This window comes from Artemia franciscana, unplaced genomic scaffold (assembly GCF_032884065.1).
Source record: "Artemia franciscana unplaced genomic scaffold, ASM3288406v1 PGA_scaffold_131, whole genome shotgun sequence".
Taxonomy (NCBI): Eukaryota; Metazoa; Arthropoda; class Branchiopoda; order Anostraca; family Artemiidae; genus Artemia; species Artemia franciscana.
In genome coordinates this window covers 786,626-930,804 of record NW_027062626.1, presented here as the reverse complement: position 1 = coordinate 930,804, position 144,179 = coordinate 786,626, and the positions used below count along the sequence as shown (strand labels likewise).

General features: G+C 34.4%; 3 protein-coding genes and 2 long non-coding RNA genes across 9 annotated transcripts in view; 2 read left to right on the top strand and 3 right to left on the bottom strand.

Moving 5' to 3' along the window:
- Positions 1 to 11,710, top strand: part of LOC136041288 (uncharacterized) — an 88,432-nt gene extending 76,722 nt beyond the window's left edge. The window contains exon 3 of the long non-coding RNA XR_010620997.1: positions 11,470 to 11,710. This is a non-coding gene — a long non-coding RNA (uncharacterized LOC136041288). The remainder of the gene's footprint in view (positions 1 to 11,469) is intronic.
- Positions 1 to 25,389, bottom strand: part of LOC136041293 (limbic system-associated membrane protein-like) — a 255,171-nt gene extending 229,782 nt beyond the window's left edge. The window contains exons 1-2 of the mRNA XM_065725904.1: positions 25,374 to 25,389; positions 19,265 to 19,288 (exon numbers count right to left, since the gene is read on the bottom strand). Of these exons, the coding sequence (XP_065581976.1) occupies positions 19,265 to 19,288; positions 25,374 to 25,389 (40 nt within the window). The remainder of the gene's footprint in view (positions 1 to 19,264; positions 19,289 to 25,373) is intronic.
- Positions 25,390 to 38,574: 13,185 nt separating this feature from the next.
- LOC136041285 (proclotting enzyme-like) lies at positions 38,575 to 114,168 on the top strand. 2 transcript variants are annotated; one of them, XM_065725892.1, is made up of 11 exons: positions 38,575 to 38,786; positions 53,612 to 53,821; positions 76,360 to 76,581; positions 76,703 to 76,978; positions 78,705 to 78,814; positions 80,966 to 81,102; positions 82,803 to 82,954; positions 97,100 to 97,268; positions 102,520 to 102,761; positions 112,546 to 112,706; positions 113,912 to 114,168. In XM_065725892.1, exons 1-11 carry the CDS (start codon positions 38,693 to 38,695, stop codon positions 114,071 to 114,073), a joined length of 1,935 nt encoding a protein of 644 aa, XP_065581964.1. In that variant the 5' UTR covers positions 38,575 to 38,692; the 3' UTR covers positions 114,074 to 114,168. The 2 variants fall into 2 exon arrangements, with proteins under 2 accessions (XP_065581964.1, XP_065581966.1); XM_065725894.1 differs by lacking the exon at positions 76,360 to 76,581 and having other exon boundaries at positions 38,576 to 38,786.
- Positions 53,484 to 98,656, bottom strand: LOC136041287 (uncharacterized). The gene is made up of 2 exons (XR_010620995.1): positions 98,233 to 98,656; positions 53,484 to 53,875 (listed from the first exon to the last, which is right to left on the bottom strand). It is a non-coding gene; the product is annotated as an uncharacterized LOC136041287 (long non-coding RNA).
- Positions 114,169 to 121,731: 7,563 nt separating the features above from the next.
- LOC136041286 (uncharacterized) lies at positions 121,732 to 143,970 on the bottom strand. 4 transcript variants are annotated; one of them, XM_065725896.1, is made up of 6 exons: positions 143,841 to 143,950; positions 140,370 to 140,724; positions 134,397 to 134,605; positions 131,858 to 132,395; positions 127,849 to 127,976; positions 121,732 to 121,967 (listed from the first exon to the last, which is right to left on the bottom strand). In XM_065725896.1, exons 3-6 carry the CDS (start codon positions 134,583 to 134,585, stop codon positions 121,815 to 121,817), a joined length of 1,008 nt encoding a protein of 335 aa, XP_065581968.1. In that variant the 5' UTR covers positions 134,586 to 134,605; positions 140,370 to 140,724; positions 143,841 to 143,950; the 3' UTR covers positions 121,732 to 121,814. The 4 variants fall into 4 exon arrangements, with proteins under 4 accessions (XP_065581968.1, XP_065581970.1, XP_065581967.1 ...); XM_065725898.1 differs by having other exon boundaries at positions 143,889 to 143,925; XM_065725895.1 differs by lacking the exon at positions 140,370 to 140,724 and having other exon boundaries at positions 143,841 to 143,970.
- Between the last annotated feature and the right edge of the window lie 209 nt (positions 143,971 to 144,179).

Below are 144,179 nucleotides of genomic sequence, written 5' to 3'. Positions count from 1 at the left end.
TATAAAAAAAAAAAACAATGAAAAAATAAACATGAAAACGTTTTTTCAAATGAAAGTAAGGAATAGCATTGAAATTTAAAACGAACAGAGATTATTACGCATATGAGGGGTTCTAAAAATACTTTAGCATAAAGAGCGAGGTATTTAGGAGGAGATAAATACCTCGCTCTTTATGCTAAAATATTTTTAGTATTTTCAACTATTTATTCTACGGCCTTTTTGATTCAGGGGTCATTCTTAAAGAATTGGGACAAAACTTACGATTTAGTGTAAAGAGCGAGGTATTAACCAGGGTACGAACCCCCTCGTACACATAATAAAAATATAAGAATATAAAAGTTTGTTACGTAATTTAATTCTTAAGTTACTTATATTTTTTACTAATAAAAACGATCGTTGAAAATTAAAAGTTCTAGTAGCCTTTTTAAGTAACCGAAAAATTGGAGGGCAGCTAGGCCTCCTTCCCAACCCCTTATTTCTCAAAATCGTCTGATCAAAACTAAGAGAAAGCCATTTAGCCAAAAAAAAATTAATATACTAATTTCATTTCAATGATTTATGTGCGGAGAGCCAAAATCAAACATGCATTAATTCAAAAACATTCAGAAATTAAATAAAAAAAACTAGTTTTTATAACTGAAAGTAAGGAGCGACATTAAAACTTAAAACGAACAGAAATTACTCCGTATATGAAATGGGTTGTCCCCTCCGCAGTCCCACGCTCTTTACGCTAAAGTTTGACTCTTTGCCACAATTCTACTTTTTAAAACAATTAAAAACTTTAGCGTAAAGAGCGTGGGACTGCGGAGGGGACAACCCATTTCATATACGGAGTAATTTCTGTTCGTTTTAAGTTTTAATGTCACTCCTTACTTTCAGTTAAAAAAACTAGTTTTTTTTATTTAATCATATCAAACAAGACAGATCCCTCGACGGCATACAGGAAACTTCAGCACCATCTACATGTAAGATATGGGTTTTCAATTAAAAGTTAATCCAAACTCTTGTAAAAAAAACTCACATCTAGATAATTTTATACGGTGATTATCCAATTCAGATAAGACCTTCGACGTCTGAAAATATTGATTCTAAAAGCAAAATATATACCATCATCAGAGATATTTCCTTAAGTCTTGGCATACACATTCTAAATTGTACTTTAAACAAAACACTGTAATTGATTCGTATATTTGCCCCTCTCCAGCTGCTGCTAGGGGTTCGGACGTCAGAACCTCTCCTGTATTAAGTCTTAATCTCTTCTTCAGACAGGATGGCAGTTTTGAATCCTGTCTTAGAACTGAGTTCAACAATGCTTAACTCTAAATGAAGCAGAATTTTCGAAATTAAAATAAGCGGAAAAAAGTTAAGAAAATGTGCGTGTAACTAATATGGCGCAAAACGACTTACGTGCACGGGGGGGGGGGCTTGAGGGGCTGACCCCCCCAAGTATATATATATATATATATATATATATATATATATATATATATATATATATATATATATATATATATATATATATATATATATATATATATATATATATATATATATATATATATATATATATATATATATATATATATATATATATATATATATATATATATATATATATATATATATTTTTAGATCAACCCACTTTTTTATATCGCTAGCTTTTTCGCAATTAAAATGTGCCTAAACCTTTTTAAACTTTTATTTTATGCATTATTTGTTTCGTTAAAGCCTGTTGTTGGTTGGGGTTTGCTAGCTTCTTTCCTCTTTGATTTTCTAGATCTTAGTTGTTATAATTAATTATTTTTTATTTGTTTAAAGACAAACGGCATCTATCTTAATTCAGGACTTCGTTTCAGGAAAATTTAGAGGACAGAAAATCTATTTTTTGAATGTATTTCGTATTTTTATTTCATAATGTATTTCGTCATTATTGTCAAGTTTTCGATAAAATTCCTCCAAAATGGTACTTTCAATGAAAGTTCCAAACAAAAAGGTATTATATATATATATATATATATATATATATATATATATATATATATATATATATATATATATATATATACATATATATATATATATATATATATATATATATATATATATATATATATATATATATATATATATATATATATATATGTATATATATATGTATATGGTAACTCATTTAGTTTTAGTATTTTAAGTAGACACTTACTTTCGTCATTATTTTTCCTTTTTGTTGTGTTTCATTCAATAGTTTGAAGATTTAAAGGGTATAAGAAGCTTTTAAAACGTCAATCGACAAAATTGCAATAATGAATCAGTTTTTATTACAGCCCAAACTTAACTCCAGACTCTGGAACTACTACCTGGCAGAGGGGAAGGCCAACTTTAATTTTTGCTAATTTCTGTTTGTTTCAAGTTTACTTTTATTATTAATTTGTAAAATGTTTAACCATTACCGTAGATATTTAACCATTTTTGAGCAAAACATGAAATCCAATCAGAAATATAATTGCTCATGAAATTCAATCATAAAATTCGAATTTCTCATCTCTTCAAGGTTTCGTGCAATATACTTTCAAGTTAGCCTTTAAGAAAATATAGCTTTTAAGATTAAAAAAAAAATATTAATGGAATTAAGCTCGAAAAATATTATATAAAGGTGAGACATTCTTGGGAGATAACATATATCTGCAGAGGAAGCAGCATTATGTGTCTGTGTTAGGTTCCAATGGGTTTCGAACTACTAGACGAAGGACTACGTAACTATTTCTTTAAAAATCAAACACTACTTGTACATCATTCACTTTTTTTGTTTCGGTTTCAAATTTTAGATTGGTGCATTAGTCTCAGATATATAATCATCAACTTTCATATTGCCATAATAGCCTCAGCTTTGTAACAGTAACCTCCATCAACCTTTGAGTATCAACAATTAAATAGTATTTGTGAAATATTTGCTTATTTATTTTGATCTGAACTTCTATGCTGCAACAGTAGTCTCAGATTTGCCATCAATAAGCCCAAAAACCCCTAAGTACCAAATACGATGGAAACCTAACAACATTTTCGATATATGTCAGTTTATTTTATTTGGATAGTCATACTGCTATCCTCATGAGGTGGAGCGTTTAAGCTGTTTACCAAAGGGGCTCAAACACAGAACGTACATGCTGATGACCAAAGAAGGATCGGAGATTCAGTCTTCGCACGTATTCTCAGAAGGAGCACCGACAGGATATGTCCACTGCTGGCCAAAGGGGGCAAGAGACAGACTATTCGCACTGTTGAACAACGTGGTCCGGAGGTAGAGCTTATGAAATACTTATGATGTGTAACGTAGGCAATACTTATCAAAAGGGATTGGAGGTAGAACGTGGACCGTTGACCAAAGAGGGGAGGAGATGAAACATATTCACTGCTGAATAGAGGAGTTTGGGTACAGAGTCTACTCATTGTAGATCAAAGATGATTAGAGTCAGAGACCCGCTATTGAAAAAGAGGGCGAGTGAATTTTTGTCATGATTGGGGTTGAAAGACGATTGAAAGACTTTTCGATGCGTCCTTCAATCATGCAGAATCAAAATATTGGCATGACTTTGCTTTCAATAGTGTCTAACATGCTCGTGGGCAAAATTTGAGCCACCTGGGCATACCCATTGAAATTTGCATGACTCTGACTTCAACACAGGTGTAAAGTGTTCTCCTTTCTACTAAAATGAATCTGTAATGAAGCTTCTGTTACTATGATGTAACTTTGAAATAGCAATTTACCTAACATATTTAATGATTATGTAGGTTAATATTGCTATTTCTTGGAGTGAAGTGCTTCATCAGAATCACTACTTTTTTAAAAGGAAAAGAAAAAAAATTAAAACTAATGCACATCCATCTCCTTACTTTGTCGGTCACCTGGTTCATCTGCAACAAAATTAGCTTTATAGTGTAACAGATCAATATAGTTTAAGAATTTATTCCCCCCTCTTCTTTTTTCTGGTAAGCCCCGTTCGCTTAGCACTGTTTGTAACAGTGCAAATTTTAAACCATGGTCAACATTTTATTAGCTGAGTATAAGAAAAACAACTTAATCTATATTCAAACAGTTCGTGGTAACGAACTGTATTAAGGAGCGATCCGGCTCAACAGTAACCAAACTAAAAAAAATTGAATTTTGATATCAATAGCTACATCAAAAGAATCGCATTTTAATGCTAATTTTAAATATATCAGTTTCATCAAGTTTAGTCTTAGCCATCAAAAGTTACGAGCCTGAGAAAATTTGCCTTATTTAGGAAAATAGGGGGAAACACCTCCTAAAAGTCGTAGGGTCTTAACGAAAATGACACCATCAGATTCAACGTATCAGAGAACCCTACTGTAGAAGTTTCAAGCTCCTATCTACAAAAATGTGGAATTTTGCATTTTTTGCCAGAAGACAAATCACGGGTGCGTGTTTATTTGTTTGTTTTTTTTGTTTTTTTTTTCCCAGGGGTCATCGTATCGACCAAGTGGTCCTAGAATGTCGCAAGAGGGCTCATTCTAACGGAAATGAAAAGTTCTAGTGCCCTTTTTAAGTGACCAAAAAAATTGGAGGGCATCTAGGCCCCCTCCCACGCTCATGTTTTCCCAAAGTCAACGGATCAAAATTTTGAGATAGCCATTTTGTTCAGCATAGTCGAAAATCTTAATAACTATGTATTTGGGGATGACTTACTCCCCCAGAGTCCCTGGGGGAGGGGCTGCAAGTAACAAACTTCAACCAGTGTTTACCTATAATAATGGTTATTGGGAAGTGTACAGACGTTTTCAGGGGGATTTTTCTGGTTTTTGGGGTAGGGTTGAGGGAGGGGGCTATGTGGGAGGATCTTTCCTTGGAGAAATATGCCATGGGGGAAAAAATTCAATGAAAAGGGCGCAGGACGAATCTGGTCACGTTAGAAAAAAACGTCAAATTCAGAGCTTAATATACAATGCTGGGTGTTCGGAGCCTCTCTATTATGGAGTATAATTTGAAAATAACACAACTATACTAGCGATAAAACATATATACCACAACCATAACTCAACTAACGAAAGAACTGCTAAGAGATAACACAACTATAAAGCGAAAACAGGTGAAAACTAACGGGAAAATAAACGAACTAAGAGGTGGAAGGGGCCCAGAGAAAAAATATAATCCTTTTTCAATTTTGAGCCTAACTTCCGCAAAAGAGTAATAATGTCAGAAGCCCCGAAATACCGAATTATTTTCTTTTCAAATAGTTCGTGGTAAAGAACTGTAGTAAGGGGCGACCCGGCTCAATAGTAAACGGAACTCTAAAAAAAGAAATTTTGATGCTAAAAGATACATCAAAAGAATCGAATTTTCACGCTGATTCTAAATATATAAGTTTCAATTAATTTAGTCTTTGTCATCAAAAGTTACGAGCCTGAGAAAATTTGCCCTATTTTGGAAAAAAAGGGGGAAACATCCCCTAAAAGTCATAGAATCTTAACGAAAATCACACTATCGCATTTGGCATATCAGAGAACTCTATAGCAAAAATTTCAAGCTCCTATCTAAAAAAATGTGGAATTTCATATTTTTTGCCAGAAGACAAATCACGGGTGCGTGTTTATTTGTTTGTTGGTTGTTTTCTTTTTCTTTTCCCCAGGGGTCATCGTATCGACCAGGAGGTCTTAGAGTGTCGCAAGAGGGCTCATTCTTACGGAAATGAAAGGTTATAGTGCCCTTTTTAAGTGATAAAAAAATTGGAGGGCAAATAGGCCCACTCCCACGCTAATTTTTTTCCAAAAGTCGACAGATTAAAATTTTAAGATAGCCCTTTGTTCCGCATAGTCGAAAACCATAATAACTATGTCTTTGGGAATGACTTACTCCCCCACAATCCCTGGGGGAGGGGCTGCAAGTTACAAACTTTGACCAGTGTTTACATATAGTAATGGTTATGGGGAAGTGTACACACGTTTTCGTGGGGATTTTTTGGTTTGGGGGTGGGGTTGATGGGAGAGGGCTTTGTGGGAGGATCTTTCCTTTGAAGAATATGTCATGGGGGAAGAAAAATTCAATGAAAAGGGCGCAGGATTTTCTAGCATTACTATAAAAAAAAAAAACAATGAAAAAATAAACATGAAAACGTTTTTTCAAATGAAAGTAAGGAATAGCATTGAAATTTAAAACGAACAGAGATTATTACGCATATGAGGGGTTCTAAAAATACTTTAGCATAAAGAGCGAGGTATTTAGGAGGAGATAAATACCTCGCTCTTTATGCTAAAATATTTTTAGTATTTTCAACTATTTATTCTACGGCCTTTTTGATTCAGGGGTCATTCTTAAAGAATTGGGACAAAACTTACGATTTAGTGTAAAGAGCGAGGTATTAACCAGGGTACGAACCCCCTCGTACACATAATAAAAATATAAGAATATAAAAGTTTGTTACGTAATTTAATTCTTAAGTTACTTATATTTTTTACTAATAAAAACGATCGTTGAAAATTAAAAGTTCTAGTAGCCTTTTTAAGTAACCGAAAAATTGGAGGGCAGCTAGGCCTCCTTCCCCACCCCTTATTTCTCAAAATCGTCTGATCAAAACTAAGAGAAAGCCATTTAGCCAAAAAAAATTAATATACTAATTTCATTTCAATGATTTATGTGCGGAGAGCCAAAATCAAACATGCATTAATTCAAAAACATTCAGAAATTAAATAAAAAAAACTAGTTTTTTTAACTGAAAGTAAGGAGCGACATTAAAACTTAAAACGAACAGAAATTACTCCGTATATGAAATGGGTTGTCCCCTCCGCAGTCCCACGCTCTTTACGCTAAAGTTTGACTCTTTGCCACAATTCTACTTTTTAAAACAATTAAAAACTTTAGCGTAAAGAGCGTGGGACTGCGGAGGGGACAACCCATTTCATATACGGAGTAATTTCTGTTCGTTTTAAGTTTTAATGTCACTCCTTACTTTCAGTTAAAAAAACTAGTTTTTTTTTATTTAATCATATCAAACAAGACAGATCCCTCGACGGCATACAGGAAACTTCAGCACCATCTACATGTAAGATATGGGTTTTCAATTAAAAGTTAATCCAAACTCTTGTAAAAAAAACTCACATCTAGATAATTTTATACGGTGATTATCCAATTCAGATAAGACCTTCGACGTCTGAAAATATTGATTCTAAAAGCAAAATATATACCATCATCAGAGATATTTCCTTAAGTCTTGGCATACACATTCTAAATTGTACTTTAAACAAAACACTGTAATTGATTCGTATATTTGCCCCTCTCCAGCTGCTGCTAGGGGTTCGGACGTCAGAACCTCTCCTGTATTAAGTCTTAATCTCTTCTTCAGACAGGATGGCAGTTTTGAATCCTGTCTTAGAACTGAGTTCAACAATGCTTAACTCTAAACGAAGCAGAATTTTCGAAATTAAAATAAGCGGAAAAAAGTTAAGAAAATGTGCGTGTAACTAATATGGCGCAAAACGACTTACGTGCACGGGGGGGGGGGGCTTGAGGGGCTGACCCCCCCAAGTATATATATATATATATATATATATATATATATATATTATATATATATATATATATATATAATATATATATATATTATATATATATATATATATATATATATATATATATATATATATATATATATATATATATATTATATATATATATATATATATATATATATTTTTAGATCAACCCACTTTTTTATATCGCTAGCTTTTTCGCAATTAAAATGTGCCTAAACCTTTTTAAACTTTTATTTTATGCATTATTTGTTTCGTTAAAGCCTGTTGTTGGTTGGGGTTTGCTAGCTTCTTTCCTCTTTGATTTTCTAGATCTTAGTTGTTATAATTAATTATTTTTTATTTGTTTAAAGACAAACGGCATCTATCTTAATTCAGGACTTCGTTTCAAGAAAATTTAGAGGACAGAAAATCTATTTTTTGAATGTATTTCGTATTTTTATTTCATAATGTATTTCGTCATTATTGTCAAGTTTTCGATAAAATTCCTCCAAAATGGTACTTTCAATGAAAGTTCCAAACAAAAAGGTATTTTTAAAACTTCAGGGGGAGATGACAAAAACATCAGGGAGTATATTTTAAAATGGAGGGCAAAAGGCTAAAGCTTTTTAAACTTAATTTGCACTATTTTTTCTGTTTGGGCACTGATGAGTGCATAGTGCCACGCTGAGCAAGCGTACTCTAAATAAGCTTGAAAAATTAGACAGACTTTTTAAGAGGAAAAGTGAAGACCCGCTTGGAGAGTGTGGTTGCCAGCTTAAATCAGAACTAGCATTAGCCTAAAAGTTCAGTTTATTAATCTTGAATTTTTGTGGAATTTATTGAAGAGATGATAGAAGTATGAACAATAAGAGAAGTTATATTAGTCGAAGTGATAATAGGAGAGGTAGTGCAAGAATAGAAATGGCTATAGCAGGATCGGTCGTTGTAGAACAATGGTTGAAAAGATTATTGGTGAGAATAGACATTAAAGCAAAGGTTTTTGGTGAGAATAGTAGAGGTAAGAAAATGTCTTGGTAGGAGCGGTCGTCGTGTGAGTAATAGTATTAAGGCGTGTGCATTCTGCAAAGCAATAATTTCGTCTTTATACCCTAAAATCTTTCTATAAATTCAGAAGTCCTGAAAATTAAAATTATAGCTAAATTTGGTAATTTCATTTATTCTATTAATGTAGTTAAAATAGGTGGTGAGTATTAGTCAACTAAGGGAGCTACCTTAATAATGCCTGAGTGATACAGAGTCGACAGAGGTGCCATACCATACCATAACCATAAAATATGGTTAAACCATATGGATAAAATATGGTTAAACCACAACCATAAAATATGGTGCCATACCATAAAAAGGGTTAACTTTAAACGTTACAGTTAATTTTGAACAAAATCAGTAACAAACAATGAGCGCCCTCTTTCAGACAACGCTGGAATAACTCGATGGTAGTTGTTACTAGATGAGCCGGGTCGCTCCTTACTACAGTTTGTTACCACAAACTGTTTGATAGATGAAATCTTATTCAGCTGGTAACTCTTGTAATCAGGATCAGACGACATCTTAGCCTTTTATTTGCAAGTAAATTTGACCTGTTGAAAATTGTGAAAAAGTGCTAAAGGTAACTTATCTCTCTTTATTTGTGGATTTTTAACCGAAGTTACCCTTGTCTTTCTTTGATATGGATCTCAATGCTCCGTACTTGCAATTGATAAACTTTGCATGGAATTAGAGATTTTCTCTACTGTCCAGATCTTTAGAAAGCACTTTTGAATCTGTTGATCCCAGGAAGGTGCAGGAAAAAGATCATCAGTTCAGCTTATTTTTTAATACCATTAAGATTTTGGACTATTTCCTAATTCTTCAGACCTATTTTTATTTCTTCTTTGAATAAAATCTATTAGACAATCAAAAGGAGAGACAAATATTTATAAGGCTAGATATAATGAAAAAAAAATAGAAACTAAAAAGGAAATACGATGTGCCCTCAGAGAAACATGAAAAATTAATTTAGGACAATTTAATGTGGGTTCATTGTAATTTCATTTGATAGATTTAAAATATAATGGATTTTAAAATATAACTTTCAAAAAAGGCCCATGCCCTTTGCTTTACAGGTAAAGAGGTTTATTTTACCAGGACAAGATTTATCTACTCAGTTTAACAGGGTAAATACAGTGCAAAAGAAATCATCTACAAACTTCCAAAACAGGAACAAAAATCACTGAAAAGAAATTGAATCCTCGGGACTAAACCTATCAGAGATAACGCTTTACCGTTGCCATTTGTAAAGCCTTCTATATAATATCTTTATGTATTTTTTACCCGGTCACTTTCTATAGAAGGGGTGGTGGTAAAAACTTTGGAGGGGGATCATTCGATTGGAAATCAAAAATCTGGTGTCGTTTCCAAGAGTCAAGTATTTGGAGGACAACTAGCCTCCTTCCCTTACCCTTTTTTGTTAGCCAGCCCCTCTCTCACCCCAAGCTATCTCACGACCAAGTGTCTATAAAAATGTAACTATTAAATGTTGGTTTTGAGCTATGTGTATAAATTCGGATCCTTAGACCTGAGGTCTAGCTTGTCATGTCGCTGCGGGCTATTTTTTATTACCTTTCGACTATTTTAATGAAAAATACATTTTAATATGTTACTATAATGTGTACTTGAATTTGAGAAAGCACTTTTGTCACAAATTATATGGAAGTTTTCTCCAGAATATAGGAACTAAAATAACTAGATTATAATGGGTTTAGTATTAAGAGACAGTGGAATGTAAGGTGTAGTGTTTTCAAAGTTGATCGTTTTCAAGATTTTCCTCCAATTATTTTTCTGGATATCAGTTTCTAAGTATCGTTTGCCCAATCATATCTAATGAGATTTTTATCAAAATCAGAAATTCTATACGAATAGACACGGTGCAAATTACTAGGTAATTGTCCTCTCTCTATGAGCACAGATATTAACTTATGCTCATATTTGGACACTCGCTACTCGCGAGTCAGAAGCATTGTTCGTTGCTGCCATCTCCTTTTACAAAGGGTCTGCCTACCCGAAGCACGAAAAAGATCGAACCGATGAGATACCGTATCAATCGTTTTTGAACTCTTATGTTCCTTGTTTTGTCAGTGCAATTAATTCTTCAAAATTCGTCCACCTCTTAATTTATTGAAGTTGTAAAAAATAGCATAATTTAGTTGCGACAAAGGCCAAAATTATGGAAGCTTATTTTGTTAAACGAATCTTGAATCTAGAAAAAAATAGCATGGCTAGGCTACCAGACCGTAACTATATTAGGCTACAACAGCAAATATCATTTAATTTGGAACAGTTTTTTAGACTATATTACAGAGGCAGACCCCTTTCGTCTGTTCTCAGGCCTGTTCCTTTTCGTCTGTTCTCATTTTTTTTTAGTCCCTTATTTATGGTTTAGTTTTCTTGTTTAGATTGCCCAATAGTTCTTTTTGTAAATATTTTCTCTTGTGTCCTCTTCTTTCTCTTCTGTTTCCTTTAAGCTATTAACCCCTCCCTCTCCCTGTTTGCCTTACCTCTCTCTTCACCCCTCACTCTCTATCTATCTCACATTTCCTTTTATTTTTTTTATAGTGATGCATTAAGAAAATATTTTTATCCAATACTACAGTGTAATCTAATAAGTGCAATTAAAATAGGTTTTTATTCAGTACATGACCAGCAACCACAGAAAGTCCCATTGCTCTCTCTCTATCTCTCTCTCTCTCTCTCTCTCTCTCTCTCTCTCTCTCTCTCTCTCTCTCTCTCTCTCTCTCTCTCTCCTCTCTCTATCTCCTCTCTCTCTCTCTCTCTCTCTCCTCTCTCTCTCTGCTGTTGATCTAAATACTTCTTTTTAATTCAAGCAAAACGAATTGGATAGCTGTGTGCTTTAGGGGGAGGATAACCGTTTCTTTTCTTTTCTTCTTACAGCGGATAATGACCAGAACCAAGCAACGCAGCAGGGGGCATTTGAATCCTACAACTATACGCAGATGATAAACACAAAACGTATAAAGCTTCCGCAGTCTCTCCACCTTCAATTCCATATCCAGCTTACACACAGCGCCATTGGGCTGATCGGCCCTCTGAAGAGATAAACCTTGATAAAACAGGAGATTTGACTAGAAATTCAATTTAAAAAAATCCACTCTCCTAAAAGAATGGATTTCAAAACGAATGCTATGCTAGTAAGTGTCTTGATTCTTTCAATTGAGTCATATTTACTTTTATCGAGGCCACAAGAAAGAATAGCTTCAGTCCAAGTTCAAACATTTTCACCCAGTAATTTTTTAGTGTGAGTAAGAACGAAGTATACGCTTCTACATTTAAGCTATTTTTTTCATTTTTGATACAATCAAATTTATGGATTCGTAAGACTCGCCGTAGCTTTTTGAATAGGCAACCGTAATTGATTTTTCATTTAAATTCTAAATTTCACCCGAGACAAATATGCACGAGCATAGGAAATTTTGCTCAATTTATAAGGTTGTGAACAACATCACTCATATGACAAAGTAAATTCAACAGGCAACAGACATTAATGTGTAGCTATTTGTCTATGCAAAACATACTTTTTAAAGTATATGCATATCAATATATGCATTTATTTATAAATAGTTTGTCTCTTATACGACCGACTTAAACCACATCCAGATAGCTGATTGTGGTTTCATTTTAGGACACCTTAGTCTTGTTAAATGGATAGTTCAAGGAGATTTTTAGGTAAATCATTTGTTAGAAAAATATGTAAGAAATTTTAAATCAGTTATTTTTTTGTTCGATTAAGTGTTTTTAACACGGAGTGAACTGAGGAATTACACTGGAGGCTAGACAATACAACTTGAATTGATTGCAATTATGTAACACAAAGGCTTCTTTTGCATTTATCTCTTTGATATATCTAGCTATTTATTTTTCTCTTTAGTTTATTTGCCAGTTTGGCATATATTCTTGAATATTAAAGCAATTGCATTCAATTTAGCCTTAAACTTTTTGTAGATTCACTTTGAACTTTGACTTATTTAATTTGCAAATACACTTTGAACTTCGATATTCTTTTTAGTATTTTTTAGTCTAAGAAGTATAATAATAGTAACACTTGAAAAGGAAAATATTAAATCCATTGTTTCTTTTAAAATTAGTTTAAAACGACGTGTCACAAGTAAAACAAATCCAATTTTCAAATTGGTACTAATGATAGATTTTATAGGCTCAATACACTTCTCCCCCCCTCTCCCTCCTGCACATATATGCTTGTTCTGAGAATTATTTTCAGTATTATAAAGAAACAAAGAAGAACAGAAAAAATCAAAGTTTGTTGGTTCACAAGAATAAAATCATATGAGGAAAATTAACATTTTCAACCTCATAAACCTCGGTCGTCGAGTTGCTATGTTAGGTGGCCATTAATTCGTGTACTGGGGCACCAGGTATTCCAACAAGGCTTATTAGGAGGACTCCAGAAAAACTTGAAAAGTTTGGCCTTAAAATCGCCTTAAAATTTGGAAAAATAATCTAATTCTCCTAGCTGTGTAAGGTAACTTTGCAGCACTGAATGCATGAATACTAATACTGAAAAACTCCCATGATGTAAAGCCACCTGATACGAAAAAAAAACTAGCAAAAATGGCACTTCCGAACCCATTCTGTCAGAAACTACCCACTCTTGCAACCACCCATAAGTTTCCGCGAAATGGAAACTTAAAATGAACAAAAATCGTCGTTTCACAGTTTATGGTGCATATCAAACAGCTTGTGGTAACGAACTGCAAGTAAGGAGCAACTCGGCCCAAAAAACTGAATAACCCAAAGTAACCGAAACGCTAAAAAGCTAAATTTTTATGAACAAATGAACAAATCAGGCGATTTGCTTTTTTTTCTGATTCCAAATATGTAAAACTCATTAAGTTTACTGATACCCATCAAAAACTACGAGTCAGGGAAAATTTGCTAATTTTTGAAACAGGGGGGAAATACTCCAAAAAAGCCGATCGCAATCAAAATCATTCCAACAGATTCAGCATATCCGAGAACCCCTACTTAGAGGTTCCAAGCTGCTTTCTTCAAAGACAGGGTATTTTCCATTTTTTTCAAGAAGAAAAATCACGGATGCGCATCAATTTGTTGTCTTTTGCCAATGGTGATTGTGTCAAGCAGTTCGTGGTAACAAACTGTAGTAAGGAGCGACCCGGCTCAATATTAAACGAAACTCTAAAAAACGGAACTTTGATATTGATAGATAAATCAAAAGAATTGAATTTTTATGCTGATTTTAAATATACAAGTTTCATCAAGTTTAGTCTTACTCATAAAAAATTATAAGCCTTGGAAAATTTGCCTTATTTTGGAAAATAGGGTGAAACACCCGCTAAAAGTCATAGAATCTTAACAGAAATCACACCGTCACATTCAGTGTACAAGAGAACCCTGCTGTAGAAGTTTCAAGCTCCTGTCTACAAAAATGTAGAACTTCGTATTTTTTGCCAGAAGACAGATGACGGGTGCGTGTTTGTTTGTTGTTTTTTGTTTGTTTCCCCAGAGGTGATCGTATCGACCCAATGGACCTAGAATGTCGCGAGTTGGCTCATTCTAATGGAAATTAAAAGTTCTAGTGCCCTATTTAAGTGACCAAAAACAGGAGGGCACCTAGACCCCCTCCCAAGCTAATTTTTTTCCTCCCAAAGTCAACGGATCAAAATTTTGCGAAAGCCATTTTATTCAGTTTAGTCAAAAAAGGTAATAACTATGTATTTGGGGATGACTTACTCCCCCAGAGTCCCCGGGGGAGGGGGTGCAAGTTACAAACTTTGACCAGTGTTTACATACAGTAATGGTTATTGGGAAGTGTACAGACGTTTTCAAAGGGATTTTTTGGTTGGGGAGGGGGAGGTTGAGGGGAGAAGCCTATGTGACAGGATATTTCCTTGGAGGAATTTTCATGGGGGTAAGAGAAATTCCATGAAGCGCCGCAGGATTTTCTAGTATTATTTAAAAAAAAAACAATGAAAAAATAAATATGAAAATTTTTTTCAACTGAAAGTAAGGAGCAGCATTAAACCTTAAAATGAACAGAAATTATTACGCATATAAGGGGTATATCTCTTCCTAAATACCTCGCTCTTTACGCTAAAGTATTTTTAGTAATTTCAACTATTTGTTCTACGGCCTTTGTGGTTCAGGGGTCATTCTTAAAGAATTGGGACCAAATTTAAGGGGACAAACCCCCTCATATACGTAATAAAAATATACGAATATAGAAGTAGGTTACGTAAGTTAATTCGTAAGTTACTTATATCTTTCACTAATAAAAACGTTCGTAAGAAAGTAAAAGTTCTAGTTGCCTTTTTAAGTAACTAAGAAATTGGAGGGCAGCTAGGTCTCCTCCCCCACCCCTTTTTATCAAAATCGTCCGATCAAAACTATGAGAAAGCCAAAGCCGATTTTTCTCAAAATCGTCCAATAAAAACTAAGAGAAAGCCATTTGACCAAAAAAAACTAATATACAAATTCTGTTTTAATTATTCATGTGCGGAGAACCAAAATCAAAACATGCATTACTTAAAAAACGTTCAGAAATTAAACAAAAAAAGAAGCTTTTTTATCTACAAGTAAGGAACATTAAAACTTAAAACGAACAGAAATTACACCGTGTATGACAGGGGCTGTTCCTTCCTCAACGGCCCGCTCTTTACGCTACAGTTTTTTACTTTTTAAAAAAGTAGAATTGAGGGAAAGATTCAAACTTTAGCGAAAAGAACGGGCTGTTGAGGGGGGAACAGCTCCTTTCATACGCGGAGTGATTTCTGTTCGTTTAAAGTTTGAATGCCGCTCCTTAATTTCAGTTAAAAAACTGGTCTTTTTTTATTTAATCGAACCAATGGTCGTTAAAGATCGAGGGAGGGCTCATCAAAACGAAAGTTGGAAGTTCTAGAGGCCTTTATAAGTGACCAAAGAGCTTGGAGGGCAACAAGCCACCCTCTTATTCCCCCTTTTCCCCCAATCACATCTGATAGAAATTTCGGGATTGCCATTTGATTTAGAATTGTTAAAAGGTCCAATAATTAAACCATTTGGGATAGCGTGACTCCCAAAAGTCCAAAAAGGGGGAATATTCCAGGGAAAATCATTCACGGGGGAAGGGTATTGCCTGGCATGATTTGAAAAAGGTAAAAAATCAAATTTAAAAATAATAAGTTTTTCAACTAAAATTTAGGAGCAGCATTAAATCTTAGAATGAACAGAAAGGATTCGTTTTGGAATGATCTTCGCTTTATAACCCCTCAGACTGTAGTTTTGGAAGTAGAAATAAGTTTAAGAACCCTGCAGAAAATAAAAGATTATTTTGTAAGAATCCAAATAATCAGTCACCGGCCCTGCTATTGATAACTTTAGTATACAATTAAATAAAAAAACAAGTTTTTTCAACTGAAAGTAAGGAGCGACATTAAAACTTAAAACGAACAGAAATTACTTGGTATATGAAAGGGGCTGCTTACTCATCAACGCCCCGCTCTTTACGGTAAAGTTTGACTCTTTCTCTCAAATCTTCTTTTTAAAACAGTAAAAAACTTTAGCGTAAAGAGCGGGGCGTTAATGAGGACGCAGCCCCTTTCATATACGAAGTAATTTCTGTTCGTTTTAAGTTTTAATGTCGCTCCTTACTTTCAGTTGAAAAAACTTGTTTTTTTTTTTGTTTTTTTTTTAATTTCTTAACCTTTTTGAATCAATGCCTGTTTGGATTTTGGCTCTCCGCAGAAGAATAATTAAAACGAAATTTGTATGTTTTTTTTGCTAAATGGCTTTCTCATAATTTTGATTGAATGATTTTGAGAAAAAAAAGCGGGGGAGGAAGCCTAGTGGCCCTCCAATTTTTTGGTTAATTAAAAAGGCAACTAGAACTTTTAATTTTTTACGAATCTTTTTATTAGTAAAAGATATACGTAACTTATAAATTAGCTTACGTAAAGAATTTTTAATTCTCATGTTTTTATTACACATATGAGAGGGTTCGCCCCCTCTTCAGTACCTCTCTCTTTACACTAAATCTTAAATTTTGTCCCAATTCATTAAGAATGACCCTCTGAATCACAAAAGCCGTAGAATAAATAGTTGACATTACTAAAAATACTTTAGCGTAAAGAGCTAGGTATTAGGAGGAGGTGAGCCCCTCATATGGGTAATAATTTCTTTTCGTTTTAAGTTTTAATGTTGCTCCTTACTTTCAGCTGAAAAAAAACTTTTCATATTTATTTTTTTATTGTATTTTTTAAAATAATGCTAGAAAATCCTGCACCCCCTTCATCGAAATTCTCTTCCCCCTTGACAAATTCCTCGATGGAAAGTTTCCCCAGTATATCCCCCTCTTCTCAACCCCTCCCCCAACCAAACAAATCCTCCTGAAAAAGCCTGTACACTTCCCAATAACCATTACTATATGTAAGCACTGGTCAAAGTTTGTAACTTGCAGCCCCTCCCACGGGGACTGTGGAGGAGTATGTCGTCTCCAAAGACATAGTTATAACGTTTTTCGACTACGTTGAATAAAATGGCTAACTCAGAATTTTGATCCGTTGACTTTGGGAAAATAATTAGGGTGGGAGGGGGCCTAGGTGCCCTCCAATTTTTTTAGTCGCTTAAAAAGGGCACTAGAACTTTTCATTTCCGCTAGAAAGAGTCCTCTCGCAACATCCTGGGACAACTGAGTCGATACGATCACCCCTTGGAAAAAAAAACAACAAACAAATAAACACACATCCGTTATCTGCCTTCTGGCAAAAAATACAAAATTGCACATTTTTGTAGAAAGGAGCTTGAAACTTCTACCTAGGGTTCTCTGATACGCTGAATCTGATGGTGTAATTTTCGTTAAGATTCTATGACTTTTAGGGGTATTTTCATCTGGTTTCTAAAATAACGCAAATTTTCTCAGGCTCGTAACTTTTGATGCGTATGACTAAACTTCATGAAAATTATATATTTAAAATCAGCCTTAAAATGCGATTCTTTTGATGTAGCTATTGGTATCAAAATTCCATTTTTTAGAGTTTTGGTTTCTATTGAGCCGGGTCGCTCCTTACTACAGTTCGTTACCACGAACTGTTTGATTCAAAATTAAACAGTTTGTGGTAACGAACCGAAGTAAGGAGCGCCCAGGCTCCATAGTAAACGAAACTCTAAAAAACAGAATTTTGATGCTAAAAGATATATCAAAAGAATAATAGGGGGAAACACCCCCCAAAGTCGTAGAATCTTAAAGAAACCCCACCATCGCGTTTGGTATATCAAAGAACCCTATAGCAAAAATTTCAAGCTCCAATCTACAAAAATGTGAAATTTCGTATTTTTTTTCTAGAAGACAGATCAAAGGTGCGTGTTAGTTATTTATTTTTTTCCCCAGGGGTCATTGTATCGACCAAGTGGTCCTACAATGTCGCAAGAGGGCTCCCTCTAATAGAAATCAAAAGTTCTAATGCCCTTTTTAATTGACCAAAAATTGGAGGGCACCTAGCTCCCACGCTTATTTTTCCCAAAGTCAATGGATCAAAATTTTGAGATAACCACTATATTCCGCATAGTCGAAAACCAGAATAATTACGTCTTTGGGGATGAATTGCTCCCCCACAGTCCCTAGGAGAGGGGCTACAAGTTACAAACTTTGACCAGTGTTTACATACAGTAATGGTTATTGGGAGTGAACAGACGTTTTCAGGGGGATTTTTGATTTGGGGGTGGGGTTGAGGAGAGGGGACTATGTGGGAGGATCTTTCCTTGGAGGAATATGTCATGGGGGAAGAGAAATTTAATGAAAAAGGCGCGTGAATTTTCTAGCATTACTATAAAGAAAAAGAATGAAAAAATAAACCTGAAAAAATTTTTCAACTGAAAGTAAGGAGTAGCATTAAAACTTAAAACGAACAGAGATAATTACATATATGAGGGGTTCTAAAAATATTTTAGCATAAAGAGCGAGGTATTTAGGAGGAGATAAATACCTCGCTCTTTATGCTAAAGCATTATTAGCAATTTCAACTATTTATTCCACGGCCTTTCTGATTCAGGGAGTCATTCTTAAAGAATTGGGACAAAAGTTAAGAATTAGTGTAAAGAGAGAGGCATTAACGAGGGGACAAAACCCCTCACATACATAATAAAAATATAAGAATATAAAAGTTTGTTACGCAAGTTAATTTTCAAGTTGCGTATATTTTTCACTAATAAAAACGTCCGTTAAAAATTAAAAGTTCTAGTTGCTTTTTTAAGCAACCGAAAAATTGGAGGGCAACTTGGCCTCCTTTCCCGCCCCTTATTTAACAAAATCGTCTGATCAAAACTAAGAGAAAGCCATTTAGCCAAAAACAGAATTAATATGCAAATTTCATTTTAATAATTTATGTGTGGAGAGCCAAAATCAAATATGCATTAATTCAAAAACAATCAGAAATTAAATAAAAGAAACTAGTTTTTTTTAAATGAAAGTAAGGAGCAACATTAAAATTTAAAACGAACAGAAATTACTCCGTGGGGAATGGGTTGTCCCCTCCGCAATACCTCGCTCTTTACGCTAAAGTTTGACTCTTTGCCTCAATTATAATTTTTAAAACAAGTAAAAACAATTAAAATAGTAAACAAGTAAAAACAGTAAAAAAAAACAAGTAAAAGTAAAACGTAAAAGTAAAAAGTAAAAAAACAAGTAAAAGTAAAAAAAGAGTAAAAATAAGAAAAATACCTGAACTCAATGACTGCCGTTTGCCTTATATTCCTTCCCAGACTTACAGACTAGAAATTCTTATAATCATAGTTGCAATCCATCTCTTTTGATAGCCAAGTTTTTCAACATCTTTGACAAAATATACATTGTCTTCTCTTCATCTTCAAAGAATTTTGCCACCCTTAAAGAAAAAATTTCTTCGATTAAATAACAGCCACAAAAACCTATCAGCCGCTAAAACTGTCCACAAAACTTATCATTGCCTTGGTGAACTGCAAGGGAAAACTGTGCAGCAACAATTTTAGACATTTACGAAACAAAATAGATAAAGAAAGAACACCAATGTTAAGACAAGGGCACTAGCTATCAGCCTTCTAAAAAGGATTCTAAGCTTTGAATTTATCGCTTACTTCATGTTTATGAAAAAATTATGCACAAAATCAGGATAAAACAGAAAACTCGAAGAAGAGGGAATCAACATAATCGAAGCAATCGAAATGCTTGAAATTATGAAGAAACTTTTTGAAAAAATATCGGAGGATGAAATGAACGATTTCATAGACAGTTTGAAAGCGTTCACCAGAATGAGAAAAGTCAATCCAGCAGAATATTTGGTCAGATATCATCGTCGACGACTTGGACGATCTGTTTTTGACAGCCGAGCTTAGATTCAAGCCAAGATCTCAATGTACCAGTTCTAATATCAAAGCTTGCCTTGTCAATTTTCAGTTATTAGCTAGCAACAACGTTTTCTCTAAACCAAGAAAGAACTTCAGATTCTGCTGCATTTTAGGTATAGCTTGAAGTTCTGTTTCAGTTTTGTCAATACGCTACTTTCTTCAGAGAAGTCCTAAGTGAAGTAATTACGTTTTTTCTTAACTAAGAAAGAACTTCAGATTCTGCTGCATTTTAGGTATAGCTTGAAGTTCTGTTTCAGTTTTGTCAATACGCTACTTTCTTCAGAGAAGTTCTAAGTGAAGTAATTACCGGCATCATCAGCTTAAGCACGCTAATCACTTTTGCAAATTGGCTTTGACAGCACCTGTTACAGCTGCTGCTGCCGAAAGAATAGTTAGCAAGCTCAAGTTTGTTGAGAATTTTCTGGGAACTGCCATTGTTGATTCTTGACTAGACTCCCTCATTTTGTTGGCGAATGAGTAAGACCTCACCGTATGTCAGTAACTTAAACAAGATTATCCAGTAGTGTTCCTCCTTGAAAAAGAGGCGATTACAAATATAGCTGTTCTTGGTTACGCATTTAGGCATGAGGTATTCCATTTTAGCTTCTTGTTTGTCTCCATAGATAAGTATAAATTATAAAGGACTGATTTGTAATAGATTTTCACCAGTCGCATACTGTGATCTAGGAGTCATTTAAACGAGGGGATCTCAGCCCACTGGCCTGGGTGCTTCGAAATACTCCTGCGGGATGGGGTAGGGTGAGTGTTTTAAATTGTGTCAGTAGCCCATTTAAACCAGTGGTTTCATAGATATATTTTAATTAGACACACTGGGTCGTAGATACACTAGAAACTCTGGGTAACACAGTCTTTTCCAATCTGTATGATTAGAGAGCTCAAAGTAAAAGCCATAGGTCTTGTACTCCTCCAGCTCCTCCTCCTCGCCAAGACCTCCCCCAGATGGAGAATGTGTAACCAGACGATTTAAATTGATTTATTCCAGACGATTTAAATTGAATATATAAGAAAAAAGAATCAAGAACCTTGTTCAGAAGTTTGTTTGATCCGAAAGTTTGATACTGACAACTCTCAGCATAAGAGGCAACGCTCTAGTGTTGCCAATAGTAAAGTGTAGTAGAGTAATTAATAGAGCAATAGAGTAAAGAGTAATAGAGTAAAAAGTAATTAAGAGTAAAGAGTAATTAATAGTTTGGTAAAGAGTAAGTTAATAGTAAAAGTAAAGAGCCATAAGGCTTCAATGAATTGTTATTTTTCCACAGGCACGTCGTATAGACGGGGTGGACACATAAATTTCGAAGGGGGCTTATTTGATTGGAAATTGACGGTTTTAGTGTACTTCTTAAGATTCAAAAATAATCAGTGGGCAGCCAGCCCCCTTTAACGCCCCTCATCCCCCCAAAGACATCTCTAACAAGTTCAAGCCAAAAACAAAATTCTTTTTGTCACTGACGTAATTAAGCAGCATATATATATATATATATATATATATATATATATATATATATATATATATATATATATATATATATATATATATATATATATACTATCGCATCGACATTTTGACTGACGAGTTCAGACGGTTTGAACCGGATTTATTTGGAGTTTCAGAAACTCATATACCAGGGATAGGAAGCATGAAATTAGGTGACATAGAATTTGTTTACTCAGGCAGGAAGGATGGGGTACATAGACAGGGAGTAGGGCTCATGATGAATAAGGAAGCTGCTAAGTCTTGTTTAGGCTGGGAAGGTATTAATAATAGAATACTAATTGCTCATTTTATGACTAAAAAGTTTAAGGTATCAGTTATAGTAGTATATGCCCCCATTGAACCAACTGATGGAGATACTGGTGACTCAGATGAATTTTACTTACAGTTACAGGAGCAAATAGACAGGGTACCAGGTAGAAATATGGTGTTTTTGCTAGGAGATTTTAATGCCCAGGTTGGTAGAAATAGGGATAGATGGTATCCTAGCCTTGGTAAATTTGGTGTAGGAAAAGAAAACAGTAATGGCTATAGGCTTTTGCAATTTTGTAGGTATAACAACCTAGTTATAACCAATACGGTGTTTGGTCACAAAATGGCCCATAAGTTGACATGGTATTCACGTGATGGCAAGACAGCAAACCTTATTGATTATGTTATTGTAAACAGAAGACTAGCAGGATCAATACAAGATACTAGGGTGTATAGGAGTGCCGTTATTGATGTTAAAAGTAAATATCACCATCTAGTAGTGTCTAAGGTTAATTTAAAGCTGAAATTTCGGAAGGGTAACTCCCTCCCGGAAAGTTATGATGTTGGTAGACTTCAGGATGAAAATTTGAGAAAAAAAAATTCCAGGAACAGTTGAGTACTAAACTTGAGGACTTAAAATTTGACAATGTGGTAGATGGATGGAATAATTTCAGAAAAACAGTTTGTGAAGTTGCTGATTGTGTCCTAGGGAAGAGTGCTAAGACAGCAACTAGGAATATTAGTGAAAAAGCTTTAGGTTTAATAGAGAGTAGAAGGGGTTTGTATAAGTATTATCTGAGTGATAGGTCGTATGAAAACAAAAGGAATGTAAAGAAAGTGGAGAAAGCATTAAAATATGAACTAAGGAGATGTGAAAGGGAGGCGATGGATAAAATTGCTGAGGATTTGGAAAATGCGGCTAGACGGCATAATAGTAAAATATTATACTGGCATGTTAATAAATTGAAAGGGAGTAGCCAATCCGCACTAGTCCCAGTTAAATATAGAAATGGGGCCACAATTAGTAATAATATGATTAATGATTGATTAATGATATGATTAGTAATAATGGATAGTATGATTAATGAGTTCCTTAAATATGGTGGCTCTGAGGTTAGGAATAAGCTACTGAAGATTATGAACATGATTTTTGAAAAAGGGGAAGTACCCAATGATTTTAGGAAAACCTTAATTAAACCACTGTATAAGAAAGGTGACAAGAGTGAGTGTCGTAATTATCGAGGCATTAGTCTGGTCTCTGTAGGTAGCAAATTACTGAGTAATATGATACTCTTTAGACTGAGACATGCTGTAGACAAAGTTTTAAGGGAAGAACAATGCGGTTTTAGGAAAGGTAGAGGATGTGTCGACCATGTTTTCACTCTTAGGTTAATAATTGAGAAGTCCCTTCGTTGTCAAACACCTTTGGTCCTTAGTTTTATCGATTATGAGCAAGCTTTCGATTCTGTTGATAGAACAGCGTTAACAAAGGTCTTATCGTTATATGGTATACCAGAAAAATACAGTAAAGTGATCTGCGCTATGTACGAGAATAATACTGCTGCGGTTAAGGTAGGAAATGAGGTTAGCAACTGGTTTTGTATTCAATCAGGAGTTAAGCAGGGTTGTGTTCTATCCCCCTTTATATGGATCATTTTGATGGACTTCGTCTTAAGGAGCACAGGAAAGGCAATTGGAGACCATGGAATCAAATGGGGAGGAAGAACGCTCCTGGACTTAGATTATGCTGATGATTTAAGCATATTAGATGAAAGTGTGAGCGAAATGAATGAATTTTTAGAGGTTTTACGAGTTCAGGGTGCTAAAATAGGCTTGAAAATTAATGTTAAGAAGACTAAGTCACTAAGGCTAGGAATAAGTGAAGATGAACAGGTGACATTAGGTAACGAAAAGATTGATCAGGTTGGGAGCTTCAGTTACCTTGGTAGTATTATTAGTAAAGATGGTGGGAGCAGTGAAGATGTTAAAAGTAGAATAGCTAAAGCACAGGGTGTTTTTTCACAGTTAAAAAAAGTCTGGAAGAATAGAAAGATAACCCTACAAACCAAGATTAGAATATTGGAAGCTACAGTGATGAAAGTGGTCAAATATAGCTCTGAAGCATGGGCACTCCGAAAAGCAGATGAAAATTTACTAGATGTTTTCCAGAAAAATTGCCTACGGATTGTTCTGGGTACCCGTCTGACTGACCGTATTTCAAACAGTAGGTTGTACGAAAAGTGTGGTTCAATCCCGCTTTCTGGGGCTATAATGAAAGAAAGGTTGAGATGGCTAGGCCACGTTCTACGGATGAAGGATGACAGATTACCGAAGATTGTCCTTTTTGGCCAACCGTCCGGGGCTACATGGAAAGCAGGTCGTTCTTGTCTGGGTTGGGAGGATGTCATAAATAAAGATTTAAAGGAAATGGGAACTTCCTGGGAGGGTGTAAAGAGGGAGGCTTTAAATAGATTAGGTTTGGAGGAAGAGCGTGCGTAGCTGTGTTGCCCTCAGGCGGCTTGGTGCTGCAGTGAGTTATTAGTAGTAGTAGTAGTAGTATATATATATATATATATATATATATATATATATATATATATATATATATATATATATATATATATATATATCTATATAATTCAAAAATTAATATTGATCTTATATACTGAAGAATTTGATGTTGAGATGAAGCTTCTAAGCAAAAGTAGCCATAGTTAATACAACAGCAATGATTAAGAGAAGAGTGATTCTTTAATGTCTCATTTTTTTCTTTTTTTGTCACTTAGAAACTGGAGAAGATTCAACAGACTGTTAATTAAAAGCTCTAGGGCTCTTTTTGAGATGTGAAACCGATTTGGGAGCTTTCAAAGCTATTTAAATCCAGGTAACCCCTAAACCCCACATAACTACGGATTAAAATTTTAGCATACAAAGTTTAATCAAAATGGTCAAAAGGTCCAAGCACAAGACCTCTAGGATCTGTGCATCCTCAGGGGCGACTGCTTCAAGTTATAAAGTAGCCCATTTAAGACAGATTTTTGCTTAGATATGTTTTATTCAGATATATTCTGCCGCAGATACATTAGAAAATCAGGGATATACAAGCATTTTCAATCTGGACAGTCAGAGGGTCCAAAGTAAAGCCAGTGAGTCTGTGACCCCTCCAACTCCTCGTTCACGCCCCCGTATCCCCCATATAGACAAAGTTCACCTCTTTTCACTCACGATTTGTTTGGGGATTATCCCAAACGATTTAAATTTAATTACTAAAAACATTAACAATGTTGTTTAGGAGTTTTTTTTTCAACAAGAAGGATTAAATATCTTTTATATTGTAGTTAGTGACCGGTCTAACTTTAAATCAACCGTAGGCTAATATGGTAATGCTATGGCTCTTCTTAAATAACGGATAACATGTTGACTTAGCAGCTTCTGACACATTTTTCGTGCCTTGTATTATAGGCTATGCAATCTCTTCTTTTTTATTTTTAAATTAAACACCTGTTACAGAACTCTTTCCATGGGAAAACAAAATATCATCCTTTTTTCACGTTGAAGTAGGCAGTTAATATATGCAAGTCATTCATGATCAAACATGGCGATGTCTGGACATTGCACTTGAGCACTTACTATGTATGTCAGGTTGACATTACAGGAGAAAAAAAAGTGGAAAATCCCTTACCAGTATATGAATGCATTCTTATATCAGCTGTTTGTATCGTTCTTAGATGCGGCGAATATCCTTCAGGGAACAGTTACGATTCCGCTTGGTGTTTTTGATCCTAAAATTTCTGTTTAAATTTTTCAGATTGAGTACTGGTAAAGCAATGGAGAGGAAAATCTATAAATGGCAGCAAGGGCATATCCAAGATTTTTGTTCAGAAGGGGGTATTTTTTCAGGAGGTGGGTTACAAAAAACGGTACTTGTGTATTATTCAGAACACACTCAATAAGTAAAGTCAGGTTGTTTCGTGAAACAAACTACGATGCAGGTACATTTTAATGAAATATTTTATATATAAAGGTGAGTAAGTTAGGTTAAGTTAGGTATTTGATATAATACACCCCACACCCCCTAATGTGAAAATATATAGCCCAAACTTTTGATAAAGCTAATGAAATAAAACAGAATATGATGAAAATATGATACTCTATTAGGAAAATGGTAAAGTTACAGCTTAGAATTATCTCCAAATCTTCATCTTTACAGCTTAGAATCCCAAATCTTCATTGCAAAATCAGTGTTCAGACACTATTTTCTATCTCTATGCGTAGCAAACTAAATTGATTTTTGTCTTTTCGGCTATGAAACCGAATTTTCTCAGCAAAATTCTTGAGTGTGCTCTGAATTGAATTGAATCAATTGAATAATGAACAAGTGCCAAAAATTTCATTAAAATGTACCTGCATCGTAGTTTATTTTACGAAAGAACCTAACTTCACATAATGAGCGTGTTCTGAATAATACACAAGTACCCAAATAACCTTCAAAAAACATCAAAATGGCTTATATGCATTTTTTTTACATTTTTACGAATCGGAATAAATTTTCTTGGGGCGGGGATCAAACCCCATAACTCCCCACCCCCTGGATAAGGCCTAGTTCATTGCTAATCCACCCTTATTAGAAATTACCTATGCATAAGGCAGGAAGTTACAGAAATAACCGAAATCAAAATTAAGATTAATTATAATATTTGCTTAAATAGGGACTTGGGGGAATATTCTAATTCTCTATATACAAATAAGTAAATGCTCTATATGCAAATTTAACTAAAAACAATCTTACAGAATATAAAAAAAACAGTGGATATTAACAGAGAGCCAGAAACATATAGACATGTGAGGTCGCTGCCAAAAAAGTAAGATTAGCACTAAAAATGTATTTTTAACTATTCTTCTTTCATTTTAATAGAATTGCCTCGTTTCATATCACTTTATTTATCAGTCCTCGTTAAACTTTGGTGAAGTAAGGATGCTGGGACTGTTAAATAAAAATTGTATTTTAGTTCTATTGGTCGTATGTTGTTGCAAGTTTTTCTTCTTGTATCTATTTATGTTTTGCTGAGGTCGGCCCTTGGATATGGGGCCGAAATATTCATTCAAATTATATTTCCACTACCTTACAAAAGAAATTCCCTATTGTTCTCCTAGTTTTTGATGTTTGTGATGAAAAGGCAGTATGGTCTTCGTCGCTATTTAATAATTAAATAAAAAAACGAGTCTTTTTTAATTGCAACTAAGGAGCAACGAAGAGAAAGTATTCCGTATATGAAAGGGGTTGTCCCCTCCTCAACACCCCACTCTTTAGGCTAAAATTTGACTCTTTGTTACAACTCTACTGTTTAAAACAATAAAAACACTGTAGCGTAGAGAGAAGCAGTGAGGAAGGGACAATCCCTTTCAAATACGGAATAATTTCTGTTCGTTTTAAGTTTAAACAATCAAGAGAGATAAAATTCTACAAAAAGAAAACTTAAAACGAGACGACGGCAAGTAGAATTAAAAGACTAAAACAACGCGGATATTTCGCCTGTATAAAACAAGGCGTCTTCAGCACAAGATAGAAAATTAAAAGAAAACTAATCTAAAAACAAATAAAAAACCACCACCAAATATAATAAACACAATTGTCGCTACTTATCCACGTAGGGAAAAGCAGCTATGCGAGTTACTTCAATGAGAATCAAAGAGCAACTGAGAAAAAATTTATGAAAATTGAAACTTAGTTAATTATTCTGTTGCGAAGTAATCCTCTTGTAAGCTAACATTGAAGCAACTCTTTTTGGTCTAGTGGGTAATCTTGTCCCCTGGTAATTGTGTAAAATTTTAATTCCCCCATCGACTATTGGTTCATTTTTAAAAAGAATATCATAAATTGGGTCAATATTTAAATTCCCTGTGTCTCTATTTATTGAAATATTAGCAAATATATGTTTTTTAATTTCTATAGCCTCCCTCGTCCACTGAGAAAAACCTCTATCATTAGAAATAGCTGTAGCCTCATCAAATTGTATAAAATGTTCAGGATAAAAGAATGTGTGTTCAGCTAGAGCCGAAACAAAAGTTTCAGGAGGCTTTCTGAGTTGTAGGGTTTTTTCTATTGAGTTGCGATGCTCAATAAATCTTTCAGTAAATTGTTGGTGAGTTCTACCAATATAAAACTTTCCACAGGAACAAGGAATTTTATATACCCCACTAACTAAATCTCCCCGGGTTAAATCCTTCCCAGAATTAAGAAAACTACCTAATGGTCTCACTGATTGGAAACAAGTATCAATGTTATGTTTACCCAAAATTCTTTTAAGCATCTCCTCCAAAGTAGGTATATAAGGTAAAGAAATGAAACGTTTTGGTAAGTTTAATTCTGTGCACTGTGAAACCCCAATAACCCTACTGTTGTGTTTAATGCGTCTATTTTTTATTATTTTATCAATGAATTTAATTGGGTAGCTATTACAAAATAACACATACCTCAAATATAACAATTCAGAATCTAAAAACTCCCGGGAACAAATTCTGAAAGCTCTATCCACCAGTGCAATCACAACCCCTCGTTTCACTGAGAAAGGGTGACAAGAGTGAAAGTTCAAATACCTGTCACTGTGGGTAGGCTTTCTATAAACTGAAAAAAGTAAATGGAACTCACTTTTGATCAATAAGATATCCAGAAAAGGTAGTTTATCACTTTCTTCAAGCTCCACCGTAAATTTTACGTTTTTGTCAAAATTATTTAAATGTATATGGAAAAAGTCTAAAGACTCTAAACCGTGTTTCCAAATGCAGACCACATCATCCATGAATCTGCCCCAGAAACAAGCAGAGAGCCTAAAACTGTGTATGGCGGAAGTTTCAATAGATTCCATGAAGAGATTTGCCAACAAAGGGGAGAGAGATGCCCCCATAGCCAATCCAAACACCTGTTTATAAAACTCACCTCTAAAACCAAAATAAAGAGAATGTTCATTTGCAATAATAACCAATTTCATAATGACTTCAATCTCCAAACTCGCCATGGTCACATCTTGTATCAAATCAAAGTGCGTTTGTAATTATATCGTTTTATTTAATTATATCGTTTATATCTGTTTTAAGTTTTAATATCGCTCCTTACTTGCGGTTAAAAAAAAACTTGTTTTTTATTTTATTTCTGAACGTCTTTGAATTAATGCATGTTTTTATTTTGGCCCACCGCATATCAATAAATATAATGAACTGTAAATTTCGTCAATACCTCGCTCTTTACACTAAAGCTTGAATTTTGTCCCAATTCTTTAAGAATGACCCTCGAATCACAAAGGCCGTAGAATAAACAGTTGATATTACTAAAAGTACTTTAGCGTAAAGAGCAAGATATTGTGGAGGAGACGAGCCCCCTTATGTGCCTAATATTTTAAGGTCGTTTTGTAAAAAATTAAAAGTTCTAGTCGATTTTAAGTAATCAAAAAATTGGAGTGCAACTGGGCCTCCTCCCTCGCTCCTTTTTTCTCAAAATCTTTCTAAAATTTTCAAAATTGCAATTAATTTCGTTATAATTATTTATGTGTGGAGAACCAAGATCAAAACATGTATTACTGCAAAAACGTCCAGAAATTAAATAAAATAAACAAGTTTTTTAAAATGAAAGTAAGGAGCAACTTTAAAACTAAAAAACGAACAGAAATTACTCCGTATATGAAAGGGGCTTTTCCTCCTCAACACCCCGCTCTTTACGCTAAAGTTTCTCACTGTTTTAAAAATAGAGTTTTTTTAAAAAAAATAGAGTTAAGACAAAGAGTCAAACGTAAGTTTCAACGTTGCTCCTTATTTTCATTTTAAAAAATTGTTTTTTTATTTAATTGTCTGTTGGATTGTGAGTGTGAACTCACAGTATGGATATGGTATGAATTTGCTGTCCCCGTAGCATTCTTATTACTTTATATGTTTTATGTTTTTCTTTTTTTCTCTTGTTATAGTGAATGCACACACACACAAACACACACACAAACACACACACATACACACACACACACACACACACACACACACACACACACACACACACACACACACACACACACACACACACACACACACACACACACACACACACACACACACACACACACACACACACACACACACACACACACACACACACACACACACACATATATATATATATATATATATATATATATATATATATATATATATATATATATATATATATATATATATATATATATATATATATATATATATATATATATATATATATATGTTATATATATATATATATATATATATATCATGAAAAGAGAAATCACCAATGCTACAGCACAAACACAAAAAAAAAAAAAAAAAAAAAAAAAAAAAAAAAAAAAAAAAAAGAGAGACAGAAGGAGAAAAGGAAGACTGTTTTCCTAAATTAGTGATTAATATAGACCAGCACTTGAATGAGGCCTTAACCCTACTCATCCATACAATCACATAGGTCAAACAGCATAGCCACACACAATCAACCATAAAGAATAATCCATGGACAGGCAGTCATGTCGTCAATAAGTATAAGTCGTCATTTACCAAACAATAGAAAAAAATAATATAGACAAATAATTCAGAGGCAACACCCAACATAAGGGCTCATCAGGAGAATATACTGGCCTATATAGGGTTTCGCCACTCTAAATTCTCTACCCAGCACAGTGTTGTGGCTACCACAGAATATCCATGGCATCCCCGCGTCAGGTATCACCCCAAAAATACATGCCTATGAAAAAAAAAAACAGCAAATGTAAAACAACCAAGTAAAACCAAAACAAGCTTATCCTGTTAATATATCCCTCCCTTTAGCAACAATAGGTAAACTAAATATTATAAATTTTACCAAATCACAAATATTAACACATTGCAAAAAACCAGAATGAAATAAACAATTATATAATTCATCTTTACCAAGTGGCTAATTTTTTAAAAATTCCGCTCAAATAGAAACACAATTCAAAATAAATGGCGCTGTGACAACATTTCTCGAACCTCCGAAATTAGTTAAAAATTTCTTTAAGTATTTCTAGATAATTCTTTTGATATTTATTTAAAAGTTCGTTATAATGAAAACTAAATTTTTTAAATTGCCAAGTTAATTTATTTGCAGAAAAACCTCTTGATATCAATTTTTGGCTTAAGATTTTACATCTATTTTTAAAATCAATATAATTACTACAAATCCTTGCATAACGAAGTAACTGTGAGAAAAACGCTGAATATGTGATATTTGAGTGTATATTACTTTCAGGGAATGGGAAACTAATCACTTCAAAATCAAAATCATCCGTTTTATTATACATTTTAAAACTTAATTTATTATTATCACAAATATTAATATTTAAATCTAAGAAATGATCTTCATGACCAGCGCCTTGACTAGGCTCAAGAATAAGCTCTGATGGATATATATTTTTAGAAATATCAATGAAATCCTTACAATTTAAGACCAAAATATCATCTAAATATCTTTTATTATTTGACAAAGCATGTTTTAAATTAATTGGATTATTCTTATCCATCATATATTTATATTCTAGTTGACTTAAAAACAAGTCAGCTATAAATGGGCTGGCATTCCCCCCCATGGGAATTCCCATAATTTGCTTGTACAAATCACCCCCAAATCTTATATAAGTATTGTATAAAACAAATTCCAATAACTCAAAAATCATATCCAAGCTGTAACATCTCAAGTTAACTGTAGTACTAAAGCAGTTTGTCCATATGGCTTTTTTATTATAACTGTCTATTTTTAAGAACCTTTTACTAGATAAGAGGAAAGATTTCTTTATAACAGTTTTTAAATTATCAAAAACTAAATTGAGTGATAAATTAGTATACATTGTCGCAAAATCGAAAGACTCAATTCTTTTAGCTGAAACCATTGTTAAAGAATCTATCACCTGCAGTGAATTATTAACACTCCAATATGGATTAAAATTCGAAAATTTTTTAATACCAGAACAATACGTTTTAAGTTTATTTACAATTTCCTTTAAAATTAAAGAGAGGTCAGTAGCAGCAATGCGGGTTGGACATTTAGCTGCTCCAGCAATAAACCGTGGTTTAGGGGGATTCTTATGGAATCATATTGATGTATATATATATATATATATATATATATATATATATATATATATATATATATATATATATTATATATATATATATATATATATATATATATTATATATATATATATATATATATATATATATATATATATATATATATATATATATATATTATATATATATATATATATATATATATATATATATATATATATATATATATATATATATATATATATATGTGTGTTTGTGTGTGTATATATATATTTACGACTCATTCTTACTACGTCAACCGTTTGGTTTTGGGTGAATCATATTGATTTTTGTAAGTAAATTCTTGTTAAACTTTAATAAATATATCATATATCAGATACGCAATGCATATGCTTCCTACATTTTTTAATTGGAGCATTTATCTCATAATCTCACTGACAAAAAAAAAGAAGTAAGGCTTTTGGAGAGGAAAACTGCCCACAAGAACTAGCATTGATATCCTAATCTAAAAAGTTTACATTATACCCTGACTCTGTCGCCTTGTCCTCCGTTTCAATTTCAAAACAAACAGTTCTTTGTCACGAATTGTAAGTAGTGCAGCTCTAAAACGGAGAATCTAATATTGGAAACAAAATGCATATCAGCAGACTGTATACATCAAAACCATTTATATATAGAACATCAAAATAATGATTAAGTCGAAATATGCAAATTTTAGTGAGTTTGAAGATGCGCATCAAAGAATATAAAGCATATGGGTGAAATTCCAGAAAAGGGTCCCGCTGGCATGTGCAGGGTTACCAAAACTTTTTGGGACTAAAGTGTCAAATTCAGCAAAAAAGGGAAACTTTTAGTGTCCTCTTAGAAAATTAGCCAATATACTTTAAAAGTTGACAAAAAAGGCTTTAAATAGTTTTCTCGCAACTCCAGGGCCAGGTTTGCGTTCTTCTTTTTCAAGTAAAAGCAAAGCGGTTCTTCAAATAAGTAAAGTCCCATTTAAAACCTCAAATCGCCTTAAACACCAAGAAGAAAAAGAATTTAGTACAATCTCTGTGGTTCTCTCGAACCTTTGGTTGTAATAGTTATTCTTCTTCCGAAAACTCATTAAAGCCCGACAGATTTTGTTTTCGTCATTTTTGGCAAAAAATTCGAAAGCGCAGTCTTATTTTAGGAGCTGTTTAGTTTTTAGATTTTCAACCAAAATGTCTACTCTGTATGGCGATAAAACCTGTCTTCACTATTAGCCGTCTCGGCCAAAAAACGCCATAATGAAGACAGGGCTTAAAAGATTTGCGCCAGCAGACCACAGATATGATGTCTGTCGCTGCCGACACGGCTTTATTGCCCTCGCTCCCTCTCCCTCTCTTCCTTCAGTAGCATATCAGATCTTCTACAAAACTTTGTCTACCATTTCCCACAGACTGGGGCTTATTCATTTTAAGCCCAGATTGGACAAAAATGGTATTCCTCTATCTTATGGTGGAGGAATAGTTTTTTTGTAAGTCTACCTTCCCAAATCGGATTCTTTTATTTTCTGAAATAGAGAACAACTCAAAAACTGAAGTTTTATGGCTCTGGACCAGACCCAAAAACCTCCCAAAAGACGTATCTTGCATGATTTTTTGTATTATTTATTATCCTCCTTGTAATGGATTTAAGAAGGAGCTGACGGCATATCTGCAACTTTATACTGACAGAATTTGCCGCAAGTACCCTTATGCTGCAATTACATTATGTGGTGATTTTAATGAGCTAGACAAAAAGTGGCTTCGCGCTGCTCTTAGTCTTGATCAGGTTGTCGAGTCGCCTACACGCAGTGATAAAACCCTAGACTTGATTTTTACCAAAATTGAAGATTACTACTGTGCCCCAAAAATAGCCCCTCCATCAGGGAGAAGTGACCATCTATGCATCTTTTAGACTCCTTTATCATCCTTTCCCCCTTAACCATTGATCAGTTATTCATACAGACCCATTACTGACGAGAAGATTTCCCATTTCAAAGTAAAATTTAGCTCCAAATCCTGGGCCAATATCCTATGTCTTACCAATGGTAATAAAATTGCTTCTACGTTTTCAGCAGAACTTTTCCAGTTATACTGTGACACCTTTCCAGTGAAAAAAGTCAATCGCAAATCCACTTGTAAACCATGGATAGATAAAAAAAAATTTTGCCTAATTAATGAACGCGATAGACTCTTTAACGAAGGATTTTTCCGAGAATCTACAAAAACTTCGAAACATTGTTATTAGTGAAATCCGTAAAGCAAGAAAAGAGTATGGTGCTCACGTGCTCAATAAGTTACTGTATTCTAACCCTAAGTATTTCCACAAATGTATCCAAGATCTCTTGGGAAAGATCTCTTCTAAGTTTCTCTTGCTGGATAGCAATGGCGAACCAGTGAGTGTGGACATCATAAATGATTATTTTGCTTCAACTTGTAAAGCTCACCCACCACTCCAAATACCGGCCCACAGTAGGCTTTCCTGGGATTGAATTCCTGTGATTGAAATACATCAGACCCAGCTTAAACTTGAAAATCTTGATACAAATAATTCAGTATACCCAGGTGATATTCCTACCAAATTGATTGTGAAATGTGCCCCTTATTTAAGTGTACCTCTAACTGCAATGTTCAACCAATGTTTTGTAGATGGTATTTTTCCAGTGTGTTTTAAGCGAGCTTTTATGTCACCTATACCAAAAAACAAGACCCCAAAAGTTCCCTCCGACTTAAGACAAATATCAAAAATCTCTATTTTCTCTAAAGTTTTTGAAAGTTTTATTTACAATTTCCTCTTTGACGATATCCAAGATAAAATTAACCCAAATTAGTTTGGCTTAAGGTCGAATCATAGCACCACCCATTGTTTATGTTATATACTTGACACTGTTTTCAAACATCTTGAGTTAAGTAGTTCCTACGTTGAGGCTGTTTTTGCTGATATTAGCAAAGCCTTTGACATCTTGGATTATCTGACAGTTACTGATAATACAAGAGCTTTAGGTGTCAGAGATTTTGTTATATGTATGGAAGCTAGTTTTTTGTCTGATAATGAGCAATGTGTAGTTCTCCTTAACGGAAATTCATCTGGTTCTACCTTGATTTCCTGTGGAGCACCCCAAGGGACTAAATTGGGTCCTTAAGTATTTTTAATTGTTTTTAACAATGTTTTACCAAACTTTGACAACACTTTTAAATTTGCGGATCAATTGACAATACTTAACCTTTGTCAAACCTCAAACACTTTAGGCGTTAAACTTTACTCACTCATTAAAAACTTAAAGACCTACCTTGACAATGTTAAACTCAATCTAAGCATACCGAAAAGCAGTTTAATGCTATTCTCCTTTCTAAAAAATGAACCCCCAATCAACAATTGCATTTGCATTCCAAATTTAAACATGGTTAAGCGCCTTGGTGTGCACTTGGACAATGGCCTTAAATGGAAATCTCACTCTTTTCCCTTATTTAAAACAGGTGATTTCTCCTTAAATATTTTTCCCTTCTCAAACGGTTCTCCATATCAATCCAGAACCTTAAAATAATTTATTGTTCTTATATAAGACCTTGTCTAGAATATACTTGCCCTGTCTGGCACCCTGGGTTGACCAAATCCCAATATTCTATTCAAAAAAGAGCTATAAAAATTATACTGGGGACGTCCTATACTAATTATGATGAAGGTTTGGCTAGACTTAAACTCACTACATTGGTATCACGACGTCACTTCCTTATTATGAACTTTGGGCACAAGTGCCTTAGTTCTGACTATCATCGACGTCTTCTTCCCCCCTTCAAAGAAAACCCCCCAATCCTTCCCAATACAAGACTTAATGCTCGTAGAGCTCCAAATACTCAACTTGACTTGTGTCCCTAAATGTTGCCAATGAGGTACAAAAACTCTTTCGTTCCCTATTTTGTTTCGCATTTTAATAATTGATTTAACTTTGTAACTATGTTTATCCCTTAACATTTATTTTATCATTGTATTTGTTCTGACATGCTTATGCTTTAATGCAGAATTAAACTTTAATGCAGAATTCCTATACAAGAAATCTGTTCAAAGCTTCAGCTTTCATTTTTGAAAAAAAAAAATCAATTTCTAGTGGTTAACCATTTTGGAGAAAAAAAAACTTCGGCTACATCAATCTGATTTCCATTATTTGGTTTTCTGATTATTCAGTCAAATAGGTCAGGTTCAGATTCATTTTCTAGTTGCTCATCCTTGTCGTCAGCCTCGCAGTACCACCTGGAAAAGTTGTTAAGTAATATTGGCGGAATCCGCCACCGATCCACCGCTACGAGTAACAATCCGCTTTACATGCATGAGGGAATCCACAGTTTTTATTTCTAGCTGATTTCGCAAGTTAGTTTTAATGTTTGTTAGTTGAGAAAATTGTCTTTCGGTACCAATCACTGAGTGAGGTAACGCACATAAGTTCAACATAAAGTTTGATAGTTCAAAGAATTTGGGAGTGCCGTCAGGATTCTTCACATCTAACAAGAGCTTCCATAAATAAGATGGTAAGGACACTAGCTCTTCACCACCAGACTTCAGGATCATTTCTTCTTTGGAATCTGACAGGCTCAGCCACTGGTTTTCTAGAGTGTCTCTAGCAGATTCTATCTCTCTCTGACTTTTCCCCAGGAGTTCGCTAAATCTGATGGTCAAAAGATTAATTGTTTCAACAGTTCCATTCACGGAAACTTTTGGGTCTAAGTACTAGAGAGCTTGTAACGTCTTATCTTTATGATTAATCCGCTTTCTCATCTGCTTCACCAGTTCGACGTAGAATCCCAAGCACGTCAGCCTAAACTGTTCAAAAGCTTTCCCTGATGCTCCTTCTTCATTCAGATAAGCTTCTGTGTCGGGACCAAACAGCACATCTTTCACATCTTTGTAGTTTCGGGGATCAAGAAGAAACTCAAAAGCATCACTTCTGTTCAGGATTTGTAGTTTCACGAAGCATCTCATGATCACTTTCAATGTCGATCTGAAACAAAGTGTGGATCATTGTGTCCCCAGACTGGAACTGTACGTTCAATGTATTTACCTTGCCAAGCACAAAAGCCAGAAAGTACAGATATGGCTTCGTTGTAGGCTCTTTCATATAGGCTAGAATCTTGGATGACTTATCTACTGAAGCTTTATCTGCAGAGGGTTCCTTTGATTGTTTCACAAAAAAGGTAACCAGGGGCGGCCACAGTGCACGTTATTGGGTAGGTGCAATTTTGCCAATTGATTTGACTTGGAAGCTTGGTTGGTTTCAATGATAGTCTTCTGTTTCTGCTTAAAACAGTCGACCAGGTTACAGCAGGTAAAGCAAAACATTTCTCACTGCTGTTCTTGCATCCTTTCATCACTTTGGGCAAAAAGCAAATTTTCTTAGTTAGCACTTGGCACACTGGATGTGATGTTCAGTCTATGATAGTATTACATGTTCCTGACAGTTACCAAACAATTTTCTAGTGGGTTAGACTGTACCCACATGGGACAGGGTGCACTCTCTCAAATGCATGTGAACCTAAACTGCATATTTACCAAAAGCTTAATGTCTTAATTCAGGAAATCAACTGAGGTTCACCCTCGTCCAAAAAATCAGATCAGGATCAGATAGTTCGCTACTAACTACTATCCAGGCCACACTTCTACATACTCCTATAGACTACAAGTCATAAAACGCCCTAAGCTTTTACTTACCAGCAGTAATATGCTTGCTTCATTTTTTTATCAAAAAAACTTTTTCTAAACTCTCTTGAGCAAGTCACATGTTTCACCACGTTTGAATTTTCGTGCTTTTCAAAAGAAAAGTAGTGCGGATACGATAAAAAAAATCCCCAAGACGGAAACGAACCTGAAAAGCACAAATTAAAAGCAGTTGCAGTTAAGAAAAACTGAAAATATATACATATCGTACTGATTTTGAAAAAATACCAAAAAGTGTCCTTTTTTCAAAAAGTGGCCTTTTTTCACCCAATAGTGGCACGGTGTCACCCAGAGTGAAAAAGTGTCAAAAAAGCACTAAAAGTGTCCCTTTGGCAACCCAATATGTACGACGAATTGTATTTTTTGGCTTTCCTCTTGTTCGGGTTCTCTTGGTTGCCACTCGATTACCGGTCTGGGGAGTCTATCTTCCGTCATATGTATAGCGTGTCCCAAGTAACGCCATCTTAGTCGGCGTATGACATCTGTTACCATGGGCTGATGCGATTGAATAATAATTGAAAAATCATAATTGAGTCGAAATAATTGTAGAAATATTAAGTTTGAAGATGTGCATCAAAAGATATTCGCAGAAGCATATGTACGTAAATCCAGAAAAGGAAGGGGAATCCCCCTCACCCAAAGAGATTTCACTTGATCCAAGTTACAATATCAAATTCTGGATTTAAAGTAACCCATAGCCTTTTTTTTTTAAAGCCTGAGTCACGAAAATCCAAAATTCCTGTTTTGCGCGTCATAGATGCATGTTTGAATATTGTTAATCTTTTTTTCACAAGGGTTCATTTAGTGAAACCAGTGACGTGACCGTAAAATTTTACAGGGTTTCATTTGAAAGATAGTCCTCTTTCATCGTGCGGCATTAGGGCAATAGACTGAATCAATTGAATGCAGCCTGAAAATCAGAGGTCGTATTATACACAGGTCAGAGGACCTGTGTATTGTATAATAAAATTACTAGAAGTAGGTTTTTACCAAAATATGAATGTGTTTTTCCCATGTCTTAAGATGTAAGATGAAGACTTTAAAACTGGTTCCTAACTAGTCACCCAGCGGGTATTGAAGGACGTTAAACTATAGTCAATTTTTATCAGTGATAATTTGACGTAACTGCCGAAATGTATAGCTAAAACTAACTATAAAATAGAATTGCTTAATTTTAGTTACCCCTTCAGTAATGTGGCATCTCTACCTTTGTTTACTGAGCTCATTCGCTCTGTCGTTGGAATACAGTAATTCGACGGATGCACTGACTAGAGAAAAAAGGCAATGTATGTTCATTTCTATTTTACTTTGTTGTACCTGACAACAAACTCTTGCTTCAATGTTCTAAGCAAAGCTTTATTTGATGGAGGTTCATGGATGCTTTCAGTTTAATCCAACCTGTTTAATCTGTTATCGGAAGACGGGTCCTATACAAGCCCCAAGATCAGTAAAAAAAAACTGTTTTCTTCATTTTGGCTTAGGACTGCTTAATTCTTTTCTTGAACGTTTGCTTTTATAAACATAGTTCCACTGATTTGATCTAGGTTTTACAGCAAGTTTTAAAATTACATTTTCTGTTAATTGCTTATTTTCTATTTTAATTAGCATTTTAACCTAATCCAAAAAGTTATAATTCCATTTTTTTTTTAAGACACAGGAAAACAAGTTTTGCAACTAAAATACTACAAAATTCCATTAGGTTGTGCTAGATATATAGAAATAAGTTCACAAGAACAATTCCACTAATGGTGGCCTATATTTCACTAAAACAATACATTTTGATTGTTTCCAAGAAATATGAAAATATGGGTAGATTTTTTTGTAATAAACAAATCTTCTGTGGTGGTAAATGTCATTGGCAGATCCAGGGGCACCGAGAGCACCCCTCCGCCTGAAGTAGTGGTGGATTTGTGGTTGGGACCACTTGCTCTGGTTTGGGTTGGACGAAGGTTATTTTTTCTTAATTGTGTTTTAATAGTTGAATTTTTAATCATTAAGAATGGTTCTTTTTGCAGCCAAGTTTGAAAAAAGGTTTCAGTTGCTTCCTGCGTCCTCTGGCAGGTCTACCAAATAACGGATACCGCCAAAAAGTATCAACTTGAATTTGGGTTGATCAAGGGAATCTTCGTATCAAACAGTTCGTGGTAACGAACTGTAGTAAAGAGCGACCCGGCTCAATTGTAAACGAAACTATAAAAAATGAACTTCGATGCTAAAAGATATATCAAAAGAATTGAATTTTTATACTGATTTTAAATTTATAAGTTTCATCAAATTTAGTCTTTGTCATCAAAAGTTACGAGCCTGAGAAGATTTGCCTTATTTTGGAAAATAGGGGGAAACCCCCCATAAAAGTCATAGGATCTTAACGAAAATCACACCATCGCATTCAGCGTATCTGAGAACCTGATACCTAATTTCTTCGTCACTGAGTAATTAGATCCATTACTTTTACAAAATGTATACGTTAACTCTATTACGTAACACTGAAGTCACTATTCAAAATATAATCCTTTTTCAACACTATTCTTAACTGGAAGAAGTCTGAATGAATACTGGATGAACTGGATTAAGGCAAACAAAGCAATTTCAGTGGTCACTGTTTCAAATAGGGTGCTCTCTTTAACTAATAAAATAAAAAATAAAAAGTTTTTTAAATGAAAGTAAGGAGCGACATTAAAACTTAAAACGAACAGAAATTACTCCGTATATGAAAGGGGCTTTTCCTTCTCAACGCCCCGCTCTTTACGCTAAAGTTTGACTCTTTCTCTTAACTCTACATTTTAAAACAGTAAAAAAAACTTTAGCGTAAAGAGCGGGGCGTTGAGAAGGAAAAGCCCATTTCATATACGGAGTAATTTCTGTTCGTTTTAAGTTTTAATGTCGCTCCTTACTTTCATTTAAAAAACTTGTTTTTTTAATTTAATTTCTGAACGTTTTTGAATCAATGCATGTTTTGATTTTGGCTCTCCGCAGAGGAATAATTAAAACGAAATTTGTATATTTTTTTTTGGCTAAATGGCTTTCTCATAATTTTGATCGAATAATTTTGAGAAAAAAAAAGCGGGAGAGGAAGCCTAGTTGCCCTCCGATTTTCAGTTAATTAAAAAGGCAACTAGAACTTTTGATTTTTTACGAATCTTTTTATAAGAAAAAGATACACGTAACTTATAAATTAGCTTACGCAAAGAACTTTTGAGAATTTTGATCCGTGAACTTTGGGAAAATAATTAGCGTGGGAGGGGGCCTAGGTGCCCTCTAATTTTTTTTATCACTTAAAAAGGGCACTAGAACTTTTCATTTCCGTTAGAATCTGCCCTCTCGCAACATTCTAGGACAACTGGGTCGATACGATCACCCCTGAGAAAAAAAACAAAAAACAAATAAACACGCATCCGTGATCTGCCTTCTGGCAAAAATTATAAATTCCACATTTTTGTAGATAGGAGCTTGAAACTTCTACAGTAGGGTTTTCTGATACGCTGAATCTAATGGTGTGATGTTAGTTAAGATTCTATGACTTTTAGGGGGCGTTTTCCCCTATTTTCTAAAATAACGCAAATTTTCTCAGGTTCGTAACTTTTGATGGGTAAGACTAAACTTGATGAAACTTATATATTTAAAATCAGCATTAAAATGCAATTCTTTTGATGCAGCTATTGGTACCAAAATTCCATTTTTTAGACTTTTGCTTACTATTGAGCCGGGTCGCTCCTTACTACAGTTCGTTACCACGAACCGTTTAATTAAATAAAAAAACTAGTTTTTTTAATTGAAAGTAAGGAGCGACATTGAAACTTAAAACGAACAGAAATTACTCCGTATATGAAATGGATTTTCCCCTCCGCAATCCCTCACTCTTTACGCTAAAGTTTTTAATTGTTTAAAAAATTAAAATTGTGGCAAAGAGTCAAACTATAGCGTAAAGAGCGAGAGAACTTCTAATTTTAACGAACGTTTTTATTAGTAAAAATTATACGTAACTTAAGAATTAACATACGTAACAAACCTTTATATTCTTATATTTTTATTATGTATATGAGGGGGTTTGTCCCCTCGTTAATACCTCGCTCTGTATGCTAAATCGTAAGTTTTGTCCCAATTCTTTAAGAATGACCCCTGAATCAGAAAGGTCGCAGAATAAATAGTTGAAATTATTAAAAATACTTAAGCATAAAGAGCGATGTATTTATCTCCTCCGAAACAGCTCGCTCTTTATGCTAAAGTATTTTTAGAACCCCTCATATGCTTAATAATCTCTGTTCGTTTTAAGTTTTAATCCCACTCCTTACTTTCAACTGAAAAAACTTTTTCATGTTTATTTTTTCCTTTTTTTATAGTAATGCTAGAAAATCCTGCGCCCTTTTCATTGAGTTTCTCTCCTCCCATGAAATATTCCTCCAAGGAAAGGTCCTCCCACATAGTCCCTTACCCTCAACCCAAACCCCCAAACCAAAAGAATCCCCCTGAAAACGACTGTACACTTCCCAATAACCATTACTGTATGTAAACACTGGTCAAAGATTGTAACTTGCAGCGCATCCCCCAGGGACTGTGGGGGAGTAAGTTATCCCCAAAGACATAGTTATTATGGTCGACTGTGCGGAACAAAATGGCTATCTCAAAATTTTGATCCGTTGACTTTGGGGAAAAAAGAGCGTGGGAGGGGACCTAGGTGCCCTCCAATTTTTTTGGTCACTTAAAAAGGGCACTAGAACTTTTCATTTCCATTAGAATGAGCCCTCTTGCGACATTCTAGGGCCACTTGGTCGATACGATGACCCCTGGAAAAAAAAAACAAAAAACAAAACAAACAAATAAACACGCACCCGTGATCTGTCTTCTGGCAAAAAATACGAAATTCCACATTTCTGCAGATAGGAGCTTGAAATTTTGCTAAGGGGGTTTTCTGATACGCTGAATGTAATCGTGTGATTTTCGTTAAAATTCTATGACTTTTAGGCGGTGTTTCCCCCTATGTTCAAAAATAAGGTAAATTTTCTCAGGCTCGTAACTTTTGATGACAAAGACTAAATTTGATAAAACTTATAGGCCTATATTTAAAATAAGCATGAAAATCCGATTCTTTTGATGTATCTTTTAGCATCAAAATTCCGATTTTTTAGAGTTTCGTTTACTATTGAGCCGGGTCACTCCTTACAACAGTTCATTACCACGAACGTTTGAAAAGTAATTTCTCAGACTCAAATTCGTCTTTTAGATCCATTAGTAAAAGTTCCGTTCGTAGACCGCAATAACTTTCTGAGGTAGCAAAAAGCCCTTCTAAACTTTGATAAATCACCATGATGAGAGTGATAATCCAATATTTTCACTCAGTTTCTTCAATAAGTTCTACCGGTTTTGATATATAGTGTGTGATTCAAACGCGATTTGGTTTCAATGGTTCAATGAGATGATGACAACAGAACAGAGACATCAAGCAGATCGTGGTAAGGAACTGCAAGTAAATAGAGACTCGGCTCAATAGCAGCCAAACCTCTGAAAAACGGAATTTTGATAACAAGAGATGCATCAAAAGAACTAGCTTTCTATTCTGCAAAAACCCACGACCCAGAGGAAATTTACCTGAGAGTCGAAAAAGAGGAGAACATCCCAAAAAGGACAAGCGATCTTAATCAGATTCAGCATATCAGAAAACCCTACTGAAGATGTTTCAAGCTCCTATAGACAAAAATATGGAATTTTTTTTATTTTTGCCAAAAGATAAATGATGGATAAGTCTTTTTTTCCCTAGGGATGATCGTATAGATCAGATGGTCGTAGAAGATCGGGAGCGGGATCATTCAAAAGGAAATCAAAAGTTCTAGTGCCTTATTGAGCGACCAAAAGATTACAGGGCAGCTAGCAACTTTCCATGCCTCTTTCCTCCAAAGGCATCCGTTCAAAATTTTTTCATAGTCATTTGCTTTAGCATAGTTGAAAAGCCCAATAACTTTGTCTTTGGGGCCGACATGATTATGGCTGGGGAAATAACTATGCCTGGGGAAAGGTTGTAAGTTACGTAACTTGCTCATTATTTACATACAATATTTGTTATTGGGAAATATGAGGAATTTCGTTGAAGAGGTATTTCCAGATACGGGGGGGCCATAGGGAGAATTATTGTCAGGAAGAAAGTTTCTGGGGGAGTTTCTATGGGAAAGGCAGGAAAGGCAGTTTTCTGGAATTATTTGCTCACAGCTCTTCTTTCACAACGGAACAATTTCTTTTTGTTTTAAGTTATTACTTATTTTCAGTAGTAAAAAAATGACCTTTTTTTATTCAAGCACTGAACAAAATACCTAATGGACAGACACATATAAAGAGTTACTTTCTTAATGACGTTTAGCCTGATTTCTCTTGCTTTACTGTACTTTTTTTCTTTCTTTTTTTAATTAGCGAATGCTGAAAGTGAGATAAAAGCTGTATATTTAACTTTCTTTTCACATATATAACTGCAACATTAACTTTCTTTTAAGTGAATTTTAATGTATTTTCTGCCGATTCATTTATTTTCTATTTCTTTTTTTGACAGAAAATATAGGCTATTTTTCTTAATAAAGTGTTTTGCTCTGTATTTCTTTTAATGCCGTTAGTTTAAGGTTAGAACGAGTCAGACTTAAGATGTTTTCACACTTTTTTTTCAATTCACAATTTTTAAGCTATGGCATAAGCTTTCTTTTAAAAGCATTGTTACTTTGGAAACCTCTGTGATGTAATATATCAAACAGTTCGTGGTAACGAACTGTAGTAAGGAGCGACCCGGCTCAATAGAAACCAAAACTCTAAAAAATGGAATTTTGAGAACAATAGCTACATCAAAAGAATTGCATTTTAATATTGATTTAAAATATATAAGTTTCATCAAGTTTAGTCTTACGCTCCAAAAGTTACGAGCCTGAGAAAATTTGTGTTATTTTAGAAAATAGGGGGAAACACCCCCTAAAAGTCATAGAATCTTAACAAAAATTACACCATCAGATTCAGCGTATCAGAGAACCCTACTGTAGAAGTTTCAAGCTCCTATCTACAAAAATGTGGAATTTTGTATTTTTTGCCAGAAGGCAGATTACGGATGCGTGTTTATTTGTTTGTTGTTTTTTTTTTTTTTTTTTCTTTTTCCAGGGGTGATCGTATCGATTCAATTGTCCTAGAATGTTGCGAGAGGGCTCATTCTAATGGAAATGAAAAGTTCTAGTGCCCTTTTTAAGTGACCAAAAAAATTGGAGGGCACCTAGGCCCCCTTTCACGCTAATTATTTTCCCAAAGTCAACGGATCAAAATTCTGAGATAGCCATTTTATTCAGCGTAGTCGAAAAACCTTATAACTATGTCTTTGGGGACGACTTACTCCTCCACAGTCCCTGCGGGAGGGGCTACAAGTTACAAACTTTGACCAGTGCTTACATATAGTAATGGTTATTGGGAAGTGTACAGGTGTTTTCAGGAGGATTTTTTGGTTGGGGGAGGGGTTGAAAAGAGGGGGATATACTGGGGGAACTTTCCATCGAGGAATTTGTCATGGGGGAAGAAAATTTCCATGAAGGGAGCGCAGGATTTACTAGCATTATTTTGAAAAAAAAAAACAATGAAAAAATAAATAGGAAAAAGTTTTTTTCAGCTGGAAGTAAGGAGCAGCATTAAAACTTAAAACGAACAGAAATTATTACCCATATGAGGGGCTCACCTCCTCCTAATACCTCGCTCTTTGCGCTAAAGTATTTTTAGTAACGTCAACTATTTTTTCTACGGCTTTTGTGATTCGGGGGTAATTCTTAATGAATTTGGTCAAAATTTAAGATTTAGTGTAAAGAGAGAGGTACTGACGAGGGGGCGAACCCTCTCATATGTGTAATAAAAACATGAGAATAAAAAATTCTTTACGTAAGCTAGTTTATAAGTTACGTATATCTTTTACTAATAAAAAGATTCGTAAAAAATTAAAAGTTCTAGTTGCCTTTTTTATCAACCAAAAAATTGGAGGGCAACTAGGCTTCCTTCCCCGCTCTTTTTTTCTCAAAATCATTCGATCAAAATTTTTCTCAAAAGCCATTTAGCCAAAAAAAAAAAAAAAAAAAAAAAAAAATGCAAATTTCGTTTTAATTATTTCTCTGCGGAGAGCCAAAATCAAAACATGCATTGATTCAAAAACGTTCATAAATTAAATAAAAAAACAAGTTTTTTCAACTGAAACTAAGGAGCGACATTAAAACTTAAAAACGAACAGAAATTACTTCGTATATGAAAGGGGCTGCTTCCTCACCAAAGCCCCGCTCTTTACGCTAAAGTTTTTTACTGTTTTAAAAAGAAGAGTTGAGAGAAAGAGTCAAACTTTAGCGTAAAGAGCGGGGCGTTGATGAGGAAGCAGCCCCTTTCATATACGAAGTAATTTCTGTTTGTTTTAAGTTTTAATGTCGCTCCTTACTTTCAGTTGAAAAAACTTGTTTTTTTATTTAATTATACAAAGGGTTAAGGCGGCAATCTACGTACTGATGAACTGGAAAAATACTATATTGACGTGCTGACAAACGAAATTGACCGTATTCCAGTTCAGCACTGCCACGTATTGAGTGACCAACGACACACGTTTCGTGCGAAACCTTTAACTGACCTTATTTATTGACAATAAACTTGTAGCTTATAATTTGTTGCAGAATGTAAATACGTTTTTCAATTGATGTTGATGATGATTTTTTCGTCTTGGGTTAGTTTTCTGAGAGTGGTACTTGATAATCTAATTTTTTCTGGCCGTGGCAAAAAAGTCTGTTCAATGAAGTAGTAATGCATTAAGGATTGACAAAACACGATTTTATACCTGTATATTCCTGTCTGTCGAATTCGATTGTAGATGTATCTCATATATCAAAATTCAATATGAAACATTCAGGAGTAAAAATGGTTGAAGTGGTAGCTAAAGCCTATCAAGCAACCAAAAAATTAAGACAGTTTTTTTTAGGCTTTCTAGTTTAAATAATTTACCCAATTGATAGCAAACCAAACATAATAACTGTTACCTAGATCAACCCTTACAATATTTTATAATAAGGAAAAGAGTAAGCCTAAACGGTCAACCCCCCCCCCCCACAAGAAAAATGACATTAGATCCCAAAAATCGGTCCATGGCTGAAATTGTCACAGTAAAAAGAGGTGAAAAAGTATCTGTCTTATCTAAAAAAAATGAGAAAAAGTCACATTGGGGTAGTACCAATGTCCTCTATTCTCTTTTACTCGACCGAGAAAAAAAGTCATTATCATAGGAAAAGAACTGCGGAGTAATACGTACTTATAGTCTATATACTTTTCACTATCAATTAAAAAACTTTTTGCGCAAAAAAAGTTTTTCAAGGAAAAGTAAGAGCAACATTAAACCAAAGACGAGGAAAATACGGTCAAATAGTTTTTCTAGAGTAAAATGCCAATAAATTACTATCAATAAATTGATGAAACCACAAACAAACATAGAATTATAATGAATAGCCAAGTCAAACTGAAGTGAGCACAGACTACCACAAATAGAAGTAGGTCTAACGGCCCGTGTACATTCTAAAGACTAGAACGTAATTTTCACTTTGCAAAAAAAAAAAATTCAGGCGTTCTCACTTTTATAACGTTAATGCTAATAAATATAAAATTGTTGGGACTTTCAGAGATTAATTTCAGTATATATTAAACCGTCAATCTAACATCCACTTGTTGTTTCCAATGATCTTGAATCTCAGCATCGCTTGCAAAAAAAAATGTTTTCAGCAATATACAAATTACGTTTTGATCTTTAGGACACACAGGGAGTGTTATCCCTACTTTTGCCTATGGTAGTTTCTGCTAATTTTGAATTTGACTTGATTATTTATTGCAATTTCTATACCCTCTTCTGCTATTGTAAGACGGCTTAGGGTCTAAGCCGTTCTTGAGAAATTGCTGATACGTCCTTTTGGCAACATGCATAGACATAGTGAGTTTTGACTTAGTTCAAGATCCACTAGACCTTCTCTGAAAGGTTAGGCTTAATACCGTTAGCCTGCGTAGTAGTATTAATCTTAGTAGCAGTCATAATAGTAATATTAGTAGTAGTATACACACAGCACCGTTTGGTTAGTTCAATATATCCCCTTACATCCCTTGAAAGTTTCGACTGAATACTTTAAGCTGTTCCTGAGATATTGGTGATATACCTTTTTTTACATACATGCACACTGTGTGTTTTGATTTGGTTCAACATCCCCTCATATTTATTATGAAAGTTTCACCTTAATAATTGTAGCCTCAGTAGTTGTAGTAGTTGCAGTAACAGCTGTAGAAGGAGTGCGCACATAGCATTTTTTGATTAATTCGATATCTATCTTTACACGCCCTGAAAGTTTCAAAATAATCCTCTAAGCAGTTCCTGGAACATTACTGATATGCCTTTCTGACGTCTAGTTTGAACAGAGTCTCTTTTGATTTATTTCAACGTCGCCTCAACATTCTCTACAATTTTCACCTAGCTTTAGTAGTAGCTTTAGCCTACTACTTTAGCCTAGGCGTTTAGCCAAGCTCTAATAGTAGCAGTAGCAGTAGTAGCACCAAGAGCATAGTGCCTCTAGTTTAGTTCAACCTCCCTTTCAACCTGCCCTTTAAGTTTCAATTTAATACTTTAAGACGTTCCTAAGATATTGCTGATACGCCCTTTTGATAACCTACATGTGCAAAGTCTGTTTTGTTTTTGTTCAAGTTCTTCTCAATGTTGCCTGAAATTTTCACATTAATATCTTTAGTCTTAGCCAATGGCTTGATGCCCACAACTAGTCATAGTAGTAGTAGTAGAAATGGTAATAGTAGTCGTAGTGGTAGCAGTAGTAATAGCAGTAGTACTAGTATGTAAACAGTGCCTTTCTTTTAGTTCAACATACCTATAAGTTTGAACTTATTACTCTAAGCTGCTCCTAAGATATTGCTGTTACGTCCTTTCTTGACAAACTACATCCACATAGTGTGTTTTGATTTAGTTCATCTACCCCCTCAGCATTCCCTGACAATTTTCGGCTTAATACCCCTACCCTTATAGCAGTTGCAGTAGAACTAGTATTGGTATTAGTTGCAGTAGTAGCAGCAGCTGTAGCAGTAGTAGTAGCTGTTGGAGTAGTGCCAGTAGTAGTAGTAGAGCTGTAGCAGTAGTAAGAGTAGTAGTAGCAGTAGTAATAGCAGCATCGTGCACATATTGCCTTTTGGTCAATTGAACACCATCCCCCTCGTCACTCCCTGAGAGTTCCATCTTAAGTTCCAATACCCCAAGTGACAAATCATATGGTTACGCAAAAACTGGCAAAAATACAAAAAAAAAACTACGAAAAAGAAAAATCGTAATGAATCATAATTTAATTTGAGTCGATAATTTAATTGTTATAAGTCAATTAATAATTTAGAAAGATACAAACAACTGCAGCGAATCTCCTAGGTTTTTTTATTACTTTTTTTTTTGCAAAACGGAGACACAATGAAACCCTCCTTCGCTCAAGGGTTTCCAAACTAACTTTTTTAGGAGCAGAGAGTATGACACCTTGCCTTCTTTGAAAATTATTCGCATGGCTTTCTTTTTGGATTGATTCAATTTTTACGATTCTTTGCGAGAGGTACCAGGGTGCCACTTTGGACAAGCACATTCGAGTTGCGGGCAGACAAAAGAAGTGTAAATCCTTAAGGAGTGGGAGGAGGACGCTAAACTTATTTAAGAGCTAAAAGAGGGTGATGGACACATTAGCTCTATGGTTGGAGTCTTTAACGTGGATATCTCACTTCAAATTTGAAGAAATTGTGACGCCAAATAGTTTAAATGAGGACACAGAAATTTCAGGAGGGATAGGATTAAGAAAACAGGGCGAGGATTTAAGGAAAAAAATCGGCCTTACCATGGACTTAGAGGGGCTTACTGTCATTTCTAAGTCCAGGGCCTCATATCCAATGTCATTGAGGATACTCATAGGGTCGCTTGTTAAATCTCTGAAGCCAAGTTTCAACAACCATTAGGTCATCAACGAATTTCCATCGGTCATGAAATTCCTTTGCGACGTTGTTAATCATGACTGAAAAAAGGAGAGAACCTAGGAGAGTACTGTGGGGCATGCCATTGTTGACAAAGACAGTATTTGAATAATGATTCTGGTATTTGACTAGCTGTGATCATTTTTTTTTTTTAAGAGGCAACCATTTCCACAGTAAAGGATCAATATTGAACTCGCTGACAACTTTCTCAACTAGAATACTGTGATTAACAAGGTCAAATGCTTTCTGAAGGTCAATGAAATTAAATTTAGTCAGGAATTAGGGTTTTGATGATTTTTCTGATATGGTCAATAAGAAAAAATGAGGTAACGGGGAGTAAAATTGGATTTTAGGTTTTTAAATCGCCTCAAATCAGTAAGAGGTAGGATTTTTTCCTTTAGCCAATCTGCAAGGAATCCTTCATGAAGTTTCGAGAAAATAGGGGTAAGAGTAATGGAACGAACGCCTTCAAACCTAGGCTTTCCATTTTTCTTTTTCACAGGGGTTATGAAACCCTGTTTCCAAATTGTTAGAATTCAGCCAGACTCGGTAATCTCGTTAAACAGAACAGACAGGGGCTTAGAAAGGAAGTCACTGAAGGCACTAACAAGAGGGAACGGGATATCCAAAGGACAAACACTTGTTTTTCTTAGTTTTTCAATTTTCCTTTCTACCTCAGATGGGAAAACAGTGGTAAAAGAAGGGGAAAGGGCTTCTGTTGGTAATTGGTTAGGCAATTCTGGAAGGCTCTGGACAATGGAAGTGAGGAATTTATTTAGGTTATTAACATCATGGGACTCGTAAAATCAGTAACATCGGCCGTGACATCAGGTGACTAGGGTGCTTTAAAGCTAAGTTGTTCAAGCCTCCTGCCACACAGGTTTTTAACCTCGGAATACCATTCTTTTGGTTTATTAGTGAACCATTCTTCGACCTTACTCCGTATTACGATCGTGCTAATTTATGAATGTCTCTTTTAATTGATTTTCTTAGTTTATTGGCTTCATCTGGTTTACCATTTTTGAAAAGCTTAAATTTTGTTCTAACTAGTGTTTTTATACTTTGGTTAATACAGGTTTTATCACTGGAGCACCTTTCAAATATTTTTTCTGGGGAACAAATTTGATATTTATCATTTAGCTTTTTGTGGAAAAATCAAGAGATCTTAATGAAAATCACACCTCCAGATTCAGCATATCAGGCAACCCTACTAAAGAGGTTAAGAGCTCCTACATGCAAATGTCGAATTTTGCATTTTTACATAGAAGAGAGATCACGGGTGCGTTTCAATTAGTTGTTTTTTCTTCCCACGGAGGATCTTCCCGAAGCAGTGATCGTGAAAGATTGGGAGAGGGCTCATTAGGTCAACAATCAGAAGTTCTAGTGCTCTTTTAAGTGACCAAACATAATGGGGGGCACTAGTCTCCTCCCCCACCACACACATCCTTTTCCTCAAAGACATCCAATCAAAATTTTGAGACACCTATTCACATTCTGTATAGTTGATAGGTCCACCAATTATGCCTTTGGGGATGCTATGGACCCCCAGAGTTCCTGGGAAAGGGCTGTAGGGTACACTTTTTACCCGTTATTCACGTATAGTATTTGTTATTGGGAAACATATGGACATTTTTTAGAATGAATTTGTTGCGGGAAGAGGGGTTCCTCGGGGAGAATTTTCGATGGGGAGGAAAGTTTCCGGGAGAATTTTCCAGGTAAAGTTTATATGCAGAAAGGAAGGGGGTTAACTGAACTGACTTAAAAAACACTCGGAAATTAAATAAACAAAACAATTTTTTTCAAAGACTGCTCAAAGACAAAAAGGCGTTGAATTTTACTGAGATGTATTTTAAAGAACTTTAAGGCAATATCGTAGAGAGTGAGGGTTGAGGAAGGGGCAGCACCCCTCATATATGGAAAAATATCTGTTTGGGTACTTTTGCATTATGTAATATATACTCGAAAATGTGGATCTACAGATAAGACAAAAATTGATTTTGATCTGTCGAGTATCCGAAGAAAATTAGCTTAGGGTCAGTTGAAATCTAGATTGTAGGTATATTTTTATTAGATATTTAATACATTTATAGATGGCATTTTGTTTGGGTTAGGTCAGGTTAGGTATTTAATATAATGTGTTCTTTGCGGCCCCATAAACACTATTCTTTGTTGTAATTTCAATAATTTTGTTTCTAAAGTGTTTTTTTTTTCATCATATTTCGGTAGGCTATAAATCATTATGATTGACCAAGCTTCGCTTCTCGAATGTGTACTAAATAATGCACAAGTATCTCTGTTCGTTTTAATGCACAAGTATCTCTGTTCTTTTTTTTAATACATTGAGCCGACTTTGCTCATTACTGAAAGGTCTTTGATTTCTGGTCATTTAAGTTAAAAGTTTTTTAATTAACATTTGAGTTTGAAGTTAATTTTGCTGTTTAATTTCATCCTGTAAAAAAAAACTTTATTTCCCAAAAAACATATTCCTAAATAACTGCTACCCTACTTTCCAAAAAGGGATTAGCCATCTTGCCACCGTACTTATTCTTCATTCCTTTGTTGGTTAGTTCAAATATTTGTTTTCAAGCAACATGAGACTGCTTTTGAAACTTTTTTTTTATCCTACTATTGTTATCGTACTAATTTACATCTTGTAAACCGGGAAGTCAAGGATAAAATCTGAATGCTGCGTCATATAATTGCGAGGCTGCACCTTACTCCTGGTTTATTGACCCTCGATGAAAACAAATGGAAGTTTCACTTGATCCGTCAAATCTTGATTAGGCGAAACCTGTCAAAACAGACAATCAGACGTTATGCCTACATGGGCTTTCGTAAAAAAAATTAGGGCGAGAATGGTCTAAAAGTTTTTTCCAGGCAAAATGTACATTTTATACCAGATTTAATCCTCACCCAATTTGATCATGAAAACATTTTTGAATTTGGGCTTTTATTATTTCATACGTTCTAGAAGACAGGGCTATATATATATATATATATATATATATATATATATATATATATATATATATATATATATATATATATATATAGTACGGCATTTGTTACGCCAGAATACAATAGGGTGTTTATCCCCATATCCCCTTTGCATATCTTATTTGATTATTATGGTTAGCAAAAACAACAAATCAGTTTACAAGATTCAAGTCCCAGTAGCACGGAGAAGTTAAAATTTATATGCTAAATCCAGGGAAAGTGGCAAAAAGGGTAAAATCAGCCGGATATCTCAGAAGACAAGTCATATTGAGAAGATTAGAGGTTTTTTTTTCCTATTTTTTAATGTAAGACTCCTTTTCTCTCTCTCTCTATATCGATCAATCTTTTTTCTTCTCTCTCTTTCTTTTTTTCTCTCTCTAACTATCTCTCTCCCCTTCCCTCTCGATTCTCTTGCTTAACTTCAATGATTCTTTTGTATACCTTACACCCCTGGTTTCACCACATTGTTCACTTCTTTCATCCTTATTGTTTATAAGTAAACTGTTTTTCTTTACTTCGATGTTTCCACTTATGCTATTTATTTATGCTCTGATACAAACTTTGAAAGTATGAAAATAAAAATTCGATTCGAATTTGAAGCTAATTGAAAACAGTTTTCGGGTCAGAAAACTCGTCTTTTTTAACATAAGGATTCTTGTTTAAAAAAAGAACTGTAAAAGTCATTATTTTTTAAGGAAAAGTAATTGATACAACAACACAAAAATTCTGCTTATGGCAAAATTTGTTGTGCGCTGTAGATATGCGTTGGTATCTAAGTGTATTTACGAGAATTGGAAGGAGTTAGTGGGAAGTTTGTGTGGTGATAATTTGGCAGGAGATGCTAATAGACTTAACTAGAGTTTATATTCGTTCATAATTATAGTTAATAGGATGTGTTTACTGTTTAGAGCTTAACTGGGAAGGAATAACTTCCATGGAAAACATTTTACAAAAAAAAAAAAAAACCATAAAATTGAAACTGTTTGTCTGATTTATTGGACTTGAAAAAAAAAAATTCTATTTGTTTATTTATCTTGCTGTCAAAACATTTTATATCATCCAGACGGTGTTCTTTAATACCTGCCTTTGTTTTCAGTGGTATTTAACCTCGGAAGTAGGGACAGACCTAGTCCAATTGCACAGCTCTTTGGAGCAAGACCACAGGGGTCAGGAGGCAACTCTTCCCCTCCAGCTGTCAGTCTTGGAGGTCTTGTTGGGTCCTTCTTAGGTGGTCTTGCATCGGGAGCCCTTCAAAATCAGCCTCAACCGCAGCCACAACCTTCGCCTCAACCAGCAGTATTTGGAGGTAAGAGCGAAAGCTTTTATTGTAGGCCGTACAGAAATGTCTTCAATGCCCACCCTAAAAATGTAAAAATTAGAACATTTCCCCAATGAATGAATGAAATCATTTGTTTTGAGAATATTAGCACATACGACAGTAATATACCCATACAGAGAGCAGGGCTCGCAAGGCTGAAAATTAACAGATGCATAAGTTACTCCGCCAAGTTCATCGGCAGACGCTGTTATAAAAACAAGAAAAAAATGAGAAAAGTAAAAGGTAAAATCAAGATGCCGGAACTGAAGAGGGAGAAAATGAAAAACTTGAATTCACATCGTCAAGGCATTTTTCTATTATCTATTATAATACTTTTTGTTTCATCAGAGGTAATGATCGTGCATTGCCTATAGTAAACTGCCATATTTCTCCCAAATATTATATTTTCAGCCACTTATACGGAAAGAATAGTCGTAGAAGTCGGAAGGCAAATCAAATTGAAAGTTATAGTACCATTTTTAAGAGCCAAAAGTGTCTGGAGAGCAACCCGCTCCTTCCTATGCCTAACTTGACTGCCCCCCCCCCTAATAAAACTTTCCGTTTATCAGATCAAAATTTGAAATAGCCGTTTTATTCAAAAACCCAAAAAGTCCAAGAAATGTGTATCCAGGGACTGCATGATCCCCGTAGCTCCTGGAGCATTGGCTATAAATTATGCAAATTGCAATTGCTTACAGCTAGGTTTTATAGGGGGGAAAGGTCGAATATGTTGATGTTAGGTGCCCGATTGGCCATACATTTATTGGGATAGTCCTGTGGACTGCGAAGATAATGTATTTTATTGGAAAAGGTAGTGTTTTGAGCCCCGGAACGGGCCAAAAAATACTTGTCCCTGATCAGCTTGGAACTTACAGCCATCCACTTACAGGTCCTTGGGTCAAGAGGAAAATAATTCACAAAACGATTTTTTTTAGGGGGGGGGCATGGAGCCTACATCGAGCCCCAAATAGAGCGAAGATATTTTTTTTATCGGCTCGCGATTTTAACTCTTCCAAAAATTCACATCTTTGGGCAAAGGACTTGGACTAAGTCTTTGGGATAAGGGAACTCAAACGGAGAAGAAATGCAAATAATAGAAATTTTTATTGGGGAAAATGGTATAAAAATGGCAAGAACAATGGGAAAAACTATTGGTTCGCCTGATCATTGACCCTGAGAAAGGGGCAAAAACAGTTTTTATTATTTTTTTTGCGGTTTGAAACTGAAAACTGTATGTCTCTTGATCAATGTGATCCTAATATACAAAGAAATTTTGTTTGGAACCATGAGCCCCTCCCCCAAAAGGCTAGTTTTTGGATCAGCTTGAAATATATATCCTTGAGTCCTTAGGCCACGGACACATGAATGCACAGAGAAAAATTGCAAAGAAAATTTGATTTAGAAATTAAAATTTATCTTAAAGATATTATTTTCAATTGGGGTATGGACACCCAAAATATTGTTTTCAAAAACGGTCAATTAACTTTGATCCCAATTGCCTTGACACTAACGAAAATTGTTTCCTGGGCTAAGGTGATTTCACATTTCTGTCAGAAGGGGACCCAGAAATAGGGGTACCCAGAAGGGTGCTAGGGGACCCTAACACCCTTAACCTTGTTATAGTTAAATTGTTAATAGGCCAATAACCTTGTTGCTCCTTATTAATATTAAAAACTTATGGCTAAAATAACCAGGTCAATAGGAATATAACAAGAAATTAATTTGAGGACGTGGTCCCTTCAAAGCAAAGCCTGAAAAGAGACAATTATTTTCTGATCAGCTCGAAGCATATGCCCTCAAATCTTTGGGGCAGGAGGAAAACCCCCAAGAACAAAATAAAATAGGACACATTAGGACAATATCTTCCATAAGAAAGGGTATAGTTCATTTTCTGAATAGCTTGAAACTTACACCTGTACGTTCTTTGGCTAAGGGACCCTAGGTTAAAAAGAAAAAATTAGGTTGGGAACCCCTGCCCCCCAAAAATGGGTTGAAAACCTTTATTTTGACTTACTCAAAAATTATTTTTGAAAGTCCTTGGGCTTACGGCTTGGGATAAAAAGGGTCTACAAATTCTTTTATCTAGACAGATTGAAACTTAAAGCCGTAAGTGCCTAGTTCAAATGGAACGTAATCAAGGAGGCACACTCGTGCCTCTATAAAGAGGCGACACATCTATAAAGAGGCGACACACGACAATGTTAAGCGATCTTCGGTTCCAGTGGTCGCAGAGGGATGGGGAGGGATGCATTTCGTAGCCCGAGCTCCAACTAAGAAACCTGCAAAATTTCATCCCCCTCCAACTTTTCCTTCATGGGGAAAATCTGGCCGAAAGTTTCGACTCGTCAACCCCAGCCCCCCTTTAACGTTGTCCGATCGGGCTGAAATTCACAAGTTAAGGTCCCCTAGGGCCCAGGAGCTTATCCGCGAAATTTCAGCTCGATCCGATAACTCCTTCCCTGTTTTCCAGAAACCACGCATAGCCACTTAAAATTCATTTACTTTTTTTTCCTAGACGCCTACAGGTCACATCCGACATCGGATCTGGGTGTACGAAGACTCATTCGATGCGGAATTCTCCGAGTAATTTTCCTGGAAAGTTTCGTAGGAAAATCTTAACCCCCCGAAAGTTTCGACCCTCCAACCCCCCCCCCTTTTAACGTTGTCCGATCGGAATGAAATTCACAAGTTAAGGTCCCCTACGGCCCAGGAGCTTATCCGCAAAATTTCAGCTCGATCCGATAACTCCTTCCCTGTTTTCCAGAAACCACGCATTAGCTACTTAATTAACGGATTTCTCTCCATAAGAGCCCATGTTAATTTGAAATTTTTAAAAGTTATTGAGAAGTTATATTTACACACATGCAAGTGTTTATCTCAGTCGGTAGAGCGTGGGACTCTTAATCCTCGGGTCAAGGGTTCAAGTCCCTTACGGGCGGTTTTTTTCACAACATCAAAAAAATTTTGATAACACCTGGACAGCTTATCATTTGAGAGATAACAGAATATTAGCTTCTTATGAGCAAAAGAAACATTTCGGTCATTCTATCTATTTTTTTTCTATTTTATACAATGATTTAAAAGCGGGGGGGGGGTTCCTCTCCTAATTCCTGTACGAGGAGTACAGGAATTATTAAATTACATCCACCATGGATTGTAGAAAAACGTACAGAATTAATATGAAAAAAAAATTAAACCTGTACAAAAGAGTCTTTAAAAGCGGGGGGTTTGCCTCTCCTAATAGTCTTCTTATAGTCCTAACGGCAGCCACCCAAGTTCCTCTCCTAATTCCTGTACGAGGAGTACAGGAATTATTAAATTACATCCACCATGGATTGTAGAAAAACGTACAGAAATAATATGAAAAAAACTTCGTTTTCTTAAAGAGTTAAAGAGGCTGCGTCCCAAAGTCGAACCTTAAAACGTACAGGAATTAGAAGAGGCAGTTGGGGGGCTGCCGCCCCCCAAACCTCCAGCTTTTAAAGACTCTTTTGTACAGGTTTTTTTGTGGGGGGACTTCATTGTTACAGTTTCGGCGCAATGGTTCTCCTGTCCTCTTGTGTTTAACATTTTTCGAAGTTATTCCATTATTCATTCATTTCAATTATTTTTTAATTAAAAGAGAGCCTTTCCGAAGCCAAGAGCGGGGGGTTAGCAAAAAAACAAAAAACCTGTACAAAAGAGTCTTTAAAAGCTGGGGGTTTGGGGGGCGGCAGCCCCCCAACCGCCTCTTCTAATTCCTGTACGTTTTAAGGTTCGACTTTGGGACGCAGCCTCTTTAACTCTTTAAGAAAACGAAGTTTTTTTCATATTATGTACAAGAAAAAGTACGCTTTGATACCATTGCCTCTTTCCGAAAATGGGGCCCAACAAAAGGGCCTTAGAACTTTTTTGATTGGTTTTAAACTTGTAAGGATCTTTGCCTGGGCTAACGAGAGAGACATTTTTGTAGGAAGTGGAGGACGTTATGTGCCCAGGAATGGGTCAAAAACTCGTCTTTGATCAGTTTGAACCTAGGACAAGGGGAAGCTTATGTAACACAATATGCATTGAGCCAAATGGGATACGAAACTTTTTTTTTTCCTATCGTAGATCTCGAAAATTCACTAATAGGCATTCATCGGCCTGCTTTAAAGTTATATGTAGTCAGGGCCAAAAGATCCATATTGAAGACAAGAAAGTAACAAAAAATAAAGTGTGTCAATTCGTAAAGTGAGAAGGAGCTATATTTTTCTGTTTCTTTCTTGATATGAGTAAATCGTGTGTCTGGACAAATATGAGGGGTTCTTGAAATATGCGTTGGATTAGCTTTGCTTAGATGAAAGCTACAAAATTCTCTATACGTGCAGAAATAACATAAGTTCAAGCTGCGGGTTAACGTCTATATTTATTGACAATGCGAAATCGAACTTAATCCCGTCTTAGGTCTTAACTACTTATATAAGAGTAATGCAGCGAGTACTTGAGAAAAAATTATATTTAAATAAAGAAAGCATAATTTAAAAACAAAAAGAGCATTAGGCCAAAATACTTGCTCTTAAATATCAATGATACTCAGTCAAACGGCAAGGGCCAGAAAATGATCAGATTGCCCATTGCTCACAAATGTATTTTATATCAGAAAATAATGGTTGCCATGCAAATGGAGAAAAAAACTGGAAAACTACAGTAGCAAAATTTAATACCAGGCACTAAGGAACGAAAATCCTTACAATAAAAATATCGCCTCTGAAGAAAAGCATAAGAAATGGGATATCAAAAAACAACAAAATATAAAAAGATACAGAAACTCCTTCAATAAAAGTATCCCAATTGAAAACAAGAGCTAAGAGCTCATATGGCACTTATGACGAGGTCGGAAGAGCCAAGAGCTCATGTGATATGAGCTCTACAAAAATTCTAGAAAACAATAGATTGCTTTAACAGGAAAATCGGAGGCTTAATGACGGTCAGGATTTAAAATAAGATCTCTGAGTCACGTGGTCCTTGTAAATATCAAAATTCATTAAGATCCGATCACCCTCGTAAGTTAAAAATACCTCAATTTTTCTAATTTTTCTTCTCTCTTTAGCCCCCCAGATGGTCGAATCGGGGAAAACGACTTTTTTAAGTCAATTTGTTCTGCTCTCTGACACGCCTACCAATTTTCATCGTCCTAGCACGTCCAGAAGCACAAAACTCGTCAAACACTGAACTACACCCCCTAACTTCCGCAAAGAGAGTGGATTTAGTCCGGTTACAAAAATCACGAATCTACGACATTTTTAAGCGTTTCCCAAGATCCCCCCCCCGACTCCCCCAGTGTCAACAGATCTGGTCGGGATTTGAAATAAGAGCTCTGAGACATAAGTTGCTTCTAAATATCAAATTTCATTAAGATCCGGTCAACTATTCTTTAGTTAAAAATACCTCAATTTTTCTAATTTTTCCAAATTAACAACCCCAAGCTATCCCAAACAGAACGAATCCGTTCCAATTATATCAATCACGTATGTATAAATTGTGCTTAGTCTTCCCATCAAGTTTCATCCCGATATCTCCATTCTAAGCGTTTTCCACGATTTCCGGTTTCTTCTGGTCGGGACATTTCCTCTGGTCGGGATTCAAAATGAGAGTTCTAAAGCATAAAATCCTTCTTGATAATATCAAATTTCATTAAGATTTGATCACCCGTTCGTAAGTTACAAATACCTCATTTTTTCTAATTTCTCCGAATTACCCAGCTCCACCCCAACTCCACCAAAGAGAGCGGACCCGTTCCAGTTATGTCAGTCACTTATCTTGGACTTTTTCTTATTCTTACCACCAAATTTCATCCTGATCTCTCCGTTTTAAGCGTTTTCCAAGATTTCCGGTCTCCTCCCTCCAATGACACTGGATCAAGTCGAGATTAAAAATAAGAGATCTGAGTTACGAGATCCTTCTAAATATGAAATTTCATTAAGATCCGATGACTTCTTCGTAAGTTAAAAATACCTAATTTTGTATTTTTTTTAGGATTAACCCATCCCCCCAACCTTTCCAAAGAGAGCGGATCCGTTCCGGTTATGTCAATCAAGTATCTAGTACTTATGCTTATTTTTCCACCAAGTTTCATCCCGATCCCTCCACTCTAAGTATTTTCCAAGATTTTAGGTTCTCCCCAACTCCCCCCAATATCACCGGATCCGGTCAAGATTTAAAACAAGAGCTTTGAGACACAATATCCTTCCAAACATCAAATTTCATTAAGATCCGATCACTCCTTCTTAAGTTAAAAATACCTAATTTTCCTAATTTTCAGAATTAACCCCCCCCCAACTTGCCCAAATGAGCTGATCCGCTCCGGTTATGTCAATCAGGTATCTAGGACTTATGTTTCTTTTTCCCACCAAGTTTCAATCTTACAATTAAAACTGAGAAAGCCATTTAGCCAAAAAAAAAAAAAATTATATGTAAATTTTTTGTTAATTATTTATATTCGGAGAGCCAAGATCAAAACAGGCATTAATTAAAAAATGTCCAGAAATTAAATAAAAAAAAACAAGTTTTTAAATGAAAGTAAGGAGCTAAGGGCTCTTTACGCTAAGGTTTTCTACTGTTTTAAGAGGTAGAGTTAAGAGAAAGAGTCAAAATTTAGCGTAAAAAGCGGGGCGTTGAAGAGGAAAAGCCCATTTCATATACGAAGTCGCTCCTTATACGATGTCGCTCCTTACTTTCATTTAAAAAAAACTTGTTTTTTTTTTATTTATCAAACAGTTCGTGGTAACGAACTGTAGTAAGGAGCGACCCGGCTAATTAGTAACCAAAACTCTAAAAAATGAAATTTTGATACCAATAGCTACATCAAAAGGATTGCATTTTAATGCTGATTTTAAATATATAAGTTTCATCAAGTTTAGTCTTACCCATCAAAAGTTACGAGCCTGAGAATATTTGAGTTATTTTAGAAAATAGGGGGAAACACCCCCTAAAAGTCATAGAATCTTAACGATCTTAACCATCAGATTCAGCGTATCAGAGAACCCTACTGAAGAAGTTTCAAGCTCCTATCTACAAAAAAAGGGGAATTTTGCATTTTTTGCCAGAAGGCAAATCATAGATGCGTGTTTATTTGTTTTTTTTTCCAGGGGTGATCGTATCGACCCAGCTGTCCTAGAATATTGCAAGAGGGCTCATTCTAACGGAAATGAAAAGTTCTAGTGCCCTTTTTAAGTGACCGAAAAAATTGGAGGGCACCTAGGCCCCCTCCCGCGCTAATTATTTTCCCAAAGTCAACGGATCAAAATTCTGAGATAGCCATTTTATTCAGCGTAGTCGAAAAACCTTATAATTATGTCTTTGGGGACGACTTACTCCCCCACAGTCCCCGTGGGAGGGGCAACAAGTTACAAACTTTGACCAGTGCTTACGTATAGTAATGGTTATTGGGGAGTGTACAGCCGTTTTCAGGAGGATTTTTTTATTGGGGGAGGGGTTGAGAAGAGGGGGATATGCTGGGGGAACTTTCCATCGAGAATTTGTCATGGTAGAAGAAAATTTCCATGAAGGGAGAGCAGGATTTACTAGCATTATTAAAAAAAAAACAATTAAAAAATAAATATGAAAAAGTTTTTTCAGCTGGAAGTAAGGAACAGCATTAAAACTTAAAACAAACAGAAACTATTACCCATATGAGGGGCACACCTCCTTCTAATACCTCGCTCTTTACGCTTTTCCTTCTCAATGCCCCGCTCTTTACGCTAAAGTTTGACTCTTTCTCTTAACTATACATTTTAAAGCAGTAAACTTTAGTGTAAAGAGCGGGGCGTTGAGAAGGAAAAGCCCCTTTCATATACGGAGTAATTTTTGTTCGTTTTAAGTTTTAATGTCGCTCCTTACTTTCTTTAAAAAACTTGTTTTTTTATTTAATATTTTTATAGCACAAGGAGAAACATTTAATTGCATGGTACTGAATGTATTTAATATGATCTAGCGTTTAATATACTGTAAGGAGGCTAAAGGTTTCATTCTAATTGAAAAAATAAATTTGAAAAAGTAAATTTAAAAAAAAACAAGTTTTTTAAATGAAAGTAAGGAGCGACAGTAAAACTTAACGAACAGAAATATACGAATTAATTGCTGTTCGTTTTAAGTTTTAATGTCGCTCCATACTTTCAGTTAAAAAACTTGTTTTTTTATTTAATTTCAAATAAGGATCGACTTGTGAGTGACTAACAATCTTCAAGGTTCGACAAGGGCAAGTATGCTTAAAATAATACGATTTTAGAACTTGGTGATAGAATAAAATTCGACAATTGCAATTCATTTCTGTCGCATCTCCCTCCTTATGGAGCAGAATGGCCCGAGCGATCTTTAACGCGTCAGAAAACAAACCTATCTATAAACCTAGATTAGTATAATGAATATCTTTTGAAATTCATAAAAAGTAACTGGCGGCAAAGCATATTTATGTTTATTGACGGGATAGGTACTGCTTCATGAATATTTTTCCTGACTGCCGCACCGTCACATTGGTACTGGCGGCACTACTAGTAACTGGCGGCAAAGCATATTTATGTTTATTGACGGGATAGGTACTGCTTCATGAATATTTTTCCTGACTGCCGCACCGTCACATCGGTACGGCATGGACGCTTTTTTTCTTCTTCTTTTAATGTCAGCAAGACCGGTTACATCAGCCTTCTTGATATTGAATATCTTCATGATTATGACGGGGCGTAGCTATATTATTTTACTGGGGGGGGGGTTGCTTTTCAAGCGGTAGGGAAGAAAAGTGACTATTTAACAAACACACTTCTTGGTGAATTTAAAAACATTATGCAATACATTAGAAACAATAAACACACATTAAACAATCCTACATGTGCTGGTGCTTGACTTTTACTAAAATTGTCAGTAATGAGCGGCTGCAGACGTATAGCGTAACTGCAGGGGTGTAACGTAAACAAGCTTTTGGGCGGGCGAAGATGAATGTCGTATACACAGCTTTTTCATCTGCTGATTCATCATCAATGCTACCCTCCACCTCCTCCAACCCCCACGTCCACCACAGGATACTCAATCTCATAACTGAACCAAGCTCCGTTCTAATAGCCCCAGGTATCGCGCTATTCATTTGCTTGTAATTTTGAATGGATTTTGGCTCTGTAAGATTTAATTTGTTGTACTAAACTTATAGTATATGTGATTTATTGAAATATTATTTATGATTTTTTATTTATTATTTTTTTTTGTGGGTTCGCTGATTCATATTATAGCATTGATATGGGCGGGCCCCATAAAGCCGAAACAAAACCCACAGGCAGCGGAATAGCGCTGTCTAAGCGAAGGTACAGGATAAGGCAAAGTATTACCAGGGATTGTGTAACATTATGTTGTGACATATTCCCCACATTTAGGCCTTATTCACACATTATTCTCTAAATAGCGACAGTATTTTAAATCTAAAAATATTCGAAAAATAAAGTTAGAAATATTTGTTTATCCGTTGGGGATTGTTTGACCCAAGAATATCCGGAAAATCTGAACAATTCTTGGCATCTTTGCGGCAGAATCCTTAAATTATTCCAAAATTGCCAGGGATACCAATTGGAAGGGAAAATTGACTCCAAAGGTTTGAAAATTACCTTCCCCCTTGTATCTTTGTTTAAAAACAAATTCTGCAAAAATTACACAAAAGTTTTCTTGCGTAAATCAGGGTATAGGGGGGTCCAGACGGGGGTTACACAGAATATCGTTTTAATATTTATGATTCCCTTCACAAGCCAAGCTTGGTCTCCTAGTGCTGTATAATAAACTGACAACAATAGAAAAAAAGAATGGATTAGTACCACTTACGTGTGTACACAGAATTTCTAAATTGTAAGAAAAATGTACACATTTGTTTAAATTCACTTTGTTCAATTCTCAGCAGAGATTTCGTACAGCATGCTGATGCAGATAAATGTCCCACAAGTAGCACTAGCTTTGTGTGACTAATTTCAGTCATAATTCTTAGCACATTTATGTCAATTTATAGGAGCTGCTTAAAAGAAATATTTAGAAAAGCAAAAATAGCAAGAAGTCAGTATTGTATTATACATACAAGCAGTTCTACATTTATGGATTAGTGTGTGAATCCAAAACGCAAGGAATAAGAGAATCGGAGTTCCAGTTAAATACTAGAAATAAAAAAATAACAATTAAATGATTCATGGAGCAGATTGCCCTCTACCAGATTCCATGACCAAACTACAACCGATTGACCAACATAGTAAGAGTACGAATTAAACAGTTCGTGGTAACGAAGTGTAGGCTAAGTAAGGAGCGACTCGGCTCAATAGTAGCCGAAACTCTAAAAAAACGAAAATTTGATGCCAATAGATCCATAAAAAGAATAGTTTTTTTATGCTGATTTCAAATACACGAATTTCATCAAGTTTAGTATTGCGCATCAAAAGTTACGAGCCTGAGGAAATTTGCCGTAATTTTTGAAAGTTCATAGAATCTTAATGGAAATCATACCATGAAATTCAGCGTATCAGAGAACCCTACTGGAGAGGTTTCGAGATCCTATCTGCAAAAATGTGTTCACCTGTGCGTGTCCAAAAAGTTGAAGCGCAACTAGGCCCCCTCCCATGCCCTTTTTTTCCCCAAAGTAGCTCAATGAACATATTGACAGAGCCATTTTATTCAGCATGGTCGAAAAGTCTAATAAATATGTCTTTGAGGTAACTTAATCCCCCACAGTCCCCGAAGGAAAGGGCTGCAAGTTGTGAACTTTGCCCATTGTTTGCATACAGTATTGGTTATTGGGAAGTATGTAGACGTTTTAAAGAGGGATTTCTTCTGGTGGGGGGTTGGGCCTAGGGGGTTGCGTGGGATGATAGTTTCCATGGTGAGAGGGATATTTCTATGAAGAAGGCCCAGGCTTTCCCTGAATCATTTAAAAAACGATTAGAAATTCAATAAAAACAAGTTTTTTCAACTGAAAGTAAGGAACAACACTAAAACTTAAAATAAACAGAAATTATTAAGTATATGAGGGGGTTCACCCCCTTGTCAATACCTCGCTGTTAACGCTAAAATTTGTTTTAATAATTTCAAAAGAGCTATTTATTCTAATTAAAATCCGAACTTTAAAACCTGAAGCCAAACGATTTGTAATAACAGTTTATTTTTATTAGCCGAATTTTGTTTGGGGATGAATGGCAAACTAAATGCCAGCATGCCTCTGAGACTGGGGGGGGGAGGGCTATGTAAATACCCTTTCAGAATTTTTTTTAGAATTTTGCTTGGCGGACCGAAAAACTTTCGTTCCGAACTGTGACGTTTTTGATTCCGTGGGCTAACCTCTATTGTTGCTTTAACAGGCACTAGATCTTCAATTGTCCATTCAAAGGATCCCTTTTTAAAAATTAAATAAGAAAAAAACAAGTTTTTTCAACTGAAAGTAAGGAGCAACAATAAAACCTAAAACGAACAGAAATTATTACATTTATGGGTGGGGGGTTCGCCTCCTAGTCAACACCTTGCTCTTTACGCTAAAGTCCAATTTTGTTCCAATTCTTTAAGAATGACCCTGAATCACAAAGGCTAGTTAATTAGAATAAGAACTAAAGCAAACTTTAGCGTAAAGAGCAGACTATTGACAAGGGGGCGAGCCACCTCACATGCTTAACAATTTCTGTTCGTTTTGAGTTTTAATGTTGCTCCTTACTTTCAGTTGAAAAACATTGTTTTTTATTTAATTTTGTATCGTATTTTAAATAATGCTGGGATATCCGCTGCCCCCTTCAAGGGTAAATCACTTCGCCCAGTAAAAATTCCTCCATGGAAAGATCCTCCCATGTAAAACATAAATGAAATTAGTCAAATTTTCTCAGGCCCTTAACTTTTGATAGGTACGACTAAATTCGATGAAACTTATATTTTTGAAATCAGCATAAAAGTTCAATTCTTTTGATGTTTTTATCGGCATTCAATAATTCTGTTTTTTAGAGTTTCGTTTACTGTTGAGCCAGCTAGCTTCTTACTTACAGTTTGTTCCCACGAACTGTTTGATATAGGGCTAAGGACTATTGCGTCACCATTATTTCGTTTTTGTCAGTAGTATATTGGGGCTCTTATGCACTTTAAATATCGTTACATCATTTCCATTGTTTCTTAGAAGCTATTCTTATCTATTATTCTTATCTATTATTATTATCTATTATTATCTATTTTCTTCCCCCTTCTTTACAGACCAATGACTCTTTGGGGGAATAATAAAATGTAATATTGTCTGAGTAATATTGTAATATTGTATGTAAAATACAATATGTAAAAATAATATGTAAACATAAAAAAATAATATGTAAAAATATAAATAATATATAATATGTATATATATATATATATAATATAATATATGTATTATAATATGTATATATAATATGTATAAATAATATGTAATATATAATATACATATATAAATATATGTAAAAATATAAATAATATGTAAAAATAAAAAAATACAATATGTAAAATACAATATGTAAAATGTAATATTGTACGTGTAATATTGTAATATTGTCACGATGAATAAACCTTAACTTATCTTCAAGACCGTACACCTTTTTTAAAGAGGTTAACATCTATTTCTAAAATAATACGAAAATCCATATACCAATAGCTTTTTGAGCAAATTTAAAGCTACTACGTTTTGCATAATTAGAAGCAGTATAAATAACAGACTTTATTTTTCTATGTGTTTCAATTTCAATCAGAAATTCGTTATTTTTTTTTCGGTTTCAATTCGCAAGTGTTGCTACTCGCTTACAGTTTCTAACTATAAACTGTTCGATTTAGAGGTCTTTTAAACATGAAAGAGGCTATTACCCTACTTCAGTCCCGCTTTCAACATTCAAGTTTAACAGTTGTGTAACAATGCTTCGAGACTGATAAGCATTCCTCCCTTCAAATAGCTATTAGTAGGGGGAAGTGTCTGAAAAATCAATCATGAATCATAGGGTCAAAATCTCTACGATTTCTAAGGAGGGTTCTTTGAACAGATTTTTTGTTTAAAGTTAGAAAATAAATTGAAAGATACAGAAGATTGTAAGTTACAAATTTGTGGTTATATATTCTGCTTGTTAAGTTTATTTGATTATAACTAAATATATAATCAGATAATAATGGATTACTATTAATTTTTTAGGATTTATTTATTCACTCATGGTAATAAGTTTTATTTGTAAGTTTTATGTGATTATCCATTTGATTTTTTGTTCGCTTTACATTTTACTCATTCAATTATAATGTTTTCTGTATGCTTTAAGTTTGAACTCTTATATGACTTTGTTTCTCCTCGTTTAAGGCCTAAGATCACTCTTTGCTTTTTTCGAGAAAAGATATTTCTAAATGGATTTTACGAAATGACCAATATTAGATCTTTGAGTACCGACAATAAGGCTTTGAACCTTAGTAGATTGATAACCTTGCTGACACAGGGGACGTATTATCTATGCTATTGGTACGTTAAGACAGGGTTTTGCTTAACAATTAGTGAAAGAGTAGATTTTTCTTTTTTCTAAGCTAACCTCTCGGAACTGTTGAAACATTCAAGATCTTCTATAAATTCTTCTCAAAATTTTAAGGAAATATTGTTAGATTAATTTGACAGTCTTGGGAGTTTTCAGTGATGTTGAAAAAATTCACTGATAGGCCTTTTGTCTTTGATCTGATCAGCCGGTGCTGATGACCGCAAAATGGTTTTAATGTACCGGACGGCCTCAATTTGAAACATATTTAGTTTGGACAATATTCTTTTGTTTTTTTAGCATAACATTAAAGAAAGTTGATCAACTTTCAGGAAAATAAACAGTTCCTTAAAAGAATTACGTTTGTGATTAAGTTTTACTTGGTTTCATTATTTTGACTTAGTTTTACACATTTTTTACCAATTAGCTTCACTAAAAAGAATTCGATACTTCAAACTCAGTTTTAGTATTTTATTAGGTCACTTCTTTTCGTCACTATGTCCATATTAATTCCATTTCATTTGAAATTATAAGAAATTGATAGCTAAATAAAACTTTATGGAAGGTTTGAAGAGGGGGGAAGCCAAGCCCTAGTACACGGTAATTTTTGTTCAATGTGTGGTTCACTTGATTATTAGCTTTGATTTCTTTCAGTTTAAGTTTAACTTATCTATTATTAGCAAGTTCTGTTCGCATTAAGATTGACTTAATGTAATTCTAATACTTTTCATTTCAGGTTTCAACAACGCTTTTTACTTTTCTCTTTAAAATATTTCTTTTTAATTAGTTACTCTTTGCTTTTAGTTAAAAACTTTTTATTTTATGCAAAGGATGAAATGTTTTCCTTTTTTTTTTCGTTTTTTGTCTATGAAGAAAGTTTTGATTCACAAGATCGCAAGATTGCGAGTACATTTTACGCAAAATATGAACTAGAAATCGACAATTCCGATGGGCAACAATCCTTTTAAATTTTAATACTGCCCTTTGCTTTCATTTGAAAAAAAACTTGTTTTTAATTTGATCCTTATAGGAACAAAACGATAATTATACAGGTATTTAATAATAAAATGAAATGTAAAAAATAATGCTAATAATATAATAAGTAGTGATGCTATATGCAGTTCTGATTTTACACCCTTATTTGGGCTCAAAAGATTCGAGTCATTAAGCTACTCACATGACCATACTACAATGGATAATTCATTAGCATAATCCGGCCGGCATCTCATTTTCAAATCCCTGTCTGAATATGATTAACAAAAGAAAGTTGAAATTCGTGTTTTGATGACTTAATTCTATGAATAAATTTTTGTTTGAATTGAATGAAATCCGATCTTATCACGTGCTTGGGTATGGTAAACCAGTGAAGTTATTCCACAATGAATTAATTGCTGTGACATTTTTTTAGAGAACTTAAGGTCATCCACATCCCACCTCCAATGAACCCACAATACCCCTACCCCCTTTTTGGACTCAAAATTGTTTGGATTTATAACCTTTTAAACATAATTTTTGAGAATCATAATTATTTGGACTCAGAATTTTTGACTAGTGAACATGGTTTTTTATGTTATTTTTTATGCGCCTGCCCAAATATTACTCTATGGCTGGTCATCGACACCAGTTAGTTTGTTGTATGTTTTCAATCAATATTTTTCGTAAGCGATTGGGCTACAAAATCACATTTTGGCGTAAAGACAGAAGTATTTGGCTCACCGTAGATGAAAACAAAAGCCAAATTTACAAATTAATCTTTAGAGATTTATTCCTTATACGAAGGGCTGCCTCCTCCTCATTACCTTGCTCTTTACGGTAAAGATGTTAGCACTTTTATAAAAGCTTTTATTCCAATTAAAAACTCCTGTTTTTCTGTAAACGATTTAAAAAAATTTAGACAAGCAGTCAAACTTTAGCGGAAAGAGTAAGGTATTAAGGAGGGCGACAACTTTCATATATATATATATATATATATATATATATATATATATATATATATATATATATATATATATATATATATATATATATATATATATATATATATATATATATATATATATATATATATATATATATATATATATATATATATATATATATATATATATATATATATATATATATATATATATATATATATATATATATATATATATATATATATATATGGAGGGGATAATCCTCCCTAATACGGAAATATCCTCGCTACGAAATTAAATATGCATAAATTATACGCATACTATATACTAGACTGTACTAAACTAAATACGTATACTATACACTAAGCAATACTAAAATCTACGTAATAATTTCTGTCCATTTTAAGTTATCATGTTGCTCCTTACTTTGTTAAAAAAAACTTTTTTTTTAAATTTAATTTCTAATCGTTCTCAGATAATACCTATAAATCTGGCTCTCCTCCTTGAAATATTCCTTCCACCACGGAAAAAAATTCACCATCAAAAACTTTTTTCACTTAAAAATATACCAACCCCTCTAGCAAAATTCCCCCAAGACAATTCCGTCTAGCTGAAATTCCACCCAGAAGCTTTTTTGCGGACGATCTCAGATGAAAAAATTTTCTTGCGCACTTTCATTTGAAAAAGAGTTTAATTTCTGATTGTTTTAAAAATCATGCTGGTAGTCCCCTCCGTGAAAAGTTTCCGAGCAAAAAGCATGCAAAAAAGTATTTTCCAGCAAATATTGTTTCTGGGAGGAGGGAGGGATACAAAAGAAAATAAAAAAAAAATCCAAAATGTGAAATTGATATCCACTCCCTTATAATTTCTGGGTATATTTCTTGTCTACGCTGTTATTATGAAAGTAAAGAATAAGATTAAATCCAAAAATGAGCAGAGTTTATTCCGCACAGGAGAGGAGGAATTCCCCCTTCCGTATCCACATCTCCACCTCGACATCAAAGAAACTTCGGACTGTGCTAATTAGATCAGAAATTGAGGGTTCTAGTCCTTTTTTTGAAATTCAAAGGGATTGAAAAGAAACCAGCTACGTAGGGGTCATATTTTCAGGCGGATGTGTTTTTCCCGGAGGGTATTTTCCGTGGGGGGCTATTTTCCGAGAGTGTATTTTCAGGGGGCAAACACCGGAAAAAACAAGGAAAGATAAAAAAAAAGACCGCTAATATCTTGAAATGCGTCAAACGAGGCATACTCCATGCCGTTAAAGACCAGAACAAAACAGAAACGTCTAACAATAAGAAAAAAGGAATTGCAGTTAATCAAGTGAAGAAGAGAGGGGAAAAGTCAGAATTGCACGTCAATAAAGCTAAAAGTAATCAAAATCTAAACTGTGTTAGGCTGGACTCTTTATAACCTGGATGAGGTTGGAGCAGCTTAAACACACTTGGTTTGCTTTTTTGTGCGGGAGAGAAGGGGGGTCAATTGTTTTCGGTTTTCTTTTTTTTTAACTGTTTCTAGTTTTCTTATCTCTTCTTATTTCTTCTTATTTTTCTATTTTTCTGATTTCGTATTGCTATCGTTTTTATTCATTTGTTGTACTAATAAATATTAAAACGAGTTCAGCTAAAATTGAATATGCAAATAAAGCTTAAAACGATCTAAACATTTTACTATTGTACCATTAATGAAACCCAAAACGAACAGAAAACAATAATAGCAAATAAAATACAACATGTACTAACATAAATTAATAAATAGACCGTAAAACGAATAAAGCTTTAATTGAATACACGAATAAAGACTGAAACGAAAAAAATCAATTCAAAAAAGAGCATGAAACTGCCTCCTTCCCTAAATGTAAAAGTCAAAAACCTACTGCTTCGTTGGAGCTTCACTGAGAATGGCGCTTTATTACAAACATTTTCTTACGTACTTATTACCACATTAAAAATAAAAATGAAATTATAGTAAAATAAAATTTTGAACTAATTTGCTTTGCAGCAGTTGACATTACTATAAATTAAATATTTAGTTTAACCTTATTTCTTCCTAAGACGGTTCACGACAAATTTAGTTTCAATACGAACAAGAATTTAGCTACTGCCTCTGTTTCTAACTTTAAAAATCTAAAGCCTACTGCGTCATTGGCGCTTCACTGAAAGCGAATTAAGTTACAAATATTCTCCTTTCCACTTATTACAGCATTGAAATGAAAATACACCATTCAAATTCTACTTATTCTATTTTATTTATTATAAAAATAATTTTACTTTTTCAAACTTATTTTTTCAATTAGAATGAAACCTTTAGCCTCCTTACAGTATATTAAACGCTAGATCATATTAAATGCATTCAGTACCTTGCAATTAAATGTTTCTTCTTGTGCTATAAAAGTATTAAATAAAAAAACAAGTTTTTTAAATGAAAATAAGGAACGACATTAAAACTTAAAGCGAACAGAAATTACTCCGTATATGAAAGGGGCTTTTCCTTCTCAACACCCCGCTCTTTACGCTAAAGTTTACTGTTTTAAAATGTATAGTTAAGAGAAAGAGTCAAACTTTAGCTTAAAGAGCGGGGCGTTGAGAAGGAAAAGCCCCTTTCATATACGGAGTTTTTAAGTTTTAATGTCGCTCCTTACTTTCATTTAAAAAACTTATTTTTTTAATTTAATTTCTGAACGTTTTTGAATCAATGCATGTTTTGATTTTGGCTCTCCGTAGAGGAATAATTAAAACGAAATTTGTATATTTATTTTTTTTGGCTAAATGGCTTTCTCATAATTCTGATCGAATGATTCTGAGAAAAAAAGAGCGGGGGAGGAAGCCTAGTTGCCCTCCGATTTTCGGTTAATTAAAAAGGCAACTAGAACTTTTAATTTTTTACGAATCTTTTTATAAGTAAAAGATATGCGTAACTTATAAATTAGCTTACGTAAAGAACTTTTGTATTTTCATGTTTTTATTACATATATGAGGGGGTTCGCCCCCTCGTCAGTACCTCGCTCTTTACACTAAAGTTTAAATTTTGTCCCAATTCATGAATCACAAAAGCCGCAGAATAAATAGTTGAAATTACTAAAAATACTTTAGCGTAAAGAGCGAGGTATTAGGAGGAGGTGAGTCCCTCAAATGGGTAATAGTTTCTGTTCGTTTTAATTTTTAATGCTGCTGCTTACTTCCAGCTGAAAAAAAAACTTTTTCATATTGATTTTTTCATTGTTTTTTTTTAAGTAATGCTAGTAAATCCTTCGCTCCCTTCATGGAAATTTTCTTCCCCCATGACAAATTCCTCGATGGAAATTTCCCCCAGCATATCCCCCTCTTTTCAACCCCTGCCTTCAACCAAAAAATCCTCCTGAAAACGCCTGTACACTTCCCAATAACCATTACTATATGTAAGCACTGGTCAAAGTTTTGAACTTGTAACCCCTCCCATGGGGACTGTGGGGGAGTAAGTCGTCCCCAAAGACATAGTTATAAGGTTTTTCGACTACTTTGAATAAAATGGCTATCTCAGAATTTTGATCCGTTGATTTTGGGAAAATAATTAGCGTGGGAGGGGGCCTAGGTGCCCTCCAATTTTTTTGGTCACTTAAAAAGGGATCTAGAACTTTTTATTTCCTTTAGAATGAGCCCTCTCGCAACATTCTAGGACAACTCGGTCGATACGATCACCCCTGGGGAAAAAAAACAAAAAAAAAAAACAAACAAACAAATAAACACGCATCCGTGATCTATCTGCCTTCTGGCAAAAAATATATAATTCCACATTCTTTTAGATAGGGTTCTACAGTAGGGTTCTACAGTAGGGTTCTCTGATACGCTGAATCTGATGGTGTGATTTTCGTTGTCTATGAATTTTAGGGGGTGTTTCCCCCTATTTTCTAAAATAACGCAAATTTTCTCAGGCTCGTAACTTTTGATGAGTAAGACTAAACTTGATGAAACTTATATATTTAAAATCAGCATTAAAATGCAATTCTTTTGATGCAGCTATTGGTACCAAAATTCCATTTTTTTAGCCGGGTCGCTCCTTACTACAGTTCGTTACCACGAACTGTTTGATTAGATTTAGATGCCTACTGGTGCATAAATTTTAGTCCAATATGCCAAAGCGCGTGTGGGTGGTTCTAGCAGACAACAAGCTGAATGTAATTAATGAAATCAGCTTCCAATCTGGGTTTTAAGCCTGTTGATGACATGTGTTCTGACTATAACTGATTTATATTTAACTGTATTATGGGATGAATGGGACACTGCACGGTAGTTTGCCTCTGACAATTGGTAAATACAATAGCTTTATAAATGCTTTGTCAGTAGTTCTCAAAACTTTGTGAACTGAGAACGGGACGAGAATCTTTCGCGCCTAAATGCTAGATTTTGTTAATTTTCTATGGCAGGATCTAGTTTTTTACTTAGAAGGCAGATCTTCAAAAATTCATGCAAATGAACCTTCTTTTAATAACCTACGACTAGCGATAGGTACTACGGATGGTCACACACTTGTTCATCCTTCTCTTAAAAAGTAGGAAACTACATTTACTTTGTGGCTCTCATACATGTTGAATTTTGTTACAAAATTTCCATCAAAATCGTACACCTTTTTGTAGGAGGTCAAGTTTTGTGTGTTAATAGCTTTATGAGCTTTAAAATTACTACATTTTTCATATTTAGAGTCAGCATAATTAATAGACTTTTGTTTTTCGCTTACAGTCTGAAAATACAAAAATGGTTTGATCCAAGGATCTTTTAAATGTGAAAGAGGCTACTACGCGCTTATTCAGCCAAACTTTTTATATTCATGTTTGGTATTCGTACACCAAATCAGCAAGCTTCGAGAATAATCATGATCCCTGAATAAGTGCACCCTTACAATAATTATTAAGGCCAGGAGGAAATTGAATATCAAAATGAACTAAAATATAATAATCACTATTGAATTATATAAATTCACAGAAAATTGATGGTACTTATGTATTATAGCCACTCCGCTAAAGTTCTTGATTTGACTGGAACCGGTTTCTTTGTGTATATCAGTATGTACTCGGTGATAATCAGCTTAGCCTGAGAGAGATAAACTACAAAGTAGGTATATTTTAATTAAATATTTTATATATAGAGTTGGTACTTGGTTTAGGTTAGGCATTTAATATATTGCGTTATGGGCGTCCTCTATTGTAGCTTCCATAATTTTGGTACTAAAGTATTATATTTTCATCCTATTTAGGTATATTTTATTAGGATTAATCCAACTCCACTTCTTGAATGGGGTGGCTATAATACATAGGTAACAAATTGATTACTGAAGAAACATTTTGGGTGATTTTAGAGGGACAGCAGCCGAGATCTAATTCGTGGTAATTTCTGTTCATTTCAAACTTGATCTTATTATTTCCTTTAATTTCTGTTAGGTATAGTTTATTTATTCCTAGTAGTTTCTGTTCGCATCGGGATTGACTTATTGTAATGCTATTGTCGTATATTTCTGGTTTCAACAGCGTTTTTATTTTTCATTTGAAAACTTTTTTTTATTTAATTACTCTTTGTTTTTAATTGAAATACTTTTGAACCTTAAAATGTTGAAATTTATTACTCAGTAAATTTATTTGTTTATTTACTAATATTTATGTATTAAGATTGTTAAAATTTATAATTTAAATTTATTCTTTAGTTGATTTATGTTAAATTTATTTAATTTTTATTTCTGATGCTGACATATCACTCTTAGTTTTCGTCCAAAGTATTTAATAAAACTTATTTTTAAAGAAATTATTCCATTTCCTAAAAAAAAAAGAACGTTTGTTCCTGATGCTTCCAATTACTCTTAGTTTTCGTCCATATTCTTTTAAATTAACCTCTTTCGAAATATAGGTAATACAGATTTTTCAAGGAATAAATATTGAAATCAAAATTTTAAAATAAATAGGTTGACATTTAATTTGATTAATTGTCCAATCTTTTTGAATAATTAACTAATAAATATGTTGACTTTTAATTTAATTTACCTTTTATAGCCACGATTTTCTTTTCTTAGTTCTCCCCATGATCTCGTAAGTTAAGCCCAGTCTTCATTAATGCTTTTCAGTCTAAGTTGGGCGATTGAAAACCGCTTTTCGTTGGCCAGATTAATTTCCTTGAAAAAAAAAACGCTTCAAATGCGCCTGATTTGGACCTTAAAAAGCACCAACGAGATTTGAGCTGCCGAGAAAAGCCACAACATAGGACCGATCTCGGCTGAAAAAAAAAGAAACAATGAAAAAACGGCTTTAGCCTCTCTCAAAATCTAGGTGTTATAGATTTTTCATAAACCGAACACTGAAATAAAAATTTATCAGTAAAAATAATTACAAATTTTAAAATGAAAAAACTTGCAAATGTTAAATGAGCAAGATTTGCATTATTCAAAATTTCCATAGGGAATCGAGGATGCTAAATCAACACAGTTTGCAATAATAATCAATTACTAATTTAATTTTTTAGTTACCGTGGAACAGAGTGGTGAATCTTCCTCGGATTTAAGACTAAGGTCGCATAGCCCTGCAGTAATGATGTTGTCCTTATTTCTTAATTAAAAACGGAAATGCGGGAGTACGTTTTACGCAACTAATTTGGTGAGAACAATAAGCTGTTTACAAAATGTGGTTCAATTCGACTTTCTAGGACTTCTATGAAATAAATGATACAATAGCTAAGCCACATTTTACGGATGAAGGATGATATATTGCCAAAAATTGTGCCTTTTTGCCTTCCACCTAGGGTCGTCTGAAAAGCAGGTTGTCCACGAAAGGAGTGGGAAAAGGTCGTAAAAAGGGATTTAAAAGAACTTGGAACTTCATGGGAGAGAGTAAAGTGAAGCTTTGAACATATAAAGGCGGAGAAGGAATTTGCGATGCTATTTTGGCATAAGGCGGCTTGGTCCTGGAATGAGTTTTTAATAGAAGTAGTATTATTTATATTATTCCATATATATTATTATATATTATCTCAATAGGCTTAGCAGAAATGTGCCATCACTAACGAAATAATCAGTGCCTATTATAATCATGGTATCTCCACATATATAGTAATATTACGTTTTATTTTGCTCATTGTTGTTCTGTCTATTTTATTAGATTAATTTACAGGAATTATGAGGCCTCAATTTGGAGGTTTTGGAGGAAATCAAATTGTTCCTGTTGTGCCTTCAAATCAAAATCAGTTTGGAGGTTTTAATCGACCTCAAGTTGTTGGCTTTAACCGACCTCAAAGTGGAGCTGTCATTTTTGGAAGCAATCAATTTGGTGGAAACCCAGTAATCAGTGGCAGCAGACCTTTCACCACAGTAGCAGTACCTGTGAATCAGTTTGGTGGGTCTTGGTTGAACGTTTGTTATAGTACATGATACTCTTTCTTATTCTTCTCTTTTTCTTAATAAGAAAAAAACTTTTTTTTCGTAGCTTAGCTTTTCTTTAACAGCAATATTTCCAGGTGGAGCTCAAAATCAATTTGGTGGAAATCAGTTTGGTGGAAATCAGTTTGGTGGAAATCAGTTTGGAGGATCAAACCAGTTCGGGGGTTTCAATCCACCTAAAAATCAATTTGGAGGTTCTCAAGGAGGTGGAAGGCCATTTAGACCAGGAAGACCATTTAGACCAGTGACGCAGAGACCAAAACCATTGTGTCAGTTTGCTCCAAATGATCCAAAATGTATAGCTACACCTCCACCTCGTCCTCCTCCTGGAACCATTGAGCAGATACCTCAGGGTAAGTTTTTTGCTTATTAAATATTTTGTAAATCTTAGGGTTACTAAATGAGATGCCAAAAAATTTCTTCCTTGCAAAAAAATAGAAGCAGGATGATATTTTCCAGACACAAGATGCTATCAAAAAAGTACAGGCTGACCACACTATATAACCTTTTTTCACCTTTCATTAGGGTCATTAGTCATAATTGTATTAAGTCAGTACAAAAAGTAACGTCGTCACAGCAGTACTTTCTTCGATCGGAGTGGAAGCAGCAAAGCCTTTTACATGTTTAAGGAGGTTTAATAGCACGTTTATGGGACCAGTATGGACCACAGCTTAGATACCAATACAGTTATGAAAACTCGATTTATTTTTGGGACACAGTGCGTGGCAGCAATGCTAGTGGTTGGAGACAGAAAACTGGCAACACAGCTTAGATACCAATATTGGTATCTAATCTGTGTATGCAACAAAACAAAATTGCGTTCCCGCCTATGGTGTTATAGTAAGATCGACGCGTCGGAGCGCACGCTTGGAGGAGGCGTCAAGTTCAGAGCTCTTTACCAAAAGCTTCTAGGAGGCAAGATAGGAGTTTTCATAACTGTATATTGGTATCTAAGCTGTGGTATGGACTTTCAACGTGCTCAGTAGTGTTAACGACGGCAGTTGAAAATCATTTGAGCAAGACAAACCGTCATAACAACCATCCAACCGGAACAAAGAAGTAAGCTCTAAACTTATTTCGTGAGAGCGAGACAAAAATTAATTTTTTAAGAGTTAATGCATAACTGTGAACATAAAAGAAGGCAGCTTATTCAGCATAAAAGTATGCCTGAAAAGATTAAAGTATTTCAGTGATTATAAGTATTACTGAAAAGTAATACTTTAATCAAAATAATACATTTTGCGACAGACACTATTATGGTAGTTACTGCAGAATGCACCAACCATTCTGTCATTCGTTTCGAAAGGTTATAAGACAGCGTTATGTAAGTCCATTGCTCCCTTCCATTTTTTCGGGGTAGCTACTTACACAAACGTTAGCATGATGATACCACTTTGCCAATTAATTTATTAAAGGTTGAATTAGTGACCGTTAAAAACCCAAAAAAATATGTCATGCAGAATAGTCATACCAAACGTATTATTTTTTTTCCCAGGAGTTCTAGGAAAAAGTACAACCGAAGCCTTGTTGCGTATTTAAAACATTTTTACCCCTTTCTAAGGATATTTTATCAATCTGAAAAGCTCTATGTTTACTTTCATTAAGTCGTGTATCTAGTGTTTCATTGCTAATCATAAACATTTTCAAGGCTTAATTTTAGGTGTTGTTTACAAACATTGTGGTGTTTGAATGTACAGTTAAAAATACGGGCATTTAAGAATAATACTGAAACTTTTAAACATAGGGTACTTGTCTAAAAACAGCCAAACGTTACTTTTAAATTTATATGGTTTGTAAACTGAATAAATCTAAGATGGTGCTAAATTGCGTAGAGAGGAAGAAAGAGACTGAGTGAGTGAAATAGAAAAAGACAAGGGGAAGAGTAAAGGGCAAGCAAACTGAAGAGGGGGAGAGCCAGGGAAAGAAAAAAAATAGGGATAGAGATCGATAGGAAGGTAAAGTAAAAGAGAGCGCGTAAAAGTTTGGGGGGGGGTTGAGGCAAAATAAAAAAGTCTAAGGTAATTTACTCCGGTGAACTTAGTTTCGTTTTCTAATCATCTCTTTTCTTCTTCGTTATAGACATTATGAGGGGTGAACTTGGCGACTTTATTGTTAATTCTCAACTTGTTGTCCCTGGATCATATGTTAATTCGATAACAGATCGAAAATATTATCTTGGCTTTGGGCAGGTAGGTTTTTTAGCCTTTTTTATTACTACTTAGTTGTTCTTGAAATATACAATGTGACACTTGTGTTCGATAGAAATATAATTATAATCATTACCTAGTTCCAAAAATCTGTGGAAAAAAGACAAAATACTGTGTTTCTAACCAAGTGAATATGTAAAAATATAGTAAATACGGACAAAATAAATATTAAGAATTTCACAGCAGCTTAGGGTAATACTCGCTGCAAACTTAAGACAAACTATTATTTCTTCAAATAAATATATGCAGTTTAGTACCGTGCGGTCTTTAATGTGGAATATTAGCCCTATTTTGCAAAAGTTCTTCGAATATATAGTTAAAGTTTTTCAGCTCAGTTAAATTTCAAGGAGCCTTAACTTATGTATTCCTAGGGAAACCAGCTGAAAAAAAAAAACAAATATCATTCTCCACAGGAGTTACGTTTTGCTGCATCCTTCTCCTCCTTGATGAATCATCTATTATGAATCATCCTGATTTATCATCTATTATATATTCACCTCCTGATGAATCATCTATTATATAATTTTCAACTATTCAACTCGTCGATGATTTTCGAAAGAGAAAAAGAACTGCTATGTCCTATGAAATGTGAAGAATTATGTCCATAGTTATTTCTGTCCACATGAAAAACGGTTGTTTCTCAAACATCCCACAGCTGACAAAGCTTAGATGGTGACACAGCACCTCTCTGCTGAACCACATTTCTCTGTAACAGATGGGTCATCAATAAACAGTACAGCGCAATTAGAAAGAGCTACTATTGACAACTCATCACCGTACCAAACCGCCTGAGGCCAAAACAACCGTGAACGCTCCTCCACACTCTAATCTGCTCAGTACTCCAAAGTTTGCTTCCCCAAACGAAATTTCTATCTTAATACAATCTTCTCTTCACAGATGGCAAATATTGTCGTACAGAATTTCGAATCTCGAGGCGTGTCTTAGTCTTTAAAAAGAAAACTGATTCGCCTTTTGGTAGTCTCTTTTTACCCGAAGGAGTGGTAGGATGCTGTAAAGTTTATGTCGATTTAAATATCCCAGTAAATCTATTCAACTCTGGTAATACAATACTTTTTATGCTCAATTTCTAATGATGCCTTATATTGATGACAATAATATACTTTACGCTCTCTTTTCTAATATTATATTGTTTTTGAAGTTCTTAGCCCTTTTTTGGTCAGTCCATCAGATTTGATGTCTCATCCTATTTCTTAATCTAAAACTACATAGTTTTTCAGATTTTTCATTCGTCGCTTCGTCAATACAGAATTAATGATAACTTGATCAGAGCTATTCCGAATCCATGACTTTATATAATTTGCAAGTCTCCGTAACACCAATCCTTGATACGAAAACTATGACGCTGTAGTATATAAGTCGTAAGTCTCCGTAACACCAAACCAATCCCTGGCGTAGTACTCTCCAGAGACTTACATTTAGATTAGTTCAAGTCGGTTTACGGGTATCTGACAAAAACGAACAATCCTTTCCTTTTTATGCATGAAGCCTAAAGGCAAGTGACTACATTCCCTTATAGAAAGGATATACTGTCAGTAGGTTGATCAAAAGGTGACAAATTTTATATTTATTTAGGCAAACACCCTGTTTTGTTTCATGGCTCAAGAATCGAGTTGGACCTTTCAGGAAGAATTTTCTATTTTTTCGGAAAGGGAGGGGGATAAGGGGACTCGAAACATTGTGCTTGCAAGAATGGAATAAACTGCTCTTTCTCAGAGTCCCACAAAACGGTATACGCTAAGTCTTTTCTTCTTTACGCCTGTCATCCGACATGCTCTTTGGCTAGTATACTTTCAGTAGTAAATTCGTCAAGAGATCTGTAAATGTCATTCAACGCTAAATCTTTTTTTTATCATATTTCTAATAGTACCATGGCACCACCACAGAGTACAAACCGAAACAAAGAAACAAAGCACATATTTTTTTTTACGAAAAAAGGACAACCTAATCTTTTCTAATCGTCAAGTTAAAAGCAGGTCAAGTGCCGATTATTACAGATAATTTTGCATATTTTAGGTAATCTACCTCTGCATATTCGCGTACCAAGGGGTAAGAGCCTGTATCTTATGTAAGATTACTGAGTGTTTGTAATTGTTATTAATATTGATTTTCTAGCCTAACTATCCATACGGACGGTGCTACACACCACTCGGGCATCGTGGCAGGTGTCGTTTCGTCCAACATTGTAATATTCCAGCAATTACGTCAAATTTCAACACCTTCATGCAATATGCCTGCCCAATTGGAAATGAGTAAGTTATTTTGTTCTTGAAAAACCGACATTTAAAATCTAATATATCGTTTTCTAATAGAAAATCAAAGCATATTAATGCCACTAATGTGTTTTGGTGTTCTATTGATTCGGTAAAAAATATATATATATATATATATATATATATATATATATATATATATATATATATATATATATATATATATATATATATATATATATATATATATATATATATATATATATATATATATATATATATATATATATATATATATATATATATATATATATATATATATATATATATATATATATATATATATATATATATATATATATATATATATATATATATATATATATATAGTCTACTAGATACAAAGCTGTATCCTGGGGGATTAAGGGGTTTGCCCCTCCAAAAAAAACATTTTCCCGACTCGTTAAAACGTAACAAAAGTGCATATAAGCAAATGTTCTATGTGTTTTTAAAGTTTTTTATGTGTAGCCACCCCAAAAAAAATCATTAAGGTAAATGATTGACCCTTACCCAAGCACTTTTGCAGGTTTTGGTTCGAGGGGACACAATCTTAAAAAGAAAACTGCTAAGAATAGGTAAGACTTCGGAGGGATGAGGGGCTTCGTTTGTAAACGAAAACCATATAAAACTGAAACTTGGATATTACATATAAATAAACCATATCCATTATTTGCATATTGACTCCAAATACGGAACAATTTATGGTTTTATTATAGCTAAGCACCTAGCTTTATTAGCATTACATAAAAAAAAAATCTTAAAGACTAATAGTAGATCGGGTTTGCTAAGATGATTTTATTTTTTCAGGACAGTGACCCTATAATGCTATTAAATAAAAAAAAAGCAAGTCTTTTTTAACTGAAAGTAAGGAGCAACATTAAAACTTAAAACGAACAGAAATTATTCCGTATATAAAAGGGGCTGTCCCCTCTAAAATGCCCTGCTCTTTACGCTAAAGTTTTTTATTGTTTTAAAAAGTAGAGCTGTGAGAAAGAGTCACACTTCTTCAAAATTTACCAACTCTTTTACCAACCAAAATTTACCAACCAAATCTTTACCAAATTTACCAAATTTTACCAACAAAATTTACTGGAGCAGAAGCTAATGTTTATGTGGATTACAAATTTAAATCGCTAAATACCTTATGTGCAATCCTGAATCGTAGATACCGTATGAATAAGTGCAAACAGTAGGGTAAACCGAAAAGATGGTCATTTGTGAGAAAAATTACTCCAATGCCATTAAAAAATTACTCCAACCATTAAAAAAATCACAGATTGTCTTTATACCTTCGTACTTCTTTTTTTTAATTTTGTTTTAAAACGAATCAAATACGAGAAAACCAGTTCAGTCAAAATAGCACTATAAGTATATTCGAGTATATTTCTTTAACTAGCCTATATTGTGCATTCAAACCAATTTCATAATCAATAGAGTAATTAAAAGCAAAGAATTTATTCACTTCGGAATAAGAATATATTCTCACTTTTTAAACGCATGTAAAACGCCAGAAATCACTCCTTCATGAGTTTTTTGTATTCTTTGGATATTAATTTAGGTCTAATTTAGGTTTTGATTGAAATTAATAAAAACACTAAATAATATTTCTCGCTTTGAATTTCAATATATATCTAGTTAATATTATGTCTATCCGGCTGAGTGAAATTAAATTATTTCAGCTACCTCGGTGTTTGCTGTCCAGACAGGTTAAATGCTGCTTTTGTGAACGGTGCCCCGCAGACAACTCCCAGAATACCAACAACGACAAGGCCACCCCGACCTACAAGAACTCCAAGACCTGGACAAACTCCAAGACCCCCGACAAGTCGAGGTAAATAATTAAGTAGCAGTCAAACTCCTATGCTCTGCTTCATATTTCTAACACATATTACAATACATATTAGTCTGCAAGGGATTCCATAACGCAAAGTTATAAGCAGGTGAATGTGAAGATTTGAAAATAACGGTCGAATTTTCATTTTTTTTTTAAGTAGAAGAGAAAACCAAAAAAGTAAAGAACTTAGGGGCACTAATTGGGGTAGGAGGGAGGGAGATGCTCCTTCCTTTTAAAAACATCTTTCTTGGTATTTTCATTAAAAAGAAAATCCCCCATAAATACCTTTGTTACCGTCACAAAAATCCAAAAAAATCCTTGCCCCCCCCCTTTTTCCAGCATTCTCGTGAATTGGCACCCCCTGTAAGGTCTGCTTCTTTTATTAACAACACAACAATCATGCACTTTATTGGGAGCATGCTCGCAGGCGATTCGACGTTATAATCGAGGCATTAATTCTATTTCGGTACTACTACGAAACTTCGATGTCAATTCAGTAAAATCTGACCTCTGTTTTTTATTACTGAGTAAGATAACACTAACCGCAGAATTCTCTTTCTTACCTTTACTAAAAAGAAAATGGAAAGAGTTGAAACTAAAAAGAAAAATAATTAACAGCACAAAACTTGAATACTTGAATACGATGAATGAACAGTGATGAATGACAGCCCAAAATCTATCTGATTTTAAACACAAAGAGACAAAAGTCTACAAAGATGATAAATGGAAAAGAATATTAATTCAAAATAAAAGTAGATATGCACAAAAAACTAATTAAACCACATCAGTAAAGAAACACTGTCCTCTAAAACTTCTGAATGAAACACTAAAAAGTTCCGAACACTTAGATTGAATCATACTTAAAAAAAAAACCATCAAGGACAAATAACAGAAGGAAGCTAAAAGTAAAATCAGGGAAGCTTAGAAATGGAAGAAGCATCTAGACAGAGTAAACAGAGAATATATTTGACTGGACGCGGGCTGGACTCTAGCCAAGTCTCCCCGTGAATTACCTGTATGCGTAAGATATAGTATAAATCATGCAAGGCACCTCACGATCGCAAGCTTAATTTTCACCCCACAGCTTTCTATACAAGAAAACCGAAAGCTGCATTCAAGTGATTGGGAAGCGAATAACGTCATTTACCCTCAAAACTGGTGTGCGACAAGGTTGTGCTGTTGCCCCTGAATTGTTTAATTGTGTCGTAGATCACAACGTGACTCGAACAACCGATCGATTGCCCATTGGCCTTTGAGATCAAGTCCTGACCGGCGTCAACTTCGCAGGCGACCTGACACTTGCTACCGACCCCATATAAAAGCTGATAAATGAACTGAATGTCCTGCATGAAGAAACTGAAAAAGTTGGGGTTAAAGAAATTGGCCAAAAAATAATAGCAGTTAAACTGCCAGGCCTAGTTAGGCCCCAGGAATTCATTACAGTTTGTGGAGACCACGTTATAACTTCACCTATATTGGCTCCGTGATTTCAGAGGACGGCTCCATGGACGCAGAATTGGGAATTCTATTTGGAGATTCGTCCCATTTCTCTAGGCGCAAGAAGATACAAATATTTTACTCATCCGTGAGCTTAGTTCACGGCTGCTCTACGCAACTGAGACACGGCCCTTCAAATCCACAATCTTGAGCACTATAGACGCCTGCCAGACGAAACAACTCCGTCGAATCGGGAGGCTCCGATGGGAAGATTTTGTGATTAATTACATAAAAAAAAACTAGTTTTTTTAACTGAAAGTAAGGAGCGACATTAAAACTTAAAACAAACAGAAATTCCTCCGTATATGAAATGGGTTGTCCCCTCCGCAATCCCTCGCTCTTTACGCTAAAGTTTTTAATTGTTTTAAAAAGCAGAATTGTGGCAAAGAGTCAAACTTTAGCGTAAAGAGCGAGGGATTGCGGAGGGGACAACCCATTTCATATACGGAGTAATTTCTGTTCGTTTTAAGTTTTAATGTCTTTAAATTTTGCTATGGGGTTCTCTGATACGCCGAATGCGATGGTGTGATTTTCGTTAAGATTCTGTGACTTTTAGGGGGTGTTTTCCCCTATTTTCTAAAATAAGGCAAATTTTTTCAGGCTCGTAACTTTTGATGACAAAGACTAAATTTGATGAAACTTGTATATTTAAAATCAGCATGAAAATCTGATTCTTGTGATGTATATTTTAGCATCAAAATTCCGTTTTTTAGAGTTTAGTTTACTATTGAGCCGGGTCGCTCCTTACTACAGTTCGTTACCACGAACTGTTTGATGAAAGACCCCTATCCCTTACTCACCAAGTTCTATTCTCAACTCCAATTGCCCAGTGAACTCTCAGATGGTTTGGGCATCCGCTTCGGATGCCACCGACAGCCCCTGCTAGAATCAAATACGACTTTGGCCCCACATCCTATGGTTTGTCACACCCAAGGGGTAGACATTGGACCAGGTGGAAAGACAACCTTTTTAAGATCTTTAGGGTACTTCTACTCTCAGTTTAATTTTTGGAATAGACAGAAACATGGTGTCATTACTAGTGGATTCATTAAGTTCTATTTCTGGAATTTAGGTTTTCTCGTCGATATAGAGTAATCACTATTCAGATTTTGGTAGCTGAAACTATGCTTTTCTTCGGGGGCTTCGTTTGGGGGGAAGGGGGGTATAATTGACCCCCCTTTAATGTGGAGAAAAAATTATTATGTATCCCATGCCCCTTGACTATTTGCATATGGACCTCTCTTGTACCCTCCACCCCCAATAAAGATGCTGGAGATTCGCCCCTGCTTTTAGAAATTGAAGTAAAAAATCAATTATGTAACCAATATAGAAAGCAGAAACAGATGTGTAATATTTATTAATATGTAGTTGTTAACAAAAATAGCGAAAAAGCAGCAATAAATACATTTTTCCTCCTTATTCCAACTTCTTTAAGAACCACTTACTCAGTAATGCTTTGCTTATTAGAGCCATTCTCTATCCCTGGTTTTTGCCCCCGTTCTGCATTTAGTTTGTCAAACCGAGCAATATATAGCTCAATCGGCCATCTTGCTTTTGCAGTTTTTCTGGATTGTTGAGTTTTTATGCAGCGTTTGGAAATTAGCTTAGTAGAATTTTGTTTTTCTTTTTTTTTTTTAGCATTTTTTGATGCTTCCTTAATATATCAAAGGTAAGCACGATGGAGCATTTCACTTTTTTAATAAATAAAAAAAGGAAATTGGCATTCACTTTACTCAAGATTGGCTGAGATTCATGCAAATATTTTCAAGGTCGGAACCTTCAAAAACAAACTTTATTTACTGACATATTTGTTGTCAGAAATAGAAGCAAACAAGGAAAATATTTGTGATAATTTTTTAGAATTCCAACCCAATTAAGTTAAGGTCGTTAAAATATTCTGTGTAAAGGCCTGGATTTCCTGATTCATTTGTAGCCAAAATATGAGTGGCCAAAACCATGGAGAAAAAGGGACGATCGGAACAGTTACATATTTTCAGTTTTTCAAAGAATGTATATTAGACATATTCCACAGCCTAAACGCCGATGCTTCAATATTTGAAGTTTGTCCTTGTAGCTAAATGTCATAATTTTCTGAACAGTGGAACTAGACCTTCGGTGCCAAGACCGCGTGCAGTGTCGCAGCAACACTGACCTACGGGTCACTGGTGCGGAGCAACAATTGCAACTATATCTCACGGGTAATAGAGGTGTACGCTCCAGTATAGCTGTTATAGACACGTTATATGGTTTTTGTTTATTATTACTCATAAGGTCAAGGTGAAATTGTAAAATTTCTGAAACAAGTTCTGGGTCTATAAAGTAATCATCAAACTCTATATCCACACTGTTTTTGCTTTTACCTGTATTAAGACTGCATACTATTTGCTGCAGTTAATGAATAGCCGTAAAACGGTTCATTGTTTAAGCTTTTATTTCTTAGCATACAGTTCATTTCGTATATAGAAGAATACAGATCTTTATGCTCGCTTTTCATGGCATTAATTTTCAGTAGAAAGGTGCCATTGACAAACGGGGACACACAATTTGAAGAAATCCATTCCGGCAACATGCTATACAAACGTAAAGATCCCTGCAACAGACAATAACATATCCTTGCTTCTTACCCAAGAGTAGGAGAAATGCTTCCTGCTATTGGTTTTTCAACTCTCATTTTTAACTCTATTTTTATTTAAAATTTCGCTTCTGAGACTTTGAAGCTTTCTTTTAACTCTATGCAAACATCAATGATAATAATTACTACTACTACTACTACTAATAACTCACTGCAGCACCAAGCCGCCTGAGGCCAACACAGCTACGCACGCTCCTCCTCCAACCTAATCTATTTAAAGCCTCCCTCTTTACACCCTCCCAGGAAGTTCCCATTTCCTTTAAATCTTTATTTATGACATCCTCCCAACTCAGACAAGGACGACCTGCTTTCCGTGTAGCCCCAGAAGGTTGGCCAAAAATGATAATAATTAGTACTCATGTAATGGAAAAAAGCTTAGAAAAGTGCACTTTTTGAGACGAAAAAAAAAACACCTATGTTCAAAAGTGCTTTTTACACTCTGATTATTAACCCTTTTTTCGAATTTCACTTCTGAGACTTGGAAGCTTTCTTTTAATTCTATTCAATAATCAACCCCATACGCTGAACAAAAGTTTAGAATTTTACGCTATTCTACGCGCTTTCTACGTTTCAGAATTATTTGCGCTTTTCTACGTTTCAGAAGGTCAGCAACTAATGATTGACCAGTTTGCTGACAAACCGTTCGTGACCTTTTCCTGCAACAATATGTTCTGTATTCTTCCAAGGCACATGTTTTCAAGGGCTAGGACGCGTTTCTCCAGTTGGATATTTAGTTTCTCATATTCACTTGCATAGAGAAGAATGGACATCACATTGATATTCATTAGCCAGAGCTTCAACCGCATTGAGTATTTCCTACTGTGCCAGACTGGTTTTGACTTACTAAAAGCCAATGTCTTGTCTACTCCTCCTCTTGATTTCATTGGCTATTTCACCATTATAATCAATCCAACTTCCGAGGTACTTAAATTCCCTGACCTGTTCAATTACTTTATCTTTGCATTTCAGTGTCAGAGAGTCAGATGTAGCCATGCTCTTTGTCTTACTGACATACACTGTAACCCCAAATTCTTTGACCTTTTTATCTATGGTGTCGAGTAGCAGCTGCAGTAGCTATTTCGCATCTTCGAAAAGAACAACGTCATCAGCGAATTCCAGGTCTGAGTTCTGTCGGCTGCAAATCTTCATTCCAGTCTGAAGACTATCTTAGAATGTAGTCCATAACAATAAACAAACAGGAATAGGACATATCCCTGTTTGACACTAGACATTATCTTGAAGAAAGGCGTATCTTATTTTCTTTGGGCACACAACATTCACTATCTTCACAGAGTGCGATTATTATTTGTTACTAGTTTATCAGGTACTCCGTAATAGTTTAGAATTTTCCATAAAATCATTCGATCAGCAGAATCAAATGCCTTTTCAGAATCAATGAAGCATATATATATATATATATATATATATATATATATATATATATATATATATATATATATATATATATATATATATATATATATATATATATATATATATATATATATATATATATATATATATATATATATATATATATATATATAAAATACCACATTCCCTGGCCTCTTCAACCATTAGTCTAAGAATAAAGTGAGATTAGAGCAAGACCTGCCAGGTCGAAAGCCGTGTTGCTCTTCCCTGAGGCGAGTCAAGAGCATTTCTTAGGTGTTGTATTTTACTGGATACATATATTAAGTTGGTGCTTTTCCAGTTAGTCAAAAATTAGCACATGGCCCTTCTTGAAGATTTTGACCAATCCAATCTTTCGGGACTGTTTCTTTATTCCAGAAGACCACGAGGAGAGTAGTCAAAACAGTTATACAGAAGGGATACCTTTAGCATCTCTGCATCCACCGTAATCTCATTAACTCCAGATGCACGCCCAATTTTCTGCTTTTTCACAGCTGTTGTCACTTTTTCGGTACTGGGGGATGGGGGTCAGCATTTATATCAATTAATAAGAAAGTTAAGACCGTCCATTGGCAAGTAGCTACTAAATGATTTAATGTTAATGAGGATAGAACCGAAGAATTAGAAGCAGTCAATTGGGATGAAATGACTAATAATTTTGCAGAAGATAAAGTAAGAAAATTCAAATTAAAATAAACGAAAAGCTTTGTAAAAAATGATTTTTTTTTTAATTTGACCTAAAAATTTTGGGAAACAGGGGGGGGGGCACTAACCAAGATTTTACCCCGGCACGACAGAGGCCAGAACCGCCACTGCATACGGGGCTAATTATTGAATAGAATTAAAAGAAAGCTTTGAAGTTCCTGGTGAGAAATTGAACAAAAGTTAAAAATGAGAATAAACAGATCAGTAAAAGGGAGTCTTTTGCCCACTATTAATGAAGAAGCAAAATATCATTAGTTTAAAAGAAAAAAATTATTACTGTTTTCGAGGGGGGATAGGTCTTTTATTCCATGTCAGGCTTCTTTGTATCATGATTAAACAAGGATAAATTGAATGTTAAAATACATACTAGAAAATAAAAATATTTTAGAAGTTACGGCTTCCGTGCGAACTTTTAATAAGGTAAAATAAGAGTTTTTTGAACAAGTTCATGAGTTGGTATCTTGCATTCTTACATAGAGGTTTACCAGATATATATATTTTTCTGCGCAGGTGTCAGCTGTGTTTATTGTGCTCCTGACATCTAGGTTACTCCATATGCATTAGCGGTCCAGGTGGCTTAAGAAACCGCGAAATAGGCAATATTGCAGGAATGGTTATCTTTGTATAGCATGCTGAAGGAATGGTTATTTCGTATAGCATGTTGCAGGAAGGGTTATTTTGTATAGCTTGTTGCAGGAATGGTTATCCTCATATTTTACGTCTCCGTTTGTTAATGGCACCTTTTCTAAAATATAATAAACATCAAATCAAGTATTTCTAGAAGAAAAAAAAATCGAACATTTTTGTTTCGAATTCATGATTTCCGGTACTATTTCCAGATATTTATGAGCAAAGCGTAAATTTCGCATAGGTTGAGGAAGAGATAATATCAATTTATGTCAGTATTCACAGAAAACTTATTTTTAAGTTTAAAATTAAATTAGAATTTTTTCTAATAATTTTTTCTAAGAATTTTTTCTTTAAAATTAGAAAAGTCACAGAAGGAATTTTTTTCTGGAAAACCCGCGCAAGCTAAAGTTCTGAGAAGATCAACATCTGTCTATCTGCATTGGAAAAAAATCTACCTTGTGTGGAAAAAAAGTTACCTCTAGAATGTCAATGAAATCGATGACAACTTTAGAAATTATATCTTAGTGTACAGTTCATTTTTCAATACATAAGAGTGCATGACTTCTTGCTTACTTTTCGCTGCTTCAAACATCTAAAATATAATTACCAATAAAGTCGGAAATTTCATAAAAGAATCGGAATTTCCTCAGAATCCCTGGTATTGCTTCCCAAGATTTATGAGGAATACGACACTTTTTCTTAAATTGTCGAAGAGATATTACAAAGTTCTATCATTATTCAGAGTAATTTGATTTCTAAAAAGTAAAGCTTCGAATCTAGGACATGTTAATTAGAGAAAATATAGGAAATTCGCTGTATCGACATTTCAAAATAGAAAGAATTTTCGAACAGTTCGTGGTAATGAACTGTAGTAATGAGCGATCTGGCTCAATAGTAAACGATACTCTAAAAACGGAGTTTTGATACTAATAGATACATCAAAAGGATTGGATTTTTATGCTCATTTTAAATATATAACTTTCATCAAATTTATTCTTACTGTTCAAAAGTTTTAGGGCCTGACAAAATTGGCCTTATTTTGGAAAATAGGGGAAAACATCCCCTGAAAATCATATAATCTTAGCGAAAATCACATCGCATTCAGTGTATCAGAGAACCCTACTGTAGAAGTTTTAAGCTCCTATCTACAAAAATGTGGAACTTCGTATTTTTCGCCTGAAGACCGATCACGGGTGCGTGTTCATTTATTTGTTTGTTGTTTTTTTTTCCAGGGGTGATCTTATCGACTAAGTGGTCCTAAAATGTCGCGAGAGAGCTCATTATAACGGAAATTAAAATTTCCAGTGCCCTTATTAAGTGACCAAAAAAATTGGAGGACACCTAGGCCCCCTCCCACGCTCATTTTTCCCAAATTCAACGGATCAAAATTTTGAGATAGCAATTTTGTTCAACATAGTCGAAAAACATAATAATTATGTCTTTGGGGCTGACTTACTACCCCAGTCCCCGGGATAGGACTTGTAACTGCAAGTTACAAGCTTTGACCAGTATTTACATACAGTAATGGTTATTGGGAAGTGTACAGACGTTTTCAGGGGATTTTTTCTGGTTGTGGGGGGTTGAGGGGAGGGATCTACGTGGGAGGATCTTCCCTTGGAGGAATTTGTCATGGGGAAGAGAAATTCCATGAAGATTTTCTAGCATTATTAAAAAAAATTAAAAAAATAAATATGAAAACGTTTTTTCAATTGAAAGTAAGGAGCAGCATTAAAACTTAAAATGAACAGAGATTATTACGCATATGAGGGGTTCATCTCGTCCTAAATACCTCGCTCTTTACGCTAAAGTATTTTTAGTAATTTCAACTATTTGTTCTACGGTCTTTGTGATTCAGGGATCAAATTAAAGAATTGAGACAATATTAAAGCTTAAGTGTAAAGAGCGAGGTATTAACGAGGGGGCAAACCCCCTCATACACATAATAAAAATATACGAATATAGAAGTTCGTTACGTAAGTTAATTTGTAAGTTAAGTATATTTTCATACTAATAAAAACGTTCATTAAGAATTAAAAATTTAGTTGCATTTTTAAGTAACCGAAAAATTGGAGGGCAACTAGGCCTCCTCTCCACCACTTTTTCTAAAAATCGTCCGATCAAAACTAAGAGAAAGCCATTTAACAAAAAAAAATTAATACGCAAATTCCGTTTTAATTATTCATGTGGGGAGAGCCAAAATCAAACATGCATTAATTCAAAAAGGTAGAGAAGTTAAATTAAAAAATAAGTTTTTTTTAACTGAAAGTAGGGAGCGACATTAAAACTTAAAACGAACAGAAGTTACTCCGCTTATGAAAGGGGCTGTTCCCCCACAACGTCCCGCTCTTTACGCTAAAGTTTTTACTGTTTTAAAAAGTAGAGTTGAGAGAAAGAGTCAAACTTTAGCGTAAAGAGCCGTGCGTTGAGGAGCCAACAGCCCCTTTCATACACAGAGTAATTTCTGTTCGTTTCAAGTTTTAATGCCGCTCCTTACTTTCAGTTATAAAAACTTGTTTTTTGTTTAATGCTTATAGAAAACAAATGAAAGCGCCGATTCTGGAAGATCAAGATCTGTTATCCACGTTTTGAAACCTCTGTTTGTTTCGAATTTACCTCTATACTGTCAAAGAAATCCATGCGCGGTGACAACTTTAGAAATTATTTCTTAGCGTACTTTTCATTTTCAAATATAGAAGAGTGGATGTCTTCTTGTTTACTTTTCATACCATTAACATCTAAAATATAATAATCCTAAATTATAATCAGCAAAATCGGCGATTTAAAACAAAATAGGAATTTTTTCAAGAAATCCAGTATTATTTCCCAAAATCTATGGGGAATACGGAAATTTTGCTTAAATTGTTGAAGATATAGTAAGTTCTATCAGTACTCAAATTTATTTGCTTTCACAAAATTAAACTAAAAATAAAATCACAACCCAGTCAAGCTGAAGTTAGTAGTAGATCAAGATCTGTTTATCCGCTTGGGAAAAAAATTCTACCTTGTCTAAAAAAGTCTCCTCTGGGATGCCAAGGAAATTGACGATGACAAATTTTTGCTTAGATTGGCCGAGAGACAATATGAAGTCCTATCAATACTCAGAGCTATATTATTTCTCAAAAACAAAGCTTCGACGCTAGGGCAGTTTATTTGGAGAAAATGCAAGAAATTCGAAAAATCAAAACTTCAAGATAAAAAAGGTTACAATAGGATTTTGCTTTGGAAAATCAATGTCAGGTCTAGGACCTTAGAAGATTTTACCTTGTCTAGAAAAAAAAGTTATCTCTAGGATATCAGCGAAATTTGATGCGTCATTCCAACTTGGAAATTATTTTCAAAACAATTTTTTATGTAAGAAAGTATTGCTCAACATATTACTTTTAATTGAGAATTACTCAATTAAAATACAAAATGGTATCAAAATCGAAAATTTCAGAAAAAAACTCAAAAAACCGAATTTGGCATTCAAGTTTGGCTCCTCTAGAATTATCTCCAAGAAAACTAGAAGACATAAGGAATTCTCCGGTTCTCAGATAGATAATTTTATGTTCTGCTGGGTTAAGTAGTAAAATTGTTCTGAAAAGGTTTACATTCCGAGCTTGGATCGTTTTGTCTTGGCACCAAGTACAACATGAGGAGAAGAAAGCTTTTTTTTATTATTGTTTCCCGTAAGCTGCTGGAAATGTTGCTATTTTCATTGGAGCTTTTCTACCCTGTTTCATTAATTCCAGAACCATGAACAATTTCGAGATTGTATCTCTTTCCACTTTAGCGCTACCTGACCGCTAATCACGAGAAAAAAAAAACAAATACGAATTCAGTACTTTTGCTCAGCAACGCAATTACAAAACATAATACACCGATATCTGGAATTTCACTATCCACTGCTTCAATGTACTGCACATGATTCGTGATCTGGATTCAAAACTCTCATGTTTGCACGTTTGCATCTTAGCAAACCCGATCTACTATTAGTCTTTAAGATTTTTTTTTATGTAATGCTAATAAAGCTAGGTGCTTAGCTATAATAAAACCATAAATTGTTCCGTATTTGGAGTCAATATGCAAATAATGGATATGGTTTATTTATATGTAATATCCAAGTTTCAGTTTTATATGGTTTTCGTTTACAAACGAAGCCCCTCATCCCTCCGAAGTCTTACCTATTCTTAGCAGTTTTCTTTTTAAGATTGTGTCCCCTCGAACCAAAACCCTGCAAAGTGCTTGGGTAAGGGTCACATTTACCTTAATGATTTTTTTTGGGGTGGCTACACATAAAAAACTTTAAAAACACATAGAACATTTGCTTATATGCACTTTTGTTACGTTTTAACGAGTCGGGAAAATGTTTTTTTTTGGAGGGGCAAACCCCTTAATCCCCCAGGATACAGCTTTGTATCTAGTAGACTATATATATATATATATATATATATATATATATATATATATATATATATATATATATATATATATATATATATATATATATATATATATATATATATATTATATATATATATATATATATGTATATATATATATATATATATATATATATATATATATATATATATATATATATATATATATATATATATATTATATATATATATATATATATATATATATATCTTCTATATATATAAAAATAAGTTGTCTGTGTGTGGATCTGTGGATCAGGTGACGTCATGTTTGTCCGCATATGACGTCTGAATTATTTCACACTAATACAAAAGAAGAAAAAAAACTAAAAAAGGTAAAAAACTACAAAAAAAAACTAAAAAGAAAAAAAAAACTAAAAAAGCTAACAAACTAAAAAAAACTAAAAAAGGTAAAAATCTAATAACTAAAAAAAAAACTGAAAAAAATAAAAAAAAGGCAAAAACTACAAAAAAAATAAAAACTAATAAAAAAAACTAAAAAAGCTAAAAAAACTAAAAAAAACTAAAAAAAACTAAAAAAAGGTAAAAAACTAAAAAAAACTAAAAACTAAAAAAGAAAAAAACTAAAAAAAAAGGAAAAAACTGAAAAATAAAAGAGAAAAAGAAAACTAAAAAAATATGAATAAATATATATAAAAATAAGTTGTTTGTGGGTTATGTCTGTCTGTCTGTCTGTCGAGTGACGTCGTGTTTGTCCGCATATGACGTCTGAATTATTTCACACTAATACAAAAGAAGAAAAAAAAACTAAAAAAGGTAAAAACTACAAAAAAACTAAAAGAAAAAAAACTAAAAAAGCTAAAAAACCAAAAAAAAACTAAAAAAAGGTAAAAAACTAAAAACTAAAAAAAACTGAAAAAACTAAAAAAAGGCAAAAACTAAAAAAAAAAACTAAAAACTAATAAAAAAACTAAAAAAGCTAAAAAACTAAAAAAAACTAAAAAAACTAAAAAAAGGTAAAAAACAAAAAAAAAACTAAAAACTAAAAAAGAAAAAACTAAAAAAAAGGAAAAAACTGAAAAATAAGAGAAAAAGAAAACTAAAAAAATATTAATAAATATAAAAAATATAAATATAAATATAATATAAATTAGCAATCAACAAAGCACCGAGACACAAATGACGACCGGGACACAGGGAGTATAAATGACGACCAGGACATAAGTAAAAAAAAAAAACTAAAAAAACTAAAAAAACTGTCTGTCTGTCGAGTGACGTCGTGTTTGTCCGCATATGACGTCTGAATTATTTCACACTAATACAAAAGAAGAAAAAAAAACTAAAAAAGGTAAAAACTACAAAAAAAAACTAAAAAGATAAAAAACTAAAAAAGCTAAAAAACTAAAAAAAACTAAAAAAAGGTAAAAAACTAAAAACTAAAAAAAAACTGAAAAAACTAAAAAAAGGCAAAAAACTAAAAAAAAAACTAAAAACTAATAAAAAAACTAAAAAAGCTAAAAAACTAAAAAAACTAAAAAAACTAAAAAAAGGTAAAAAACAAAAAAAAACTAAAAACTAAAAAGAAAAAACTAAAAAAAAGGAAAAAACTGAAAAATAAGAGAAAAAGAAAACTAAAAAAATATTAATAAATATAAAAAATATAAATATAAATATAATATAAATTAGCAAACAACAAAGCACCGAGACACAAATGACGACCGGGACACAGGGAGTATAAATGACGACCAGGACATAAGTAAAAAAAAAAACTAAAAAAACTAAAAAAATGGTAAAAACTACAAAAAAACTAAAAACTAATAAAAAAACTAAAAAATCTAAAAATCTAAATAAACTAAAAAAGAAAAAAAGAAAAAAGGAAAAAAATAAAGAAGAAAAACAAAACTAAAAAACGAATGTATATACAGACCGGGACACCGGGATACAAATGACGACCGGGACACAGGGAATATAAATGACGACCGGGACACAGGGACACAACTACAATGGGGACGCCGGGGGGCACAGGGGGATATAAATGACGACCGGGACACCGGGACACAAGGAATATAAATGACGCCCGGGACACTCAAAGAGAAATCACAGACTGGAACACCGGGACACAAATGACGACCGGGACACAGGGAATATAAATGACGACTGGGACACAGGGACATAACTACAAAGGGGACGCCGGGGTGCACAGGGGGATATATAAATGACGATGGCGACTCAGGGAATGGTCGATTAGCAATCACCATCAACAAAGCTCAAGGGCAATCATTAGAATCATGAGGTATAGATCTGAATACGGATTGTTTTCCCATGGACCATTATATGTTGCATGTTCAAGAGTCGGTAAACCTGAAAATCTATTTATATGCACAGACAATGGGACAGCAAAGAATGTTGTATATTCGCAAGTTTTACGTAGTTAAAAACATATATATATATATATATATATATATATATATATATATATATATATATATATATATATATATATATATATATATATATATATATATATATATATATATATATATATATATATATATATATATATATATATATATATATATATATATATATCTATCTATATTCACAGGTGGGACATAGGGACACAACTACAATGGCGCGTAACTAATATGGCGCGTAACGACTTACGCGCGCGGTGGGGCTTGGGGGGGGGGCGCGAAGCGCCCCCACCAACTAGGTGTTGGGGTGGCGCGAAGCGCCACCCCAACAGCTAGTATATATATATATATATATATATATATATATATATATATATATATATTCTACTCTCGCTGTAGGGCACGAATAATCAGATAAAAATTCAGGTGTTCAGCTGAGTTTACTTAAACAGTTCATCTTAACTTCCAGGATGTGGTGTTAATTCTATACAGGCTACTCGTATCGTGGGAGGTCAACCAGCTGATCCTCAAGAATATCCTTGGATGGCTGCATTACTTCGTGACGACGATGACAATTACTGCGGAGGTGTTCTTATTACCGACAGACATATCCTGACTGCCAGTCATTGCGTTTATAAGTAAGCAGAAAACGTTTTCGTAACTTCTTAACTGTTTTCATAATTCAATGTCAAAGATTTGGTAGCTCCTCTTTTTATTCTTTTCTTTCAGTTAGCAAGAATACCTCACAAATGATGTAGGGAATTCTAAGCAGTTCGTGGTAAGGAACTGTAAGTGATGAGTGACTCAGGCTAACAGTAACCAAAACTCTAAAAGGGGAGTATTGATGACAATTAATGCATCAAATTATTTGGCTTTTTACGCTGATCCAACAATCTAGACAATTCATTAAGTTTGGAGTGTTCATCAAAAGCTATAATCCTCAGTAAACTTTAGAAAAAGGAGGTAAAGCCCCCTCCACTTCTCCAAGGCTAACAACCCCTCTGCCTTCTAAAGACAAGGTCATTTGCTATAATCGGGGTGCACGAGGGGCGACTTTGTGATTCATATATCTAGCACTTTCTGTTCGTTTTTAGTTTAAGGTGAATATCAGTTTTAGTTTATTACACTACAAGTTGATTATTGGTTTCATTTTTGATTAGATCTAATATCTGTTTCCTATAAACTTAATATCTGTTTTTTAACTACATTCGGGGTATAAAGGGAAGGACTTCCAAGTTCACATGTCTAATAATTCATGTTCGTTTTGAGTCTGAGTTGAATATCTGTTTTATTTTTGGTATGCTAAAGACATACCTTCACTCTTTACTTTTGTTAAAAAAAACAAGCTTTTTTTATTTATTCTTCGTTCGGTTTTAATTTGTTTCTGTAAATATAAAGTACTGAAGAAGAACTAGAAAAAATTCTTGAAAATAATGATTGAGTTATTTACGATTTTGCCTGATCGAAAGAACAATGAATATTGCTGACTCCAGGTGGGAGCACGGCAAGCTAAGCCTGAAAATTTCTGCGGCAGAGGTAGAGTTTTAGGAAGTGAAGCTTGACCCTCCATCCCTAAGTAGCATAGCAAATCCGTCAGCTTACCTCAACGAGGTGAAGGGGAGTAAACATCGCTTAGCTTCACACCAAGCAAGGTGATGACTAACGCGTTCCAGGGTGGTCTTGGGAAGTGGCCCTTGAAGAAATTATTGCCTAGTAAACGACACAGAATTTGCATTGGATTCTGATTAATGGGTAAATCTTCTGGGTAAAGTCTGCTTTGGTGGGCGTTTTCGGACTGAAAAATATCCTCTTAGTTTACTTATCTACCATGAATTGCCTACTCGTAGTAGCAAAATATATGTAGGCATGAATATATAAGGCGTCAGGGGTAATAGCTTTATATTGCATGTGCAAGATTTCGACTCTTGTTGGTATTAATTTAAAAAACAAACTTTTCCAAAAGACAAGTTTTTAAAGATCTCCATTAAGCCAAAACTGAGCAGAAATAAAGTCAAATAATCATCCAAGCGTCAAACTACCAACAAATCACTTCAATAAATAAATAAAACTCAAAACGAACAGAAATTACAAGAACAATATGCAAAACAATAAATAAAACTTACAATAAGCAAAAATTAACATGAGTAGGGCTGAAAACTCCCATGACTTTTCAAAACCAGAACATAATTTGCAATTTATTGGAAAAAAAATGAGCGAGGGTTGTCAGTTTAAGTGACATATACTGATATTTATTCCTACTATACACTACATATACTGATATTAAAGTTTTGATAATTTTTTACCTTTTTTTTATTTTTTATAAAGCACAAATTATATTCCGGTCTTTAAAAGACCAGGGGGGTTATCAGCCCTACTCATGTTAATGTTTACTCATTTTTGAATTTGACTGGGTTATTTATTGTAATTTCTGTTCGTTTTTAGTTTTATTTATTTATTTATAGTGATTTGTGGTAATTTTACGCTTGGAAGATTATTTGACTTTATTTCTGTTTATTTTTGGCTAACTTTAAAAATATCTCGTTTTGTGAAAAAAGTTTTCTAAATTGATTTATGTTCGTTTTTTATTAACTTAGTCTTTTTCACGGAAAAAAAAATATTTTATACCGTATCAGATTTTTCTATAAGAATCCATAGTTTGGGTTGCTATTTGTATGCTGGAGATTTTTTTTTCAACAATTTTTTATCCTGGCACAAACAATATTTTTTAATTTAATTTTATATCTGCTGAAGTTTACCTGAAAAATAAAGCTTAATATCATTCCCAAAAGATTCTATCTACGCTCTTTGACAACCTGGATACACTTGCACTCTTTTCATTTATTCATTTAGATTGTAAGAGCCGAAGTAGTAATAGCAGTAGCTCCGAAAGCTTTAACTTAATACCCCCAATCGTTTTCAATACATTGCTGAGGTAACTTATTGGCAACCATAAACACAATGCCTTTTAATTTATTTTAAAGCAACATTTAGTTTTAAAGCATAATGGGTCAATTATATATTTGAGGCGGGGGGGGGGGAAGAAAAGAATGGATGTCTCTAAATTTTAACTTGGATCCGTTAGAAAATGAATAGGCTTGAGAGGAGGGCTACTTGCCCTCCAATCTCATTTTACTCTTAAAATAGCCACCAGAACTTTTCATTTTTAATCTAATTAGCTCCTTTAAAAGTTTCAATGATATTTTTAGCTATTATAGAGTGATGCTACCCATTATATTGCTTATATGCCCTTTTGAAAACCAGCAAGCATACAGCTTTTTCGTTTAATTAGAACTCCTCCTGAGCTTTTCCTAAAAGATTCACCTTAATACTCATTAGCTACAGTAACTGTGGTGGTAGTATTAAGAAATTTACACATAGTGCCTTCTGGCTCATTCAAAATCCCCCACAACTTACCCTTAAAGGTCTAACTTAATAATATAATTTGTTCTTCAGATATTGCTTTGTCACTACTTTGAAAGTCAACATGCTCATAATTTAATTTGTTTTAGTTCAACAGAAAAAAAAATTAAGGAAACAATTCATGTCATCTAACTTCTTTTGTTAAGACAACAAAACAAAACTTTTTTTTAAAATACAAACTTCTTTAAAGTTCAAATGAAGCTCATACCTTTATAACGTTAAGGGAGACGCCAGCTCTTCCCTTATACGGCTGATTTCTCTTAGGTTTAAGTTTTGCTTCATTATTAATTTTAATTTCTATCTTTTTTAGGACTTATCTATTCATCCATAGGAGTATTTGCTATATTTATGTTTGATTGTTTATTTAGTTCTTGTTCGTTTTTGGTTTCATTTATTACTTCATAATAATTTCTGTTCGTTTATGTTCAATCACATGAATTTGTTTCTGCTCTTTCTAGGTTTTAGTATGGCTCTTGGTTTTCTTTGAAAAACCTTTTTAGGAAAGTTTTTAAAGACTAATTTTAGGAAAAAAGGCTCACTTAAAGTATTTGCTTCTCAAAATAAAACAAAATTTTCCACAACAAACAATCATTTCCGTAATAAGAGAGGACCTGTATATATATATATATATATATATATATATATATATATATATATATATATATATATATATATATATATATATATATATATATATATATATATATATATATATATATATATAATATATATATATATATATATATATATATATATATATATATATATATATATATATATATATATTATATATATATATATATATATATATATATATATATATATATATATATATATATATATATATATATATTATATATATATATATATATATATATATATATATATATATATATATATATATATATATATATATATATATATATATATATATATATATATATATATATATATATATTATATATATATATATATATATATATATATATATATATATATATATATATATATATATATATATATATATATATATATATATATATATATATATATATATATATATATATATATATATATATATATATATATATATATATATATATATACATGTATATAGTAGTATAATATAGTAAATAGTATACACAAAAGAAAACCTTCAGGGCCGTGGTAAAAAAAAACCAAAGGGAAAAACAAAGAAAACAGCATGCAAAACAATTAAAAGAATCAGCTAAACAATTAAATAAAGCGATTAAACAAAAAAAGCAACATACAAAGCACTAATATAAACATACTCATCACGGAATACCCTTCTTGTGTGCCATGTTTACACGAATAATCGCGCCAGTTTATTAATCGTAGACAGGGCAATACCGCTCCCAGGTAAAGGGTGAAGTGGGTTCTGTGTATTATTTATTTGTTTGTTAATTCCCAGGGCTGATCGTATCGAACCAATGGTCATAGTGACTTCAGAGAGGGCTCATTCTCCAGGAAATTAAATGCTCTAGTGCACTTTTTAAAAGCCAAAGTTGCTGGGAAAACAAAATCCCGTTTATAATGTTAATAAGTCAGAATTGCTGAGTCGTTCAGCAATGAACATTAATTTATATTAAACTGTCAATCCAAATTAACCTTTTCTTTTCAGTAATCTTGGCTATAATACCTGTTATTTTTTTTTAGAAGTAAAACATGTAGCTCGAAATAAAAGTTGTTTCAGTAAAGCGCAGATGACGTTTTAGTCTTTAGAGGACATAGGGGACGTTAGTCCTACTCCAGTTGTGGTCATTTATGTGCATTCTAAGTGTGACTTTGTTATTAATTGCAATTTCTGTTCCTTTTGGGTTTCATTAATTTATTGATAATGATTTTGGTTGTTTTACCATATAATTATTATTTGACTTTATTTCTTCCCATCTTTGGTTTAACCTAGCTCTTTACTTTTCTTTGAAAAACTTAATTTGCGGGAAATGTTTTCTAAAATTAATACTAATAAAAAACGCACTCCCTAACAACTTTCCTGGCGCAACTCTATGTATGTATTTTTCCAGACGAAGCAAGACCAAAAACCGAATCCTGATCATCTATATGTTGACCCAATTCTTCTAAAGCAAACCTTTGACTCTCAACCAATTACACAATAAATTGAAAAACAAAAATGCTCTCTCTCATCATATTTAAAAAAAAATTAATGCACTATATTTCTTCATTTAAAAAGTACTTCTTGAATCTCTTTTTAAACAAACAAATGTGTGCTGCCTCCCTAATGCTAGTTGGTAAAATATTCCAAATATCCGGAGCTAAATAACGGATCGTGAAGCTGGCACGTGTGGAAATACTTTCCGAGTTTTAATTTCGAATTATTCTTTTATAGAAAAAGATCAATTATTAATCATTTTAAATTAGCCAGTAGCGATTGTGCCACCTTGCATCTTTTTTTCCTATGGCGTATTTTAATATTTTATTCTATTTTAGGCAAGAACCAAACGAAATTACAGTCCGATTGGGCGAATATGACTTCGCCGACAAAAAGTCGAGTGAACGTGACTTTGCTGTTGAGCGAATTATCGTACATGAACAATATAATACAGTCAGCCAAGCTAACGACATAGCACTACTGAAGTTAGCTGAAAGTACAACTTTTGACGATGATATTTGGCCAATCTGTTTGCCGTCTCCTACTTTAAATCCAACAAACAGAATAGCAACTGTTATTGGTGAGTAGAAAGCTTAAACGGAATAAACCATTAAAGAAAAGCCTAGCGGACACTAGAAAAACCAACACAAAATAGACCAAAGTTCCTCTTAAGGATAAAATAAGTCACAGTACAATCACCTTTCCTTGATTATTCCGTCAAAAGGTCAGAATTAGTGTCGCCACCTGCAGTGGATTTTCATCTTTTTTTTCTTTTTTTTATAGTGGTCTAACTACGCGCTAAAAAGTGGCGCATTTACACTACTCTTTTTACATTTTTATTTTTACGGTTCTAACAAAAAAACATTACTATTGGGTAACTAGAATTTTAGCAGCTCTCCTGATGCAAACTATAAAATATAATTTGTTTTCATGATTCCCCCTTCCCTAAAAAAACGTATTTTTGCCCGTCGCCCCCGAAAAAAATCCTGCGTACGTACCTGATGGGAGATGATTCGGGTTATCAAAGCTTCCTGTTTAAGTTTTAATATCCAAAAAGTAATTATTCGTGAATTTTAAAGGGGTCTTCCTATGTTTTTGTTGGGCTCAGGCCCCGAACGTTTTTAGAAGTAAGTTCTAACTTAAACACCCAGATGCTGTGTATTAATAGACTAAGAGAAACATTAATGTGTATTAATAGACTTAGAGGAAGGGTTAGATATTGAGCTGGAGGTAGGATCAAAAGCAAAAGCTCAGTACACCCTGGTCTGAGTATGAAACCCCTTGCACAAATGTTGATAGTGCGAACATAAAACGGTGTTATATACATCCTGTATATAAGAAATTATGAAGCAGAATTTATGCTTCATTTTCCTCAGTGAACCCCTTAAATATCCTAAATGACCTTGAATTTTAATTAGCGACTTTGTAAAATTACATTTTTTTTTGTTATTGGACTTTTAACTTTTGCCTTGGCTTGTCTTTTGCCATTATGAGAAATATAACGCCGAACCTTTGTTTTTCACCAGAGGATGTCCTTATAAACTCGAATGTCTATTTATAGTTATTTCTTCGCTTGGAACTTTTATAAAATGTTTAACGTCAACTTTTGCCCCGGTTTGTCTTTTATCATTACGAGATACATATCCCCGAAACTTTCTTTTTTTTAAACAAAGACATGGTAAGCATTGATGACCTTATCCATGTCAAAATCTCAAATCCAACCATCATAACTATCATTTTCAGGTTTGGCTTGTTTTAATTCTCGCTGTCGCATATCTTATACCCCTATTTTTCTTTCTTCTTCATTTTGGATTTTTATTACTTCAGAAAATTTGCCAATGCACTTTGCTTTAGCTGCCCTTATTGGTCTAGTTTTACATGATGGTTCAGGTTGTAGATTTGTTAATTGTTCAGGTGATGGGACGAAAACCTCTTTTTCTTCCACAGAATTGTCATTTATACCAGTTAAATTTTCGTTTTTCAGTCTTTTCTCATTTGACGCTCCAGATTTTTGATTTTCACCCATTGTGAATTTAATTTGTTTGGGCTGTTCTCTTGATCTTATCCGTTTGATAGTTAAGGTGGTTCCAAAGAGTCATCATTTGTATTCTCATGGCTATCATTTTCAGTTTTGGCACGTTTTGATTCTCACTGTCGCTTATCTTCTTACCTCATTTTTCTGCTTTCTCATTTGCGATTTATATACTTCAGACAATTTGCCAATGTCCTTTGCTTTAGCTGCCCTTAAAACATAAAATCGCGAAGAAAGGAAGAAAATAGGAAAAAAAAACAGTCAGTGAAAAAGTAAAAAAATTATGTAAATATATCGGTCAAGACCTCCGCTTGACAGTCCTCAGTGCAGAATAAAACTGATAAAAATATAAAAAACCGAACCTTAAAACTAAACACGAAATTATAATAGGATGTGCCCTTCTTAGTAACTGTGAAAGGGTAACCCTTTCGCCTTTGACCGTTCAGTTATCCTTTCACTGTTGCTAAGAATGTTTTTTTTTATATATCAGTTTTATTCTGCACTGAGGGCGGTCAAGCGGAGGTCTTGTTCAAAATATTTGCATAATTCTTTTATACTTTTTCACTGGTTGTTTATTGTCCTCATTTTTCTTTTTTTCTTCGCGATTTTATGTTTATTATGAATAGCCAGTGTGGTCTCAGAAATTATAGGTCTAGTCTTACATGATGGTTCAGGTTGTAGGTTTGTTAATTGTTCAGATTATGGTACATAAACTTCTTTTTCTTCAAACGAATGATCATTTATAATACTTGTAAATTTTCGTTTTTGGGTCTACCTCTAGATAAGTTTTTCTTACTGATACGTCTTTCATACTAATGTCTTTTCGAAGATATTTGATTATTTAAGTAAATCCGATTTCTAGCACCGATTTTCTACTAAGCTTCAAACTTTTCGTTTTTTTAGGGTTTTGAATTGTTGTTATCCCTTGTTAAAATATATAGAAAAGTTATACATATATAGTATATGACATAATCTATATATATAAAAATAAGTTGTCTGTCTGTGGATCAGGTGACGTCATGTTTCTGTGTTGACTGACGTCATGAAATTAGTTGTCGTCATTTTTGCTATGACGGTGACGTCATTAAAGATATTTAATCATGAAGTTAGTTGTCGTCATTTTTGCTATGACGGTGACGTCATTAAAGATATTTAAGACATATATGTTCACGTAGAAATCTATTAATGTTTAAGTTTAAAATGACTGATGAACTTACAATGGCAAAAGCCGATGAAGATGCTCAAAGAGTCTATGCCAAAAAACTTGCTGCTGATAGAGAAAGTCAGAAAAGAAAGCGTGCCGAGGAATCAAAAGAACAGCAAGGAAACAGGCTTGAGGCTGATAGAGAAAGAAAGAACAGAAAGCGTGCCGAGGAATCAAAAGAACAGCAAGGAAACAGGCTTGAGGCTGATAGAGAAAGAAAGAACAGAAAGCGTGCCGAGGAACTACCAGAGCAACGCGAAAGCAGACTTGCTGCTAAAAGAGAAAGTGAAAAAAGAAGGCATGCCGAGGAATCACAAAAACAGCAAGAAATTAGGCTTGCTGCTGATAGAGAAAGTAAGAAAAGAAAGCGTGCCGAGGAATCACAAGAACAGCAAGAAATCAGGCTTGCTGCTGATAGAGAAAGTAAGAAAAGAAAGCAAGACATTTATAATACGATAATGCATTGTGTCGATAACACCGTTGGAGAAATTTTCTTTTTGGATGCGCCAGGAGGTACTGGTAAAACGTTTGTGATAAAACTGATTCTGGCATCAATTCGATCAAAAAATGATATAGCGTTGGCAATTGCGTCGTCCGGAATAGCCGCAACATTGCTGCCTGGTGGAAGAACTGCTCATTCCGCTTTGAAATTGCCTCTGAATTTGCATTCTACAGAAACTCCCACGTGCAATATTTCCAAATCATCTGGGATGGGTAAAGTATTGCAGCAATGCAAACTTATTATTTGGGATGAGTGCACAATGGCACACAAAAAATCGCTCGAGGCTCTGGATCAATGCTTGAAAGATTTGAGAGGGAAGTCGAAACCCTTTGGCAGCACATTAATATTGCTTGCGGGAGATTTCAGGCAAACATTACCTATAATACCTAGATCAACTCCTGCAGACGAAATGAATGCTTGCCTGAAAAATTCAAATTTATGGGCACACGTAAAAATATTAAAATTAACTACAAATATGCGTGTCCCATTGCAAAACGATGACTCTAGTCAAATATTTTCAGATCAATTGCTGACAATTGGAAACGGAAAGCTCCCAGTAGACTCAATTTCAGGACGTATACAACTACCTGCTCATTTCTGTAATTTAGTGACGTCCAAAAATGAATTGATTGAAAAAGTATTTCCGAATATTCTAAAAAATTATAAAAATAATAAATGGCTAAGTGAAAGAGCGATTCTCGCACCCAAAAATATAGACGTCCACGAAATCAGCAATATTGTTTTGACCGAGATTCGAGACCAGGCAGTCCTTTACAAGTCAGTCGACACAGTTTTGGAACCAAATGAAGCGGTTAATTATCCATCTGAATTTTTAAATTCCATAGATCTTTCAGGGTTTCCACCACACGTGCTACAACTAAAAATAGGCGTACCAATAATACTTTTAAGAAATATCAACCCACCAAAGCTTTGCAATGGCACGTGACTTGCCGTAAAAAAAACAATGGAAAACCTAATAGAGGCCACAATCTTGACAGGGCCTTTTGAGGGTGAGGCTGTTCTTATTCCTCGCATTCCCATGATTCCAACGGATCTGCCTTTTCAATTTAAAAGATTGCAATTCCCAATTCGATTAGCATTTGCAATCACCATTAACAAAGCTCAAGGTCAATCATTAGAAAAATGTGGTATAGATCTTAATACTGATTGTTTTTCCCATGGACAATTGTACGTTGCATGTTCGAGGGTCGGTAAACCTGACAATCTATTTATATGCAGCGACAATTGGACAGCGAAGAATGTTGTATATTCGCAAGTTTTACGCATTTAATGTGTATTGTATCTATCTATCTATCTATCTATATAAAAACGAGTTGTGTGTATGCATGTTTGTTTGTTTGTAAAAAGAGCGTTTGTATATGAGGTTATTAATAGTACATACGGCTTTGTATATGCACAGACAATGGGAAAGCCAAGAATGTTGTATATTCGCAATTTTTACGTAGTTTGAAACACATATATAAATCTATCTATATTCACAGGTGGGACACAGGGACACAACTACAATGGCGCGTAACGACTTACGCGCGCGGGGGGGCTTGGGGGGCGCAAAGCGCCCCACCAACTAGGTGTTGGGGTGGCGCGAAGCGCCACCCCAACAGCTAGTCTTCTATATATATAAAAATAAGTTGTCTGTCTGTGGATCAGGTGACGTCATGTTTCTGTGTCGACTGACGTCATGAAGTTAGTTGTCGTCATTTTTGCTACATCGGTGACGTCATTAAAGATATTTAAGACATATATGTTCACGTAGAAATCTATTAATGTTTAAGTTTACAATGACTGATGAACTTACAATGGCAAAAGCCGATGAAGATGCTCAAAGAGTCTATGCCAAAAAACTTGCTGCTGATAGAGAAAGTCAGAAAAGAAAGCGTGCCGAGGAATCAAAAGAACAGCAAGGAAACAGGCTTGAGGCTAAAGAACGCAAAACCGCGCAGTTAGATGAAGATCCACCTGGACAGCGAGAGTCAAAACATATCAAAACTGAAAATGATAACGATGATGATTGGGTTTGGGATTTTGACTTGGATAAGGTCATCAATGCCTACCAGATTTTAGTTAAAAAAACGAAGGTTCAGCGATATGTATTTCATAGTGAAGCTGAAAAATAAAGAAGAAAAAGAAAACTGAAAAAAGAAAAAATGTAAAAAACATGACGACCGGGACACAGGGAATATAAATGACGACCAGGACACGCTGAAAAATAAAGAAGAAAAAGAAAACTGAAAAAAGAAAAAACGTAAAAAACTAAAAAGAAAAAACACTCAAAGAGAAATTACAGACCGGGACACAAATGACGACCGGGACAGAGGGAAAATAAATAACGACCGGGACACTCCAAGAGAAATTACAGACTGGGATACCGGGACACAAATGACGACCGAGACACAGGGAATATAAATGACGACCAGGACACAGGTATTTAAGAATATCGTTCAAAGACAAATTTTTAATTGTAAGAAGACCGTTGAAAGAGAAATTTCTAATTGTAAAATGACTGAAGAACCTACAATGGCAACACCCGAAGAAGCTGCTCAAAACGAATGTATTCAAGCCGAAGTAGCTGAGTTGGTAAAGCGTTATGTTTCAGGTTCTAGGTCCGAGAGGCTCCAGGTTTGAACCTTGGCTTTAGCATTAATATAAAAGAAGAAAAAAACTAAAAAAGGTAAGAACTACAAAAAACTAAAAAGATAAATATATATATATATATATATATATATATATATATATATATATATATATATATATATATATATATATATATATATATATATATATATATATATATATATAAAAATAAGTTGTCTGTCTGTGTAACGATGACTCTGGTCAAACATTTTCAGATCAATTGCTCGCAATTGGAAACGGAAAGCTCCCAGTAGTGGGAAAGCCAAGAATGTTGTATATTCGCAATTTTTACGTAGTTTGAAACACATATATAAATCTATCTATATTCACAGGTGGGACACAGGGACACAACTACAATGGCGCGTAACTAATATGGCGCGTAACGACTTACTAGGTGTTGGGGTGATGTTTGGAGGAAGTCAAAAGGTTTTTTTTTTTATCTTCGAAAGTAGATTATCAAGACAATGCTGATCAAGACAACTAATGACAGTAAAACACCACCAACTAGGTGTTGGGGTGGCGCGAAGCGCCACCCCAACAGCTAGTATATATATATATATATATATATATATATATATATATATATATATATATATATATATATATATATATATATATATATATATATATATATATATATAAAATATATATGTTAAATATATATAGAAAATATATAAAATATATAGAAATACATATTTTGTAATTACCAATTTTTTGCTTTTTAATCAATTTAATGTAAACTTCCCCATGCCTGAAAATCTTCAATTTTTCCATATAAGCGTGTCAAGTGTTACAACGTCATTGCAATACTGGTGTATACAAAAATGACGTCACAGTCATGAATATTTTTTTCCAAGAATTAAGGCTCTTAAGGAATTTTCTCAAACCTCTGACCTATCTAGATCGCTTTTTTTAGGCCAGAATATCCAAGGATACAAATCTTCCCGAAAAAATATGAAGCCGTTAAAAAAAAAGTACACAATTATTACTCACTTACAGAGATGGCATAGAAGTTAATTGAATTTTTCGTTAAATATGAAGTCTATTTCTGCAAAAATTGTTTATGATTTCAACCCTTTATTTCCTAGCACTGCATAGTAAACGGGCTCACACAATTCTTTCAATTTTACTAAGTACTAGCAGCGAAGCCTGTCAGACTACAAGTTTAAAAAACAAGAGCTAAGAGCTTCGGTTTTGTTTCTTTCTGGTATTTACCCTATTTATCATAAAAAAGATATCAATTCAATTCGTTCTTATTATTTCCGGTTTTCCCGTTTTCTATTGTAGCTGCCTACATGGTATAGGAATAGGAGCCTCATATCTGTTTACAGTTTCCCGGATATTGGGTCATACGCAGCATCAAAGAATCAGTAGATTGCTTTAAAAGGAAAATCGGAGGCTTAATGCCGGTCGGGATTTAAAATAAGAGCTCTGAGTCACCAGGTCCTTCTAAATATCAAAATTCATTAAGATCACCGATCACCCACTCGTAAGTTGAAAATACCTCAATTTTTCTTATTTTTCCTCTCCCGTAAGCCCCCAGATGGTCAAATCGGGGAAAACGACTTTATCAAGTCAATTTGTGCAGCTCCCTGACACGCCTACCAATTTTTCATCGTCCTAGCATGTCCAGAAGCACCAAATTCACCAAAGTACTGAACCCCCCACCTAACTCCACCAAAGAGAGCGGATCCAGTCCGGTTACGTCTATCACGACATTTAGGACATTTGAAAGCGTTTTCTAAGATATCCGGTTTCCCCTCCAACTGCCCCCAATGTCAAAAGATCTAGTCGGGATTTGAAATAAGAGCTCTGAGACATGAGTTCCTTCTAAATATCAAATTCCATTAAGATCCGGTCACCCGTTCTTAAGTAAAATATCTCAATTTTTCTGATTTTTCCTAATTAACAACCTCCAGCTCCCTCAAAGAGAACGGATCCGTACCAATTATGTCAATCTCGTATCTATAACTTGTGCTTATTTTTCCCATCAAGTTTCATCCCGATCTCTCCATTCTAAGGGTTTTCCAATATTTCCCGTTTCTAAGATTTCTATTTCCCCCTCCAACCCTCTATGTCCTCGGATCCGATTCGAATTGAAAATGAAGCATGTGAGACATAAGATTCTTCTATATATTAAGTTTCATTAAGATCCGATCACCCATTCGTAATATACCTCGATTTTCACGTTTTCCGAGAATTCCGGTTTCCTCTCCAACTCCCTTCAGTGTCACCGGATCTGGTCGAGATTTAAAATGAGAGTTCTAAAGCACAAGATTTTTCTAGATATCAAATTTCATTAAGATTTGATCACCCGTTCGCAAGTTACAAATACCTCATTTTTTTAATTTTTCCGAATTACCCCCCCCCCAACTCCACCAAAGAGAACGGATCTGGTCCGGTTATGTCAGTCACCTATCTTGGACTTGTGCTTATTCTTTCCACCAAGTTTCATCCTGATCTCTCCGCTTTAAGTGTTTTCCAAGATTTCCCCCCCCCCTGATGACACTGGATCCGGTCGAGATTTTAAATAAGAGATCCGAGTTTCGAGGTCCTTCTAAATATGAAATTTCATTAATATACGATCACTCTTTCGTCAGTCAAAAATACCTCTTTTTTCTAATTTTTTAGAATTAACCCTCCCCCCAACTCTTCCAAAGAGAGCAGATCTGTTCTGAATATGTCAGCCCCGTATCTAGGACTTGTGCTTATTTTTCCAACCAAGTTTCATCCCGATCCCTCCACTCTAAGCGTTTTCCAAGATTTTAGGTTCCGCCCCTCCCCCCAATGTCACCAGATCCGGTCGGGATTTAAAGTAAGAGCTCTGAGACACGATATCGTTCTAAACATCAAGTTTCATTAAGATCCGATCACCCCTTCGTAAGTTAAAAATACCTCATTTTTTATTTTTTCAGAATGAACTCTCCTCCCCCAACTCCCCCAAAGAGAATGGATCCGTTCCAGTTATTACAATCACGTATCTAGGACTTGTGCTTATTTTTCCCACCAAGTTTCATCCCGATCCCTCAACTCTAAGCGTTTTTCGAGATTTAGGTTCCCCCCTCAATTCCCCCCAATGTCACCGGATGCAGTCGGGATTTAAAATAAGAGCTCTGAGACACGATATTCTTCCAAATTTCAAATTTCATTAAGATCCAATCACTCCTTCGTAAGTTAAAATCTCATTTTCTCTATTTTTTCCGAATTAACCGACCCCCCACTCCACTCAGATGGTCAAATCGCAAAAACGACTATTTCTATTTTAATTTGGTCCGGTACCTGATACGCCTGCCAAATTTCATGATCCTAGATTACCTGGAAGTGCCTGAAGTAGCAAAAACGGGGACAGACAGACCGACAGAATTTGCGATCGCTATATGTCACTTGGTTAATACCAAGTGCCATAAAAAACTATTGCCTGTACTCTTTTTTCAAGGTTGAAGAAAATTACCCCCACAAAATGAAATTCGAAGTCAGATTGACCCCCTTCCAAAAAACTGACCCTGAAAGTTTCATCTTCATCTTCCAGCTATGAGTAAAAACAAGGTAGATTTGCACTTACAAAAACTACAACTTTGAAAATACTCATTTACGAAAAGAAAAGACTCATCCGTCCCCTTTAATTGAATTCTTAGTCCATTTGCAAAAGTAAAGTCTTTATTTTTTTGCTCTGCAAATGAAACTTCTACTCAAAAAGATTATGTTCCCTGAATTTTACTTTTATCGACTCAAAATTGCCCAACGCCGAGCTCAAACCCGCAACCCCTGAGATTTGGAGTTGGAGCCTCTATATTCTGGGTTAGCCGGACTTGTTAGCCTGATTTATATATTTCCAACATACATATATAAAGAAATAACGGGTTTCCACTTCTCTAAAATAACACAGATTTACTAGTTATATAGGTAAATTGCTCCATTTTTTTTTCAGAAAGATGCAAACAAGGCAAATGACTTAAATGTATTTTTTTTTCTAGGATGGGGAACGACCAGTTATGCAGGTGCAACAAGTGAAATACTCCAGGAAGTGAACGTTCCTGTTTGGCGAATCAATGATTGTAAAAAACGATATACTCAGCCAATTACTGACTTACAAATTTGCGCTGGCTATAAAGAAGGAGGAAAGGATTCATGTCAGGTATTTAAGACTCTATGCTAACAATTGAGGAATCAAATCAAAGATTAATGTCTATATTTCTTTGGATCCAATCTGAAATTTTCCGTAAGCTAACAGATTATTTAGTCTTTAAAGTAATATTTTAGAGTATTAAGGGCAAGGTTAGATTGTAGAACACAGACTAATTAAACGAAATATGCATAAATACAACTCCTGGGCTATTATGACAAAAGTGGTTCCTTTATCTTTGGTCCAGTCTAAAGCAGAAGAAAAAATAATAAAAAAATCTTTATGATTAACTTGATGACAGTTGGTGATGACACTAGATGAGGTTGGTAGTTTTTTGAAGAAACGACCTAGAGTTTCTTCTGCCATTATATTTCCCATGCTCTTCAGGGTCAGCAGAGTTTAGGGCAAATCAATAAGACTGGAAACTAAAATCTAGTTTCCTGCGAAAAGACGAAAAGCCTCGAATTCATAAACATGAATATTTAAATTCTGGCAAGAAAAGCATCACAACAAATATAAAAGCAGATGGTAAATTGTATTCTACCTTCACGTTTATAAGTTTTTATGTCAAAGAAGAATATATTTTAACGTTCAAATTAAGCGAGGGCGGGCACGGGCCAGTGGATGAGCAAATGAACTTCTTGCTAACAATTAGCCCAATTGTAGTATATTTCAGGCAACTAGATATGTCACAAGAGGGCAATAGGGCTCATGTTCTTTACTTAGAATGGATAAATCTTCCGAATACGAGTTTCATGAAATCATGACTTAAGAATAAGCCAAGTTAGGAACTGCGTTGACAGGACAAAATCATCATACAGCTAAAGAAGATGAAAGCAAATATTACCAAATTCCATGCTCTCAATAAAAGAGGGAGCCAAAGTTTCTTCGATATTTATAATAGAAAATACACATAGAAACTTGCATAAAATCCTTCCTACGTTAAAATATAGCAATGGCCTAACCTCATCCTGAATGAGCTTTATATTGATGAGTTTTACTGGTCTTGATCTAATTTTAAAACTGGACGATAAGTTATGTCTGAAATAATAAAAACAAGAAAGTCATTTCGATTTTTTGGGACTCTTATAACAGGTGATGAACCAGGGTCAATACAATCTAATACGAAGGCGTAAAAAATGGTAAATTAGAGTGTGATCTGAAATCTGCTTGTTAATGACAAAAATGCACTTCCTAAATATTCCTTTTTCTTCTAGGGTGATTCCGGTGGCCCATTGATGCTGCGTATGAACAGCGGTCGGTGGTCAGTAATTGGTGTTGTATCCTGGGGGATAAGATGTGCGGAGAAAAATTCTCCAGGTGTTTATACTAAAGTCTCGTCTTATTTAGATTGGATTAAACAGAAAGCAACCCTGTGAAATTACCAGTGATTTTATGTTTTTGGTTGTCTTTTTTGCATTATGTGCCACTTTTGTTTACTGAATATATGGCTATATTAAATTAATTTCTTTAATGTTTGCAACAATAGATTGATTTTTAAGCAATAGCCCATTAGTGGTTTACACAGGACCTACAGTCTCAAAGTACCAAAGCCAGTGAAAATGAAATTTGATTGGAAATGGTTCAGTGGAAACTTACACAAATATGCATGTCTTAGGAAATAAGGAAAAACCGAGAATTCAATTTTTGATCAAAAGACCTCCATATACGGTGATTCAATTTTGGTAGTAGCGGGCCCCAAATTTAAAAGCAGAAACAGGAGTGAAAAATCAGTAAAAAAAAATAAGCGAAAATATATGGTACCAAATAGTTAAAGAAGGTGAAGCTTTTCTTTAAATGAGTGGTTGTCTTTGGGAATCTAACAGCTTCGGAATCAAAAGTTTTTAAATTTAACTAATTGATTTCACTTATTTATTTTCACTGTTCAACATGGCAACACTGACAAAAATGTAATAGTGTCCTAAAAAATCCATAATTAAAAAAAAAAGGAAAACCATAGGAAATTGCGGTTTTCAGGTATAAATACGCCTAAGATAGGTCCCAGGCCAAAAATGTGTTTATTTTGATGTCCTTGGCGCTTTAAGGACAACCCGAGTGCGCGGAAGATCCTTTTTGAAAGTCTTTACTGGTCTGGGGGATGAATCAGGTCTGATTTAAAGCATAGGAAAAAGCACAGGAAAGGCAATTGGAGACCATGGAATCAAATGGGGAGGAAGAACGCTCCTGGACTTAGATTATGCTGATGATTTAAGCATATTAGATGAAAGTGTGAGCAAAATGAATGAATTTTTAGAGGTTTTACGAGTTCAGGGTGCTAAAATAGGCTTGAAAATTAATGTTAAGAAGACTAAGTCACTAAGGTTAGGAATAAGTGAAGATGAACAGGTGACCTTAGGTAACGAAAAGATTGATCAGGTTGGGAGCTTCAGTTACCTTGGTAGTATTATTAGTAAAGATGGTGGGAGCAGTGAAGATGTTAAAAGTAGAATAGCTAAAGCTCATGGTGTTTTTTCACAGTTAAAAAAAAGTTTGGAAGAATAGAAAGATAAGCCTACAAACCAAGATTAGAATATTGGAAGCTACAGTGATGACAGTGGTCAAATATGGCTCTGAAGCATGGACACTCCGAAAAGCAGATGAAAATTTACTAGATGTTTTCCAGAGAAATTGCCTACGGATTGTTCTGGGTACCCGGCTGACTGACCGTATTTCAAACAGTAGGTTGTACGAAAAGTGTGGTTCAATCCCGCTTTCTGGGGCTATAATGAAAGAAAGGTTGAGATGGGTAGGCCACGTTCTACGGATGAAGGATGACAGATTACCGAAGATTGTCCTTTTTGGCCAACCGTCTGGGGCTACACGGAAAGCAGGTCGTCCTTGTCTGGGTTGGGAGGATGTCATAAATAAGGATTTAAAGGAAATGGGAACTTCCTGGGAGGGTGTAAAGAGGGAGGCTTTAAATAGATTAGGTTGGAGGAGGAGCGTGCGTAGCTGTGTTGGCCTCAGGCGGCTTGGTGCTGCAGTGAGTTATTAGTAGTAGTAGTAGTAGTAGTAGTATTTGAAGGTTCACAACCAACGGCAAACCCCAGAAAAATATGCCTTAAAAATCCAAATATCCAACAATTATAGATGACCATTACATTTTTAGATATGTCTCTTGATCTCCAATCAAAAGAATGCGGAAACCTTGGATGATTGTTTTTAGCAGGCCCCTCCCTCATCCAATGAACATTTTTATTTCTAAAGTCTCCAAATGCTATGTTTTTTGTATAGTTTTTGGCAACATAAATTCATACCAACGATACCCAACTGTAACCGCGAAACTAATGGCGATGCAAAAAAATATATCTCTCCGCGAAGAAACACAACAATGAAAAATTATTGTACCGTACGTATGTGACCATTTAATATCAGAAGCATCGCAATAGCACTGTCCGTGTATATAACCATAAGCTTTCGATGTATTTTCCTTAGGAAGCTTAGTATAGAAAGCTGGGTCGTAGAAACTTTGGAGGGAGCACATTCGATTAGAAATTGAAAGTCCTAAAGCCATTTTTGAGAGATGAAAGTTGCGGGAGGGCAACAAACTAACTTCCCGTACATTTTTTTTTGCTACTTGACCAACTGCAACCTCCCAAGACATCCGGTCAAAATTTTGAGATGGCAATCTTGTTCTAAAGAGTCGAAAAAGTCCAATAAATAGGCCTCCAGACATGAAATTACTCCCATAGCCCATTGGACAAGAGCCGTAAATAGTGCAAATTGCCAAATGTTTAAACATAGGTTTTATAATGAAAAAAGGAAGCTTGTCTGATGTTGGGAGTGCGATTAGCTCTAAAATTTTTGGGATAGTTTTCTAGGCCAAAAGAACCAAATATTTTGTAGTGGAAGGGAGAACCTAGAATGGATCAAAGATCTATTTGTCCCTGATTACCTTGAAACTTACTTCCGTAAATCGCTGGTTCAAGAGAATCCTTACATACAAAGAATAAATTCCAGGCATCCCCTAAACTACGTAATACAGCCAATGTTCACAAACAAGTTTTAGCACAATTTCTTAAAGATCGTTCGCAAGACGAAGATTCCCAGAGCTTCACAAGAGTAGAATATAGGTATTTTCGAAGGCCACACTGCCCTCTCATGACATACGAATAACAATTCAATAGAGACAAATTCTTTTACTTGACCGTGAAACAACAAAATAATCTCTGGATTTTTTGATACCATGGACGTAAGGATAGAATATAGAAACGACAGTATACCTGAGTAAACGATGCCACGTGCACCTGAGTTTTCAGATTCTCTGCAATGTCTCTGGAACGGTTCTAGAGGGATCAAGTTGAATTAGGGGGATCACAGCAGCGTATCTGCACTATCTCGGATATGTCAAGTTTGAACTTTCAAAGTTTTTTTGGGGAAGGGGAGTGTAAACTTCGAACTTTAACTTGGGATAGGGAGCAGAGAAGGGCTGACCAAACTATACGTCAAAACAGCCTAGAAGTTTTGACACTTAAAGCTCCTGTGGGACAAGGATGTGGGACAAGGTTCACGGTGAAGTAATAATGTAAATCGAAGGACACAATATTTACCCAGGCTAACAAAATGGTATTTGCATGTATCAGAAATGTCTCCAGAACGGCATGGGATTTAAAAATTTCGGAGGGAATCGGAGAGCCATGTGAACCTCAAATTTTGACTTGGGGGAGGGAGATAAAGATAAATCAAAACTTTGTACATTTCCAAGTTATCACAACAGCATATCTGTAGCACCTCGAGATTGGCTAGGGAGATTGAACGGAAAGTTTGAGAACTTTGGGAGAAAGGATGGGGACGAGGTGATTTCAAATTGTGATTTTTAAGGGGGAGTGGGTGAAGGGGTCAATTTTTTGCCTTACCCCCCCCCCCCTAAGAGATTTGCCACATAAGCCTCTGTGGCACTTCGATCCCATTCCTAATATATTGCAGATAGCGTTTTTCGAAAACTTTGGCATACATAACGATTTAACCCTTTCGAAACTGGCGGGATTCACAGGCCATGGCTCAACAAAAGCTGGTTTCACACCTCAGGGTAAAAATAGCAAAATTTTATAAATACTGTCGGATATACCATTCAGAGACGATTAGATTGATATGCCATTTTCCTGTAAAAATTGGATACATATTACGCGACAGGGTCGGTGAGTTCGTCATACATAAGAAAGTTAACACGAAAATATCTTTATTTTTACGTTATGCGTTTTGGCTGTTCTGATAACGGTAGATAAACGCGATTTTTTTTTTTCCTAATTTTATAAGCACTGATTTGCAGTTCGGGTTATATGAAACTTGGCTATTCCTCTTAGGTTCGGGATAATAGGGCTACTATTCGCTGGGATACGGAGGTCCCGTTAGTCAGTATTAGTAAGCTACTCATTTCTTTATCATTTATTATCCTTATTATAGTGTACATTATTACCCGATTTTTTTGGCGTGTATACAAGAAAGACAAGTAGACTCTTTACGCATATATCTTTTTTAGAATATTTATAATATTTTTTCAGAATATTAAGAAGAAGATAGCCCAAGGAGATCTTTCAACTTTAATAGACGAATTGCCATCTGACTATGAGTCTGACTCCGACTTACAGTCAGATTGCGAGCTCTCTGGTGATATAGGTGTCTTGCTTCAGTCTGACCTCAACACTGGAATGATGGATGAACTTTAAATAGTGGAAAGTACTTTTGAAGAATGAGAAAGTAAGATAGCGTTACCTAATTCAAGCTTAATCACAAACAGTCGAGCACAAAGCATACCACTGCCCATTCCACTCACAATGAAAGCTGTTAGATCTTCAACTGGCACTTCTACTTCTTCAATTGTCGCGTAAACTGCAAACAGAAATTTTTCTTTCGATATGCTTGTACACAAATGAAAAAAAAAAGAATTTTGGTAGCCCCAACCATGGAAGCGTTTTAGAAAGAAAGTAGCCTTTTTGATGATTGAAGCACGTTAACTGTTTTCATCCTTCGGTTGTGGGACATGAAGTAACTAGAACATATTGTTGACCAAACTAACCTTTACTCCCTGAAAAATATGGATAAATTAGACTCCTACAAGACCTTCAAGCACCTAACCATGCCTGAACTCTTGGGTTCCTTAGGCATCAACATGATCATGTCATACAAGATATGAAACTGTACTGGGAGATCTCTGACGATGCGCAGGTTCCAGCCATCTGTAGGAGCATGACTAGATACATATTCTGCCAAATCCGACAATTTATCCATCTCAACTACAACCATGCAATACCCAAAGGGGCGTCAGGACAAGTTTTACAAGATTTGACCATTGATCGAAAAGCTGAACATACAGATAGGAGGTGTTTGGATAGAGACAGAGGCTCTATAAATTGACAAGAATATGATATTATTCCAGTGTGGATCCATTATGGATCCATTATGAAGCAATACCGCCCTATGAAGCTGATAAAGCAAGGACATAAAATATCGTGCATTGTCTGTATGTCTGGCTACATTTAAAGATTTGACGTCTATCGGAAAAAAGAAAGAGTAAGTATATTTAGAGGCACATTTTCAATTGGGAGAGAGAGTAGTTGTTAAATTAACTGTCGAACTAATATCCAAACTCTACGTGGTGTACTTTGACGATGACATTACTTGAATTGAGTTACTATGCTACTTAAAAGAAATAGGTATTCGTACGTATGGGACAATAAGCAAAACAAGGAAGCATTATCCTATGCTTATAGAGGACAAGAAAATGCAGAGAGGGGATTCAGATTGGCAATTTTTTTTAGCGAGACTGGTGCTAAGAATGGAAGAGACAATAAAAGCGTTTTTTTTTTTCGTGTCTACTTGGCATTTGACTGGGCAGACCATTGTTAGGAAGAACAAGGACGAAAGCAAATCGACCACATCTTGTCCAAAAAGGGTTAGCGACTATGACGCATCGAGTCGATCATGTTAACATGTTGTGTGGTATTTATGGGTACAATTGGAAGTGCTAAACGTGGTGGCATTGCCTGTTCATTTGTCTCTTGGATACAACCATCACAAACGTTTATACTTCTTATAAAGTAATGAAGCCAGAAAGGGCAAGAATTTCACTGATAGAGTTTAGAAAGAAGTTAGTCAGAGGCCTAATTCAGTTAACTGTGAAGCTACCTAAGGAGACACCCTCATCCCGAAGCTCAGGCAGTTACTGATAAAAATCTAATATAGTTACTTATGAAGCTACCTATGGAGACGATAAGAAGACACCCTCGTCCCGAAGCTTAAATAGTTATTGATAAAAATCAGAACCTGAAAAGAATGAAGGTAAATTTCAGTGTGCCTGATGATGTTTGCCAAGGGAATGTTGGAATACATTTAGCTGAACACTCCAGATCTTGCTGTGAAGTCCCCACAAGTAAAAAGAAGGAGTCTCGTCCAAACAGTTATTGCTGATCTAGTGGTGTTTTTCCCTACTGCAACAACGAAAAAACTACTTTCTTCAGTGTCAGAAAAACAAAAGTGAAAAAGGTCCGAATAAGTATTAGTTTTATGTGACAAGTTGGTGTAAAAGTCTCATTATTTTAATATAGTAGTAGTTTTTGGCAAAGGTGTATTTGATAGCTAACAGACTGACGGAATATGGAGATACCATTTCGTAGTAAGAATGGCAAGAATTAAGTGTTTAGAAAAATACCTGAAAATCACAGGAAATTAGCGTGAATGAGTTTCCAATGAAAAAAAATTGTCAGCTAGAAATAAATACCTCCCTGAAAGGATGAGTCAGAAAGGACAGAAAGAACTTTTGAAATGATTCAAACTTGAATAGAGGAGTCGGATGCACGCTTTTCTTCATGTCCACCTAGACAAACTGAAAATCAGAAGCATTGGTGGCAATCAATGCATTTGTAGCTGCCCATAAAGCGTCTATACATCCGACACTGCGTTTGAACAAATTATGAAAAACAAGACTTGTCCATGAAAGATCTATCTAAAGGATGCATTTAAAGCTTAAGACGAGCACAAACAAAATTTGCATTGGAAACGTAAAACTAAAATGAACATTGAGGCAAGGCTCAAGACATACATAAATTTTCACAAAGGTCCCTTAAATTTCCTAAACGGCCAGATGGCAATCTGTGCTTTATATGGACATTTTGTGTTTCTTTTCTTTTTAGAGTTTTCTTTCATCAATGAGTGAAACTTTCAACTGAACCAATTTATTTAGCATTCAGTAAGAAGCAAAACAACGCCGTAGCCTTTGGGGGTGGCAACAAAACTTTTAAGTAAACAGTTTTTCACACCGAACACATGAGACACGGTCAGTTAAACACGGTCTAGTTTAACTGACTTAAAGAGATTTTCTTTACTTTTCCTTCCTTTTCAATTCACAACTTTAAAATGCACGTAAAAACCAACTAGCTAAAGTCTTGAGCGTAAGTAATGTAGCTCTCAGAAGGGAAGTTTTGGTCCCAAGTTTGCTGGACCAGTAGTGTGGAATTCTTTACCAATGAGTATAAGGTTATCTAAAATGTTAGCCAGTTTAAGAGTAGACTGAAGAACCACCTTCTGGGAAGAAAATAAGTAAATAATTTAAATGGGATGGCTTATTGATTTGTTTTTTTTTAAGTATGATTTTTTTTTTCTCTTCTTATTCTTTGTTTTCCTGTTGTTTTCTTTTTCGCACTTTTTCGTTTCTTTTTTTTTTTTTTTTTTTTTTTTTTTTTTTTTTTTTTTTTTTTTTTTTTTTTTTTTTTGTTAATGTTGTTGGTATTGGTGCTCATTAATGTTTATCAGCCACTACAAACAAGTCTTTGACTTTCTAAAGTGACCGATGTGGTTTTTTGTATATTGATGATATGTATAATAAAAACTAAATTTTTTTTAGTTTTCAATTCGTTTTTAGATCTTGATGGAAAGACTTTATCTTTAAAACCAACAAACTTGCTTTGTTGGTAACTCAAATATACTAATCAAATACATATACACGCTTCTAATGTCAAAGGTCCAATAATTTTTCTTCGCTTATATATGATTTAGATACGAAATAAAATAAAATTTGCAACCTGAACTAAAAAATTGCAAATTAAAGAATAAATAATTTAATTGATATCAATCATTAAGAATTAAAAACGTAAAATAAACCAAATACTAATAAAATACTTAAGATTATCGAACAGCATCCTCGTGACCAGAATCTTCGGAATTGTGCTTAGACGGCATCCATCTTTTTATAAAAAGCTCGCGGACTTGACAATCCCTCAGTTCGCTGAGACTGAGATTCCTATCCTCTTTTCTAACTATTTCACAAATAATTAATGCCTAAAGAAAAAGCACATTATAAAATAAGTTTAATTTCAAAATAAACAGAGATTATAAATAGCACAAAGAAATAAATGTTATTCATTATCTCTACCTTCAGAAGGGAAGTTCTACTTACACAGCCTCATACTGGCGTTGGGATTGTTCGTTTACGAGTTCACCTAAAGTCTTGTCTTAGTTGGCCCAATACGGTTTATAAGGACTCTATACCTTATGAAGTAAATTCTGGCATCACAGACGTGAAGCCGAAATATTCCGACTTCATTTAAATTAGTGAAAAAAGATGCGTTTTTTTTTTGCTAATGTCTTATATATATCCGTTCTTCTATATTTTTATTTCATTTTAAATACCTTACGAAGCTTGTGCACAAATTTCACAGAGCAGAAGACTATTAAAAGAGACTAAGCTTTCCTACCATGTGTTAGTCTCCTTGCTAATATATATAGGACGATTAGAAAAGACGACCCCTTCCTCTCTCTTCAACCGAGTAACTATTGTGAAATTGTAAACTGTTATTGATTCAATTGTAAGACGAACAATAAAAATACAATACTGGTCTTACTTCTTAGTGGTCATTAGCGCTATTGGCCTTGCCCACACCCCGAAAAGGAAGGGTACTTATTACTTTTATTTCCCCATTAGAGACAAGTCACTACAGAAATTAAAACATGACTTAGCCAGAGTCAGGACTCCAAATATTGTTCTTGAGTGCAATTGAGGAGCGACATCCCTCAATAAAATTACAGCCTAGTAAACGACACAGCATTGCACTGAATTTTTAACAATGGACGGTCTTCTGAGTTTTGCTGGGATTGTTTTTGATCGGCTTGTTTTGGAGGATTTATCAGCTTTGGTGTTTTTTTTTGGGGGGGGGGGGAATATTTAACATCCTCTTGCAGTGTTATTTTGTTAAAGATTGCCTCCTGATCGTAGTTAAACATTTTAAGGCATGAACATATGACGAGTTGGATATAATAAACCTAGTAAATACTTCTGCAGGACGTCAATCCTTGTTTAAACAGAGATCTGGGAACCATATGGCGACGAGTATAGGTCCAGGCTTGCAAACAAACGACCATCTCATTGGAAGTCCAATAGACTTCTTACGGTCCACTTGTAACCCAGACTAACTGTTTTCCGTCCATCTAAGTAAATTCAAGACAAGCGGGATTGATATTAGCGACTAGAGAACACAGGAGTGTTATTATTGATATTAAAGTGAAGATCACTATCTAGCAGTATCTAGAGCTAATTTAAAACCAAAATTTACGAATATTACCCGTTTATCAGATAGTCAGGACCCTCATCGACTTTAGGATGAGAATTTGAGAGGAATTTTTCAAGAACAGCTGGATATGGAATGGGAGAATTTAGAATAGGTAATCCATAAGATGGATGGAATGATTTTAAGAAAATAGTTTATAAAATGACAGATAATTTTCGATACAAAAAGTTAGGAAAGCAGCTACGAGAATTAACGTAAAGTCTCAAGTTTGGTACAAGACAGAAGGGTTTTGATAAAGCCTTTCTTACAGATAGACCTTATAAAAAAAGGGGGACATGGCAAAATTTGAATGCGAAAATCATGATAAAGCCTTAACGAAGTAAACTTCCTTTAAGAAATAGTTTTATCCCAGTTGTTTTTACTTCCTCCAGTAGTCTTAGTCAAACGATTCATGGCCACGAGGTTAGAACGATACGTGTCTACAAAATATAAACTTTAACATTTTTGATAATAACGAACATATCTAAAGAATCTCGTTTGAAGTCATATGACTTCAAATTATCCATAAAAAGTTACGGACCTGAGGGAATTTGCGTAATTTTTAAAAAAAAGGGGGAGGGATGCGATATTACCTTAATTCCTTAATTACCTTAATTCGCACTTCAGAACGATAAGGTCCAATGGATCTGTGTTGCTCTGTGAGTGATGATGACTGACATCTGTTACTGATCTGGATCTTGCCAGCAGTATTTCCAGTTCCAGCGTGACCACTCGCTATCCAGTGACTTCTTGAAAGTTATAGGTGAAGTTGCTGTCATTTCCAGTCGTTGACAATTGTTTCGGAGAAGAAGTTTTGAAGCATTCTTGTGTTCACGTGGCATTTAGGAAGTTTCTTAGAATGGCCTCTCGTATGGGATTGGTAGGACCTAAACAGGTTGAGGAGACTAGATGTGTCATTAGAGAGTTTATGGGTAAGCAGCATGTCACCTCGTCTGCGGCGGTACACCAGAGTGGTTAATTTGAGTTTTTTAGTCTTTCATCGTGGGGGAGGTCTTTCAGCATATTTATAACCTTGGTGGCACGCCTCTGCACGCCCTCAAGAAGCCTTATGTCGCCTTTATATTGGGGAGCGGCTATGCAGTTTCCGAAGTCAAGGTTCAGTCTTATGATGACCTTATAAAGTTTAAGAAAGACTTTGGGTGATCTGCTCGTAATAGATCTCTTAAGTGGGCCAAGTCCTGTGTTAGATTTAGAAACCACATTCCTTATGTGGGAGTGAAACTTGAGCTGAAGTCCCTTTCTTCATTGTGGGTTTGAAGATCAATCCTTGTTCGCTTGTCAGGATCCCACATTGAGTACTTCGCCTTTTCATTCTTTGGTCCAAAGTGCAAGACGCAGCATTTGCTGATGTTGAATGACAGTAGCCACTCTTCAGCCTACTCGGTGATCTGGTCGAGATCAGCTTGGAGGCTTGTGCTGTGTGCCGGACCGAAAAGCTTAGAATCATTAGCAAATAGTGTGATATTGTTGCTGACCCTGGTGCCTAAGTCATTGATGTAGATCAAAAAGAGGGTTGGGCCAAGGACTGTACCTTGTGGGACACCACTGATGATATCGCAAGGTTTGGAATATATCTTCTGATCACCTGATCCAAACAGTCTGACCCTTTGTTTGCGTTTGGTGAGAAAACACATGAGCCAACTGACCGTCATCTGGTTCAGGCCTGCAGAGAGAAGCTTTATACAGAGCCTTCTGTGGGGGACCTTGTCAAACGCTTTGGCTAGATCAAGGAGAATAAGATCAACAGGTATACCAGCGTCGAGGAGCTCGGTGATGATGTTACAAGTTTCAAGTAGATTGGTTTCCACCGACTTGTTTCGACGGAATCCATGTTGGTTATTAGAAAGTATCATGTGGGTCGTAAGATAGTCATGGATTGCATCATTCACGATTCTCTCAAGAAGCTTGGCAACAACGGACGTTAGGCTGATTCGTCTGTAGTTCTCTGCTCTGGATGTATCCCCTTTCTTGAAAATTGGGGCCACATGTGCCTCTTTCCAATCAGATGGACTAGTGCCGAAGTCAAGCGAAGACTGGAAGATGTTTGTAAGGGGTGCAGTGATGATGCTTGTGACTTCTTTCAGTAACCTCGGATGGATGTTGTCTGGTCCAGCAGATTTGTTGGCATCAAGGTTTGAAAGTCGCTTTAGTACGGCAGCTTCGTCTACGATTATTTCGATCATTTGACTAGTGGTGTTGGATAAAGGCGCTGGTGGTAGTTGGCCATCTGATTCGGATGTAAAGACGGAGGCAAACTGTTGGTTGAGCAGCTCTGCGATTTATCTTAGATCGGTTGCTTCACTATTGTCTTCCCTCACCAGACGTTTGATGTTGCGGCGGTTATGATCTTTGCTTGAGACATAGTTCCAGAATTTCTTGGGGTTATTTTTGCAGTCGTCTGCAAGTTTGGACTTAAGAGTCCAGGTGCAATTGCTTAGTCAGTTGGCGCAGTTTGTTACGTGCAGTGGCAGACTTAGCATAGTTAGCTTTGTCCCCCTTCTTTTTGTACTTCTTCCAGCAGCGGGATTTTCGGTTCCTCTCTTTCCTGATTTCCCTGGTAATTTATGGTAGGGTTGAAGTTTGGGGACCATCTTAACCGATGTGTGCTGTTTCTCCGCATCGAGAAGAAGGGTTTTGAAGATGTTCCATTTGTCTTCTATATGTCCTTCGAGGATATTGTCCCAATTAAAATTACATAAATCAGCTCTAATGGATCTGTAGTCAACAAATATTTTCGTAACGAGTCTTTTGGTTATTCTCTTGATCGATGTCTGGATGTCTAGCAGTAGGTGGTCGCTCTTTCCAACTGGTGGCATATAGTTGATTTTCAGGAATAGTTCTGGGTTGTTCACGAAAGCTAAGTGAGGAGTGATGGTTTCTGGTGCAAACGATACCGCGTTGGCTGGTCTACAACTTGGGTGAGGGAGAGATCGTGGATGCATTGGATGAATGGGGATAACCCATCTTGCGGGCAATTCGATGGTGACATTGTATACGGGAATCCATCACTCCCGGCTATATCAGGGAAGTTAAAGTCTTCAGCAATGAGAAGGTTTCCTCTGAAGTTGGTGGTCACTTTTTTGAAGACACAGGCAAGTGCCCGCTCGGATTCCAACATTGAAGGTGATGAAGGGCTTCTGTAGATGCATCCCACCCTGATTAGAACATTGTGCGAGTTCTCAGCTTCACAAAGATCGAACCATACTGTTTCGAGGTTTTTCAATTGAAGTGATAATTGCATAGGCTTGATAAAATATGAAGCTTTAACAATGGCTATAATACCTCTATGGCAGTCAGGGCTTGAAAGATTGGATATTATCTGGTATCCTGGGATTTTAACATGTTGGTCAGTTAGTTGGTTCCGGCTATTTTTTGGACACACTTCGGTAAGGAGGATCAAATCGTAATCTTTATTATAAATTGCTGACCTTAGTTCGTTGGTTTTGTTCGGTAGCTGGTCTATATTGGTGATGGCTACGCTGAGATCGATGGATATCCGCACTTCTTCTTCGCCATCCGCTTTCGAGTCACTTTCGCTTTTATCAATAGAAACTAAGCTCATCTCTTTTTCTTCTTCCTGGGAAGCGTCTGCAGTATCAAACGAGTCTGACGATTTATCACTAATAATGTCACTAAGGTGATATTGATACAATTTTTTAATGCTGACGTTTTTGACAAGTTAAACAAACAAATAAGTAAGTGAAGAGCGACATCATAACTCAAAACAAACAGGAATTATCCTGTAAATGAGGAGGGTTATCGCACCTTCAATCCGCCACTCTTTACGCTGAAATTTGACTTTTTTGCACCAATTAATCAAGGACGAATGCTCTAAATAGAAGAACAATGTGATAGGAGGCTCATTAATTTTTTTTTTTTTTACAATACCTAGAGAATGGAATGATTTAATTATTTGTGTTTAATTTACATTATTCCCTGTAACAAGATGCGTCGTCTGAGGTTATAATTGTAAAACTTGTATTTTATTTTTAGTATTATGTTTTGTTACTTACAAAAGGCACGTAAATATAGCAATTTACTTTCGGGTGAGCCCTTAAACATCTCTCTATGAAGTTTTAGCGACCCACTAGCGGCGGCGAAAACAGAAGCAGAATAAAAACAAGGATACACATGGGAAAAAATGATTTTCCTTGTTGCTCAAGTTAGGGGACTGTAATTCTTCCAACTGAGGTTTTCAGCTACGGTGATTCCAACGGTGCAGTTTTCATTTCTAACTAACACGATTTTGTGGGGTTTCAGGCTATTTTTGAAATTTCCACGAATTCGTTTTCACACCGAAATGTTACCATTAAGATTAATCGAAACAAGAGTTGCTAGGATTCATTATTGGTAAGGTTTTCATTTTATTTTTTGTTTAATTCCTAAAAAATATCTGCATTAAAGATTTTTTAGTGTCTGAGATACATAAAACAAAGATAATATCTACAATCGTATTTTTAGTTGCGTTCTCTGTACATCTGAACTGTTCTTCTTTTCATTTTTAGGGGGTTTCTTGTCAATGCGTCTGAACAAACCAGAACGTTCTCTAAGAAAACAGATATCAAAGCACCACGGAGAATACCTTTAAAAGTTACCTTAGCAATTGTTTCTGAAACACGAACATGAGCAGAGAGTTCAATCCAAGATAGTCCTTGATCATCAGCATCTTTCACAAGAATAATATAGGTACTGTGATAGTGCGGGGGTCCGTCTTTATATAAAGCTAAAACAAGCAACAAATTATCAACTTAGGAAGGAGGGTTATGTAGACTAACTAAAATATATATTATTTGTCACCCCTAATAAAACTATTTATCCAAAGAGCCTACCCTTTCAAAGGTTTTATAAGTATAGTTTAAAAAATTTATACTTGGTATTTCTGACCCCCCCCCCCCGGGAAACATTCAAAGGTTGAATTTCATTCTTGAATCACTGTTAAACTGAGCCAAAATTAAAGATCAATGTAAAGAGCAGGAGGTTGAGATGGCGACAGTCCGTTTTATAGTTAAGACGACCATGAATACCTGACACTAAATGATAAAAGTTGAAATAAAAAGCAAGCAGGTTTTTTTTCCAAATGGAAGCAGAAAAAAAGTAAACGAACAGAAATTATCTTATATATACTAAGGGCTACCACTCTCTCAACTTCCAACCTTTACGCCAATTTCTTTTTCTCAATGCTTCAAGAATCAATCCTTTTTTTTGTTTCTTAGGGTCATGAGAATTATGAACTTCGGGTCAAAATAAACTTGTACAAAAAATTGCCCAGAGCAGATTCTACAGTGTCTTATTTAATGTGTAAGACAAATAGAAGAACCGCGTCTACCCCTCCTTCCCAGCCAATAGCCAGTCTAGCAGTTCTGAGGTTAAAGTTGTTTTTTTTTTTTTGTTTTTTTTTTATCAGAGTACTTCGAGGGTGAAAGGACTTAATAAAGTGAATTTGCTTCAAAAAAATTCACAAATTCATGTGAGTTTGAATTTGTTTCGGATCAACTGTTTTAAAAAAATAATCAATAAATAAATAAAAATAAATAAAAATTACGAGCTGGATATATTTCTGGCATTCAAAAATGCTTTCAGGAAAATACTACCCAGACTCAAAGAGCAGGGACTGGAGGGGGTAAATATCTCACATTATATATAGAATAGTCTGTGTTCATTCGTTCATTCATTTTAAGTTTTAACATCGCTTTTTTACTTTTATTTGACAAAATCTCTTTTTCAATACATATGCATTTTAAGTTCCATTGTTTAGAGATAAGATATTTATATCAGCTCCCATAAAATTAAGCGTTGTCCAAAGCCAAATCCCTACTCTCTAAGCTAATGCTTGGCTTCTGTGTTTCAATTCTTCAGGAGTGAAGGTTTTGACGTAGTAGAATGTGATTAAATGAAAAAAAAAAAGTTTTTTTAACTAAAAGTAAGGAGCGAAATTGAAACTTAAAACGAACAGAAATTACTCCGTATATGAAAGGGACTGTTCCCTTCTCAACGCCCTGCTCTTTACGCTAAAGTTTGACTCATTCTCTCAACTCTACTTTTTAAAACAATAAAAAACTTTAGCGTAAAGAGCGGGGCGTTGAGGAGGGAACAGCCCCTTTCATATACGAAGTAATTTCTGTTCGTTTTAAGTTTTAATTTCGCTCCAGAACAAAAGCGTTCGTTTATCGGGATTTCCTGTTACTAACACAATTTTGGTACAAGTGTTCTGTAATGTATTCAGTAAATAAAACAATTTCACTTCAAATTTATGGTGAATTTTTCACATTAAAAAATGCTTCATGAAAGCACTGGACAAATTTTAGCGTAAAGAGAGGGGGTTCAGGCCTGATTTGGCAGCATCTCCCTCCGACCTACTTAATGCACAGGATTAATTTTTGAATTTGCTTTATAGTTTTATTTTAAGCACTAATTCTTTAAATTTTGAAAAACGACTTGCTTGAAGATTAAAATGTGAGCAAAAATTCTGAACTACAATTAACCATTAAATATTATAAAGAAGAAGAAGACCAAGAGAGAAGAGTACATCGTTTCCAGAACTAATCTCCTTATGACCTACCAATCATTTACTAATTGTATAATAATTTGGTCTCAATCTATAAATGCAGAACTTTCAAACCAGTGAGACTCACAGGTGATGAACATGCGTCCACTGCCCAAGCTTGAAGCAGAACCCTAAGAATTCTGTAACACCCTAAATCACATAATTGACAACCTACATCATCTTTGGTAAAGCAACATGTAAAGCGTCTTTTACGGGGTAGTTACATAATATCTTGAAACACTTCTTATGATTAAATAGTAAAAAAAAAAAACTCTTTCCATGAAAAGTGGGCTAAGGGGGAAAATATAACAGGATTATAATGAAGAAATTCAACTTTAAAAATAAAGATTCTTTTCTAGTCATCAATGAATTCAAGCTTAAAAAAAAAAGCTACAAAAAATGTGGCGTTGCCACCTTTAAGACCGCCAGAATGCTACACAGTCATTTGTGTTTCACTGAAACTAAATAGGTTGCTTAAATTAAAAGTTTCATTTAACTCATTGATCTCATGCATTAGGAAAATTGAAGGGAGAGATAACTGATGGAAATTGATTATATATTATGACTTATAAGTTATTACTAGAATGATATTTACAATGATCCTGATGTAAAAACAAAAATGAATTCCTGGATATTTGGGCAGCAGTTTGGGTGACATATTTCGAAAATTTGTAAAGCCCCCAAAACGTTTTCAAACTTTGCCCAACGGATCTGTTAAGCCCAAAAAATATCTTCAACCCCCCCCCACTTACAAACTCCAGGGTCCGCCACTCTAAATGACATGACATATTAACATTTTTTTTTAATGCAAATTCCCACAAAGCTTTTGAAAATGTTGGCAGCCTGAACACAAATCATTCTACAACAGCAACATAGCTGAACTATTACTGTCAAAAAATGTGAATTAGCTTCACGTCATGAGATTAAGATAATCAGGGTAAGGGATCTTCTCCCATAATTTTGTGCACGGCCGAGATGCTTTAAATACAATTATAATTATTACTGTATAGAATGTGTAGTGTGAGTTCCACTATTCAATATCTCGAAAATCATATACTGAACAAGCAAAATTTGGGAAAGGGGACCGGACAAGGAGAAAGCACTGAAAGTTTCATTTTCAGAGGGATATATATATCGTCATCTATACCGGATCCATACCGGCTACACTGTCATTTGCACTTTAATGAAACTAAATCGGTTGCTTAAACTGAAAGTTTCACTTAATTCATTGATTGATACAAATATGATACAAAACTCGTCAGGGCCAAACCTGCCATTTTGAGAGGGATCGGGGCAGCTTAAAACTTGACAGCATTTTCAAATGACAAATAATGCCAATATTTCTTTTATAAAATGTTTATACAAAATTTCTTTATAAAATGTCAAATTTGGAATCTACAAGGTATGTTTTGTCTCCTTTAGGGGGAGGGGGTAGATCCACCCCATCGAAAGTAATAAAATTCGAACTTAGGGTAAACACACGGGAATAATTAAAGACAAGTTAAAAAAAGAAGTATTTGAAGAGAAAAGGCCAATTAAAAGCAAAAAAAGCCAATTAATTCATCATATTCATAGTAAAAAAAAAAATCCAAAACAAAGATGCAGGTAGTCAAAACTCTGTCAAATTCCTCAGCATGAAGGACTACACATCCACCATCGTCAATCCCTGGTTTGGCTTCTAAAACGTATTTTTAATAAATTTTCAATCTGATTTTCTGTAATTTTGAACAACATAATTAGCAGTTGAAAATTGTAATGGGTCTTGCAGTTTTGTATTTGTTAGAAAGAAGGGGGAGGGGGTAGGGATGAACTAATAACCCTACTAACTAAGCCTTATAATACAAATCCCCTATAGTACATTTTTTTTTACAATAAATTTTACAAATTAAGCCTCATAGTACAAATTTGTACATGGCATGAAGAGTAGCCACTATTCACAGAGAGTTCAGTGGATGGAAAATTTAAGTGCTCTATCATTAACCCTGCATTACATTTAAAAACTGATGTTTGGATTAATCATAATCTGATGTCAATAACATAGCCTAGAATATACAACATACCAAAATCTCCTCCAAAGATGAGGCCAGACTTGACAACCCATCCTTTGCTTCTGTAATAATGGTAAGCAACATAACGTAAAGGAAATCTGGGATCCTGTTCACTAAACAAATCCCACAAACATTTAATGCTCAGGTTTTCATTGTGATCATAAACATCTAGACAATTGAACGAGTATTTTAAGAAAAATGCTTCTTCAGGCATCAATTCTAAAGTTTCTGTCACTTTTGGGGCATTGTCATCAAAAAAAGTTTCACCTTGGTCAAAATCAACATGCTGGGTATCTTCATAACTATTACTAGATTCTTTAATCTTATCACTTGAAGTAACTAAAGCACTTAATATTGATGTATTTTTGCTTATAATTCTGTCTATATTCAAATCTCCATATGCTTCTCCTTCCTTTCCGTTGTCAGGTATAGGATTATATGGATTAAGGTCAGTGACTTCTTTGAATTCATACCTAGAAGAGGTATAAGCTTCTTTTGTTTTATCATATGATGGTTCTCCACGTGATAATGTCCCTTTACCAAAATATCCCTACGACAAAATGTAAGATTAACAACAAAGGAAAAAAGCTGAAAATGAATGTAACTTCCAAAGAAGAAACATATTAATGCTTTCAGTCACGAGTTTGTATTCGAATAACAAGTTTTTATTCGAAATATCAAACTTCTTTTATATATATACAATCTTCTCTTTATTTGAAAGATTTAATACAGACAATAGCCTCATCCTCAATTACTACTTACTCAATCAAGTCCCATCCATGCTCAAGGGAAACATTGGGGTTGCTCAGGGTATGAACCCGGAATAAATATGACTATCTAGTGCTCTTCAGGATAGTTTCACAATCCAATAGAGTATTAATGTTAGAACACAATATCATTAATGAAAAAAAAAAACGAGTCAAATATTTCTTTTTCCCAGGATTAGTCTGTTTGACATACTTTTTCAATCTTGTTTTTTTTATTTTAAAATAAAAAATCCAACCGAATATGGCAATGAACGCTTGATCAACCACTGTTTAGTAAAGCAACATAAGGCTTGAACGAAAATCCAGTTGATATAACAGCAAAGCTATGTCATAACTCTCCTGCTAAAACATATGTAACTACAAATCCTACCGTTCATGGCAATTAATGGTTGATCAACCTTTGTCCATAGTAAGGGAGACTTAAAAACAATATAAGACTTGAAGGAAAATTCAATGAATATTTTAGCAAAGAATATAATAATTCTTCATCTAGATGATATTTAAGTTCAAATCCAACAGTTCATGGCAATGAATGACTGATCAACCATTGTCCATAGTAAGGGAGACTTTAAAGCAATATAAGACTTGAAGAGAAATTCAATTGAAATAAGAACAAAGCTATGTAATGATTCTCTTGCTAGATGATATATAACTACACATCTGACCATTCATGGCAATAAATAGTTGATCGACCTTTGTCCATAGTAAGGGTGACTTAAAGGCAATACATAATACGTCATTTCAAACCACAAATTCAGTAGCATAGCCTATTAAATTTTACGCTATTTTTTCGAATCTCAAAAAAATGTAACTTTCCTAAAGAAGGAACAGCATGGAGGAATTTTACATTGTGTTTGTTCTCTGTTGTTAATTTTTTTTTTCATGGAAAGACAGGGAGGTTCACTGAAAGGTAGATTTAATTTAAAGTTAATTTTTATGTTTATTTCCTAAGTTATATTCTTTATTCAAAATGCAAAAAGTCAAAGATTTCATTTATCTTATTTTTAATCCCTTTTCTGGTCTAATTACTGGGCAAACAGCATTACTCATATTGGGTTATAATTGGTCGATTATGGTTATTTACAGATGGATGAAAATGAAAATTACACTTTCAGCTAATTCAACTAAGTAGCCTAATCTGACTTTCAAATTTCTAAACATAAAAAAAAAGAAAAAAATAATGAAATTGAACAGAAAAATATCTGAATCAATATGGACAAACTTAATAAGTATCATTTAGAACAAGATAGGTCTAGCGATAGGTCATGTGATAGCATCCAATTAGTTAGGGAGAGGATAGGAAGGGAGAGTTAAAAAGGCACAACATATGAAATATATGTAAAAAATTTTTTTAGGAAATTAGCAAGCAAAAAAATTAATGAAAATTAATTATCAATTCAATCAAGAAATCTAAACTTGAGGAATATTTGCATTAATTTGTATCACCAAATTGAAAACTAAGAAATTCCAATGGTGAGTTGTCAGTATTCAATTTTACAGGGCACCCACTAAGGAAAGGGTCTCTAAATTCTCAACATACTCATACTGACAAATAGGAATTTCTATGGTTACTGTGTTTATATTATTTTAACCTGAAGGCACAAGAAACCCCCTGCTATGCTATTGTTACTCCACAAAGTGAAACTGATATTGTTAATTTATAGTATGTTGGGTATGGATGAGAAAAAAGAAAGCGGTATCAAGTTTTTGGTTTCTACAATTCTATATAGCATTCATGTTTATGCTTAAAACAAATGGATTGACATTTTATCGTGTTTAATTACTTTATAAAATAGAGTATCTATGTTATCCTGATCTTCAATAATGACTCTTCCTCCATGGTACACTGCAGATAGCTTGACAAAACAATATTTAGCTCCAGTTTGAGTTTCTTCAAGAATTGGTAGTTGTGGATGTAGTTTTGTCCATTTATTGCTAGCCTTTTCTTTTGGAGGTGGGAGAATATCAGACATTTCAAGTTCCGTGATTGATACTGTAATACAAACACAAAACTTAATAGCATTTCAAACCAAAGACACAATATGAATACATTTTACAAAAAATTAAAAGGATTAGATTAGGCAAAAAAACGTAGATTTTTGGTGGGAAATTGATAGGCTATCAAAATGGTAAGAAAGTAAAAATTTTTGATTCAAAATATACAGCCCTCTGAAATCTTCTCCTAATGTTAAGCCACATTCGAACTGAACAATGACACTAAAGAGCACAATTAAACAGGAAATAGAAACTTTAAAAAGTAGAGTCTACTTTTATACTTTTTTGAAAATATAGAAAAAGAAGAAATTTGAAATTTAGAGAGTATTTCAAAATCTGCCAACCTCTAAATCTTTTCCTATGCAAAGTAGCATTTGAATAGATTAATGAGGAAAGGGAGATTCCATTAAGAAAGAAATAGAAATTTAAAATGTAGGAATTACTTTTCTACTTTTATAAAGTCCTCAAATTACAGAAATTTAAACTTTGAACTTTCAAACTGTGTAAACCTCTAAAATTTTCTATTAAACCGATCAATGATAGAATAAAGATCATTAAAGAAGAAACCAGAAATTTCAAAAAGTTGAGATTTATAAAGTATAAAAAAAATGTAAATGCAAAATTTAAAATGTATTTTAAACTCTGCAGGACTCCAAACCCTCTCCTATTGCGAAGAACATTCAATCTGATTAACAATATAAAGGAGTTGACAAAAAAAAAAAAAAAAAAAACTATACTATCCTGCTAAATGTAAGAAATATGTTCAATTTATTTTTATTTTTCTACATCTTCAATCATATAAATAATTAGGAGCTAAATAACTTCAATAAAATTGAAAATTTAAAACGAAAGAGAAAAAAATTACAGACAGGTAGAATCTTTAGTCAAAGGCTTTCACGTGCTTCTAGAATGGACAATATTGGAATAACTGGTTCAAATTTTTCACCCTACACAGCTAGCACCAATTCCAGGAGCGAAATGTTCTTAGAGTCACACAAGCTAACAATCTCATGAAATTTCCCAATTATTTCTCAAAACTGCCCTTCTCAACATGTGGGACCTCCATGTTGTTCCTTGACCATGTTGTTCCATTCTTGCCATGTATTATTTTTTTCCATTAGACAAATTTATTTGTTGCATTTTCGAAGTAAAATTCAAAAATTTTGGCTATTACAGCTAAATATACATTTTCTTTAACTTTCAGACTCCTCTCTATCCTCAGTAAAACATTTTACTGTGCTTTAAACTCTTGAAATCTTAAAACTCAAAATTAAAATGAGCTTTAAAACAAGACAAGCCTTCTAAGCCATTTAGCTCACTTATGTTCTTCTTAAGTCAAGTTACTTTGAGGGGGATGAGCCTACACACAGAGTTAAACTGTACATTCAATTTGCCAGAAGCTTTGCTTAGTTGGTATAACTTTTACATAAGAGATGGAAAGTTGCACACATTGTCCCCATCACCAAGGCTGAAACTGACCTCACTACTTGTATTTACTAATCAATATTTTTTCAGATTAACCTATCAGTAGGCTATGTTAACCACCTAAGTAAAAGATTTTGAAAACAACGAGAACAAACCATTTTGTACTTTCTTAGAATAAGGTGTTTGTTTAATTTACAAGAAACCAATAGATGCTAGACTGTCTGATTGAGCAGTATCGAGAACACATAGAAGCTCTTTACAAGGGCTGTGATGTTTAGCCTCTTTTATTTAATATTGCAAAGCATTGTGACTCTTTTTGGTCCATGGATCCTTTGTGAAAGCTGAAGAATCATAGCTACCTTAAAGTCCTCTTGCCCTCACAAATAATCTATGAAAATTTTAAACCTTATTTCCAAGTTTATTTTCTTTAATTTCTTACCTAATTATTATATGTTTGCAAATTATTTGCTAACCGCTGTGCGAAAAGTGGGGTAGCAAAGTAGCAACGCTACCTGACAGTTTTTAAATTTGACGGCAGATTTTGTCTGAAAAGACTATTTTTTCATATAAAAATAATTTTGTCTCAAATAAAAGTTGTCAAAACATAAGTTGTGCTCCACCATGCAAAAAGTGGGGTAGCATAGTAGCAATGCTACTTGGCGGTTTTTATGGCCTAGTAAAATTTATTGGTAGATTTTGTTTAAAAATACCAGTGCTTCCACTTTCCCCAAATATTTGGGGGTTTCTCCAAAATCTGTCTCCTTGAAAACAAAATCAGTTCCCCAAAAATCCTTTTTTGTTCGTGGTTGCCACCCCTAGTGATTTATGACTTGTGACAATCAACCCCTAGTAACTATCATTAGCATTTACCTTGAAATAATTTTTTCACCACTTTCCACAGTTTTCGTCTCAATTATTTACAACAAATAAAAAACCAGACGTAGATCATTGAATTATTGATGAACAAATAAATTTTCAAAATGGGGATAAATCAATTTATATAGACAGTGAAAAAAAAAAACAGGCACAAAGTCTGGATATTTCCATCACATATACAGCAACCGTCATCAGTAGTGTTTATTTGTTAGTCAAAGAACCGCAGTGTGGTCTAAGAAAAGAATACCTAGTTTAAGGTATTACATCAAAAGTATGGTTTATATACATGGGGAAATGAGACCATTCAAGTGAACAACTATAAACTCAACATTTTGTTTCCAATTATGAAGATTTATTTGTTAGTCAAAGAACCGCAGTGTGGTCTAAGAAAAGAATACCTAGTTTAAGGTGTCACATCGAAAATATGAATTACTGACCTTTCTTTCTAGGGTAGCAAAAGCACAATGTTTATAAGACTATACATTCTATCAAAGATTTTCTTGTGACTTGTGGTAAAGATTTTTATTTGAACATGTTTACATTCAGTGTAATTCTGAGCATCAATGCAAAGAGGGTTATTTTAGACAGCTCGACCATGAGTTTAAGTTTTGTTTTCTTTTGGTATTCCATTTAATTTTCTAAGGTATGAAAATATAAGAGAGTTAGATTTAAAAATTATTTTAACATGAAAAAGGGAAAGTATGGTACCTTGGTAGAGAGGGGGGGGGGATTTCGTCGTAGATTAGATGAACATACCATTCGAGACCTTTTTCATGCTCTTTCAAAATATAACTGATGTTTTACTCAGTAATTAAATGGACCCTATAATACAATACCTTTTTCTCTCCTTTTCTGCGATTTAGTTTGAGTCTTATTTTCTTTTACTCTAGGGTTTGGGCATAACATATTAATGTTATAATAATTGAATATGTGACAGATTAAAGGGTTATTCTATATGTGATAGACTCAAGTTTATGCTGTGTAAAACTTGAGAGCAAACTGGTTTTGTCTGTCTGTATTAGGAAACAATTAGCTTATGCTCAGTGGAAAACAAATGGCAGGTAACAAAATGCACTGGAATTATATAATTTGGGTTATATATTTGCACATTAGGGTGTGGGGTTGAGGGTTAGGTTATTTTAGGTATGCCCCCCTCCCTCCCCTAATGTGCAAAAATATAGCCCAAGTTTTTAAAGTATTATGTTTTCATCATGTTTTGGTATTTCTCATTAGGATTGACCTAAGTTCATTTCTGGAATGTTGGCAGAGTAATACATAACCACCAATTAAAGGAATTGATCTTTTTGCAGGAATCTTCACTATTAAAAATTTGTTGAATTTTATTTCATTTGGTGTAAAAATTGAGTATTTTTCTTTTTTCCTTCAGAATTTTATTTTACATATAACCTTTTATCTTCAAATGTATTCCCCTCTTCCTCCTCCCGTCACCATTACTACTCTGTTACCCTCTATCCTGCAATATTTTTGGCAGGCGTCCATGATTGATTGAGTGGTTCAACTGCAATCTATGATCTTTTCATGGTCAAGGAAAGTTGTTAAGTGAATGAAATTTTACAGAATAGATATTCTGCTCAAACTAGGGCATTGGAATTTTTTTAAATGCATAGGCCAAACTCCAGTATGAAGGCTAATACTGAGATGAAAACAATATAATAAAAAATCGAGGTAGAATTGGATTTGCCATTCAAAACTTTTCTTAAATATAATTTTCTTACAATAAAAATTGCAGCCCCTCCCCTCTGCCCCTCTTAATGAGACAAAATTAATCTATAGATTATATCCAAATCCAGGAAATAGTTGATTAAAATGGGAGCAACCCCAAAAAATGATTCATAAAAAGTAGTATATTATAGCAAAGAGTAAAAATTTGGTTATTACTTCTAGATTGTTTTCTTGTAAAGTTTTAGATTATTTTCAGAGTTCTTTTTTTACAACTGGTTGGTCTTTATTTCTTACTCAGCTACCTATTATCTGTGTTGGAAGATCAAACAATTTGTGGTAATGAATTGTAGGTAACTCAACCCAACAGTAGCCAAATCTCTGAAGAAGAGCAAATACAAAACAAAAAAGAGCAGTTTTCGTTTTTGATATTCTTTTTATTACTAGGTGATGTATCTCTTCTCATGCTGCTGCTTTTTAAAACTTGTTCAAACTAGAAGTTCATTGAGTTTCAATGTTGCTATGTGAGAATTTACTTTTAAGTGGTTGTTATCCTTTGTCCTTATGGACAAGTTTTTACTTACTCCACTTTTCTTCCATTGAAAGTGAATATTTGCCCAAGTCTCACATAAATAGTTAAATTCTCTCAGAACTGTTGATTCATAGGTGAAGAATCTATTTCTGGTGATATTATAGATTAGGGCCTCTTCAGAGGAAAACATCTTAATCAAATTAAGTTAGTTGCATTAGGTTCCTGATTTTATGTCCTTTTTTAATATCATATTTGTGTTTCTTACAATGCACCCTCCCCCCCTGAGGGTCCTGTATATAGTCCTATTAATACATTTCTTTGTTGCTTTATCTAACAACGTATTATATCTCTAGTTAAGATTTAATAAAATCTAGTTTTGTATAATCTATCATTGAATTGGTCAAAATTCTCTTGCTAAGAATGCAATTAGTCTGAATATTTAAGCCATGTAAAATGCTGAATACTTTAAATGTGCTGATATTAAATAGTGGATCTTAGTCTTAGACACACATTTCAAGACTGAGCCTTATCTTAGAAATACTGTTTCATCTTAAACATAGGCTCTTAAGCTTTTGTCTTTAGAGAAACTTTTGTCTAAGCTTAAAGGTTGAAAAACAAAGTTCTCTAAGATTATTGTCAACCAATCTTAACTAGTACAGTCCTAATTGAATGTCAATTCTAACTATTTAAACATATTAAATTACATCAAGAACAAGAACCTATTGTCCATGTTTATGAAAGATATAACTTTATTTCCTGTGGTTTTTGTTGAATGAAAACAATCTGTAAGCTTTTGCTTATTTTTTTTTAGCTTTCTATTATTTTAAGTACTATAAACAGCAAAATAAGGTGGTGTTGGTTGAACCTCCTGTAGAAAATCTTGCTGGGGTATTTTGAGGTTAAGATCTGACATCCCAGTTTAACCTCAATTTAGCATTAACCCAGTCTTGATCAACTGCTTTCTTGAAGGCTTCTAGGGTTTGAAACAAGACAAGAGCAGTTTTATATTTCTTAAGGCTGGAATAGCCTTAGACAGGCTATTCCAGCTGAGAAGAAGTGTTGCTGCTCTCATCTAGTACAATGGGGGATGTAAAGCTTCCTGGTATGTCCTCTTGTGGTAGTTGAGAGGGATAGGGAGAATACATGACTAAATACTTCAGTTTCCAGCAGCTTAAGGTTGTAATTATGCCATCTCTTTTTCTATAGTATACTAAAGTATAGTATGATGTTTGAATGAGGTGAAATGTACCTTGTAGGTTTTGTCATGCAGTGTTGGGACAAGCTTTGTTGCTCTTCTTTGAACACTCTCCAGTACCTTCAAGTCCATCTTATAACTGAGTGAGTACAGACCATGGCTCTGAAAAGCTTCATTATCATACATGACTTCCTGGTGGTGAATGTTCATTTTATGAGGCAGAGTTTAGTTTGCTTATGTAATTTGAGCTTGTATGTGACAAAAAAACTTTAATTCATAGTCAGCAATAACCCCAGGTCCTTCTCACTAACTGCTGCAAGCTGGTTGTCTTCTAAACAATATTGATGTTTTGGATTGATTGGTTAATGCTAAGCTTACTGCACAGGACATGTATCCTTACCTACAGATGCTGGAAAGAACAAGACATTTTTTGAGAATGTATATCTTAAATTTTTGAGGAATTAAATTGCTTTAAATTAGTGCCATTGGAATAGGCCTATATTTCTTTAAAATAAAAATAACATGCTTGTAACCCCTTTACACCCATTTCTAGCAATTGTCACCTTTTGTGCAGTGAAGTAAGTTACCTTTGGGGCCCCTTTAAGGGCTCCAGATGGAATTTCCCCCAGAAGCCATTATTACATTTAGAAAGAGCATAAAAAAGGCATGGTAAAATTCAAGATCAACTACTTATTGCTATCTTTGAAAGTGGTTAGGTTGGGAAAATGAAACTTTCAGGGATGGATCTATAGGCTAAAGTATGTCTTTGGAACGTATTTTGATGCACATACCTCTATCCTTCTCTTTCTAGAGGGTACTGACATCTGATGACCTATAGAAATCTTTTTTTACAGAATTGAAACCTTATAAAATGGACATTCTGCTTAAATGAAGCACAAAAGAATATTTTCAGCTTTGCAACTTTGCTCAGTCCCAATTTATGATATTTCAAAGTTCTGTAAATATATTTCCTAATTAAAAAAAAAACATTTAGGCTATATGACTTAGATTATTTTTAAATAACAGGAATTGCATTTTCAAAATTAAAAGAAAGAAACTGGTAACTGGAAAGGTAAAATCCTAGTTTAGTGACTTCTTGCTATCTTGGAAAGGGGTTAGGTTAGGAAAATGAAACTTTTGGGGATGGGTCTACAGGCAAAAATATTTTGAAGTACCCATCTCCACTCCTTCTCCCTCTAGAGGGCCCTGAAATTTGCCTATATGACATTTGCCTACCTATTGAAATTTTGACAAAACATTTTACCTTAATTTTCAGTTACCAGTTGCTTTTTCTCTGCCTTTAGTTCTGAAAATGCAATTACTATTATTGAATAGAATTCTGAGCCATATCAATGGGTTTTTTTCAAAATTTAGGAAATGTATTTGCATACCTTTAAAACCTTATAAATTGGGATTGAGCAAAGTAGTGAAGCTGAAAACAATTTAGTTGTACTTCATTCAAGCAGAAGATCTATTTTGCAAGGTTTTACTTTTAGAAACACACATATTTTCAAAGGTCAGGACTCTAGAGGGAGAGGGAGTAGAGGTAGGTACTTCAAAATACCTTCCTGGTATTCAACTTCATTCAAGCAGAAGATCTATTTTGCAAGGTTTCACTTTTATAACACACATATCAAAGGTCAGGACCCTCTAGAGGGAAAGGGAGTGGATGTAGTTACTTCAAAATACCTTCCCAGGACATACTTTAGCCTTTAGACCCATCCCTGGAAGTTTCATTTTCCAAACCCAACCCCTTTCTGAGATAACACTCAAAAGTAGAATTTTACTACTTCATAGAATGTCACTAAACTAGAATTTTACCACTGAAAATTAAGATATAAGGCTGTAAACATTAGAAGAATTAGCCTGCAGCATTAAAATTTCTAAGACATAGGCCTAGAAATCAGACAATTTCTAAGCCAAAAAATGGAATTTCCAGGACATAGAAGTAGGCAATTTCTGCAACCTAGAAATTGGAAGGGAGTTGTCATAGTAGCTTGACAATGCCTTCCCAGAGTATGTTTTTGGCCCTGGATTCAATATGATGCTGAAAGTTTTATTTTCCTAACCTAACTTCTTCCCAAGATAGGAAAAAGTAGCAGTCAATGTTGGTATTACCTGAACAATTGTTTTTGGGTCATGAAACTATTGTTAATAGATGCATTTTGACTTTTTGAACATCTTTTCTCTCTTGCAAAACTACCACAAACCCACTGTTATGGAGTTATTATATATTGGCACATTAGGGGGGTGGGGTAAAGCACAGCATATATTGAATACAGCAATGGTTAGTTTACATATTTAACATATACTATGCTTTACCCCCACCCCCCTAATGTGCAAATATATAGCCCAATTTGTTTCTAAACTATTACAGATTTGTGGTTTCAAATGTCTGATCAACAAAAAAGGAAATGATTACAATTCTATATGTATAAATACAAGAATATTTGGGCTGGAATAACTCCATAATGGTGAATTTGCAGTAGTTTTCCAAGAGAGAAGATTTCAAAAAGTCAAAATGCATCTATTAACAATAGTTCCATGACCTTAAACAATTTTTCAGGTAATACCAACATTGACCAAAGCAGCTTGTCTAGAATTTGGTAAAATTCTAGTCAATTGACTTCTTGCTATCTCGGAAAGGGTTTAGGTTAGGAAAATGAAACTTTCAGGGATAAATCTACAGGCTAAAGTAAGTCCCGGTAAGGTATGTTAAAGTACCCACCTAAACTCCTTCTCTCTCTAGAGGCCCCTGAAATTTGCCTAAATGACAGGTCTATACCAATTGAAATTTTGACAAAACAACATTTTACCTTAATTTTCAGTTACCAGTTGCTTTTTCTCTGCCTTTAGTTCTCAGAATGCAATTCCTGTTATCTGAGTAGAATTTTGAGCCATATCAATGTTTTTATTTTCAAAATTTAGGAAATGTATTTGCATATCCTTAAAACCTTATAAAATGAAATTGAGCAAAGTTATGATGCTGAAAACAATTTTGTTGTGGTTCAATTAAGCAGAAGATCTATTTTGCAAGGTTTCATTTTTATAACACACATATTTTTAAAGGTCATCAAAGGTCAAGGCCCTCTAGAGGGAGAAGGAGTGGAGGTAGGCTAGTTACTTCAAAATACCTTCCCGGGATATACTTTAGTCTGTAGATTTATCCCTGAAAGTTTCATTTTCCTAACCTAAACCCTTTCTGAGATAGCAAGAAGTCAATTAACTAAATTTTATCCCAAAAATTGACTGATTTGGCCCTCTCCAAGTACTGGAGATGTAACCACATATTCTAGGCTATAGGCCTGCTTAAAAGAGCAGAAAGTCAGAAAATTAAATAGTTACAATTTTATTCTATTAAGATTTTTCCTTCAGAGTAGGCCCTAATCTACGGTATTAATCTAGTCCAACAATATTGGCTAGGCCTAGGCTATTTGAAAATAGCACTGAATGCAAAACATTTTTTACTTTCATTTCTATTCTAGCCTATAGATAACTTTAACTATAATATCTGTACAAACATACTAAATTGATAGAGAAAAGGGTTGCAGCTTTGCCAAACTTCTTATTTACTTTTTTGAACTCCAATGTCAATTTTTTCCGCATTTCTTTTTTCTGAATTCAGTTGCCAATTATATGATTACCGATTAGCTAAAACAACTCTTTGGCACTTTTCACTTTAGCGTTTGATTTTATCTTTTTAGCCAATGAGGGCTACCACTGCTAGTGATCTGTCTCTAATTATTTTTTTTTTTTTGCTATACCAACTGATTTGTTTTGGTTAGTAATTTTCAGTGATTTTTGAAGATGTTTATAGATTTTTAATTTTTACAAGTGACTTTTTAGAATCGCAAGAATACCACA

Bases quoted from the DNA above. Each gene is read 5' to 3' on its own strand.
- LOC136041285 (XM_065725892.1), top strand. From the start codon at position 38,693: ATGTGGCATCTCTACCTTTGTTTACTGAGCTCATTCGCTCTGTCGTTG. The intron at 53,822-76,359 runs GTAAGAGCGAAA...ATTAATTTACAG, and splicing joins TCAACCAGCAGTATTTGGAG to GAATTATGAGGCCTCAATTT. The intron at 112,707-113,911 runs GTATTTAAGACT...TTTTTCTTCTAG, and splicing joins GAGGAAAGGATTCATGTCAG to GGTGATTCCGGTGGCCCATT.
- LOC136041286 (XM_065725895.1), bottom strand. From the start codon at position 134,585: ATGTCTGATATTCTCCCACCTCCAAAAGAAAAGGCTAGCAATAAATGG. The intron at 132,396-134,396 runs GTAATTAAACAC...ATTTTGTCGTAG, and splicing joins TAGATACTCTATTTTATAAA to GGATATTTTGGTAAAGGGAC. The intron at 121,968-127,848 runs GTAACTTTTAAA...CTTTTTCTTTAG, and splicing joins TTTCAGAAACAATTGCTAAG to GCATTAATTATTTGTGAAAT.